The 144,179-nt window shown below is 38.6% G+C and overlaps 2 protein-coding genes across 4 annotated transcripts in view; one reads left to right on the forward strand and one right to left on the reverse strand.

The window, feature by feature from the left end:
* Positions 1 to 3,294, reverse strand: part of SLC33A1 (solute carrier family 33 member 1) — a 24,460-nt gene extending 21,166 nt beyond the window's left edge. For 2 of the 3 annotated variants that reach the window (XM_036851064.1, XM_036851063.1), the window contains exon 1: positions 2,024 to 3,285. In XM_036851064.1, the coding sequence (XP_036706959.1) occupies positions 2,024 to 2,795 (772 nt within the window). In that variant the 5' untranslated portion in view covers positions 2,796 to 3,285. Of the gene's footprint in view, positions 1 to 2,023 lie in introns of all 3 variants that reach the window. The other variant, XM_036851065.1, reaches the window with a different exon arrangement.
* Positions 3,295 to 21,969: 18,675 nt separating this feature from the next.
* On the forward strand, positions 21,970 to 112,201 carry GMPS (guanine monophosphate synthase). The gene is made up of 16 exons (XM_036851007.1): positions 21,970 to 22,311; positions 57,195 to 57,376; positions 60,612 to 60,726; positions 67,466 to 67,563; positions 70,259 to 70,362; positions 81,743 to 81,936; positions 82,327 to 82,492; positions 96,500 to 96,651; positions 97,751 to 97,924; positions 99,316 to 99,421; positions 100,799 to 100,914; positions 103,314 to 103,439; positions 106,610 to 106,725; positions 109,802 to 109,932; positions 110,848 to 111,020; positions 112,079 to 112,201. Exons 1-16 carry the CDS (start codon positions 22,285 to 22,287, stop codon positions 112,178 to 112,180), a joined length of 2,082 nt encoding a protein of 693 aa, XP_036706902.1. The 5' UTR covers positions 21,970 to 22,284; the 3' UTR covers positions 112,181 to 112,201.
* The last annotated feature ends 31,978 nt before the right edge of the window (positions 112,202 to 144,179 follow it).

Raw genomic sequence — 144,179 nt, forward strand, 5'->3', positions numbered from 1 at the left:
TAAAAATCCAGTGCCACAATTTTGATCTTCCCATAGGGGAACAGTTAATGGCATTCTCTGGAATATTTTATTAATCACTCTTATCACACTTACGAGAAAGCTCTAATTTACTTAGTAAGTTAGTTTCCATAGTCTCTTCAATCTTGATTTCTTTACTGAGACTTCCCCATGTTAAGTAACACATCACCCTATTAGCCCTTTTTGGTGATATGAACAGTCCCGGTAAAAAAGGAAAAGCAAGACACATAAAAAAGCAACGATGCATTCATTAAGTATTTGTAAGCAGAGAATTATCCATATAGCAGGAGTGGGACCCCAGAACACTCAGAGACAAATCTGTTTAGGTGCAAAGCAGTATCTCTCAACCATTTTTGGCCGTAAACCAACTGAGGAAAAGTATAACTATTATTTCATCAGTAGTAGTGGCTCACTAGCAGTTTGAGGAGGTAGAAAGGGGGTCACTTATAGGGTGTAGGGGTGTGGAGGGGGTGTATATGATTTCAGTAATACAGTTGGGAATCCCTTCCTCCCTTCCCTGAATATTATGATATAGCCCTTAAACGTCCCTCACCACACACCTTGCCCTGACATTTACCCTATTGGGAACCCCCTAGTGCTAGGAAGATGAGAGAAAGTTTAGCTGTTTAAACTTCAAGAGACAGTCACCTAAATTGATCACTACCAGAATGAAGAATTCTACTATATTCCCAGTGTTGGTCATTCCTGATATTGGTAATTTTACTGTTTCTCAGTTGTTAGGAAAGTTAAAAAACAAAACAAAACAAAACAAAAACCCTCAAAACCTTACGGGGCCTTCCGTTGTGCTCATGCAGAAAGAGGGGGAAATCTGTATAATTTACACCCTATTTCCTACGGGATAAACTTTAAACTCTTACAGCAACTAAGGAATTTGGTCGGGCTTCCCTGGTGGCGCAGTGGTTGAGAATCTGCCTACCAATGCAGGGCATACGGGTTCGACCCCTGATCTGGGAAGATCCCACATGCCGCGGAGTAACTGGGCCCGTGAGCCACAGCTACTGAGCCTGCGCATCTGGAGCCTGTGCTCCACAACAAGAGAGGCCGCGACAGTGAGAGGCCCGCGCACCGCGATGAAGAGTGGCCCCCACTTGCCGCAGCTAGAGAAAGCCCTCGCACAGAAACGAAGACCCAACACAGCCATAAATAAATAAATAAAAATTAAAAAAAAAAAAAAGAATTTGGTCAACAACCTTTAATTTGGTCACAACCTTTCTTTCAGCACCATTTTCCAAAATCAGGCCCCACAATGACTGCTTCAGGCACTTTGAACATTGTATGTACTGTCTTGTATCTTCCTGTACTTTGCTGCTTCAGTGCATTTTCACCTGGTGTTTTGTGCATTCTGGAACTCTACTTACCCACTTCATGAAATCTTGTAATTCAACAACAGCAAATGCCAAGCTTGACTCTCACAAGTTGTTCTTGTGGGCGGGAATTGGCTTTAATCATATGAGGCCCTTTGAACCATGTCACTTAGCCTGCTCATTAATGTTTGAATGAATTAACCCTGTTCCATTCACCAGAAGGCTAGATGAGGGCTCTTGGTATAAGGGTAGGGGTAGAAATGGACCAGGAAACATGGAGCTAGAAATCTCAGTCTAACAAAAAATGAAAGGAAAATTCTGAAATAAGGCTGGGCTCATGTCTTCACACTAGCCAGTCTTCTAAAAAATGTGCATCTGAGTATTATTAGGCAAGTACCAAGGTACCCCTAGACTCAGAGTTTTGTTTGCTATGACACAACAATGTTTACTGGATGGGTTGCCTTTCCCTGCTCACTTCAGAATACTGATCAGTTATGATTGCTCTAATGTAATCATTCTGGCTGAAGCTCATTTTAGTAGAACAGAAAACTTACCTCGGATTATCTCCCATAAAATGATTTCCAGTACATTAAATAATGGTTCCTTCTAACACTACACACAGTCGAAAGGATTCATAAACGTACAATAAACCTAACAGCATAATAAATTAAATACACTACCTGAAAGAGTAACGATTCCCCTGGGTTGAGGTTGAAACCGCAAGTATTTGTTACAAAAGTCGGCAGATTCAAGGGCCAAAAACAAAACATTGCCCAAAAAGTAACCGGCTGTTTGGCCCACTGAATTGCAAGTAGAAGCGTAACCCACGTTTTCCCGGGATAACATAGTTAACGCCCAACCATCCACAGCGATGTCCTGAGTAGCTGCCAGGAATTCAAACAAAAAGAATGTCACTGTGAGAGCAACCACATCGGGGGTTCTGCCATCTGTATTTCCGAGCAAATGGTCCACTTGAGTAGAGAGATATATCATGAAGAGTCCCAGTATATACTGTGTAGGGACAAGCCAAGATTTGCGACGACCGAAGTTCCTAAAGTAAACCGCATCAACCAAAGGGGCCCAGAGCAATTTGAGACTGAAGGGCCAAAAGACAAAACTGAAGAAAGCTTGATCTGTATAGCTAACATTTTTGCTCTGTAAAATGAGTGGGATGCTTCCCGCCAGGCCCAGTGGAATGCCCTGAAGCACGTAAAGAAAGAGCAACAGCAAAATGCTGCTTAATTCCGCCCGGCAGCTCCGTGGGGGTTTTGAGAAGTCACTAGCGCCGATATCCCGCAGAAGAGCTTCTTTGTCCCCTTCCCCGCCAACCAAGTCCGGATAATTATCCCAGGCGCCCGGCGGCAGAGGACCGCTCTTCATATCTAGAGAGTGGTTAAAAGTCCCTGGCCGTCGTTGCCGACTGCTGTCCTTGTGGGAGATGGTGGGTGACATATCAGAGACGATGCAGAGCCCCGTCTGTAGGAGGCCAGGGCTTAGCGTCTTGGATCCGTCTAGTCCCAGGTCCAAGGCTGTCGCTCTGGACCAGGGTCTCGATGGCTCAGGGACACGGCACGGGTTGATAAGGGCACTTCTTACAGTGGCCCGGAGTGCTGAAGGCGGGAGCCAGTCGCCCGCCGGGAGGCCCTGGCGATGCCCAGGTAGATGCCCCTTGGAGCGGCGTCAAGGAGCCTGAAGGAGCCCCCCGGGCAGCCGCGCCGGGGTCTGGGCTGGAGGAGGGGGCCGTGGTGCTGCGATGGAAACGGGCCCCTAGCTGCGGCGAGACCAAACAGCCAGTCCGCCGACCCACCGCCTGTTCTACCCGCCACCAGTGCGGCAGCCGGTACTTTCTCCACGGGACTCCAGAGATACCAGATAACTTCCTGTCTCGCGCTTCAGGAAGTGGTCCTAGTCTCAAATGAGTCCTCAGCCCGCCTCCAGAGCAAGCCAATCTGGAAACGCTCTCCTGGCCAAGTTCGGAAACAACGCTCGGTAGGAACCCGCAGCCCCAGCGGCTGGGACCTCATGGGAGGATTAATGCGGCCGCACCGTGCGGCCGGGGCGGGGCGTTGCGCGAGCTCCGGCTCTGTGAGCACATGCAGCGGCCTGGAAAGCGTGGGGTTCCGTCATTGGGCCCCTGCGGCCACGTGATGGCGGATTCCGCTAGGTCGGCCCCCACCGCCGAAGGTTAATACGGTTAATACGCCGAAGGTAATACCTTACAAGCCCGGGCGACGCTGTGAGGGCTCGTCACTAGGCTTGGGTGGGTAATACCCAAGCTCCAGGCTGGGAATTTTGTGATGCTCCTGCTTTCGTGGGCCGGGCAGAAAGAGAGGAAGGGGATTGAAGTTTACGGAATTCCCTAATCAGCCGGCAGGGGCGCTTTGTGCCCCCAAAAGGGTAAAAAAGGCCTGGCTAAAAGGTGAAGCGCGTCCCTTACAGTGCCTTCTTATTCATGGAATGAATGAAACTGCTTAAGAAGCGCTAGGTGTCTTTGTAGTCCGTTTTTCCAAAGTGGTGAAAGAAGTGTAGGGGAACTGGTGTCTGCGTAACAAACTAGTTACATTGGGTAGATTGGAATAAGACTCGTTACATCCCTCTATTTTTGAGCTATTGTTAAAGGTCTTGTAAGGGCCAAATATTAAAATTGTGTTTCATGTTAACAGGTGTGAGTTATTGAAATGACCCTGCAGAGAACTTAACCTTGAGTAACCAGTATCGTAATTTGTAATGTATAGAAAATACGTTACCTATACAAGTTACATATATACATATATCTGTATATATGTTGCTTTCCATTGGGTAATTAAATACTAAAAACAAAAACTTAAAACCTATAATTAAAGTTAGGGCGTTCCCTGGCGGTCCAGTGGTTAGGGTAGGGCCCTTTCACTGCGGTGGCCCAGGTTCAACCCCTGGTTGGAGAGCTAAGATCCCGGAAGACGCGCAGTGTGGCCAAACCACCCCCCCCAAAACAAAAAACTGTAATTAAAGTTAAACCTCACACCATTTAAAAGGTAAAACATGTTATAGCTGGCCTCTTACAAATATAAGTGCAAATGTTGAAATAACTGTTCATCTCAAAATTATTCGGAAAAAAAGATTAGCTTCCTGAAGATGGACATTAAAATTTGAATACAATATTGTATCTTGATCAATAACTCCAGAACTTGAATAGAGAGTTCTTGTATTTTATACGTGAAAGTGCCATCAAGCCTCACATTCAGTCATGAATTACCCATACTGGTTAAGGATACCACCTACATTGTTAGTTCAATGAGAAAGAAAGAAAAAGAAGTAGGAAGGGAAAGCAAGATCATTTTAGGCTTCTATTTTCTTGAACTCCCATAGCCAATTAATTGGTCACCTGTCAAACTTCTTGAAATATATCCTCATGCCCCATTTTATGAAGAGTTTCCTGGCTATTCCTAATCTCTAGAAAATGTGGTTATTCTGAACTGTTATCACTTTGCTTTAAAGCTTGCATTTATAATTTTTTTCCTGACTTCTTTCTCTAAACTCATTTATGTCAGGGCCTATGTTGTCTTCATGTTTGATTTTATAGTGGCCAATACAGTGCTGACACATGGTAGGTATCCAGTAAATATTTGTCAAGTGAATTGTGTCATAAGGTATCAGAGGCTGAATTAATAATATGGCCTTTTCAGAAATTGGCAGTATGACCAGGGATAAATTTCTTCATGTTTATTTTCAGTTTCCACATCTATCAATTGGGAATGTGCTGTATTATTTATCTTCAGCAAAGAGATGTTGAATGATTAACAAAGTCATTTAAAACAAAAATGAAGTGCTGGAGAAATGATAATGAATTAGATTATGGAACTTGGAAAAAAAATTTGAGTACAGAAAGTTACACACTTATTAAATGTAACCTAGAGCTTACACAGGAAACCAAACTATACAAATAGCACATTTCTGAAAACTAACATTATGCAATGTTTCAGGAAAGTTTTTGCAGGGATGGTAGTTCTTAAGTTTCATTTGTGGGCATCAAAGGTGTATTCACTTGCTGAGAAATTTTTTAAATACATATTCATAGTAAGTGACAAGTAAATACTTGCTGAATGATGAATTATGTAATAGAAAGTTTAATACTAAGCTATGTAAATATGTAAGTGAAAATTATTTGTATTTCAAGACTAATTTTATAGCATATTACAAATTCCCATTCATATTGTCAGCATCCATTTAGATTTAAATATTGCAAAATAGCCTTTTGTGTGTGTGTGCTTTTTTATCTTGCCTGTAAGATCTTGGTATAGTCATGAGTAAATTCTATTCAATTTTTATATGGTTAGAGAATTTCTTCAATTATTTTTTAAGATAGGATGTATAGGTAAATTGAATCTTTGCTTGTTCAAAAATTGTAGTTGTTGACTTCCAACTTCTATTACTGATAAGAAAGAAATATTCATCTTATTTTGTTTCTTTTGTAAATAGCTTGTTCTTTCTGTCTGATGCTTTAAGATTTTTTTCTTAATTTCTAGATGTGCCTTTTAAAAAATAAATATTAATCCTTCCTGGTTATATTCATTATCTATTGCTGAGTAACATATTACTTCAAAGCTTAGCACTTTAAAAGAGCAAACATTTTATCACAGTTGTTGGTTAGAATTCAGAAATGGCTTAGCTGAGTGGTTCTGCCTTGGTATCTCTCATGAGGTTGCAGTGAGATATCAGCTGGGGCTTCAGTCATCTGAACGCTTGACTGGGGCTGGAGAATCCACTTCCAAGATGGCACACTCACATGGCTGTTGGAAGGAGGCCTCAGTTCCTTGCCATGTGAGTCTCCCTGTAGAGCTGATTAGTTTTCCAACATGGCAGTTGGCTTCCTCCAGAGCAGGTGATCTAAGAGAAAGAGCAAGGAAGAAGTTACAGTGCTTTTATGACACAGTCTCAAAAGTCACATACTGTCACTTTATTTATTTATTTTTTTAAAATCTCCACCATATTCCTTTCATCAGAAGCAAGTCACTAAGTCCAGCCTACACTCAAGGGAAGGAGAATAAAGCTCCACCTCTTGAAGGGAGGAGTATCAAAGGATTTGTAAACATAGTTTAATACTATCACACTGGGTATCAGTGAATCATTTCAATCTGAAGATAAAAATCTTTTTCCAGTTCAGCAAAGTTTTCTTCTATTATTAAAAAAAGAATTACATGTAATAATTTACTTGTAGATTTTTAAGGGTTTTTAAAATTGAGACATTTTCAGGAAGGAAAGGTGCAATTTTGGCTTAACTCAGATGTAGGTGCCAATGGAAGGACTTTGCTATATTATAAATCATTTGAATTACAATCTGCTATTGTATTTGTCATCTAACCCCTAAATCCATAGGTTACTATTAGAGTTAATACTAACTATAGTTATAAATATGGTTATATATCAATTTATAACTATAGTTATATTATTATTGTTAATATTACTAACCCCAACACACCTACTCTGTATCTCTGATACTGATATTACTACTGTTACTGATGTTTCCTAGAGCCTCAAAGAAACTCCAGGGATGTCAAGGATAAAAAAAAAAACCATAGGGGCTTCCCTGGTGGCGCAGTGGTTGAGAATCCACCTGCCAATGCAGGGGACACGGGTTCGAGCCCTGGTCTGGGAAGATCCCACATGCCGCGGAGCAACTGCGCCCGTGAGCCACAGCTACTGGGCCTGTGCGTCTGGAGCCTGTGCTCCGCAACAAGAGAGGACTCGATAGTGAGAGGCCCGCGCACCGCGATGAAGAGTGGCCCCCATTTGCCACAACTAGAGAAAGCCCACGCACAGAAACGAAGACCCAACACAGCCAAAAATAAATAAATAAATAAATAATTTTTTAAAAAAATTACAAAAAAAACCCATAGACTACTGAAATATGCTATAGTCCAATTATTTTCTTAGATATTCAGATGCTATAACAAAATATATTGAAGTCCACCAGACCAAATAAATTTATATAGTAATTGGTACTTGTGGATTACGATAAATAAAAAAATTGTATCTCCTTAGTGTAAACCCTCAGGACTATTCTTGTGTATTCAGATGGTCTTCATGTACTTACTCTATCAACTGTGACCTGTAGTTTGGACAGGTAATCTTGCATTTCCAATTATTCAAAACAAACCTCTTAGTAACTTATTATTTTTTAAAGCTCAGTTAACTTATCAGGAGGAGTCCAGGACATAGGTGTCTACACTGACTAGAAGTTTCTAATCTAAAACAAGTGATCATATTGACCATGATACCAAAAACACCCCAAAAAACAAGAAATTCAACAACTAATATAACTGTGATGTCTAAAATCATCCAAAATAATACAATTGCCCTTGACTATTTTCAGGCCAGCCAAGAGAGCCATACAATAGCTAGTATATCTTGTACCCATCAAAAAAAAAAAAAAAAAAAGATGAAATGATTAGTCATTTTTTTAAAAGGCTGCTTGGTTAACTAAGGTTGATCAAACTGATCCTTGATATTTTAGTCTCCTGATTAGGTACAGGCTACCTAAAAAATTAAATACAAAATAGTTTCCAAACGTCTCATGATATTTATAATTGTCCTCATTATGCCATTCTCCACAATCTGCCAGAGGTTTAAGTGTTACTACATGGCTATCCAGAGCTGACATTCAACTAATAATGCTGCGTCAAAACCAGCCAAATCCCTCTTGGTCAATTCCTCTCATTTAAGAGCAGAATTTTGACCAAAAGCACTCTGAGGGTGAGGGATAGTCAAGAAATTCTGATGTAGGATATGGTGCAATCTTGGTGTAATTAAGGTGTAGGTAGCAATGTAATACAATGCCAGATATTACCCATAGTAAGCCAGCTGGTCATATATAATGTATACTCCACATTGAGTATCTAAACTCCTGAGGTTTTTTTTTGGTTTTTTTTGTTTTCAGCATATTAGGGGATATTATTTATTTATTTATTTATTTATTTTGGCTGTGTGGGGTCTTCGTTTCTGTGCGAGGGCTTTCTCTAGTTGCGGCGAGCGGGGGCCACTCTTCATCGCGGTGCGCAGGCCTCTCACTATCGCGGCCTCTCTTGTTGCGGAGCACAGGCTCCAGACGCGCAGGCTCAGTAGTTGTGGCTCACGGGCCTAGTTGCTCCGTGGCATGTGGGATCTTCCCAGACCAGGGCCCGAACCCGCGTCCCCTGCATTGGCAGGCAGATTCTCAACCACTGCGCCACCAGGCAAGCCCTCCTGAGGTTTTTTAGAGGATCCAACCCTAACCCTAAAAATATATTATCTTCCCTGAACTTGATAGGGCAGTTTTAAAAACATAGCTTCCAAATTCTTTACCATTTCTCCCTTTGAGAGGTAGAGTCTATGTCTCTTTCCTTGAATCTAGGCTCTGTGACCAATAGAATACAGCTTAGGTGATGCTGGAATAATTTCCAGGCTCAAGTCTTAAGAAACTGGTAGTTTTCACGTCCTGTCTCTTGAGATAATCACTCTTAGAACTGAGTTCCACGCGCTAAGGGAAGGGCCACCTGGAAGGGAACAAAGGCCCGTGGCTCTCAGCGGGAGCTGAACTCCCATTCAACAGCACCAACTTACCAGCCCAGTATGTGAGCTATCTTGCAAGTGAATCTTCCAGCCCCAAGTTGAGCTGCCCTTGCTGACATCATGTGGAGCAGAGGCAAGCCACGCCCAAATTGCTGTTTCCTCCTTGGAAGGCCTTGTGGTAGTCTTCCTGCGGGACAGACTGAGACACTCCTCTACAAATCTGGAAGCACTCCCCCACCAGGCTGTGTACCTCAGCAAATGGGGAACAACTGTCACTACCACTATGAGCATAAGACTGCTACAGCATGGAACTTTCAGCCAGTACTGTCAAGAGCAGCTGCTCTTTTTGCATACTCAGTGCCCCTTACTCACTTCTGTTAACACCATTCTCCCTTTTCTTTGGGAAACTGGTCTTCCTTGATTGGTGTGTTCTGGTAGAGCTAGTGAAACTGCCAAACACAAAACCCTCCGGGTGGTAGCCATGATCCTTATTTGTCTTCAGTTGCCCCACCCCCATCCTCCATTGCCTACACCTGAATGACCTTAAGAGTGAACACAGTGTCCACACTGGGCCTATCAGAGTCCATTGTATGGATTTGCTAAAATTTACCAACCAGGCTCATACTTATGATACTGATGACCATTTAGGTTCTTTCTGATTTGATGGTTGGTTTTCCCAATACTCTCCCAAATACATACATAAAATATAAAATTTATATCAATATTATAAATGTGTATAAAAATAAAACACATATATATTTTAGAAGTGAAACTTCTGGGTCGAAATATATATTTAAAATGTAATATATTCCCAAATAGTCCTCCAAAAAGCTTTGTACTAATGTATACTGTTTAGCTGTGATTAATTGGATTTGCTTGCCCCTCATCTACCCTTCGTATTTCAAACTTGTCAGTCTACACCAATATGAAAGCACAAAAATGTGATGTTATTTTAATTGTAATCTATTAATGATAAAAGCATATGTGCATGTTTATGATATCAATTTTTTTTAATTTTATTTCTTCTTTCCTGTGACTTGAGGCTGAAGCTCTCAAAAACAAGATATGAATTACACCAAAAAAAGTTACTTATAACATATTATTATATTATTGTTGTTCACTATTGCCAACAAAAAAAATGTCACTCACCATCTGGTTCTACAAGAATGAAGTCACTAGCCACTGTAGTCACTGACCTTTAACACACACCCTGAAAGGAGTTCAGGGTGGAGATCAGAAATGAGGCACCCTATGCTCTGGGAAAACTGGCAGAACAGGCCTTCTCATAGTGAAATATTTTCAGGAGAAAATTTTATGAACCAAATTTCTTGCATCTTCTCTTACCTAGAAAAGCACTAAAATCATTAACGGAGACATCTGCTCCCCGTGACTAGCAGCAATCTTCTACTGAGATGTGTGCTTGATTGCATATACCTCTTTGCCAAAATCACACATATACTGACCTCCCCACCTTACCTCTTCTGAGCGCTTCCTCAGAACTCTCTGAAGGGCTGTCTCCCGGGCTATAGTCTATAGTCTTCAGTAACTCCCCAAACATAACTGAACTCAGAGTTCTCACATTGTGCTTTTTTTTTTCCTTTCAGTTGACACCATCAATCCATTTTTGTTCCTTTGCTGGTATCCTGTTTTTCCATCTGGAAGCTTGTGGAGTTTTCTTTTTTTTTTTCAGAGTTCAGAATTTTCACCAGAATGTGTGAAGGTATGTGCATGTATGTTTTTCTGTTAATCTTATTCAACATTTATTAGGTTTTTTTGAACAAAGTTCCAAATCTTTCATGAATTAAGGGAAATTTTCTTTTATAACATATTTGATTTTTCCTTTTTTTCTTTCCTTTTCATTAACTCCTCCTGGAAATCCTAGTAAACTTTTAGTTTGTTTACTGGACTTATCTCTTTAGTCTTCTCTTACAACTTTCCCTTTTCTTTTTTGCTTTATGTTATTATAAACTTCCAAAGTAGGTCTATCCAAAACAAATTGGAATTGTATAGTTAAAATTTGTGCATTTTGCCAGGGGTTAGGGAGAGGGAGGAATGAATAAGGGGAGCACAGATAATGTTTAGCTAAGTGAAAATACTCTGTATGACACCGTAGTGATAGTTATATGTCATTATGTATTTGTCCAAACCCACAGAATGTATGACACCAATGTAAACTATGAACTTTGGGTGATAATGATGTGTCAGTATAAGTTCATCAGCTATCACAAATGTACCACTCTGTGATGTTGATGATGGGGGAGGCTGTGCGTGTGTGGGGACAAGGGGCATATGGGAAATCTCTGTACGTTCTGCTCAATTTTGCTGAGATAAAATAAGCCTATTTTTTAAAAAACCTGTGCATTTCAAAATAATGTAAATTTATCTCATTAGAAAAATGACTGTAAAAAACCATTTGCATGAGGGTTGGAAGTGATGAAGGTTTGATGAATTAAGAATGGCAGATTATCAATAACTATTGACATTTGGTGATATTGGAGTTCATTATACCATTCTGTTTATTTCATACATGTTCAAAATTCTATGTAATGAAAAGTAAGAAGAAAAACAAAACAAACAAAAAAAAAGTTGGTTAACAGCCTTAGTAGTTCTGTTATTTGGTCTGTTTCAGAAAACAAAAACAAAAGCAGAGAGAGAGAGAGAGAGAATTTAACTGGAAGGATATTGATGGCTTCCTAGAATCAGTGGAAGGCTGGGAGACCTAGCTTAGCAAAAACACAGAAACCAATGCAGCTTAAGGCTTGACAGCAGGAGTTATAGCTATGGATTTATAGGAAAATTTTGGAAAAAACTGCTCCAGGCCTGTGATCTCTGAGCTTCCAGCGTTTCCTGGGCTCTATTATAAAAATTAATACCACCATCTAGTGGCCTCTTCCTAAACCTGTGTGTAGTTGCAGATTTCTTGACTGGTTTTCCAGTTCACGATCATTCATATGCTAGTGGACTGGAATCTTCTATATATTCTTCAGAATTTTTTAATTGCTTTTTTTCGGGGGGGTAAGGGGGATCAGGTTTACTGAGGTATAATTTACGTACAGTAAAACTTTAGTGTACAGTTCTATGAGTTTGGACAAATATAAACCATTTTCACAAATAGTTGTGTAACCACCACCACAATCAAGATATGGAATAGTTTCATCACTCCAAAAAATTCTCCTGTGCTCATTTGAAGCCAGCCTCTCCAGCCAGCCCACAGCCCATGGAAACCCCTGATACGTTTTTTCTCCCTATAGTTTTGTCTTTTCCAAAATGTCAAATAAATGGAATCGTACAATATGTAGCCTTTGAGTCTGGCTTCCTTCAGTCCACATAATGCATTGGGATTCATCCATGTTGCCACCTGTATTGATAGTTCCTCCCTGAGTACCCCCCTACCCCCCATTTTTTTGGCTGAGTAGCCTTTCATTGTACGGATGTACCAACGTGTGTTTATCCATTCACCAGTTCAAGAACATTTGGACTATTTTCAGTTTTTGGAGATTATGAATAAAGTCACTATAAACACTTGCATATAGGTTTTTGTGTAAATAAAAGTTTCATTTCTCTTGGGCGCTTACCTAGGATAGGATTGCTGAGTTGTATGGTATGTGTATATTTAACTTTATAAGAAACTGCCAAAGTATTTTCTAAAGTAGTTGTGCCATTTTGCACTCCTGCCAGAAACATTTTTCTCTGCTTATGACCTTCTACCTGTTTTTCCAATATTGCCATATTTTACTTAAAATTTTTTTCTTCTCTCATTTTATGGGATTTCAGAAGGCTGGGAAAATGATGCCAAAATATTTAAAATAGCATATCATGTTTATTAACTATTTGTACTGCCTAATTTGTGAATTTTGTCTCTACCTTTCTCAATTGGGGTCTTGGTAATTTTTGTTTTTATTTATTATAATGTGCTACATATACTTTAGAGATTAACATACCTGTTCTTCTGCTGTTAAAATTTCCCTATCTCTTGTCATGTTCCAATGTACATGGTTTTAAAAATTAGGACAGAGTATATAATGCTTTACTAAATCATTGGGTACCCACAATGTGCTAGGCAGTGGAATATATTCTGAAAATAACTAACATTTTGTACAGTGTTTTATCATTTACAGAGTGCTTTCATATATATTATCTAATGCTATATAAGAAAATTAAAAGAGAAGAAACACAATTGAAACAGGAGGGAAGGGGGCAGGGTACAACATTTAAAAGAATGACATAGCCATTGAGGATACAACATAAATTGATTAGAACCAACTAGGTCGAAGATGGCAGAAGATTCGCCTTCCAGTGGACCTTGAGCCTCATTATATGCTCACTGTAATACATTAGCATATGCTAAATGACACACCCACCAGTGCCATGACAGTTCTGAGGCTGACCATAAAAGGCTAAAAAGCAGGCGGTGGCCCAAATCCAGGGCCTCTACTCCAAAATAGTTGTAATAATCCTGCCACTCATTAGCCTATGAAATTACCCAGCCCATAAAAACTAACCACCCCATATTTCGGGGCCTCTCGCCTTCTGAGATGGCTCACACTCTGTCTCTGGAGTGTTTTTCTTCCAGGGCCACTCTTGCCTTTTGAGATGAGAGCATTCTGTCTATGGAATGTATATCTCTCTAAATAAATCCCTTCTTACTCATTACTTTGTCTCTCGTCGAATTCCTTCTGTGCTGAGACATATAGAACCTGAGCTTCATTAAGTCCTGAGAGACCAGGTGTGCAATCTCAATTAAAAGACAGTGGGTTCAAGTCCCAGTCTGGGTTTTGGCTAGGTTCGAGTCCCGTTTGAGTTGTACGATTTCACAATCACCCACAACCAAACATTCTTTTCATGTATATATTGTGGACAATTAAAGGGCACAGAGAAATGTCAAAATGAACAATAGAAGGACAGTCAAAAGATGTGTTGAATTGGCTAAGGAATGAAGAAAGTTGGAGAATGAGGTAACAAATGTGTGAGTGGGAGGCTGGCAAGTGGAGAAAGGAAGGCCATTCAAAGATGTTGGGTAAACATTCCCTTGGGTATCTTTACAATATACTTTCACATTTTTAAATAGTCTTTTGAAATGCTGCTTACCTATCTTTTCCAACAAGTTGTTCCCAGAGAAGGAATTTTACTTTGGGCAACTAACACCGCCACTAGGGGAAGAAATCTTAGGTAAAATGGGAGTAGGTTTGAAAAGGCAGACTTTGTGAAGTTTCTCCTTTCAGGAAACGCATCTACTCTTGTAACAGTCCCTAAGTAAATTTGGGCCACGCCGCTTTTTTTTAGCCTCAGATTTGTGGTGTCTTGGTTGAACTGAGGCTCTGAATGTAGAGCTTATTACCAGGAAGATGCAGAAGTTTAAAGACATCAAGCTATTGGTTACAAATTGAGCCCAAAATATATGCAAAACTGAGTCCCCTTAAAACTGAGCTCCCCTGCCAAATTTATGATTAACCTCTGTACCCAAAACTTGATTCCCTTTCTTGTCCCACTCCTGTCCCCCTCAGGATTGAGACGTATCAAAGAAAAGGGGGGACTGAAACTGAGCAGGACCATGGAGGGCCCTCGCAAGTACGAAGGCCCCTCCTGTCCCCAGTTCTTTTTTGTTGAAAAAAAGAAAAAGGCTTTGGCCTCCTAGGCCTTCCCTGAGTTCCAAAGAGCAGACTCAAGCAGTTATTAATTAAGGAAGTGAAGGAAACAAAGGAAAAGCAGTTAAGAAACAATAGTTTAGTGATAAAACAGAGTCCCAGTTCCTTCTCAAGGGCTATACATAACAATCTGACACATATTTTGAGTTGTTCTGCAGGAACTAAGACCCCCACCCAGGTGAAGGATGGTGGTTACCTTCTGAGCACAAGCACTAGGCCCCAGACTGGTTGGAACCAGAAGGTTGGTGACTGAGATTCCTGAAACACCACCCTGTTACCTCACCACCAACCAATCAGAGGAAAGGCAGGTACCCTGCAGTCCTCATCCCAAATATTGCCTTTAATAACCCTTCCCTGAAAGCCATAGGGAAGTTCAGGGTTTTTGAGCGTGAGTTGCCCGTTTTCCTCACATGGCACCTGCAATAAACACTGTACTTTCCTTCACCACAACCTGGTGTCAGTAAATTGCCCTTACTGTGCGGCAGGTGATTGGACCCAAGTGCAGTTCAGTAACATATGTACTTGTATAAGTATTATGATTCCTATTGCCAGAATACTAAATTCATGGACATTATGTAAAAAGTGATTTTGACATATGAAAAGAGCTTAAAGTCCTCAATTTAAAAATTCCATGTAGGGACTTCCCTGGTTGTCCCAGTGGGTAGGACTCTGTGCTCCCAATGCAGGGGGTCCAGATTCAATCCCTGGTCAGGGAACTAGATCCCGCATGCATGCCACAACTAAGGAGTCCACACACCGCAACTAAGAAGTCTGCATGCTGCAACAAAGATCCTGTGTGCTGCAACTAAGACCCAGCGCAGCCAAAATAAATAAATAAATATTTAAAAATTCCATGTAAAGTGTTATCATTACTTATACAAGAACAGAAAGCATACTACATTTCAAAACCTGAAGAGCTTCATTTTCTTCACCCTCACTGTGAGCTATTTTATGAGTTACCATGTTTTATTCTTATATTTTCAGTTTTCAATATATGAACATGCCAATAGCAGCATTATTCACAATAGCCAAGATGTGGAAGCAACTCAAATGCCCATAGACAGTTAAATGGATAAACATATGTATATATATTTCATATAAAATAGAAATTTATTCAGTCTTAAAAAGGAAGGGAATCATTTCACATGCTACAACCTGGTTGAAACTTGAGGACATTATGCTAAGTGAAATAAACCAGTCACAAAAAGACAAATACTGTATGATTTGAGGTATTTAAGGTAGTCACATTCATAGAAACAAAATGGAATGGTGGTTATCAGAGGCTGAGAGGAGGAGGAAATGGGATGTGTTTTTTGCAAAATGAAGAACTTATGGAGGTTTGTTGCACAGCAATGTGAATATACTTAGCACTATTGAACTGTACACTTAAAAATGGTTAAGATGGTAAATTTTATGTTGTGTATTTTTTTTACCACAATTAAATATATAAACACCCAGTGAATTTGTGCCATGAATTTTGTTAAGGATAACCAATTCAAAAAAATTCATCAAAAGCATGGCACTGCAAACAGATGAAAGAAACAGTGGTAACAGGGCCATTACTCTGCTTTAAAATGTGCCCAGTAATACGTGTGGCTTTAAAGATTGGCAATGTATATTTTGAATATTTAATAAACAATAAAAGGCTAGAGCCAGTTGGCCTGGTTTGAATCTCAGTTCTGTGGTTTACTGTCTATATAACCTTAAGTTAGTCTCTCTCTCTGTCTTCTCAATCATAAAAGGACAATGAGAAGATAATAATAGTACCCATCTCATAGGGCTGTTATGAGGATTAAATGAGTTGACATATGTAAAGAATTTACAATAGTGCCTTGGCCTATAAAGTGCTATGTAAGATTTACTACTTACTACTTACTACTACTACTACTACTACTACTACTACTACTACTACTACTACTACTACTGTTAAGGGTTTTCTTCATCACCAGTTTTAGGAACTTGTCAAAGGCAAGACACCAAAAGTTGCATTCTTCCTTTTCGTAGAGATGATGAAGGGACAGGATTTGGCTGAATCAGTTCTCACCAGGAGGATGTCAGTTTGGCTCTAAGAGAAGGTGACCAAAATTTGAGAGAACAGTTGAGACAGAGGGCATAGCAGAGGTAATCAATAAAAATATAATTATGATAATAACATTCAATGATCTGCTTTAATAAAATGTGACATTCAAAAATATGATTGTATCATATATGGGTGGTTATTCATTACACAATCATCTGTTGCTTTATGAAAGGATTAATCATAAGATTTTTAAACAACAAGCTTCTATGGTGTGTCTTATTATTTTTATTTATTATTTCAAACTTACAGCAAAGTTGCAGTAAAGAGCTCCCATAAACCCTTCTCTTAGAGCATTCAAGGTTTGCCAACTGACCCAATAATACCCTTTAGAGCAAAAGTTTCAATCTAGGTGCATGTATTTCTCTCAGCTTCAATCTAGAACAGTTCCATATACTGACCTTCATTTTTTTAAGATTACTGTAGCTGATTGTATTTTCCAAGCATTGCACCACATTTGCAGTTCCACATGCTCTTCCAGAACCCTCTCCTTGAATCTGGACAGGCCTTGTGACTTATTCCATGAATAGAATGCAGAGAAGTAAACGGTGACTTCAAGTCTAGATAGAAAAGGCCACACAGCTTCTACCTGGTTCTCACTAGTTCTTTCTCTGTCTTGCTCTTGTGTGTGTCTCTCTCTCACACACTCACACTCCCTGGGAGTCCTGAGCTGACCCATAGGAAATCCAGTTACTGTGAAGCTGTGGTAATGGAGAGACCACATAGAGACAGAGATGCCAGATGGGCTGCAGCTGTTCCAGCTCTCAGTTGTTTGAGTCTCCCTGTTTAGGTGTTAGAGATGTGAGTGGGAAAGCCTTCACATGATTCTAGCTCCCAGCCTTTGAGCCACTCTAGCTGAGGTCTAGTGGAGCTGTGCTCTGGACTGTATTAGCTGACACATTAGGGCAAAGAAGAGCTGCTCCTGCTGAACCTGTCCAAATTGTAGTAAAATGAATAACGTTGTTTTAAACCACTAGATTTAAGGGTGTGTGTTGCAAAGCAAGAGATAACTGGAAAAATTACAGACCTGTTTTTTTTTTAAATGTGCCTCCATTTGGGTTTGCCTGATGTTTACTCACCCTTAGGTTATACATTTTAGGCAAGCACTACTGAAGTAATACTATGGTTGCCTCATTGCATTCATCAGGTGACACATGTTGTTGATTTTTTCCTAACTTCGACCACTTGAGTAATGAGGTATCCTCAAGTTTTTCCACTGTAAAGTTACTATTTTCCTTGTATAATTATTATTTTGTAGGGAGATACTTTGAGACAATGTAAATAAAACCTGTTCTTGATCCTACTTTCATCCACGAATTTTACCATCCATTGATGGTTTTTGTCTGAATTTATTATTTGTGTGATGGTTGCCAAATGATGACTTTCCTTTTTTTAAAATGAATTCTTATTTTATATTGGGGTATAGTTGATTTACAATGTTGTGTTAGTTTCAGGTGTACAGCAAAGTGATTCAGTTGTACATATACATATATCCATTCTTTCTCAGATTCTTTTCCCATATAGGTTATTATAGAATGTTGAGTAGAGTTACCTGTGCTACAGTAGGTCCTTGTTGATTATCTATTTTACATAGTGTGTACAAATGATGATTTTCTAACTCAATTATTCCTTTGAACTTTATTAGTTGACACTCTATTATACGGAACGGTTTTCTCTCCATTTAATCATTTATTTATATCATCAGAGACTGATGGATTCCTAATTTAATCAGAGCGTACAATCTGTTTACCATTGCTATTTTGATATATTGTTCCAGATTTGGCCAGTAAAATCTTTTCAAAGTGACTCTGTGTCCCTCTGAAATGTGCCCATCATTCTCTGAGAACTTCCTAACTTCCTGGCGCAAAAAGATGTTCCTGGTCACCTTGTCCCTGCCTCAGTCCTGAGATCAGCCATTTCTCCAAGAAGTCCTGGTTCTTCTTGCTGGAGACCGGTATTTAGAAACCAGTATCTGGGTGCTAGGTTTGCTTGTGGCTCCTGGATGTTACTGTTTCCAGGGCTTTTCTGTGGACAGAGACAAGTGAACAGGTAAACACTGTAGAGAGTGATGAGTAATGATGAAGGGGAAAGGATTATGGGGGCACAAAAGAGGAAGAGACATCTAACCCAAGACTTCGGGGTTGTGGGGAGGGGAACAGAAATATTCTAGACAAAAGACATTTCTGTGCAAAAGGCCCAAGTCAAGAGAGATCATGTCATATTTAAGGAATGAAAGAAGTTTAATATGGCTAGAGAGTAGAGTGAGGAGGGCAGTGGTAATAGCAGGCTACAAGGTATTCGGGCTGGTCAAATTTCCAAGTACCAAGTAAGCAATGTTAGAAGTTTTGGAGTTTATCCTGAGAGCAATGGGGACCCATTAAGAAGATTCTGGGCAAAGGATGTATGATCAAATTTAGAACAGTTGTCTTCAAGGTTGTTTTTGTTTTCTAACTCATATACCATCCTAAAAGGATTTTGAAAAACTATGTACTTCCTTCCACATTTTAAGTTAACATCTAATGTTCTTCATAAGTTTAAAAGTTAATTTTTTTGTTAATGGCAGATTTAAAATATTAAACATTTGAAAGATGAAATAAGATGACCATGGATTATACCTGAAATAAATATTTTATGATATGATACTCATCAAATCTGAAAAGTCAAGTAAATTTTCTCTCTGTGGATTTTCTGAAATGTTTCTTTTAAAATGTATTGGTCCCAGAAACCACACAATTACATTTATAAGAATCAGCATCACTATTCTATGTTGCCTAAGTTGTTTTGAATTCAGGGCAATCTTCACCCTTAACCTTAATAATCATATAAAAATATGATAGGACAGGTAACAGAAGGAAGACCTTACAGGTTTAAGATGCCTCAACTAATCATTAAAATACTTCCACTTCTGCCAGAATGGAGTAACGAACTGGATGCACCCTCCTGGAAACAACAATAACAGAAAACTCGGACAAAATATATGCAACAATGGTTGCAAGATACTGGATATCAAGCAACAAAGGACAGATCCCTGAGAGATGGGAAGCAAAAAAGATGAGCCCTTCAACTGCCTCAGCTTACTGCCTTGAGAATCTCCAGATTAAAGAACTAAACTTAACCATATCAATAATCACATTAAATGTAAATGGTATAAACACTCCAATTAAAGCAAGACGTAATTATGTGCTGTCTACAAGAAACACTTTAAACATAAAGACACAAACAGGATAAAGGGTTGCAAAAGATATATCACGCCAAGAACCAGTCAAGAAAGCAGGCATGCTATTTTGGACACAGTAGATGTCAGAGTGAAGAATATTACTGGGGATCTAAAAAATATCATTTCATAACTATAAAGGGATCAATAATGATTCTAAACATTTATGATCCTAAAAACAGAGCTTCAAAATACACAAAGCAAAAACTGATAGAACTATAAGGAGAAACTGATAAAATCACAATTACCGTTGGAAATTTTAGTGCCCCTCTTTCAATAATTGATATATAAAATGAACAGGAAATTAACAAGAATAGTCTTGAACAACGTTTTGTTTCGGACTTGAGTTTGGGACCCACTATGACATTTAACATCTAACTGGGGATGTACACAGTAATAGGGACCTGGAGCTCAGAAGAGAGAGCTGTCATCACATACAGCCTATTAAGGTGTTTTTAAGCAAGTCTATATTTTTAAATAAGTGCCCCAGGGAAACACAGGTGAAGAATAAGATGAGAAAAGGGCTAGGAATGGAAATACTGAAGAAAACCAATACTTAAGTTTCCTCCTATAGGAAAGATATACAAAGAGGGACAAGAAAAGGTGATGGAGAACAATCATGGAGGTAAAAAGATACCTCTATGGTGCCCTATAAGGACATCCAGTTTCAAGAAGGAGGAAGGGGTGAATAGAGTCAAAAGCTGCAGAAGACTTAAGCTATAAGGATTCCGGTACATGCTGACATTCTTAGCCATCAACACAAGTGACCACTAGAATATATTTAAATTAGACATTATCTAATACAGATGGGGTTTAGCCAATCCTTAATGCCGTCACATCACATGCCATTCCATTCCAGGTGGATGTTAATGCAATTCTCCTATTGGTTACCACACTATTCTCTGGATTGTTCACTCAGACCTATCAAGAGAACACAATCTCCATGGCTTTAGAAAGTTCAAGTATCCATTTTTCACTTCGAAAAAAGGTAAGTAAAATACTTTCCTTGAGTGTGAGGTCCAGGAGGGCCTTGGGCCTTTTGATCCTGTAAATATTTTACTAACAAACTGTCTATCCCTTCCCAGGTCAGGTACCCCTTACCTCCTGTATAGGGAGGCAAAAGCACATAATCTCACTGGGCCTCAAATTTCTTATAAGTAAAAGTGGATAAGAACATCAATCTTACTGCACTACTTCCACGGGATTATTTAGAATAAAATGAGTTTTTGGAAGTCAGGGCAGTCTCACTCTAGCTCCTTAATACCTGGACTAGAGCTTGACACACAGCATGAGCTCAGCAAATATTGGCTGTATTATAATATTAACTGAATATCTGTTAAAAGGCTTTGTAAACGGAAAGCCGCCCCAAGTGTTACTATTTATTCCCCAACCCTGATTTAGACCCACAGGTGACCAAATTCAAGGTACTGTAATACTTGCATTGACGGGTACCAGTGAGTAGCTGGAGAGACTACAGTTCCTCCCTTTCCCACAAACAATCCAAATAAAAATATTGCTGTGCAAACAGAGCTCTACTCCGCCGGTCCAGTTTCCCACCAGGTTGCCGCTCCCAAACCCCTTCCTTTGGGAAATTCTGCACCCGCTGTAGAACTTTTGAGGGACCTAAGTGATCAAATGTCACTTTTAAGTCCACGTTGAAGTCACCACGAAACTCTTCAAAGCAGCCTTGGCCTTCCCCCTGACCCGCAACCTGGGATGAGGCCGCACCACCGGGTAAGTGTTCCCCAGTGACCCAGCTCTCTGCAGGCCTCCTCTTCAGTGCCACCAGCCTCTCGCATCAAAGGCTGCGGGCCGGCGGGCCAAACAGTAAGCGCACTGCGGCTTGGGTTTTTCTCCGAGGCCAGCTTTAGCGGCGGGGGTGGGGCAGGACGCCACCGGCCTTCCTCTCAGCGCCTGCTGCCGGGTACGGGGGCGGGACCGGGGCAGCTAAGCTGGGCGCCGCGGGCTCCTCCTCCAAAGGGCGGGCCAGACAGGGGCGGGGGCGCGGCCAGGTGCCGCAGGCCCCTCCTCTTGTGGGTGGGCAGGCCCGAGACCCGCGGGTTTCTACTCCCGGGGGCGGGCCTGGGCGGCCCGGACGGATCCGGAGGCGGGGCCGGACGCCGAAGTCCCCGCCTCCAGAGGCGGGCTTATTGGGCTGCAGCGGCGGCGGCAGCTGCGGGTGTCCGCTGCTCGGCAGCCTAGCCACAAGGGCTCTGGCTCCTCCCAGTGGCCGGCCAGTGCGGAAGCAGGAGGCGGGGGCAGCGTGCGCGCTGCTGGTCTGCTCTCCCGCGGCGCTGGGGCCCGCGCTCCGCGGCTGCTGCTCCACTCGGCGCTTCGCAGGCGGTCAGCTCCTCTCCGCGCCTCCCGCCCGCTCCTCGACCAGGCCTCCTCCTCAGCCCCGGCCCGTGGCGTCGACCCCCACCGGCCCTCTCCCGCCCCGTCTCATCTCTGGCCGCCGCCGCCGCCGCCCCAGCCCCGATGGCTCTGTGCAACGGAGACTCCAAGGTCAGTCTCTGGCGTGGGGGGTCCCTGGCTCACCGCTTCCGGACGGTGGCAAGGCTCCGGGGCCGGGGAGCCACCGCGCGGGGCCCTTCCCCGCCTCCTTCCCCCAGCCCGCCAGCGGAGCCCTGCGGCCCTGGCAGCGGCGCGTCGGAGAGCCCCCAGTCGGGGCCTGTGGCATGTTTTCTCCTCGGGAGCGGCAGGTGCTTTGTTAATTTTTGTCTGCGTGTCGGGGTTCCTGCGCCCGCCGAGCTCCTGGCGTCGGGGAGGGCGTCAGCTTCCCGTGGTCGCGCCGCTGGCCCCAGCCTCCCCCGCGTCGCTGTGGGGCTCAGAGCCCGCGGAGCGCGGTCGGAGGGTGGGGGTAGGGAGGCGAGCGGGCGTCTGTGTGTGTGTGTGTGTGTGTGTGTGAGTGAGTGTCTGTCTGTCTGTGAGGGGGGCTTCCTCAGCCCTCACCCAGCCCCTTCGGGAGTCGGGCAGCCTTTTGTGGAGCTCCCGGGGCCCGCCGAAGGCAGAGCGGGGTCGGGGCCTCGCGTGCGGCGTTGGAGCTGGGCGGGCCTCCCGTCTTCCCGCCACCCCGTTTCCCGCCTGCCCTCGGTGGGGCTCGCCGGGTTCCCCCACGTCGGCCTTGGGGTCCGCGGCGGCGAGGCCGGCTCTGGATGAGGCCGCGTGACCGCGCGCCCTCCCCCCTCAGCCCCCGTCAGCGCCCTCCCGGGGTCGGGGCCGGTGGCCGGAGGGTCTCTCACTCCGTTCCCCTCCCCCCATCCTTCTCCGAGGGAAGGAGCGTGTGTCCAGCCCCGCCCCCATCCCGCTCACTCCTTATTTTTCAAGTTGGTTTGCGATGGGACCCGCTCCCGGTTTTGCGAGCGCCTTCCGGGACGCAGGCCGGCGCCACCGCGCCCGGGAACTGGGGGGGTCGCGAGTCCCGGGTGCGGGAGAAGTTAACTCAATGTGCCGAGTGGAGGGAGTAGTTTGGGCCGCCTCTGCGTTTCTCGTCACCTCCGACTCACTTCTTCAGACCCTCTTCTTTCGTGTCGCTTCTGAATTGAGCACCTTCGCTTTCACTTCTGTGTTAAAATTGTCGTTGGCCTGGAGTTCTTTCAGACCCGCACAATCAGTGTTGTCAGCGGGAACCCGCGCGGTTTTGAATTGCGATTTAAGCGAAATTTACCTCCCACACGCTGTTTAGGGCCTGGCTATAAGAAATTACTTCATTACGTTTCATTCAGGATGTGTGGAACTTTAAACATCAGGTGGGAATTGGTGTTCTAAGTCAGGTAGAATCGTCTTTTCGGCAGTATTCTCTTATAAAGGTGGTGCCTAGTCACATCTTAGTGGGTCCTCTCCATGAATAATTGCTTACTCTCTAGTAAACATTCAAAGAAATATTTGTTGCACAAATGAGTAAAGGTTAAGGTAGCTGACAAACTCCTTTAAACCGAGGAAAACTAGTGCTCAGACTAGTTGGAGCTCTTTCTCAAGATTGTAAACGTGAATGAAGACACGCTAACCTTTAGTTTTTGACCTCAGAAGCTTATGTAAACCTCAACATAACAGCTCTTTCCTGTACACTCGTTAACTTACAAAGCATTTTTATTCTCCCTTTAATTTTGAGCCGTAAAATCATTGAAAAGATTCATCTTTGTGCTGGTAGAGGAAATGACTGTGTTATTAGGAGGATTCAAACCTAATTTACAGACTTTGAAAAATATGTGCTGATTTGAAAACAGTATTTACGCAAAATTGAGTGACAGCAAGAAGTTAAAAGATTCAGTTTCCAAGTTACCTGACTCCAGTGTACAGAACATACAACATACAGTATTTTTCCTAGCTGGTATGTTTTTTTTTTTGTTCAACTTGAATTTTAAAGAGAATCTTATCAGTTTGATATATTTGAGACCCAGGTGAATTGCTGGTTACCTTATTTTTATTTCAAGGTTCTTTATGTTTTGTAGCATAAGCAAGCATGTGTCTTTTTTTCTTTCTTTCTTTTTTTTTTTTTTTTTTTGGCTGTGCTGCTTGGCTGCTTGTGGGATCTTACTTCCCAGACTAGGGATCCAACCTGGGCCCAAGCAGTGAAAGCGCCGGGTCCTAACCACCGGACTGCCAGGGAATTCCCTTTTTTTTTTTTTTACTTTACTAACAATTAAATGTAAAACAAATTGAAAGCATTTTCAAGAGGAGCAATCCAAGAAAATAACATTTCATCACATCTATGATTATTTCATGTACTCCTAAGGAGGGGAAAAAAACCCCTATAAGTAAGCCATGATATGTAAAAACTTTCTGATGATGTGATCAATGATATGTCATTGATCATAAGAAACATTTAAAGTAAAGAGATGTTTAAATATGGGGGGATTTGCAGAGTAAAGTAAGTGAAATATGATATTCTGAGAGGTCCACCCAGAAATCTAAGTAGGCACCTATTTTCCATAGCTTACCACTGAAACCACCTTTCCCTCTGGTGTGAAATACAGGTACTGGACCCAAGCTTCCGTTGTATATCTATTGTGCTTCTGACAGTTGTGTGTAAATCTTAGTTGATAAAGTGGGGAAAGAGCTCATTTTGATTCCTATTCTGGTACATCTCAGTATTTTTCGGGGTTTTCGAAAAAGACATTTCTGCATGATAGAAATTAGGGAGAGACCTACCTAAATTCTGTAAAAGGATTTGGGCTGTTTTCATTAGTTTTACCCACAGAGTATCATTTTAGAGCTGGAAAGGACCTGTATGAGTTCTCGCTTCCTAAGCTGAAAAAACATAGCTGGCTTTTCTTTTTCTTCAGGGCTACTTTGGTTAACCATCCAAGGCAGAGATTATTCTTTTCCTTAAAGAGCTGATATAATGTTATTTAGTTAAGATCTTATCTCATATAAACAAGAGCATAGGCAGTCAGCTTTTCTTTAAAAAGTTTTTACAACCATTCAGTGTTTTATATGAATATATGTATGTAGCAAACATTAGACATAGTAACTTTTTTCAGTTTTATTAAGGCAAGACTATGAGAGTAAAGTTCTTTGGACTACTTGTCAAGTTTCCCACTTTTGGTCCCATCTAAGCCTTAGACTTTTTTTTTTTTTTTTTTAAACATCTTTATTGGAGTATAATTGCTTTACAGTGGTGTGTTAGTTTCTGCTTTATAACAAAGTGAATCAGCTATACATATACATATATCCCCATATCTCCTCCCTCTTGTGTCTCCCTCCCACCCTCCCTATCCCACCCCTCTAGGTGGTCACAAAGCACCGAGCGGATCTCCCTGTGCTATGCAGCTGCTTCCCACTAGCTATCTATTTTACATTTGGTAGTGTATATATGTCCATGCCACTCTCTCACTTCGCCCCAGCTTACCCTTCCCCCGCCCTGTGTCCTCAAGTCCATTCTCTACATCTGCATCTTTATTCCTGTCCTGCCCCTAGGTTCTTCAGAACCTTTTTTTTTTAGATGCCATATATATGTGTTAGCGTACAGTATTTATTTTTCTCTTTCTGACTGACTTCACTCTGTATGACAGTCTCTAGGACCATCCACCTCGCTACAAATAATAATTCAATATTGTTTCTTTTTATGGCTGAGTAATATTCCATTGTATATATGTGCCACATCTTCTTTATCCATTCATCTGTTGATGGACACTTAGCTTGCTTCCATGTCCTGGCAATTGTAAATAGTGCTGCAATGAACATTGTGGTACATGACTCTTTTTGAATTCTGGTTTTCTCAGGGTATATGCCCAGTAGTGGGATTGCTGGGTCATATGGTAGTTCTATTTTTAGTTTTTTTAAGGAACCTCCATACTGTTCTCCATAGTGGCTGTATCAATTTACATTCCCACCAACAGGGCAAGAGGGTTCCCTTTTCTCCACACCCTCTCCAGCATTTATTGTTTGTAGATTTTTTGATGATGGCCATTCTGACTGGTGTGAGGTGATACCTCATTGTAGTTTTGATTTGCATTTCTCTAATCATTAGTGATGTTGAGCATCCTTCCATGTGTTTGTTGGCAATCTTCTTTGGAGAAACGTCTATTTAGGTCTTCTGCCTAGTTTTGGATTGGGTTGTTTGTTTTTTTGATATTGAGCTTGCATGAGCTGCTCGTAAATTTTGGAGATGAATCCTTTGTCAGTTGCTTCATTTACAAATATTTTCTCCCATTCTGAGGGCTGTCTTTTCATCTTGTTTATGGTTTCCTTTCCTGTGCAGAAGCTTTTAAGTTTCATTAGATCCCATTTGTTTATTTTTGTTTTTATTTCCATTTCTCTAGGAGGTGGGTCAAAAAGGATCTTGCTGTGATTTATGTCATAGAGTGTTCTGCCTATGTTTTCCTCTGAGAGATTTATAGTGTCTGGCCTTACATTTAGGTTTTTAATCCATTTTGAGTTTATTTTTGTGTATGGTGTTAGGGAGTGTTCTAATTTCATTCTTTAACATGTAGCTGTCCAGTTTTCCCAGCACCACTATTGAAGAGGCTGTCTGTTCTCCATTGTATATTGTTGCCTCCTTTATCAAAAATAAGGTGACGATATGTGCATGGGTTTATCTCTGGGCTTTCTATCCTGTTCCATTGATCTGTATTTCTGTTTTTGTGCCAGTACCATGCTGTGTTGATTACTGTAGCTTTGTAGTATAGTCTGAAGTCCCAGAGCCTGATTCCTACAGCTCCGTTTTTCTTTCTCAAGATTGCTTTGGCTATTCGGGGTCTTTTGTGTTTCCATACAAATTGTGAAATTTTTTGCTCTAGTTCTGGGGAAAATGCCAGTGCTAGTTTGATAGGGATTGCATTGAATTTGTAGATTGCTTTGGGTAGTATAGTCATTTTCACAATGTTGATTCTTCCAGTCCAAGGACATGGTATATCTCTCCATCTGTCGGTATCATCTTTAATTTCTTTCATCAGTGTCTTATAGTTTTTTGCATACAGGTGTTTTGTCTCCTTAGGTAGGTTTAGTCCTAGGTATTTTATTCTTTTTGTTGCAGTGGTAAATGGGAGTGTTTCCTTAATTTCTCTTTCAGATTTTTCATCATTAATGTATAGGAATGCAAGAGATTTCTGTACATTAATTTGTATCCTGCTAGTTACCAAATTCATTGATTAGCTCTAGTAGTTTTCTGGTAGCATCTTTAGGATTCTCTCTGTATATTATCATGTCATCTGCAAACAGTGACAGCTTTACTTCTTCTTCTCCGATTTGGATTCCTTTTATTTCTTTTTCTTCTCTGAATGCTATGGCTAAAACTTCCAAAACTATGTTGATAATAGTGGTGAGAGTGGACAACCTTGTCTTCTTCCTGATCTTAGAGGAAATGGTTTCAGTTTTTCACCATCGAGAATGATGTTGGCTCTGGGTTTGTCATATATGGCCTTTATTATGTTGAGGTACGTTCTCTCTGTGCCTACTTTCTGGAGGGTTTTTATCATAAATGGGTGTTGAATTTTGTCAGAAGCTTTTTCTGCATCTATTGAGATGATCATATGGTTTTTATTCTTCAATTTGTTAACATGGTTTATCACATTGATTGATTTGCGTATATTGAAGAATCCTTGCATTCCTGGGATAAACCTCACTTCATCATGGTGTATGATCCCTTTAATGTGCTGTTGGGTTCTATTTGCTAGTATTTTGTTGAGTATTTTTGCATCTATGTTCATCAGTGATATCGGCCTGTAGTTTTTTTTCTTTGTGACATCTTTGTCTGGTTTTGGTATCAGGTTGATGGTGGCCTCGTAGAATGAGTTTGGGAGTGTTCGTTCCTCTGCTGTGTTTTGGAGGAGTTTGAGAAGGATAGGTGTCAGCTCTTCTCTAAATGTTTGATAGAATTCACCTGCGAAGCCATCTGGTCCTGGGCTTTGGTTTGTTGGAAGATTTTTAATCACAGTCTCAATTTCAGTGCTTGTGATGGGTCTGTTTATATTTTCCTTTTCTTCCTGGTTCAGTCTCGGAAGGTTGTGCTTTTCTAAGAATTTGTCCATTTCTTCCAGGTTGTCCATTTTATTGGCATATAGTTGCTTGTAGTAATCTTTAATGATCATTTGTATTTCTGCAGTGTCAGTTGTTACTTCTCCTTTTTCATTTCTAATTCTATTGATTTGAGTCTTCTCCCTTTTTTTCTTGATGAGTCTGGCTAGAGGTTTATCAATTTTGTTTATTTTCTCAAAGAACCAGCTTTTAGTTTTATTGATCTTTGCTATCGTTTCCTTCAATTCTTTTTCATTTATTTCTGGTCTGATCTTTATGATTTCTTTCCTTCTGCTAACTTTGGGGTTTTTTGGTTCTTCTTTCTCTAATTTCTTTAGGTGTAAGGTTAGGTTCTTTATTTGAGATGTTTCTTGTTTCTTGTTGTAGGATTGTATTGCTCTAAACTTCCCTCTTAGAACTGCTTTTGCTGCATCCCATAGGTTTTGGGTCATTGTGTTTTCATTGTCATTTGTTTCTAGGTATTTTTTGCTTTCCTCTTTGATTTCTTCAGTGATCTCTTGGTTATTAAGTAGTGTATTGTTTAGTCTCCATGTGTTTGTATTTTTTATAGATTTCTTCCTGTAATTGATATCTAGTCTTACAGCATTGTGGTTGGAAAAGATACTTGATACGATTTCAGTTTTCTTAAACTTACCAAGGCTTGATTTGTGACCCAAGATATGATCTATCCTGGAGAATGTGCCGTGTGCACTTGAGAAGAAAGTGTAATCTGCTGTTTTTGGATGGAATATCCTATAAATATCAATTAAATCTATCTGGTCTGTTGTGTCATTTAAAGCTTATGTTTCCTTATTAGTTTTCTGTCTGGAGCACCTGTCCATTGGTGTAAGTGAGGTGTTTAAGTCTCCCACTATGATTGTGTTACTGTCGATTTCCTCTTTTATAGCTGTCAGCAGTTGCCTTATGTATTGAGATGCTCCTATGTTGGGTGCATATATATTTATAATTGTTACATCTTCTTCTTGGATTGATCCCTTGATCATTATGTAGTGTCCTTCCTTGTCTCTTGCAACATTCTTTATTTTAATGTCTATTTTATCTGATATGAGTATTGCTACTCCAGCTTTCTTTTGATTTCCATTTGCATGGAATATCTTTTTCCATCCCCTCACTTTCAGTCTGTATGTGTCCCTAGGTCTGAAGTGGGTCTCTTGTAGGCAGTATATATACGGGTCTTGTTTTTGTATCCATTCAACCAGTCTGTGTCTTTTGGTGGGAGCATTTAATCCTTTCACATTTAAGCTAATTATCGATATGCATATTCCTATTACCATTTTCTTAATTGTTTTGGGTTTGTTATTAGGTCATTTCCTTCTCTTGTGTTTCCTGCCTAGAGAAGTTCCTTTAGCATTTGTTGTAAAGCTGGTTTGGTGGTGCTGAATTCTCTTAGCGTTTGCTTGTCTGTAAAGGTTTTAATTTCTCCATCAAATATGAATGAGATCCCTGCTGGGAAATCTTGGTTGTAAGTTTTTCTCTTTCATCACTTTAAATATGTCCTGCCACTCCCTTCTGGCTTGCCGAGTTTCTGCTGAAAGATCAGCTTTTAATCTTATGGGGATTCCCTTGTATGTTATTTGTTGTTTTTCCCTTGCTGCTTTTAATATTTTTTATTTGTATTTAATTTTTGATAGTTTGATTAATATGTGTCTTGGCGTGTTTCTCCTTGGATATATCCTGTATGGGACTCTGCTCTTCCTGGATTTGGGTGGCTGTTTCCTTTCCCATGTTAGGGAAGTTTTCAACTATAATCTCTTCAAATATTTTCTCAGTCCCTTTCTTTTTCTCTTCTCCTCTGGGACCCCTATAATTCGAATGTTGGTGCATTTAATGTTGTCCCAGAAGTCTCTAAGACTGTCCTCAATTCTTTTCACTCTTTTTTATTTTGCTCTGCAGTAGTTATTTCTACTATTTTATCTTTCTATCTATCTCAATAGATAAAATGGATAAGGTCACTTAACCATTCTTGTGCCTCAGTTATTCTGCTATTGATTCTTTCTAGAGAATTTTTAATTTCATATTGTGTTTTTCATCGTTTGTTTGCTCTTTAGATCTTCTAGGTCCTTGTTAAACGTTTCTTGTATCTTTTCCAATCTCTTTCCAAGATTTTGCATCATCTTTACTATCATTACCCTGAATTCTTTTTCAGGTAGACTGCCTATTTCCTCTTCATTTGTTTGGTCTTGTGGGTTTTTACCTTGCTGTTTCATCTGATGTGTGTTTCTCTGTCTTCTCATTTTGCTTAATTTACTATGTTTGGGGTCTGCTTTTCACAGGCTGCAGGTTCGTAGTTCCCGTTGTTTTTGTTGTCTGCCACCAGTGGCTCAGGTTGGTTCAGTGGGTTGTGTAGGCTTCCTGTGGAGGGGACTAGCGCCTGTGTTCTGGTGGATGAGGCTGGATCTCGTCTTTCTGGTGGGCAGGACTGTGTCCATTGGTGTGTTTTGGGGTGTCTGTGACCTTATGATTTTAGGCAGCCTCTCTGCTAATGGGTGGGGTTGTGTTCCTGTCTTGCTAGTTGTTTGGCATAGGGTGTCCAGCACTGTAGCTTGCTGGTTGTTGAGTGGAGGTGGGTCTTAGCGTTGAGACGGAGATCTCTGGGAGAGCTTTCGCTGTTTGATATTACGTGGAGCCGGGAGGTCTCTGGTGCACCAGTGTCCTGAACTCGGCTCTCCCACCTCAGAGGCACAGGCCTGACACCCGGCCGGAGCACCACTACCCTTTTGGGACGTCTGAGGTCTTCTGCCAGCGTTCAGTAGGTGTTCTGTAGGAGTCGTTCCACATGTAAATGTATTTCTGATGTATCTGTGGGGAGGAAGGTGATCTCCATGTCTTACTCCTCTTCCATCTTGAAGGTCTCTTCCTAAACCTTAGACTCTTTTGGAGTAGATGTAGGACCTGCCCCACCACCTTCACTGAGATGTTGACTAGGGTATATCATACTTGGATTAAAGGTTTTTTATTGTAAATACTTGTTGATTGCATGTGATATAGAATCTTTAATGACATCTAATGTTGAAAATTTAAATTTGCCATTTTCAAATTTAAGTTTTGAACTGAATGAAAAGATGACCTGAGATTTTTATTTGGGGTGCATTGAGAATGGAAAAACTATCCTTCTATGATAACCCTATAGTACATTTTTTTCAAAGGTCAAAGTTGGATATTTTTTTTCCCTCCAGATTTTGTCCTATCTGTTAAGGAAGAGCTGTTACAGACAAAAGGAATGGTTTTTATTGTTCTCTGTTCTTAGACTTGAAAGGTTTTGAGATTCCTCCAGGAACCTCAGATCACCTTGGGCCAACTTGTCTCTTAAGGAAAATAATTGTCTTTTAAGAATTAAAAATATACATAGTTTTGTCCTATACTCATTCAAATGTGTTTGATACTTTTTAAGGCTATTTAATAGTATATTTTAAAGGATGCCGTTTGAAGTAATGAATGATTATTTGCTATCCAAAACCATGGAGTTTTTCTTTGTTAAGGTACTTAAACTGTTTTCATGCCTCCTTCTAACCTAAACTCTGTTTAGATGCTCAAAGTCAATGAAGTCCTCAGGGTTAATATGTGATTCTGAAGCACTTTATGATTCTGAAGCACTTTATGAATCAACGAAGAAATAATAGAATCTTTGTGTCACATATATAGTTCTAGGTTGTGTAGAATGTTCTTCCCATGTAGAATTGGTGGGTTTTTTTGTATTTGTTTAAGAATCACAGCAGTTCAAAAATAGCTTTACTATAGTAGTAGTGTGATATTAGTTAGTTTTCTGGTTGGCTGACCCTTGCCATCCCTTCGGGTTCATGGTTTTGAGGACCCAGGAGATGCTTTATGTAGTTATGTCTGTAAATTCACTCATGTAGTCCACTACAACTTGATAGGGAATAAGGTCTTTGTTTATTGTAGTGTGACCATATACTCTTTGTGTAAACTGGGGCACTTGTGCATAAAAGGAGATGCTAAAAATAATTTAAATTTATAATAATTGCTGTGAAATGTTACCAAATAAAATAAATATTTGCTGTATCGTGTAAATCCAATTAAATAAACAGCAAAACTACTGTAGCATTAAGTGCAGATTACTCTCTCTGTACATTATGCACAGGAATACACAGAGTCTCTTTCCTACATGTATTTCATGAACACCTTACATATCCCACTGACCCAGCTGATGGAGGCCTGGAGGTTATGCGCATTTTGCAAGCTGAAGAATGGCTGTGGCACAACTAGCATGTACACCAAGTGGCTGGCCGGGACAGCAGCTTCAAACACTCTGCTATCAGCACCCACAACTGGATAGAGTTAGTGTCCAAGTGTACTTCTTTGATCAGGAAAGGGTCAGGAAAGAGAGAGATGGGTTCTCAGTGGTTGGCTTTTAGATTGAACCAGAAGTTGAAGTGAGAACTCTGTTAACTGCACCTGCACTCCACAGAGTACTAGGCAAAGCCATGGTAGAAGGTGGAAGTATAAAGTGGAAATATAGCAAACCCATACTATCTTACTTTAATGCAGTTATTCATAATAATATTTAAAAAATGAAAAACATGAGACAGTTGTTAAGTTGGGTGGGATGTGGGAATAACAGCTGTAAATTAGTACAGTCCTGGGCAAACTGGGCCATATGGTCACTCCAGTTACAGAGTACATATCATCCTGAATTTGGATCTTGATTTCTCTAGTGACATGTATTTAAAATTTGGCTGAAATTCAAGCCTAATGTGTATACATTAAAATAGTTTTTTTCTGAATTAGTAACTATTCTGGGAGTTATTCTAAACTTCTTAAAAATTGAGTGTCAGGACTTCCCTGGTGGCGCAGTGGTTAAGAATCTGCCTGCCAATGTAGGGGACATGGGTTCGATCCCTGGTCTGGGAAGATCCCACATGTCGTGGAGCGGCTAAGCCCATGCACCACAACTACTGAGTCTGCGCTCTAGAGCCCGTGAGCCACAACTACTGAAGCCCGTGCACCCTGGAGCCTGCACTGCAACTACTGAGCCCACCTGCCACAACTATTGAAACCTGCTAACTTTAGGGCCCGCATGCCGCAACTACTGAGCCCGCATGCTTCAACTACTGAAGCCTGCGTGCCTAGAGCCCGTGCTCCGCAGCAACAGAAGCCACCACAATGAGAAGCATGCGCACCCCAACGAAGAGTAGCCCTCGCTTGCTGCAACTAGAGAAAACCCGCACGCAACAACGAAGACCCAACATGGCCAAAAAAAAAAAAAAAAAAAATTCAGTGTCAAATTACTTGCTTTCTAAAACTTGAGAACCAGCAATGTTGAAACTGACCAAAAGGTAAAATAATCTGCTCTAGTCTGCCATAACATTTGCAGAGGATGTTTCCCAAACATTTAAAACTGCCTGGACATGTAAAATTCCCTATTTGTTGTGTTTGTCAACAGGAGAACAGAACCCTTTTTATTCTCAAAACTCAACGGAGGTTTACGTAAAATTAAGTCACCCTCACCTTGTTTATAATTTGGAGAACTAATTCTTATCCTCTGAGTTTTCGTTGTGAATGTAAATCAGGGACTCCAGAATTCTAAAATCTGCTTTGGACAACTTTTGGGTGAACAATCCCTAATTAATTTGGGAGATTCTTGATGCATAAAAATGGTTGTGGATAGATCATTGTTTTGGTATATTATTGGTAATAGTGAAACTTTTTTATGCTGTGATTTTTCCTGCTTTTAACATTTCATGAAAAATTTCAGACAAGCAAGTTAAAAGAAATTTTAGTCAACATTTGTGTCCACCACCTAGATTCTACCATACTTTTCTCAAAAAAATTTATTTTTGTAAAAGCTTAATTCAGATATAATTCAAATACCATAAAATTCTGCCCCCCCCCATTTAAAGGGCACAATTCAGTAGTTATTAGTATATTCACAGATTTGTGCAGCCATCACCACAGTCGATTTTTAAACATTCTCATTACCCCCAGAAGAAATCCGGTACCCTTTAGCAGTCAGTCCTCATTCCCCCCACCCCCCGCCTCTCCCTCCCAACCTTAGGCAACTACTAATCTATTTTCTATAGATTTGCCTACTTTGGACATTTTATATGACTAGAATCTTACAATATGTGGTCTCTTGTGACTGGCTTCTTTTACTTAACATAATGATTTCAAAGTTCATACATCTGGTAGTATGTATAGGTACTTTATTCCTTTTTATTAGCAAATAGTATTCCATTGTATGGATATAGCACCTTTTATTTATCTATTCATCAGTGGATGGGCATTGGGTTGTTTACATTGTTTGGCTATTATGGATAATGCTGCTATGAATATTCCTGCATAGGTTTTTATATAGAAATAACTTTTCATTTCTCATGGGTATATACCTAGAAGGGGAATTGCTGGGTCATGTAGTAATTTTATGTTTAACCTTTCGGTGAACTGTCAGACTGTTTTCCAAAGCGGCTGCAGTATTTGTTTTCCAAAGTGGCTGCAGTATTTTACATTTCTGACAGCAGTATATGAGGTTCCAATTTCTCCACATCCTTGTTAACACATGTCTTTTTGATTATAGCCATCATAGTGAGTATGAAGTGGTATTTCATTGTGGTTTTGATTTGCATTTCCCTACTGAAGGATGATCATGAGCATCTTTTTGTGTGCTTATTGACCATGTATATTTTATTGGAAGAAATGTCTGTTCAGATCTTTTGCCCATTTTGAAGATGGGTTATTTGTCTTTTTATTGAGTTGTAAGAATTCTTTATTTTAGTGACAGGTCTCATCAGAAATATGATTTGCAGATATTTTCTGCCATTTTGTATGTTGTTTTTCACTTTCTTAATGATGTCTTCTGCCAAATAAAAGCTTTTTAAAAAAAATTTTTTTTAAATAGGCCTAGTTAATTTTGTTTATTTACTTATTTTATTTTATTTTTGGCTGCGTCAGGTCTTAAGTTATGGCATGCGGGCTTCTCTCTAGTTGTGGCGTGCGGGCTCAGTAGTTGTGGTGCATGGGCTTAGTTGCCCTGTGACATGTGGAATCTTAGTTCCCTGACCAGGGATCGAACAGGCGTCCCCTGCATTGGAAGGCGGATTCTTAACCACTGGACCACCAGGGAAGTCCCATAAAATCTTTTAGTTTTCATGAAGTGCTACTTATTTTTTAAAATTTTGTCACTGTGCTTTTGTTGTCATATCTAAGAAACATTCTTAATTCAAGATCCTGAAGAGTTTGTGCAATTGCCTATGCTTTTTAAAAGTTTTATAACTTTAATTTTTATATTTAGGTCTTTGATCTATTTTAGCTAATTTCTGTATATGCTATAAGGCAAGGTACCAACTTCATTTTTTAAATTTTTGGCTATCCACTTGTTGCAGTACTGTTTTTTGAAAAAACTATTATTTTACTTTTGAATGACCTTGGCACCCTCCTCAGAAATCAGTTGACCGTTTATTATTGGACTCTCAGTTCTGTCCCATTATCTGTATGTCTGTCCTTTTGCCAATATCACATTGTCTTCAATTTGTAGCTTTGAAATTGGGACATGTGTGAGTCTGCCAGCTTTGTTCTTCTTTTCTAAGCTTGTTTTGGCTATTCTGGGTCCCTTGACTTTCTATATGAATTTTAGGATAATCTTATCAATTTCTGCAAAGGATTTTGATAGAGATCACGTTGAATCTGTGGATCAGTACGGGGATTAGTACTATCTTAACAGTATTAAGTTTTCTGACGCATATGTGGGATGTTTTCCCACTTATGTCTAAATCTTTCAGTAGTGTTACATAGCTTTTTAAGTATAGGTTTTGTACTTCTTTAGTTAAATTGTTTTATTCTTTTTGATGATATTGTAAATGGAATTTTATCTTAATTACATATTTGGATTGTTTATTACAAGTGTATACAGTTGATTTTTGTGTATTTATTTTGTATCCTACTACCTTACCAAGCTTATTTATTCTAATAGTATATTAGTGGAACTCTCAGGATTTTCTTTATATAAGATCATGTCATCTGCAAATAGAGATAGTTTTACTTTTCCTTTCCACTCTAGATACTTTTTTCATTTTCTTGCTTAATTGCCCTGCCTAATACCTCATACTTTTGCATAGAAGTGGTGAGGGCAGAAATCTTTGTTCCTGATCTTAGTTGGGGGGAAAGCATTTTGTCTTTATCCATTAAGTGTAAAGTTAGCTGTGGGTTTTTCATATATGCTCTTTATCAGATTGAGGGCATTTCCTTCTGTTCTTTGTTTGTTGATTGTCTTTATTATGTTAAGATGTTGGATTTTTGACAAATGCTTTTTCTGCATATATTCTGATCATCATATGGTTTTTGTTCTTTATTGTGTGGATACGTTAGATTAATTGATTTTGAGATATTAAACCAAACTTGCATTCCTGGGATAAATCTCACTTGGCCATGGTGTATAATCCTTTTTTGTAAGTTGCTGGATTTGGTTTGTTAATTTTGTTGATTTTTACACCTACATTCGTAAGAGATAATGGCTTGAGGACTTCCCTGGTGGTCCAGTGGTAAAGAATCTGCCTTCCAATGCAGGAGACACGGGTTCGATCCCTAGTCATGGAACTAAGATCCCACATGCTGCAGGGCAAATAAGCCTGTGCGCCGCAGCTACTGAGCTCGTGTGCCACAACTAGAGAAGAGAAGACCTGCACGCCCCAACTAGAGAGAAGCCTGTGCGCCGCCACGAAAGATCCTGCGTGCCACAACTAAGACCCGATGCAGCCAAAATATAGAAAGAAAGAGATAATGGCTTGGAGTTTTCTTGTGATGTCTTTGGTTTTGGTGTCTGGACAGTACTCTGGCCTCATAGAATGAGTTGGGATACCATTCACTTTTTTTTTTTTTTTTTTTTTTTTGGCTGTGCCCAGCAGCACGTGAGATCTTAGTTCCCTGACCAGGGATTGAACCCATGACCCCTACAGTGGTAGCAGGGAGTCTTAACCACTGGACCACCAGGGAATTCCCTACCATTTACTTTTTACTAAACTTGCTTTGTGTGATCAGTTTCTGGACTGAGACCCTAGTTTACATTTTAGTGGATCATTTTCATATTAATGCATTACTGTATTGAACTGTGAGATACGTTCCTCCCAAGTCCAGCATCTGATTGGGCAAAATAAGGCACAAGACTTAGAGCATCACACTGAAGAAGATAGCTCTTTTAGAGGTAATTGGTATACTTTGAGTGGATGTAGCTTGAGTTAGACTAAAAATTTTTAGGGATAAAAGTATAAACTTTTAATGGATGATTAATCCATCCACATAAGTGGATTTAACTTGATAGGTTTTTGGTTTTGAAACAGGAGTGTCTCTTAGGTTTGAGTGACTGTTGGCCTTGTTATTGACACCATGGCAGAGCTTGACCATCCAGTGCCCCTGAAGGCTGAGGGTAACAGTTGCTTATTGTAGCATTGTCTTTCAGTTTGTGGAGAGAAATGGTAGTTTGAAAAAGGTCACAAATAGGTGATTTATTTTGCTTGTTTTTGTAGAGGTAAAATGTACATGTAGTGAAGTGCACAGATCTTTAAGTGTACAATTTGAGTTTTGACAAATATATATCCCCACATAACCCCTACCCCAATCAAGATACAGAACATTTCCATCCCTCCCAAAGTTCCCTCATGCCCCTTGGAAGTCAGTTCCTCCAGTTCCTCCACTCCTTCAGCAGCAGCCACTGTTCTGATTTCTGTATCTATACATTAGTCTTGTTTCTTTTTGAATTTTATATCAGTGGAATCATACAATGATTCTGGCTTCTTTTACTCAATATAACGTTTTTGAGATTTATCAATGTTGTGTGTATCAGTAGTTTGTTCATTTTTATTATTATGTAGTATTCCACAGTATGGATATACCAGAATTTGTTTATCCATTCACATATTGATGGCCATTTGGATTGTTTCCAGTTTTTGTGGACTTGGGTGTTCATTTCTCTTGTATAAACACCTAGGACTGAAATTGCTGGAACAGAAGATAGCCCCTGATAGGTTTTGGTATTCCCCACTTCCTACAGCTTGGAATATTTAGGCTGTAATAATAGGTACTTGATGCCTGGAAGAGATAAATCTTGATATAGTAAAACAAACTTTTAAAAAGTTGCATTATAATATTTTATCCTTAAGGATATTTTTAAAGTATCTTGCTCAGCTGTATTTTAATCAAAATAATATGTGGTTTGTGGACAAACAGGCTACTTTTAGACAGGTTTATAAAAACCAGTAGAAATGAATGACTATTTGGTAGTAGCAATTTGAATTTTAAATTAAAAAATAATTTGACAATAAAGTTGATAAAAAATAAATAGAATTTGAAGCATTCTGGATTTAACAAGTTTGAATGTTTTAAAAATGCAACCTTGGATTTGGTGTAGTATTTTCATAGAAAAGCTATTTTCAGGTACTAGATAAGAAAATTTCTATTGGTTTGTCTGTGAGGCATATTATCCTGTCTAGTCTGGTACCTCTTGAGTTCACCAGCCCTAGCTCTCCAGAGGTTATTTAATAGTGCCTCTAAGTGGTTTCTCTTCCCTGATGTCTTTCCTTCATTAGTTACCCCCTTTAAAAAAAAGAGGTAAGTATGCAGTTATATTTTAATCTCTAAAGCCAAAGGTTCAGTATAATGTATATTTTGAAGTCAAGGTCGTAGAGAACTAAACGTAAGGGTAGCCATTTTGTACAATTTCCCCTACATTCTTATATATTTCTGCTATTTATGGCCAGGGAAAGCAGAATCATAATTTGTTATTGATTCATAACCTGCCGTGGATGCTTTGGTGTTAGATGGTTTTTTAAAAATTTCACTTTAGGTAGTATTAGAAACATTTTCAGAAAGACAAGTGATGCTTACTTCTTGCTTAGGAGTTTGTGGGTGAGCTCGGCTGAGCTTCACTACTCTCATCCTTTGCTTGGATCAGTAAGTAGGCTCTTGGTATTTTCATGATGATGGCAGAAGCACAGGAGACAAGGAACATTAAAATGGCTTAAGGCTTGGCACACTATCACTTCTGCCCTCATTACATTGGCAAAAGCACGTCTCGTGGTTGAGCTCAGTGTCAAGAGTGATATATTCTGCCTATAATAGGACAAACTGCAAAGTGACATGACAAAAGGCATGGATATAGGGAATAGTGAAGAATTAGGGCCAATGTAGTCTGTTACATATGGAAAATTTAAAAACATGCACAAGTAGAGCAAAGAGTATAATGTCTCTGTCACTCACCTCAGCAGTTATAAACATGTGGTCAGTTTTCCTTCACATACGTTTACTTAGTGCCTCATAGTAAGAATTACATATGTCTGTAAATCGTATCAGTGTTTTCTTAGGTCAGTCTCCCAAGGCAATAGAAATAAAAACAAAAGTAAACTAATGGGACCTAGTCAAACTTACAAGCTTTTGCACAGTTAAGGAAACCATACACAAAACGAAAAGACAACCTACAGGATGGGAGAAAATATTTGCAAATGATGCAACTGACAAGGGCTTAATTTCCAAAATATACAAACAACTCACACAACTCAACAACAACAAAAGACAACCCAATCGAAAAATGGGCAGAAGACCTAAATAGACATTTCTCCAAAGAAGAAAGACAGATAGCCAACAGGCACATGAAAAGATGCTTAACATTGCTAATTATTAGAGAAATGCAAATCAAAACTATAGTTAGGTACCACCTCACACCAGTCAGAATGGGCATCATTAAAAAGTTTACAAATAACAAATGCTGGAGAGGGTGTGGAGAAATGGGAACCCTCCTGCACTGTTGGTGGGAATGTAAGTTGGTGCAGCTACTATGGAGGTTCATCATAAAACTAAAATAGAATTACCATGTGATCCAGCAATCCCACTCCTGGGCATATATCCAGACAAAACTCTAATTCGAAAAGATACATGTACCCCTATGTTCATAACAGCACTATTTACAGTAACCAAGACATGGAAGCACCCTAAATGTCCATCAACAGATGAATAGATAAAGAAGATGTGGTATATATACACAATGGAATATTACTTAACCATAAAAAAGAGCAAAATAATGCCATTTGCAGCAACGTGGATGCAACTAGAGATTGTCATACTAAGTGAAGTAAGTCAGAAAGAGAAAGACAAATACCACCTGAATAACAATTTATATGTGGAATCTAAAATATGGACACCAAAGAACCTATCTACGAAAAGAAAGAAACAGACTCACAGACCATAGAGAACGGACTTGTGGTTGCCAAGGGAGAAGGGGGTTGAGGGAGGGATGACGTGGGAGGTTGGGGTTAGCAGATGTAAGCTCTTACATGTAGAATGGATAAACCAACAAGGTCCTACTGTATTAGCACAGGGAACTATATTCAATATCCTATGATAACCATAATGGAAAAGAATAGATAAAAAAGAATGTATATATATGTATCACTGAATCATTTTGCTGTACAGCAGAAATTAAACAACATTGTAAAATCAACTATACTTCAGTTACAAAAAAAGAGTTACATATGTCTTGTCTCTATTTTCGTAGGTAAGATTGATCGGTTGATTCAGGGTGTTGCCATCTGATTCATCGTTATCAAATTTCTCATCAGTCTTTAACCTAATGATTTTAATAGCCAAACACCTAGTTCAGTGCTTCTCACAGATCTGCAATAAAGATCCAGTTTTTAAAAAAATTTCCAATCCTACCGTGGACTGCTATTTTTACAAAATACAATAAACTTTAGACAAAAGAAATTTAAAACTCTAAGACATAGAAAGTAAAAGCCCCAAATTTTTATTATAGATCCAAGGAATAAAATTACTGTCAACTGTTATATAAGTTTTTGAATGCTTATATAAAATTTATGTACCTTTTGTATTATGAACTGGCAACAGTTTGCATACCAGCACTGATCCTTTTGTGGGCTACAGTACCTTAATACATTATTTTATGAGAGATTGCAAAATGGTGATATTCTAATTCTGTTCTTTCTGGAACTGTTTATAAAGAACTTTCTTTCATTTACTGTGTGGTTACTTGTGGCAGAGTTGATACTAGAAAGGCAGAATGCATGCTTGATTCCTTCCCTAACTTTCACCAATTTTGTGCATAATTTTTTCAAGTTCTGTTAACTCATTATTTTCAACAAAGTGTAGTTCAGGCACATGTTACAGTAGAAAGGGCAAGATGTAGAAAGGAGTTTGGGTTTATGAAGTATAATAGTTGTATCTTGAAAAATGGACCATGTGCTAAATACCTGTGAAATGGTGACATTCTACGCTTAAACTTTAAAATTTTTCTTAGGAAAAAATGTATAGATCTAAGTTAAAATTACTTCTTAAAAGTATTTTAGGAGAAGTAATTAAAGGCAAAATTGAGTCTGTTCACAAACTCAGTATATTTAGGAAGAGAAAGCCCTTTGATTATCTTTCATCTCTGCATGAAAAGTGTCATCTGAGGTTATCTTTAGTATACTGATAGTATGGGGAGATGAACTGAAGAGAGGCTGTTTAGGTATGTAAATCTATAATATTCTTTCTATTTGTTTGTCTCTTTGCAAAGAACCTTTGGTTCTTGTTCATGTGAACAGGCAACACACACTTGAATCACCATCCAAAGAAGTATTTTTTGTTAAAGTAGTAGATCTCAGTCACAATTGGAATGCAGTCAGTCAGGAAAACTAAAGGTCAATATAAAGAAAAAATCTGTGAGTGTAACTAAACAGATAAGAGTGAACATGGTTCAAAACTTTTCCTTCTAATATTTTAATGGTATGACAACAGTTGTTACTGAATGTTGTTTCTGTGTGTGTGTGTGTGTGTGTGTGTACATTGCCAACTTTTAGAAGTAGGATGATTTGGGCTAATTAATAGTGGGTTAGATATATCTAGAGATAACCTTGTTCCTCTGTTGGCTAATGCTCATCATCAAATGGGAAAAGTAGCTATAATAAAACTTTGAAGGATTGAAAAATCATAAGGTAAAGGATAGTGTACTTTAATTTTAGCCAGCAGTGCCAAGTTTTCTTAATTATTTAATTTAAAACTGGCTACATAAATATAGTTTGTCAGCCAAATAACATTGCCATAACTTTCTGGAAAGACTCTTTTAGGGTCATTGAAGTCCAAGGGGAAAATATATAATTGATTTCAAAAGGTTTAAAACTTGGAATTAGAAATTGTGACACTGGAATACATTTTTTATTTCCCCTGAAGTTGGAAAATAAAGGTAATAAACATTTGTGTGTTTATTTTCTTACCCAGTGATCATATGTATCAATTAAACCCATTAGAACTGTATTTAGCATTAGAACTATATTTAATTTACCTGAGAAGTTGAAATTCCTCAACCATTTCCACGGTTTTAGAGTTTGTGTACATGGGGTCTGGCTGTCTTTAAGTGGGGTGCTAGTAGGTAGTACTGAATCCAAGCTAAACCGCTTTTTAATTCATTGATTTTAGATAGTACATTCAGACTGTTCTTATGGCTCAGCAAGTGCCCACTTGAAACTTGAAAGGAACTGTTGGCACCCTTATACTATAGGGGAGAGAAGATTTGGAATGACTTGAAGAATCAAGAGACATATTTGTTTATTCAAAAGAGATGAAGTTGTAATCAGAACTACACAAATTGGTTAGTACAGTAAAGGAAGAAAAAGTAATTAAATTAGAAGCAATATGGAATTCATAGTAGCATGATCCCACATAACATGTAGAAACGAAGCAGGAACATTGAATAACTACTAGCTTGAAATCTCATTAGGGAAAAGTGTTTCCTCAACATATGAACTCATTAACAAACCAGGAGCAGTAAAAGGCTAAGGCAGTGCTCTATGTCACTAGGGACTTGTATTTCCCAAACCTGTTGAACACTGAAAACTTAAAAAAATAGTAATTTATTGAAGATATTTACTGAAGAGGTCTATAGGTTGCATACTTAGATTAAACAACATAGAGAAAAATGAATGCAGACGAATTGAGTGATCAGAATTTTTGCTTATAATGCTTAGTATCTACAAATGTGTTGAAATTATAAGACAAATGGAACAAAACTTAGTGATCATAATTTAGGCAACATGAAATAGTCGATGATAAGTAAGCGCTGCTTAACCAGATGTATGACATCATTTCCTAAAGGCATTTTATACATTTATTATGTAAAATGAACAACTGTATGTCACCTGTATTCAATAATTGCACCTAGAATTTTTTATATATATTTCAGAGACTTAGACTTTTTTAGAAGACTTACGTACTACTTAGGTATAGATAAAACATGTCTATATATCTATTTATATGAAATAAATTAGTTTTAGTATTTCTAAACTTTCTTCATGTTTAGCCTAACTCTTCTGAATTATTTTTTGACTTGAGTTGTCCAGGTCCTGTTTTTCCACATATCTCTTATTCCATCAAGAATTTTGATGATTCATTTTTCCTTGTGAGTACTCAGTTACTTCTGGGATTTTCTTCCAGGCCACTGAAAACTCATTCTGGAATTTTTGACGCTAGCACTTCTTTGTTCTTACCAGAAGATGTCAGTGGAAGTTTTTTTTTTTAAATAAATTTACTTATTTATTTCTGGGTGTGTTGGGTCTTCGTTTCTGTGCGAGGGCTTTCTCCAGTTGTGGAGAGCGGGGGCCACTCTTCATCACGGTGTGCGGGCTTCTTCACTGTCGCTGCCTCTCTCTGTTGCGGAGCACAGGCTCCAGACGCGCAGGCTCAGTAGTTGTGGCTCACGGGCCTAGTTGCTCTGCGGTATGTGGGATCTTCCCAGACCAGGGCTCGAGGGGACCCCGGGTCCCCTGCATTGGCAGGCAGATTCTCAACCACTAGCGCCACCAGGAAGCCCAGTGGAAGTTTTTTCAGGTAATAACCAGAACTCAGTCAGTCCTTCTTCAAATGGTTTTTATTTTTATTTTTTTAAATAAATTTATTTATTTATTTTGGCTGCGTTGGGTCTTCGTTGCTGCACGCGGGGCTTTCTCTAGTTGCAGTGAGTGGGGGCTACTCTTCGTTGCGGTGTGCGAGCTTCTCACTTCCGGTGGCTTCTCGTTGTGGAGCACCTAGCCCGCCTAGGTGCACGGGCTTCAGTAGTTGCAGCACACAGGCTCAGTAGTTGTGGCTCAAGGGCTTAGTTGTTCCACGGCATGTGGGATCTTCCTGGACCAGGGATCGAACCTGTGTCCCCTGCATTGGCAGGTGGATTCCTAACCACTGCGCCACCAGGGAAGCCCGGTGTTTAAATGTTTTGCTGACTGAAGTGTTAAGGGGTTGCACTTGTCCAGGCATACCACTAGGAATAAGGAGCCACTACACTTTCCAGGGATCTTACTCATTCTTACTGTTCACAGAATGCATAGAGAAATGGCGTACTTGGTGAGTTACATAAAGCTCCAGCATGTCTATTCTAGATGACTTTCAGCCATGCTCACCTGTATTTCTTTCCCTGAACTCTTGGGGCATCTTTCTGCTCTAAGGGAGATTTCCTGAGAGATTCCGGGAATCACTTTCCCTTAAAGGATTTTATGTCAAATTGTACATAACTATGACCATGGCAATGACAGCTTTGTCATTGGGCTAATGGAAAATTTAAGATATAGCATGATTTCAGAGATGTTTTATTTCTTTCAGTTGACATGTTTGAGATTGATTCAGAGAGGACAGCATACTACTCTGTGGGACTGTGGAGAGTTTAAAAGAGCAGTTTAGGCTGAAGAGTAGGCCAAGGCCTCATAGGACTTGGAAAGTATTTTGGACTTTATTGAACTTTATTCTAAGGGAAAGTCACTATAGGGTTTTAAGCAGGGGGAGGACTTGAATCAGATTTTTTTTTTCTTTCAAGCACACAGTCATGTTAACCAAGTAATCAAAGTCAGTATCACCAATAGTGGAACAAAGTGACATTGTGTCCTTGCCATTGTATGAGATCAGGAGAAGGCAGTGTAAAATCATCACTAATGTAAAGTTGTTGCCAAAAAAAAATGTTTATCTAGAGTCTAATCATGAGACAGGAAACCCATCCTGGTGGTGGGTCATTCTACAAAAAGCTACTCTGAACTTTTAAAAATGTCAGTGTCATGAAAGACCATAAAAATGTGAAGAGGTGAATAGTTCTAGATTAATGTGTGTGCAAAATGTGTGTGGTCTTTGATAGCGTTCTGAAATTAAAGGAAAAAAAAGCCATAAAGGTATTTGTGACATTTGGGAAAATTTGTTTGTAGATACTATCAGTGTTAAATTTCTTGGGTGTGAAAATGGTATTGTAGTTATGCAGGGGAATGTTCCAGTTTGTAGGAGGTCCATGATGAAAAGATTTTTGGGGAGTGAAAAATCTACAATTTACTTTCCAGTTGTTCAGGGGAAAAAGTATATATATATAGGTAGAAATAAACCCAATGTGGCAAAGTGTTACTAATTGTTAAATTTAGTTGGAAGATGCTGTTCATTGTACCATACTTTCAACTTTTTGTAGGTTCAAAATTTTTCAAAATAAAAGGAGGATATAACAAGCATATGGTAAGGTCAAGAGCTATAGTCTCTTTGTTTTAATCCTTTAGTTGTAGGCTCAAACTTCGTTCAGCATTGTATGTGAGGTGATGGGCTCTTATGAAAAACCTTTGGTGAGGTTGATTCATCTAAAGTACCTAAGATGTTGGATAATTTTGTGAAGAAACTGTACTGTTTTTTTAGTTATAGGTGTGGTGAGATTAGATAGATAAACGTGGTCAAACTTCCAGTAGCCTTTTGATAATGAAAGGATTATTCTGAGTAGTTGAGAATCTCAGATCACCAAAATGGGTGTGGGTGGGTATTTTTAAAATCTTTCTTAACCCTAAAACTTTTAATTTTATTTCAACAATTGAAGGCTCCTAATTTGAAAGGGCTTTTAAAGGCAACTACCTGAATAAGTTTAGTATTGATGAAATTCAATTTAAAAAATCATTTATATAGTATAATAGTTCTTTTCTTAGAGACGTCAACAGAACATTATTTCACTCATGTAAGGAAACTTTTTAAAGTAATAAAGCTTACCCCTTTTAAGTACCAAAATATTAAAAAGTAAAATAACTTTGAAGGTAGTCTTCCAGAAATATAATGCATATTTACCCACTTTTCTTCTGCAGTGCTAATTATTTTGGGGTTTGAAAAGACTTACATTTCAGTTCTATCCCCAGGCAACTGACATTTTCTTCATCTGTAAAACAAATACATTATGAATAAGAAAATATGTAAGACACCTGAAATAATAGGTACAGACTCTAGTTCCCTTCTTTTGCTTTATTTAAAAAATCTTTATCGTAAAATAAGACACATGTAAAGAAAACTACACGCAACAAATGTGTAGTTGAGTGAGTTATAAGTTTTTTTTTTTTTAATTTATTTATTTAATTTATTTATTTTTGGCTGTGTTGGATCTTCGTTTCTGTGCAAGGGCTTTCTCCAGTTGTGGCAAGCGGGGGCCACTCTTCATCGCGGTGCACGGGCCTCTCACCGTCGCAGCCTCTCTTGTTGCCGAGCACAGGCTCCAGACGCGCAGGCTCAGTAGTTGTGGCTCACGGGCCCAGTCGCTCGGCGGCATGTGGGATCCTCCCAGACCAGGGCTCAAACCCGTGACCCCTGCATTGGCAGGCAGATTCTCAACCACTGCGCCACCAGGGAAGCCCGAGTTATAAGTTTTTATCCAATATATTCAAAGGTTTTTTTTCTTTAAAGCCAAATAATATTGTTGAGAGTATGTCTTGGGATTGGTCGTTCTGGATTTATAGTCTAATTTTGATTCATATTCTTTCATGCCTTGCATAATTTTAATACCTTTTAGCTTATTTTAGAAATAGCACATTCAGTTTTCATCTGTGTTTGAGTTTGTCTTTCTGTTTTTGCTCTCTTTAGAGATATTATCTATTCCTTATGTTCCTTTTTCACTTTTAGTAACTTTGTATGGAATTTAACTCTATGCTTACTGATTTCTCTTCCATGCAAACTTAATTTCTTGCATTTTACTTTTTTTTAATTTTATTTTATATTGGAGTATAGTTGATTAACAGTGTTCTGTTAGTATCAGGTGTATTCTTGCTTTTTTTTTTTTCTCTTGCTGCCCACATGGATCTTAGTTTTGGGACCAGGGATGGAACCCGTGCCCCTGCAGTGGAAGCGTGGAGGTCCTAACCATTGGACCACCAGGAAATTCCTAGTATTTCTTGCATTTTTAGAATACCTTCTAAATTTTCAGATACTTTCTACAAATTGATAGAGCTCCCTCTTCTGTTAAAATCATGGCAGTTTGTTTTCTGAGCATTCCTGGCACTGATTCCTCCCCACACTTCAGTCTGGCCCTTCTGTTTTCCTTATCTTTTTTTTTTTAATTTTTGAAATTTATTTTATTTATTTTTTTATACAGCAGGTTCTTATTAGTCATCCATTTTATCCACATCAGTGTACACATGTCAATCCCAATCGCCCAATTCATCACACCACCACCCCAACCCCCCCATGGCTTTCCCCCCTTGGTGTCCATACATTTGTTCTCTACATCTGTGTCTCAATTTCTGCCCTGCAAACTGGTTCATCTGTACCATTTTTCTAGGTTCCACATATATGCGTTAATATACGATGTTTTTTTCTTTGTGACTTACTTCACTCTGTATGACAGTCTCTAGATCCATCCACGTCTCAACAAATGACCCAGTTTCATTCCTTTTAATGTCTGAGTAATATTCCATTGTATATATGTACCACATCTCCTTTATCCATTCGTCTGTCGATAGGCATTTAGGTTGCTTCCATGACCTGGCTATTGTAAATAGTGCTGCAATGAACATTGGAGTGCATGTGTCTTTTTGAATTATGGTTTTCTCTGGGTATATGCCCAGTAGTGGGATTGCTGGATCATATGGTAATTCTATTTTTAGTTGCATTGAATCTGTAGATTGCTTTGGGTAGTATAGTCATTTTCACAATATTGATTCTTCCAATCCAAGAGCATGGTATATCTCTCCATCTGTTGATATCATCTTTAATTTCTTTCATCAGTTTCTTATAGTTTTCTGCATACAGATCTTTTGTTCTCCCTAGGTAGGTTTATTCCTAGGTATTTTATTATTTTTGTTGCAGTGGTAAATGGGAGTATTTCCTTAATTTCTCTTTCAGATTTTTCATCTTTAGTGTATAGAAATGCAAGAGATTTCTGTGCATTAATTTTGTATCCTGCAACTTTACCAAATTCATTGATTAGCTCTAGTCGTTTTTCTGGTGACATCTTTAGGATTCTCTATGTACAGTATCATGTCATCTGCAAACAGTGACAGTTTTACTTCTTCTTTTCCAATTTGTATTCCTTTTATTTCTTTTTCTTCTCTGATTGCCAAGGCTAGGACTTCCAAAACTATGTTGAATAATAATAGCGGTGAGATTGGACATCCGTATCTTGTTCCTGATCTTAGAGGAAATGCTTTCAGTTTTTCACCATTGAGAATGATGTTTGCTGTGGGTTTGTCGTATATGGCCTTTATTATGTTGAGGTAGGTTCCCTCTATGCCCTCTTTCTGGAGAGTTTTTATCATAAATGGGTGTTGAATTTTGTCAGAAGCTTTTTCTGCATCTATTGAGATGATCACATGGTTTTTATTCTTCAGTTCGTTAATATGGTATATCACATTGATTGTTTTGCGTATATTGAAGAATCCTTGCATCCCTGGGATAAATCCCACTTGATCATGGTGTATGATCCTTTTGATGTGTTGTTGGATTCTGTCTGCTAGGATTTTCTTGAGGATTTTTGCATGTATATTCATCAGTGATATTGGTCTGTAATTTTCCTTTTTTCTAGTATCTTTGTCTCATTTTGCTATCAGGGTGGTGGTGGCCTCATAGAATGAGTTTGGGAGTGTTCCTTCCTCCACAGTTTTTTGGAAGAGTTTGAGAAGGATGGGTGTTAGCTCTTCTCTAAATGTTTGATAGAATTCACCTGTGAAGCCATCTGGTCCTGGACTTTTGTTTGTTGGAAGATTTTTAATCACAGTTTCAATTTCATTACTTGTGATTGGTCTGTTCATATTTTCTATTTCTTCCTGGTTCAGTCTTGGAAGGTTATACCTTTCTAAGAATTTGTTCATTTCTTCCAGGTTGTCCATTTTATTGGCATAGAGTTGCTTGTAGTAGTCTCTTAGGATGCTTTGTATTTCTGTGGTGTCTGTTGTAGCTTCTCCTTTTTCATTTCTGATTTTATTGATTTGAGTCCTCTCTCTCTTTTTCTTGATGAGTCTGGCTAATGGTTTATCAATTTTGTTTATCTTCTCAAAGAACCAGCTTTTAGTTTTATTGATCTTTGCTATTGTTTTCTTTGTTTCTATTTCATTTATTTCTGCTCTGATCTTTATGATTTCTTTCCTTCTGCTAACTTTGGGTTTTGTTTGCTCTTCTTTCTCTAATTCCTTTAGGTGTAAGGTTAGATTGTTTATTTGAGATTTTTCTTGTTTCCTGAGATAGGATTGTATTGCTATAAACTTCCCTCTTAGAACTGCTTTCGCTGCATCCCATAGGTTTTGGATTGTTGTGTTTTTGTTGGCATTTGTCTCTAGGTATTTTTTGATTTCCTCTTTGATTTCTTCAGTGATCTCTTGGTTATTTGGTAAAGTAGTGTTTAGCCTCCATGTGTTTGTGTTTTTTATGTTTTTTCCCCTGTGATTCATTTCTAATCTCATAGCGTTGTGGTCAGAAAAGATGCTTGATATGATTTCAATTTTCTTAAATTTACTGAGGCTTGATTTGTGACCCAAAATGTGATCTATCCTGGAGAATGTTCCGTGCGCACTTGAGAAGAAAGTGTAATCTGCTGTTTTTGGATGGAATGTCTTATAAATATCAATTAAATCTATCTGGTTTATTGTGTCATTTAAAGCTTGTGTTTCCTTATTAATTTTCTGTGTTGGATGATCTGTCCATTGGTGTAAGTGAGGTGTTAAAGTGCCCCACTATTATTGTGTTACTGTTGATTTCCTCTTTAACAGCTGTTAGCAGTTGCCTTATGTATTGAGGTCCTCCTATGTTGGGTGCATATATATTTATAATTGTTATATCTTCTTCTTGGATTGATCCCTTGATCATTATGTAGTGTCATTCCTTGTCTCTTGTAGCATTCTTTATTTTAAAGTCTATTTTATCTGATAGGAATATTGCTACTCCAGCTTTCTTTTGATTTCCTTTTGCATGGAATATCTTTTTCCATCCCCTCACCTTCAGTCTGTATGTGTCCCTAGGTCTGAAGTGGGTCTCTTGTAGACAGCATATATATGGGTTTTGGGTTTTTTTGTGCCCATTTGCTGCTGTAATTGATGGTTATCAACTTTTTTTTTTTAAATGTTAAGATGTTGTGATCATTATTTATTTACTTATTTATTTTAATGATGATGAAAGCTTGATGGTATTCACATTGCTTAATTTGTGTCATGCTTTATTTATTTATTTATTTATTTATGGCTGCGTTGGGTCTTCGTTTCTGTGCGAGGGCTTTCTCTAGTTGCGGCAAGCGGGGGCCACTCTTCATCACGGTGTGCGGGCCTCTCACTATCGCGGCCTCTCTTGCTGCGGAGCACAGGCTCCAGACACGCAGGCTCAGTAATTGTGGCTCACAGGCCCAGCCGCTCCACGGCATGTGGGGTCTTCCCGGACCAGGGCTCGAACCCGTGTCCCCTGCACTGGCAGGCAGACTCAACCACTGCACCACCAGGGAAGCCTGGGGTCTTGTTTTTGTATCCATTCAGCAAGCCTGTGTCTTTTGGTTGGAGCATTTAATCCATTCACGTTTAAGGTAATTATCGATATGTATGTTCCTATGACCATTTTCTTAATTGTTTTGGGTTTGTTTTTGTAGGTCCTTTTCTTCTCTTGTGTTTCCCACTTAGAGAAGTTCCTTTAGCATTTGTTGTAGAGCTGGTTTGGTGGTGCTGAATTCTCTTAGCTTTTGCTTGTCTGTAAAGCTTTTGATTTCTCCATCGAATCTGAATGAGATCCCTGCCGGGTAGAGTAATTTTGGTTGTAGGTTCTTCCCTTTCATCACTTTAAGTATATCATGCCACTCCCTTCTGGCTTGTAGAGTTTCTGCTGAGAAATCAGCTGTTAACCTTATGGGAGTTCCCTTGTATGTTATTTGTCGTTTTTCCTTTGCTGATTTCAATAATTTTTCTTTGTCTTTAATTTTTGCCACTTTGATTACTATGTGTCTCGGCATGTTTCTCCTTGGGTTTATTCTGTATGGGACTCTCTGCGCTTCCTGGACTTGGGTGGCTATTTCCTTTCCCTTGTTAGGGAAGTTTTCGACTATAATCCCTTCAAATGTTTTCTCGGGTCCTTTCTCTCTCTCTTCTCCTTCTGGGACCCCTATAATGCGAATGTTGTTGCATTTAATGTTGTCCCAGAGGTCTCTTAGGCTGTCTTCATTTCTTTTCATTCTTTTTTCTTTATTCTGTTCTGCAGCAGTGAATTCCACCATTCTGTCTTCCAGGCCACTTATCCGTTCTTCTGCCTCAGTTATTCTATTGATTCCTTCTAGTGTAGTTTTCATTTCACTTATTGTATTGTTCTTTTCTGTTTGTTTGTTCTTTAATTCTTCTACGTCTTTGTTAAACATTTTTTGCATCTTCTCGATCTTTGCCTCCATTCATTTTCCGAGGTCCTGGATCATCTTCACTATCATTATTCTGAATTCTTTTTCTGGAAGGTTGCCTATCTCCACTTCATTTAGTTGTTTTTCTGGGGTTTTATCTTGTTCCTTCATCTGGTACATAGCTCTCTGCCTTTTCATCTTGTCTATCTTTTTGTGAATATGGTTTTTGTTCCACAGGCTGCAGGATTGTCATTTTTCTTGGTTCTGCTGTCTGCCCTCTGGTGGATGAGGCTATATAAGAGGCTTTTGAGATGGGAGGGACTGGTGGTGCGTAGAGCTGAGGTTTGCTCTGGTGGGCAGAGCTCAGTAAAACTTTAATCCGTTTGACTGCTGATGGGTAGGGCTGGGTTCCCTCCCTGTTGGTTGTTTGGCCTGAGGCAACCCAACACTGGAGCCTACCTGGGCTCTTTGGTGGGGCTAATGGCAGACTCTGGGAGGTCTCATGCCAAGGAGTACTTTCCAGAACTTCTGCTGCCAGTGTCCTTGTCCCCATGGTGAGCCACAGCCACTCCCCGCCTCTGCAGGAGACCCTCCAACACTAGAAGGTAGGTCTGGTTCAGTCTCCCCTGGGGTCACTGCTCCTTCCCCTGGGTCCCAATCCACACACTACTTTGTGTGTGCCCTCCAAGAGTGGAGTCTCTGTTTCCCCAGTCCTGTCAAAGTCCTGCAGTCAAATCCCACTAGCCTTCAAAGTCTGATTCTCTAGGAATTCCTCCTCCCATTGCCAGACCCCCCAGGTTGGGAAGACTGACGTGGGGCTCAGAACCATCACTCCAGTGGGTGGACTTCTGTGCTGTAAGTGTTCTGCAGTCTGTGAGTCACCCACGCAGCAGTTATGGGATCTGATTTTGCTGTGATTGCGCCCCTCCTACTGTCTCATTGTGGCTTCTCCTTTGTCTTTGGATGTGGGTTGTCTTTTTTGGTGAGTTCCAGTGTCTTCCTGTCGATGATTGTCCAGCAGCTAGTTGTGATTCTGGTGTTCTCACAAGAGGGAGTGAGAGCACGTCCTTCTACTCCGCCATCTTGGTTCAGGCTTATCCTATTAATTTTGATTCTGATCACAGCAGTTGCTCCTTATTGTGAGCCCTGACCCAGAAGGGAGTCCTGGCCTGTCAGTTTCAAAGGTTCAGGGGAATTAAACCCATTCCACCCTTTAGGCTTTACCTTAGGTTCTCTTGCTGCCTCTTCTCCACTGGAGTGGCCACACCTCCTCCCAATGCAGCTGCTGTTTTTCAATTGGCCCCTGTGCCTTTTAGCTACCCCCTGTTGGCCATTGTGGAATTCTCCGGTTTTCTTTAATGAGTCCTGGTTGCTTCCGACACAGATGCTGTAACACCAGGGATTGTGGCTCTGGTAGTTCATTCCCACCAGCTTGTATTTTGGGTTTCTTGGAGGAATAACTTGTCATTTAGTTATATGATATATGTCTTGGGTTCTGGTTTTGCTATCCAGTGGTCAGTGATATGAGGAGATTCAGGAAGATGCAAAAATGATGCCATTTCCATCTTTATAGAATCTGCAAGATTCTTTTGCCTTATTCTTAAATAGGGTGCTGAATATGGTTTAGTTTTTACTTAACATTCTTGCTATCATAAAAGATATGAACATTACTTACTTTATTATGATGACTTCAGATCACCTGAGAGGGGTAGCCTTCGTCTTTAGTTTTAAATCAATTTTATAAATAGATACAGTAGGTTTTTCTGTCTTGTGATGTTGAATTTCATTTGTCTCGACTACTGATGTGACTAATGAGCTATTTTTCTCTTTAAGGTGCTCTTTCTAATCCCTTGAAGGTTTGGAAGCCTAATGATCAAACTTTATAACTCTGTGTGAAGTAAGAGTAAATAGATTCAAGGTTTTCAGGGAAAGAAACTTTTACTTTTATTACTGGTGACCTTTTTGCTTTTCCCTGAGTTGTTGAAGCTTTTTGCTTGATAGTCAAGTTGATAGCTGAGGTAGAAAGAAGTGAGGCAAGGATTCAGTGTTTCCTCAGTGATCTCTGATGTCATTCGATTGAACAGTTTTAAAACATGCTAAAAAAACAGTATAAAATTTTCTTTTAAAACTAATTCATTTAAGAAAAAAATGGTTGGGCTTCCGTGGTGGCGCAGTGGTTGGGGGTCTGCCTGCCAATGCAGGGGACGCGGGTTCGGGCCCTGTCTGGGAGGATCCCACATGCCACGGAGCAACTGGGCCCGTGAGCCACAATTACTGAGCCTGCACGTCTGGAGCCTGTGCTCCGCAACAAGAGAGGCCGCGATAGTGAGAGGCCCGCGCACCACGATGAAGAGTGGCCCCCGCTTGCCGCAACTAGAGAAAGCCCTCGCACAGAAACGAAGACCCAACAAAGCCATACATACATACATACATAAGAAGAATGTAAGCAGATAAGAATAGCATTAAAAAAATAAAAAAATAAAGAAAGAAAAAATGGTTGATTTAAGGAAATAGACAGTCGTCACTGTGTGATAGTAAAATGATCGTAAAAATGGACTTGCAAGCTGAAACCATGCAAAGCAATCATATAATCAGTAGGAAAATTATGATGGTTTTGTGACGTTTTAAAAATTTTTGTTGAAATATTAATTCTTACTGTTAATTTTAAAGAATAGGGAAGTAGTGAAACTACTATTTAGTATAACTTAAAACTTTAGAAACATTGAGAATTGTGTTTTATTTCTTTTTAAACTACTCTTTATAAGTTTTTTACACAGTACTTCCCTTCACATCTTTTCTGTGCTCTGATGGCTTTCAACATTTTATCCTTTGCACTTTGAATATCATGAAATATCTCCAAGAGTTTCTTTAATTTGAAGTATTTTCTCAGAGTGACTTCCTCTGGGACATTGTTATCTGTTTTATCACAACCACTCATTGATGTTGGTAAGTTGCCTTCACTAAGTTCCTCTGACTGCACATCTAGAGGGGCTTATACTGCAGCAGTGTCAGCCTTGCCACGGCCAGCTGTTTCTTCTATAATTCTATTTACATTGGATTCGAAATTCACTTCTAGCATATCACTTTTAATTTCTTTGCTGCATTTTCATCTTTGTTGATTATCCATATGTGTAAAATGGCATGTGGATTTATCATTGGCCAACAAGAAGGCAGCACAATTGCACTCTCGGCTGTTCGTTGTTGCAGTGACTAATCACCAGTAGACTTTTAGAGAAGGGACATGATTGGCTACTGATTATGATGTTCATCTTATTTATGTGATGATTTGTGGACTGAGGAGCAAAGTTTGTACTTTATGTAATTATTATATGTTAATGTATGTTAAATGAAATTGGAGCCATGATATTGGGGACTGTTTGTAGTTAACTAAACCCTGGTATAAAGCATGGCATGAAATTCTTGCGTATCAGAATCATGCAAAATGAGAACTCTGCCTGTAATATGAGAAAACAGGTTGTACTTGGATTTGGTGAAAATTGTGAAGGTGATAATGGACCTAAATCTGAGACATTTACACGATAACATAGTGGTCTTTAAAAAGTATTTTATTCTTTACAAAAAATAAATTAAAAAATTTTTAGGTAAATTCCTAAAAGGGAAATGTGTGTGTATATACGTATACTAAGACTAAGGGTAAAGGTGTGAAAGGAGAAAGTTTTAGCATTTCTTGCATTAATATATTCTATAAACTTCTGTTTTCTGTGATCTGATTATTCTACATTGCTTGATATTCTTATGATTAAAACCTTCATTTTGTGATCTGAGGAATTCCTTCTGGCCTATGGTTGGGTTCCTCTCACATATCCTCCTCTGTAGATGCTTATGATTGTTGCTTTTTTCATTACTGCAGTGAAGAAGTGTTAGTGGTGTTGTGAAGCCTGCATTTGTTTTTATTTATTTTTTTAAAAAATATTTATGTATTTATTTATTTGGCTACGCCGGGTTTTAGTTGTGGCACGTGGGATTTTTGTTGTGGTGTGAGGAATCTTTAGTTGCAGCCTGCGGGATCTTTTGGTTGTGGCATGCAGGCTCTTAGTTGTGGCAGGCAGTATCTAGTTCCCTGACCAGGGGTGGAACCTGGGCCCCCTGCATTGGGAGCGTGGAGTCTTAACCTCTGGACCACCAGGGAAGTCACAGTCTGCATGTATTTATTCACTTAAATGGAGAGGGAAGAGGGATGAAAGTGTTACACAGATGCCTAAGGGGCTGGCTTAAGTTTTTTTTTAGTGTGCAAATTTTACAACTGGAGGGGGAAAAACTACAAAAATATATCTATTGTAAACATTTGAACATACTGAAGAGCATAAAGAAAAATTTTAAATCACCTACTATAGTTCCATTAGTACTCAGATACTGCCTCTGTTAATATTTTGGTGTATATCTGTCTATACATTCTTTTTCATACATGTACATACACTTGCACTTTTACACAAAATGTTTTAAAATGGGATCATATTGTATATGCTTCCTCCAAGTGGATTTACAGGGTACATACACATTTTAAAGCTTTTCCTTATGTAAAATATACAAAAACAGAATTGAGACTAAAGTGAACACAATATATGTATCACCCAGCTTCAGCGGTTTCAGTACCTATAGTCAATCTTGTTTCATCCATACCCACCTACCCTTGCATTATTTTGAAGTCAGTTCCAGGTAAATATTTTAGCACACTCCAGATAAATATTTCAGCACATATGGTTAAAATTTTATGTTTTGCCAAATTGCTCTCCAGAAAAGTGTTTTCAATGTAGACTTGTCAGAGATAAGATTAAAAAACATTTTAAAACTTTTAGTGTTATGAGTCAGATACATATATATTTTTTCCTCAGGTAATACAAAAAATCCTAATAAAGTGAATTTGGGTATGCTTATATACTCTGGCAGGAAACTTTCAGTTCCTCATCAGTATGTGCCTCATAGGAATGCTGTGACAATTAGATAGGGTGATCATATAATTTATTGCCCAAACTGGGATGCTTTTGAGATTCAAAGGAGGCACTATTAATAATAATGCCAGTATAACAGGCATGGCATAAACCAGTACTGTATTTTGGCACAGCTGGACTGTATGCTTACCCTAGTATTGGATAATGTGCATAAGATGCATTAAACATAAAGTGACTATATCATGTAGTCAGTAGATGGTAACTTTTATTTATGCCTGTGTATGGATATCTATAAAAATCTTTTCTTAAAGAAAAGAAGTGTTTTGAATTGGCAACTCAAAATCCTAAGTTAACAGTTTCTGTGTGTTTTTGGAGCTGACAGTGACCACAGTTTTTAAAAGTAGCTCTAATTTTCATAATTAAGAAGACATTTGTGTTAATATTTGCAGCTGGAGAATGCCGGAGGAGACGTTAAGGATGGCCACCACCACTATGAAGGAGCTGTTGTCATTCTGGATGCGGGTGCTCAGTATGGGAAAGTCATAGACCGGAGAGTGAGGGAACTGTTTGTGCAGTCTGAAATCTTCCCCTTGGAAACACCAGCATTTGCCATAAAAGAGCAAGGATTCCGGTAGACTTTTAACTTACGTTTTTCTGAGGAGGCTGGGCTTAGATTGTAGGATATTTTATTATTAATTTGTTTGGGCACTGAATTACTTAATGAAATTAAGACATGGAATGGCTTTACAAGAAATTTCCCATGGCTCTGGGAATTAAAAGGAATTTAAATTAAAGGAAAAGATTACATTAATTTTATTTGCATAGTTTTAAGAATTTATCATTTGAACATCTTATGTTTCATAGGATTTCTGGATCAGACTTAGATTTGGCTATTATGGTCATTCATTCATTCATTCATCCCAGAGCATTTGATCAAAGGAATATATATGTATAATGGCTAGAATACCTAAATTAGAGAGTTCTGTGTACAGTGAGTCTCTTTTGCTTCCTATTCCACGAAACTAGTTTCTAAATTATGAAGACTTCTAATTTAAGGGCTAATTCCATAGTTTGTACTCTTAAAACTAGTCAAAATGACATTCAACTTGTAACTTCTTCCTTTAACAACTATTTCTGGTTAATGCTGTGTCTTTTCTCTTGGAATTAATGTTTGTTTTTTTATTGAGTGTTATTCAGAAGCAAGCAACTACAGTTTATATCCTTAATTAGCTCTTAAGCCTTAATGCTGTATTTCTTCCAAAATATAATGTGTTTAATTTTTCTTAAAAACATAGTGTTTTTCCATTAGACAAATGGTTAACTTTTAAAAACTTCACAGATGAGTATACATTATCCTTTGTTTCTTGTTTTTGAGATAGAGTGAATTGCAAATCAGAAAAGGCAGGTTTACATTTAACTCTGTTCTAGTTTTAGGATGTAGATTAAAAACAGGTATCTCTTTTAAACTGTAGAATTTTGGAGTAAGAAGTTTATCTAATTCAACTGTCTTGATTTGCCAGTGAGAACCAGTTTTAAGGGAATCAAAAACTGCAAGAAATCTCAATGGCTCTCTTGTCAGATCCAAGTTCCATCATTCTCCCAACCCAAAACAAACACAGAAGTCCCCAGCAAACTAATTGACCACATGTTTTGGAATAGGGTAACCAATATTGGCAATAGAAGTCTGATTGTTTTTCTTGTCACCTGATTACCTGATCATCAACAGTTTCTAGGTCCTGCTTATGCCTATAGCTTCTTTTCTCTGTAGAAGAATAGGAACTATAGCACTGTGGCTTCCATTACTATAATCCTTTCTGCTGAGATAGTTATTTGACCACCCTTTTTCTAGAATAAATTTTAGGTTTATGACTTGAGAGACATCTTAACCTACCTGTTTTTAGAAACTTGATTTGCTTGATACATAAAATTGGTATCTGGAATGCCTTAGGACTTCGTGGGCCTTGTAATTGCAAGTTGTTTCAAAATAATAGCAGGGTAGAAATAGAAAACTCAGAATGAGTGATTAGCTCTTCTCAAGACTTACTGAGATAAGAATTTTCATAATTGGCTTAAGTGCAGCTTGAGTTTTATCCTTGACTAAGTCCATTGCCTTTTCTTTTTAATAGTATTAAGAATCTTTATAGCCTTGAGTTGTTTAGCAGATTAATGAGGGATGCTGGGCAGTTGCATGGTGGTTGTCCTTTATAAAACTAAATACAAACTAAATACTGAAATTCTAGAGATTTTGATTATTAAGTATGTTTTAGAGAGTTTTAGCTTCTGCATTTTTAAGAGGCTAGGTTACATATCTACCCTTAGGGCTAGTCCCATTCCCCTTTAAAATTGTTATCTTAAAGATGTCACGTTTATCATCTGAGTAGATTATCTTCAGTCTGTTTTGCAAGAGATAAGCTGACAGACATAATATATACCAAAATTCATGTTACCAATACAAGGTTTTAAGAGTAGGGCTTTTGTGCTCACTTAAATTATTGTTATATATTTAAAAAAAATACATTAGCTTGTTGAGTAATTTTTATGAATTTGACTTATATTATTTTTCTGGATGTATTATAAGTCTAGCATTTTAGTTTATATGTTTTTACATGGCAGGCAGCCACTAATTATAAGGTGAATTGTAATCCAATTTTGTTTGTAAGTAGATTTTGGTTATATCTTGGAATGCATTTTCCTTTAGAAATATAGATAAATTAGGATTCCTGCAAACTCAAACTTAAAATGAGTTTGAGGATACCTTAAATTGATTAAAGGGCATAAGTATGCCTGTATTGTGTAAACTGGAGAGCATGAGTAGTCTGAAGGTGCAAGTCTCTCTGTGATTCCAGTTATTTGTGGCTACGTAAGGGTGAAAGTCCAATATTAGCAGATTTTTTCCCTTGTTTTTCCTAAAGACAATCTAGAAATCTGAATTTTTATGTAAAAATCATAACATTAAAGTGTTCTAAAAGTTTTTGATTGAATGCTGAGGACCAAAGTTAGCTGTATTAGAGGCCAGGTGAGGAATATAGGCCTCAATTTTCAGCTTTCTTTATATGAATAGTTCTATTCCCAAGTTAACCGATGGAATGCTCTATAAATTGTAATGCAGTTAAGTGATAATACTGACCACGGTTCTGAGAGCAGGGCATGTGAGGCAAGTCGTGTTAGCTCTTATTCCTAGGTCTCAGGTAAAATTGTTGGGACTATTGGACAGGTTTTAAACAGGCAAAGTTAGGTAATTCTTCACATTTTATGCCATCCTTTATTATAGAGTATTTTGCCCTGCGTAATCCAGGGCCTTCATAATACCTTCACTTGTCCTACTGTGACCTGCTTCACTCCTGACCTCTCAGGAGACCTGTATTTTCACCATCTCACTTTAGAATTCTCATTTACTTCCTCCATTGATGAGGAAACAAAACAAATACAGGCTAACCTTCATAGATTGAAACATTGGTTTTATATATTTGGAAGTTTGTACTTATTAACAAGTGTTTGTTGAATTGATAAACTTCCATGTATTGCAATAAAGTAGAGTAAAAATAAGTAAGCTGTGTAGAGGACTTCCCTGGTGGTCCAGTGGTTAAGACTCTGCGCTTCCACTGCAGGAGGCACGTGTTCAATCCCTGGTCCGGGAACGAAGATCCCGCATGCTGTGGCCAAAAAAAAAAAAAAAAAAATTAAGCTGTGTAAGAGGCTGTTAATAGGCTGATGGAATCTGGATCTGCTATAGCATACTGAAAACATAACAAAACCTCTGAATCTGTATCGAGTCTCCCTCAGTGGTACAAGCAAGAGAGGGCATAGACCTTGTATAAAAATTAGCAGTTAGAGATTCTTCATTACTCTCTTCCTTAAATCCACAGTGCTATTATCATCTCTGGAGGACCTAATTCCGTGTATGCAGAAGACGCTCCCTGGTTTGATCCAGCAATATTCACTATTGGCAAACCTGTTCTTGGAATTTGCTATGGCATGCAGGTATATACATCTATGAATTTGCCTTAAGAGTTAATTTATTCTGCTTGTGACTCCTACTGTATTAGTATTTTCTATCTTTAGAGTAAGTAGGATATTTAGTTATATGAGATAATTTGTTCATATTACAACTGTTTATGAGTTGCTACACTAGTATGGCAGAACTGACTTCCGTGGGGATTTTCAGAAAAGGAACTATATTACTGCTTACAACAAAACACTGTCCATTAAAAAAAAAAAAACTTAGACATTTAAATACACATAAAAGTTGCAGAAGTAGTTCACAGAGCTCCTGTATACTTTTACTCAGTTCCCCAATTATGACATTTTAAACCATTTTGAGAGTAATTTGCAAACAAGGTGTTCTGTTACTTGTTGTATCCTCAGTACTAGAATTCTGTCCTACATAACCAGAGTACAGTTATCAAAATCAGGAAGTTAACATTGACTCAATGTTAGCATCTGATCCACAGACTCCATTCACATTTCACTGTTGGTCTCGTTAATGTCTCTTATAATTCATGAATCCAGTCTAGGACCATGTGTTGTATTAGGTTGTCATGTCGCTTTACATTACTTTAGTTTGGAATCATTTCTCAATCTTTCCTTCTCTTTCATGGCCTTGGCAATTAAGAAAAAAGTACATTCCAGTTACCTTGTAGAGTAGTCCTCAATCTTGGTTTGTTTGATGTTTACTCATTGTTAGATTCAGGTTATGTATTTTTGGCAGGAATACCACAGAAGTAATGCTGTGCTCTTCTCAGAGCATCTCATTAGGAGGCACATGATGTCAATTAATATCATGATAAGTGATGTTCATTTTGATTATTTTGTTAAGATGGTGTCTGCCAGGTGTCTTCACTGTAATATTAATTAAATATATGTAGGGGAGCGGCCAAGATGGTGGAATAGGAAAACCCTGAGTTCACCTCCTCTCATGGGCACACCAAAATTACGACTATTTACAGAGCAACTATTGATGAGAATCTAGCAGAAGAGGTCTTCTACAGCTAAAGATATAAAGAAGGAACCACAGTGAGATGGGTAGGAGGGTCAGAGTTACAGTCAAAACACAGCCCTGCACGGGTGACCCACAAATGGGAGAATAATTACAATTGCAGAGGTTTCCCCCAAAGTCAAAGCCCCATATTGGGCTCGCCAGCCCAGGGGTCCTGCACCAGGAAAATGAACCCCCAGAACATTTGGCTTTGAAGGCCAGTGGGGCTTACTTTTGGGAGAGACAGAGGGTTGTGGGAAATACAGATTCCACTCTTAAAGGGCACACGCAAAATCTCACACGCTCCAAGACTCAGGGCAGAAGCAGTAATTTAAAAGAAGCCTGGGTCAGACCCACCTGCTGATCTTGGAGAGTCTCCTGGAGAGGCAGGAGGCAATTGGAGCTCACCCTGGGGACATAGACACTGGAGGCAGCTATTTTTGGGAGCTTATTCTACCATGAGGACACCAGTGTTGGTGCCATTTTGGGATCCTCCTCATTTCAGTAGTGAGCAGAACAGTGAATTGTCTTTTTTTAAACAACCTGGTTGAAACTTGTGTATTGATATGAATAATGCACAAAGGGAAGCTATTCAAAAGTTAGAAAGTGAACAGACCAATATATTTTCTAATAGCTGTCTCTGGAGCTTTCAGTAAAGGAAGGAAACATAAATCAATGTTCACATAAGAATGTGAATATTTTTATTATTCCTACTCTTGATACAAGGGCAGACTATTAGAAATCACTGGTCTGCAAAACAGCTTTACCAGATTTTGCTTCTTGTTAATTGATTGTTATGGTTTTCCACTGATTTAGAGGAAATGCTGACTATAAATATATAAAATACAAAATCTGTAATAATGGATATTTTCTTATCTAGGCAACAAGAATTTTATAGTAAAAGGTTCTTTTTCCCCTGTAATATGCTCCGAAAAGTCAACTGGTGATTATAAATTTGACTTGGATAATAGCTTATTTTTAGATTTTCCCACCTAGTATTCTAATATGTTTTCTCATAAGAGCCTGTTTCCTGATCAGATTTAACATTGGAAATTGGCTGACTTTTTTTTTAAATATGTCTTTGCCCCATGATGTAATGTATTTACATAATTTATTGATCTTCCTTGCCTGAGTAGTCAATATTAATCATAAAGCACAACTAATAATTACAATTTTAAAAGAAGAAATTTTTGGCCATACCACACAGCATGTAGGATCTTAGTTCCCCGACCAGGGATCGAACCTGCCCCCCTTGCGTTGGAAGTGTAGAGTCTTAACCACTGGACAGCCAGGGAAGTCCAGCACAACCTGTAATTAAATGGTTTTTAGTGTATTGAGAGGCATTATAACATTTTGTAAGGAAGAGTCTCACAAGATATTTTTTTGGCACCCACTTAGAGTGAAATAGGTCTGGAAAATGCTCCCTTAATTTAAATGATAGCAGCTGACTGTTTCTCCATTATGTCAGTACCCCCTTATAATTGTAAGACCACATTTTTCTGTCATTCAGTAGGGGTCTATGGTAGCCAGAGCCCGGCCTGCTTATGTTAAATGCATAAAAAATTTTGCCTTTGTCATCTGTACTTTCATAGTAGTATAAGGGAATAGGCTGATCTTGGTCCTTTGGGCAGAAATTGTCTTTATATAAAATATTGATAAATAAATAAATAATACCATGTAGCTAATATGCTGTTTGTAAAGGACTACCACTTCTTAGTGACTCTTTGTTGAGTAATTTTAGCACCAAAGGTCTCACTCTGGTATATACCTTTGCCCCCTCCATGGCATCCTGAAATTTTAGTTATTTCAATGTCTTCTGTACCATCTTTTGCCGTTAACTCTTGTCAAGAGTCTTTCTGATTGCTTCCTGGTAGTTCTTTGCTTTGGAAGAAAAAAGTCTGTCCTGCTCCTTGCTCCCATTACCTCTATTACCGTTTATGCCCCACTCAGCATAAGAAATAGAACATTAGTAGAACTTTTAAAACTCTTTATGCTTTTTTCCATTCTACATTCTTCTGTCTTCCTGCAAGCCGTAACACTTTCCTGAAATGTTATTCATTCCCTTTCTTTTCTTTGTAGCTTTATACATATTGTATTTCTAAATAATATTTTACTTAGTTTTGCCTGTTGACCTTAGTATAAGTGAAATCATACTTCGTGTATTTTCATTTTTGGTTTTGAGATTAATTAATTTTATTTTCACTACTGAGTTTTTTTTTTTTAATTAATTAATTAATTAATTTATGGCTGTGTTGGGTCTTCGTTTCTGTGCTAGGACTTTCTGTAGTTGCAGCAAGTGGGGGCCACTCTTCATCACGGTGCGGGGGCCTCTCACTATCGCGGCCTCTCTTGTTGCGGAGCACAGGCTCCAGATGTGCAGGCTCAGCAATTGTGGCTCACAGGCCCAGTTGCTCCACGGCATGTGAGATCTTCCCAGACCAGGGCTCGAACCCGTGTCCCCTGCATTGGCAGGCAGGTTCTCAACCACTGCGCCACCAGGGAAGCCCTTCACTACTGAGTTTATTGTTTGAATGTAGCACAAATTAATTATACATTCCACTGTTAGTATCGCTGGTCTTTTCCCAGGTTTTTGCTATTACAGATACTGCCATGAATATTTTTGGACTCTTCATCTGGTATTGTACATACACAGACTTTTCTCTAGGCTAATCATTAATTGAAATGCCGAGTCTCAGCTTCACTAGGAAATGATATTTGCCCCCAAAGTACATTCCCAGAGCAGTATATAAGTATATAAAAATTCCTTCTGCTCTATATCCCTGCCAGGTCTTGAAAAGGTTAGCTTTTTTTTTTTTTTTTCCCTGAATTTGCCTAGCTGAAGAGGTGTTAAATGACATCATGTTGTAGTCTTTTTTTTAAGCTTTTTTTTTTTTTTTTAATTATTTATTTATTTTTGGCTGTGTTGGGTCTTCGTTTCTGTGCGAGGGCTTTCTCCAGTTGCGGCAAGCGGGGGCCACTCTTCATCGCAGTGCGTGGGCCTCTCACTATCACGGCCTCTCTTGTTGCGGAGCACAAGCTCCAGACGCGCAGGCTCAGTAGTTGTGGCTCACGGGCCCAGTTGCTCCGCGGCATGTGGGATCTTCCCAGACCAGGGCTCGAACCCGCGTCCCCTGCATTGGCAGGCAGACTCTCAACCACTGCGCCACCAGGGAAGCCCTCATGTTGTAGTCTTAATGGTCATTTTCCTTATTTTGAGATTCATGTGTTTATTTGCCATTAGTCATTAGTGTCTGCTTTGCTGTAAAAGCTTATTTGTGATTTTTGCACATTTTTCTGTTGAATTTTTTAGATTGTTTTTATATATGCTGGATACTAAACTTCTGCTAATCATATATATTGCATATACTTTCTAGATTGTGACTTCTCTCTTCACTATAATTTCATTTTTTTTTAAAGAAACATCTTTATTACAAGCATTTGGCTTCTTTATACACTCCCACAGGTTTTGTCAAATTGTTTTTATTGGTGGAATTTCCTTCCATTTCCCCCTCCCAAATCTAAGATTTATTTTAAAACCTTGGCATATAAGACAGATAAGAGGGAAGCTGACCCAATTAGAGTGGTAGACCTAGTAGACTTACAGGGGTTTTTTTTGAGGCATTAAGGACCTCGAGGTTATCAGGAATCCATACTGAAAACCATTTCCTTAAGTCAAAATAGAATATTAAAACAAAATTTTAACAAAGTAAAGTGTTTTACTCTACATAAAGTTATTCCCTCCTCCCACACACACACTTAGCTGGTCTTTCAACTCCTTGTATTTTCACCCTTAAGTAGCGTACATAGTCAGGAACCAAGAATAAGCATGAAAGCCTTCTGAACAGATGAGATAGCTTTAAATTTTACTTCAAGCCTTTGGCTTTGTAAAAGCCTTTAATTTAGACTTTGTGGACTTTTAAATTGTGTAGAGTTCCAACAGCTTTGGTTATCTTGATCATTCAGCTGTCTTCTAATTAAGAACTGCAAATTAGAGGAGGCAGAGGTGCACAGGGTTCATTGAGTGGTGTAGAGGGAAACATTCATTTTTCATTCAGCAAATTTGAATGACTGCTCTGGGCCACATACTTTGTTAGGCCCCTGGGACTGTGAAGAGACCTGAAGAGAATGACAGGGAAGATGAGAGGTGAAATTAGATGGGGGCAATGTATTGAAAAGTCTGTGTTCCATATAAGGGACTTGGACTTTATCCTGTAGACAAGGGGCCAGCAAACTACAGCCTGCTGCCAAAGCTGGCCCACTGCCTGTTTTTGTATGACCTGCAAGCTAAGAATGGTTTTTATGATTTTAAAATGGTTTTTATGGTTGGAGTTGAAAACAATTAAAAAAAAAATTACATTTTGTGACATGTGAAAATTAAGTGAAATTCAAATTTCAGTGCTCATAAATAAAGTTTATTGGAACACCGCCACATCCAGTCCTGTACGTATTGTCTGTGGATGCTTTTGTGTTAACGACGACAAGAGTTGAACAGTTGCTCCAGAGACAGTAGGGCCTACAAAGGCTAAATAAAATACTTACTCTTTGGCCCTTTACAGGAAAAATTTACCAACCCAGATGTAGATGATAGAGAGCCATTAAGAATTTAATAATGGACTAACACAATCATATTTATATTTTAGTAGCTGACATTCGTAGATCTCTGGAATATAGGCTGGAAGATAGGCAAGACTGGAGGCAAGGGGACTGATTAGACTGCAGCAGTGTTTCCTAAACTGTGTTGGTTAAGGTGCTGCAGAAAGTGTTTTACTTACGAGTCTTTAGTTTGGGAAATACTGGGTTAAACAAGGGTTAGCAGGGTTTTTTTTAATTGCTGGACTTAACCCAAACCTTTATTGCAGGAAGGTTAATTGTGAATGTCTGAGAGGAGAATGTAGGGGGCAGCATTTGCTGATGGTTTTGAAGAATATGCCATTGTGCATCACAAGAATGAACATTTATTTAGCCCTCTGCCTGCTTTTCTGTTGGGGGCTGGGTCAACCTGCATCACATATTGTTGTGGCAGATATCTTATGACACCTGTTGTGGAACAGACATACCAAGATGGGTTGTAATGATTTTATCGATGCAGATTTAATGTTCCTAAAAATCTTGTGTGTATCTGTTTGGTGTTGGGGGTGTTTGGACATATGTAAGTGATAAATAAGAAGATTGACACAAGAAGGGTCAGAATGTAGAGACCACTTAAAATAAAAGTCTGTAGGTGTATGGGATTTGAACAAATAAATTTAATTGAAAGACCAGATTTTATTGCTTATCCCATCTCCACAGCACAGCCTTCTACAGACTTTTAGACTATTCCTTTGGGGCCAAAGATTAAACAGTTTGGAGGAATTTATATCTGCCTGGTTTTAATACCAACTAGGTACTTTCTAAGCTCAAAGTGCCTTTTAAAATTCTTTAAAATTAAATAGATGTAAGTGTTAAAGAAATCCCTATTTTTAACAGATGAATTAAAGTACACTAAATGGAAAATTTGCCAGTGTTTAGGAATTTGACCTGAGGTTAATATTTATTAATCTAGTTTTGTTTTATAACTATGCCTTTTAAGAACTTTATTATTATATATAATAACACCAAGTTATCTACAGTTATCAGACTTCCTTTATTTTTTGGGCACAAACATAACAGCTATCCTAAAAATAAGAAACATAAATTATTAATGTAAGAAATTGAGTAATTTTCTTTTGACTTATATTAACATCAATTTATTTTCTCTTTGAACAGATGATGAATAAGGTATTTGGAGGTACTGTGCACAAAAAAAGTGTTAGAGAAGATGGAGTCTTCAGTATTAGTGTGGATAACACATGCTCGTTATTCAGGTATTAAAGATATTTTTAGATCAATAAGAATGTTAGTAGATCAACTAACTTACAGCTGGGTATGTTATTCTTCAAAATTGGAGATTCTGTAATTCTTAGACAAAATTAAGGCCACAGTAGTGGCCAAAGGTGTTAATTGTCATATTTGTCTTCCAATTGAGTGTCAAGACAGCAGCAGATCGCAGTGATGCTAATTAGGGATAAGAAAAGCACTTAATGACATAATTTAAAAGCACCTGTGCAGTCTTGAACCCCTCTTTGGGACAGCATATTGTGATGCCAACATTTGTAGTTTTCCCTTTTCACTCTTTTAGTAGAGTGTGATTCTAAACATTAGTATGACAGATGTGGCAAATGGATAACGTCTTAAACTGTCCTGCATTTGTATACTACCTCTTCCTCTACCATGTTCTTGCTCTGGGTACTTAGCAAGCTACCCATTGCTGGACTCATTACTAAATATGTGTTTTATTTCCCTCTTCCTCACTTTCTCTACTGTATCTGAGCATAACTATACTTGGTGTACTGTCTTTAATACAGTGAATGTATTAATTGATTTTATTGCTAGGTGATAATAGATTAGGTACAGTAGCTCTAATGTGTTTGAAGATAGGTGAATGAGCTGTTCATTGGCTTTCTAGAATCATTTATCTTCTGCCTTACTAAAAAAAATAGCTGAGTTTTCATTTAGCTTTCCGAAAGACCAGAATACTTAAGTTTTAGTCACTAGCTTTCTTTTTTGGGGTTTTCCCATGTTTTGGATATAGCCCATTTAGGTGGACTATTGATAGAGTTACTCACTTACTTTTTTTTGAACTAAATTTCATTTTTATTTAAAAATCACATTTCTCCCTAACTGCATTCAATCTGACTGGCTGATGTCAATTAATGTGCACATGTTATTTTTATTATCATTTCTTATAACTGTGCTAATTATTTTTATAGATTTGTTTTGTTTATTAACATATTCTTACAGCCTCCATTGAGTTGTGCCTAAATTAATTCTTAATGAATAGTGTTCTCCAAATTGGACAGATCAGAAATTTTAAAATTCAAGTTAAGAACTTTTATCTGAAATGGAGATTTCCCAGTTTTTATACAGAACTGGCTGTGGCTGGCTTTCCTTTAATACTAGAAAGAACAAAAATAAGTATATCTGTATCCAAAGATTCTTGTTTTCAAAGGAATATTAATAAAAAAAGCCGGAGTTGCTCAAAATAATTTTATAAACTGAAGCTGCTCACTGCCAAAATACATTTTTGAAATCCAGTGCCTGTTCTACTTCATAATGGAGAGGTGTTGCTTACATTGATCTGTATCTCAAGTGACTACTCTTGAGAACTACTTCAGGAATCTTGCTGGTAGAAGGTGATACTACAGGAAGCTTTAAATGTAAAGATCTGGTTAACCTTTAAAGTTTTTCTGTCTTTATAGTTCTAAAATCCTGGTACTCAGTTACAGCCTACACTAATCCTAAGTAATAGTGATGACAATAATAACAACTGCAAAACATCCTTTTGCTTTTAAAGTACTTTATCTTCTTGCTTTATTTAAAATTTTTTATTTCTTAATATTATTTAATACCAAGTCCTTGTTCAGATTTTTTCATAATGTAAAAAATATCTTTTTATGGTTGATTTGTTTGCATCAGGGTCCAAAGAAAGTCCACACAATTGCATTTGATAAATGTTACTTACATCTGTTTTAATCCATGCCATTAATTGCTTCTGTCCTTAAGATAAATTCCAATAGAGATATAATTTTGAAATTATTATCTTATAGCCTCTTGAAATTGTGTGTGTGTGCTGGGGTGGGGCGTTATATTACCAACTTTATTTATTTATTTTTTACTCACAGACTTAGAGAACGAACTTACAGTTACGGGGTGGGGGGGGGATGGGCTGGGGGTGGGGAGAGTCAGGGAGTGTGGGACTGACATGTACACGCTGCTGTATTTAAAATGGATAACCAACAAGGACCTACTGCATAGCACAGGGAACTCTGCTCAATATTATATAACAACCTAATTGGGAAAAGAATTTGAAAAAGAATAGGTACGTGTATATGTATAACTGAATCACTTTGTTGTACACCTGAAACTAACTCAACATTGTTAATCAACTATACTCCAACATAAAATAAAAAGTTTAAAAAAATAACAACTTTATGTATTGTTTCAGTTTTCAATTTTTATGGATTGTCTTTTTTTTTTGAAATTTATTATTGTTATTTGCTTTATAATGGACAGAATAAGTTTAAATTCTAGCAGTGTTGCACTGTTACATACTTTCTCTCTTTTCTTGATTTACACACAGAAGAAGCTAGTATTTCTAAAGCAAAAAACTACCAATTATAAGATGAATAAGTTCTAGGAATCTTATGTACAGCATGATGACTATAGTTAACAACACCGTATTGTATATTTGAAAGTCGCTGAGAGAGTGGATTTTAAATACTGTCACCACACACAAAAAATGGTAACTGTGTGAGGTGGTGGATATGTTAACTAACTTTTACTATAGTAATCATTTCACAATATATATGTATATGAAATCATCACATTGTACACCTTAAACTTATATAATGTTATATATGTTATTATATCTCAATAAAGCTAGAAAAAAATAAAGAAAAAGAATCCATTAATCATGTCTAATAATTAAGCTATTTGTCTATTGTTTTATTTTTTTATTAGGGGCCTTCAGAAGGAAGAAATTGTTTTGCTTACCCATGGAGATAGTGTAGACAAAGTAGCCGATGTATTCAAGGTTGTGGCACGTTCTGGGAATATTGTGGCAGGTAAAAATTCTAAAACTTGCAGATTTCATTGTAAAAAATTTATCTGAGAAGCCTATAAGCATATGTTTCTGTATGAGGTACTGTTTTTGATGTTTCTTATTTTTTTAAAGATATTGTAAATGTCGTAGGGTCAACCATTAATTTATGAAGGGTATTTAATAGTAGAAGGATTATCTAGAAGTCACTTACTAGTTTGCTCTGAAATACTTTAAAAAATATTTATTCTAATATGTTTTCCAGACATAAAATACAGCTATTACAACTCAGGAAAAATCTGAGAACTATTTACCTCTCCAGCATGCTGTATTCATAATTGTCTTTTTTTTATGCTTTTCTTAGGTATATATAGGCATGTATCTTGGATGCTATAAAACACCAGACTAAGCATTCAGGGCATTTCTCTGAACCAGGGTTGGCAGACTATTACCTGTGGGTCAAATCCAGCCTGTAGCCTGTTTTTGTATGTTTAGGAACTAAGAATGATTTTTACATTATTAAAGGGTTATAGTAAACAACAGGGACTATATGTATGTGTCCCACCAAGCTTAAAGTTTATACTATCTAACCCTTTGTAGGAAGTTTGCCAGCGCATGCTCTAAACCATTTTTTGTTCTCTGTTTTTTTTGAGGAAGAGGAGTTAATTTTCTGGCAGTTTGTGATTTTTTTTTTTTTTTACTTGCTTACTTGAATAATTGTAATGTAAATAATCACTGGTAATCCTGGATATCTGCAAAAGAAAAAAGTGGGGTTATCAATAAAGTTCTTGTTTGATATGCTACACCTAAAAAGTTGAAAAAAAATTTGTAATGGATAAATTGAATTGAGTATTCTACCTGCAGTTACTTAACAGATTAATGTATTAGCATAGGAATTATCAGGAATGGTTTTTATATTGACAGGTTTTTATTTAGTATACGAGATCAATAGTGGTAGATGAGCTTATGTATTTTAATTCATTCAACAAATATCTGAGTACCCACATGTGCCAGGCACAGTTCTAGGTGCCAGTGAACAAAATGGACAAAACCTCTGTTTAATGTTATAGTTGGTGAGGGCAGAGATGGGGGAGGTGTGGGACAGACAGAACACAGATAAATACAAAATAAGTCGGGTGTTGGACCCGTTTAAATGCACTGAAAAAATAAATAGAAGAGAAGAGTGTTGTGGAATGTGTGGTTAGGACTGTTACTGTTTTAGATGGGGTATTCAGAGATGGAGATGGTGTTCCTATTAGATGATATTAGACATGGAGAAAGTAAGTGCTGACCCTTTTGGGTATTTGGGGAAAGAGTAAATAGGAGTACAGAGTTCCTGGGATGGGACCTTGTTTAAGGAACAGCAAGGAAGCCACATGGTTACAGCAGAGTAAGCATGGAGTGTGTGGTAGAAGATGAGGTCAGAGAGGTTGTTGGGAACCAGAACACCAGGACCTTTGAGGCCATTGTGAAAATGTTGGCTTTACTCATAGTGAGGTGGAGTTTTGAACAAAGGAGAGAGAGACACAATCTGATGTCAGGATTACCCTGGCTACAGTGAGGAGAAAAGAGACCATTAAATGTAGAAGCAGAGACCAGCTAGAAATCTATGGTAGTAATCAGGAAAGGAGACTGCGTAAGGAACCGGGTGGTAGAGGTAGAAGTGCTTAGGAGTGATTGGGTTCTCATATAGATCTTATACATATTTTGTTAGATTTATACCAAAGTATTTCATTTGGGGGGGCGTGCTAATGTTAATTGTATTTTTAATTTAAATTCCACTTGTTCATTGCTGGTATATGGGAAAGCAATGAACTCTTGTGTGTTAACCTTGTATCTAGCAACTTTGTTGTAATCATTTATTAGTTCTATTTCCTTTTCTTGTCCTATGGCATTAGCTAGGACTTTTATTATGATGTTGAAAAGCAATGGTGAGAGGGAACATCCTTACTTTGTTCCTGATCTTAGTGGGAAAGTTTTGAGTTTCTCATGGTTAGGTATGATGTTAGCTGTAGGCTGTAGAAGATAGTCTTTATCAAATTGATGTCCCCCTCTATTTCTAGTCTCCTGAGAGTTTTAATCATGAATGGGTGTTTGGATCTATTTCATGTGCTTTTTCTGCATCTATTGATATGATCATATAATTTTTCTTCTTTAGCCTATTGATGTGATGGATTACAGTAATTGGCTCTATTTCTGACAGAAGGATGTTGAAGTATCTTAACTGCAGTAGTTGATTCATGTATTTCTCCCTATAATTATATCAGTTTTTGCCTCATCTATTTTGATGCTTTCCTGTTAGGTGCACACGCATTAAGGATATTATGTCTTCTTTAGGAATGAACCCCTTTATCATTATATATATGCCCCTCTTTATCCCTGATAACTTTTCTTGGCTGAAGTCTTCTCTGTTTGACATTAATGTATTTACCCATGCTATCTTATAATTAGTGTTATCATGATATATCATTCTCTATCCATTTACTTTTGATCTGTCTTTATATTTAAAGTGGATTTCTTGTAGACAACATATATAGTTAGGTTTTCTTCTTGATCCACTATGACAACCTCTGTCTTTTAATTGATGCATTTAGACTACTGGAGTTTAAAGTGATTATTGATAGTGTTGGATTAATATCTACTATATCTGTTACTGTTTTCTATTTGTTGTCCTTGTTCTTTGCTAGTATTTTTGTCTTCTATTCTTTTTCTCCCTTTTGTGATTTTAATTGAGCATTTTATGTGATCCCATTTTCTCTTTTCTGCATATCAGTTCTATTTCTTTTTTCACTTTTTTTAGAAAAAGTTGCCCTAGATTTTACAATATACATTTACAACTAACCCAAATTCTCTTTGAAATAACACTGTACCACTTCACAAGTAGTGTACCTTATAATAACAAAATAAACCTAATTCTTTTCTCTCATCCCTTGTACATTGCTGTCAATTCATTTCACTTAACAAGTAAGCATGAATAAGCATATCTATCTATAAGCATACATAATTGTATCACTGTTGCTATTATTCTGAATAAAGTTATCTATTAGATCAATTAGGAAGAAGAAAGTTTTAATTTTACCTTTATTTATTCCTTCTCTGATGCTCTTTTTTATGTAGATCCAAGTTTCTGATCTTTATCATTTTCCTTCTCTCTAAAGAACTTTTTTTTTTGAATTTTTGAATTTTATTTTATTTATCTTTTTTATACAGCAGGTTCTTATTAGTTATATATTTTATACATATTAGTGTATACATGTCAATCCCAATCTCCCTATTCATCTCCTCCCCACCACCACTTCCCCCCCGTGGTGTCAATACGTTGGTTCTCTACATCTGTGCCTCTATTGCTGCCCTGCAAACCGATTCCTCTGTACCATTTTTCTAGGTTCCACATATATGCATTATTATACGATACTTGTTTTTCTCTTTCTGACTTACTTCACTCTGTATGACAGTCTCTACATCCATCTACATCTCTACAAATGACCCAATTTCGTTCCTTATTATGGCTGAGTAATATTCCATTGTATATATGTACCACATCTTCTTTATCCATTTGTCTGTCGATAGGTATTTAGGTTGCTTCCATGACCTGGCTATTGTAAATAGTGCTACAGTGAACACTGAGGTGCATGTGTCTTTCTGAATTACGGTTTTCTCTGGGTATGTGGCCAGTAGTGGGATGGCTGGGTCATACGGTAGTTCTATTTTTAGTTTTTTAAGGAACCTCCATACTGTTCTCCGTAGTGGCTATATCAGTTTACATTCCCACCAACAGTGCAAGAGGGATCCCTTTTCTCCACACCCTCTCCAGCATTTGTTGGTACATTTTCTGATGATGCCCATTCTAACTGGTGTGAGGTGATACCTCATTGTAGTTTTGATTTGCATTTCTCTAATAATTAGTGGTGTTGAGCAGCTTTTCATGAGCCTCTTGGCCATCTGTATGTCTTCTTTGGAGAAATGTCTGTTTAGGTCTTCTGCCCATTTTTTGATTGGGTTGTTTGTTTTTTTTACTGTTGAGCTGCATGAGCTGTTTATATATTTTGGAGATTAATCCTTTATCCATTGATTCGTTTGCAAATATTTTCTCCCATTCTGAAGATTGCCTTTTTGTCTTGTTTATAGTTTCCTTTGTTGTGCAAAAGCTTTTAAGTTTCATTAGGTCCCATTTGTTTATTTTTGTTTTTATTTCCATTACTCTAGGAGGTGGGTCAAAAAAGAGGTTGCTGTGATTTATGTCAAAAAGTGTTCTTCTTATGTTTTCCTCTAAGAGTTTTATAGTGTCTGGCCTTACATTTAGGCCTCTAATCCATTTTGAGTTTATTTTTGTGTATGGAGTTATGGAGTGTTCTAATTTCATTCTTTTACATGTAGCTGTCCTGTTTTCCCAGCACCACTTATTGAAGAGGCTGTCTTTTCTCCACTGTATATTCTTGCCTCCTTTGTCAAAGATAAGGTGACCATATATGCGTGGGTTTATCTCTGGGTTTTCTATCCTGTTCCATTGATCTTTATTTCTGTTTTTGTGCCAGTACCATATTGTCTTGATTACTGTAACTTTGTAGTATAGTCTGAAGTCAGGGAGTCTGATTCCTCCAGCTCTGTTTTTTTCCCGCAAGACTGCTTTGGCTATTCGGGGTCTTTTGTGTCTCCGAATTTTAAGTTTTTTTTGTTCTAGTTCTGTAAAAAAATGCCACTGGTAATTTGATAGGGATTGCATTGAACCTATAGATTGCCTTGGGTAGTACAGTCCTTTTCACAATATTGATTTTTCCAATCCAAGAACATGGTATATCTCTGCATCTGTTTGTGTCATCTTTGATTTCTTTCATCAGTGTCTTATAGTTTTCAGAGTACAGGTCTTTTAACTCCTTAGGCAGGTTTATTCCTAGATATTTTATTCTATTTGTTGCAGTGGTGAATGGGATTGTTTCCTTAATTTCTCTTTCTGATCTTTTGTTGTTAGTTTATAGGAATGCAAGAAATTTCTGTGCATTAATTTTGCATCCTGCAACTGTACCAGTTTCATTCATTAGCTCTAGTAGTTATCTGCTGGCATCTTTAGGATTCTCTATGTATAGTATGTCATCTGCAAACAGTGACAGTTTTACTTCTTCTTTTCCAATTTGTATTCCTTTTATTTCTTTTTCTTCTCTGATTGCCGTGGCTAGGACTTCCAAAACTGTGTTGAATAATAGTGGCGAGAGTGGATATCCTTGTCTCGTTCCTGATCTTAGAGGAAATGCTTTCAGTTTTTCACCATTGAGAATGATGTTTGCTGTGGGTTTGTCATATATGACTTTTATTATGTTCAGGTAGGTTCCCTCTATGCCTACTTTCTGGAGAGTTTTTATTGTAAATAGGTGTTGAATTTTGTCAAAAGCTTTTTCTGCGTCTATTGAAATGATCATATGGTTTTTATTCTTCAATTTGTTAATATGGTGTATCACATTGATTGATTTGCATATATATTTTTTTTTTAATTTTTATTTATTTATTTATTTATGGCTGTGTTGGGTCTTCGTTTCTGTGCGAGGGCTTTCTCTAGTTGCGGCAAGTGGGGGCCACTCTTCATCGCGGTGCGCGGGCCTCTCACTATCGCGGCCTCTCTTGTTGCGGAGCACAGGCTCCAGACGCGCAGGCTCAGTAATTGTGGCTCACGGGCCTAGTCGCTCTGCGGCATGTGGGATCTTCCCAGACCAGGGCTCGAACCCGTGTGCCCTGCATTGGCAGGCAGATTCTCAACCACTGCGCCACCAGGGAAGCCCGATTTGCGTATATTGAAGAATCCTTGCATCCCTGGGATAAATCCCACTTGATCACGGTGTATGATCCTTTTAATGTGTTGCTGGATTCTGTTTGCTAGTATTTTGTTGAGGATTTTTGCATGTATATTCATCAGTGATATTGGTCTGTAATTTTCTTTTTTGCTAGTATCTTTGTCTGATTTTGGTATCAGGGTGATGGTGGCCTCATAGAATGAGTTTGGGAGTTTTCCTTCCTCTGCAATTTTTTGGAAGAGTTTGAGAAGGATGGGTGTTAGCTCTTCTCTAAATGTTTGATAGGGTTCACCTGTGAAGCCATCTGGTCCTGGACTTTTCTTTGCTGGAAGATGTTTAATCACAGTTTCAATTTCATTACTTGTGATTGGTCTGTTCATATTTTCTGTTTCTTCCTGGTTCAGTCTTGGAAGGTTATATCTTTCTAAGAATTTGTTCATTTCTTCCAGGTTGTCCATTTTATTGGCATGGAATTGCTTGTAGTAGTCTCTTAGGATGCTTTGTATTTCTGCGTTGTCTGTTGTAACTTCTCCTTTTTCATTTCTAATTTTATTGATTTGAGTCCTCTCCCTGTTGATGAGTCTGGCCAGTGGTTTATCAATTTTGTTTATCTTCTTAAAGAACCAGCTTTTAGTTTTATTGATCTTGCTATTGTTTTCTGTTTCTATTTCATTTATTTCTGCTCTGATCTTTATGATTTCTTTCCTTTTACTAACTTTGGATTTTGTTTGTTCTTCTTTCTCTAGTTCCTTTAGGTGTAAGGTTAGATTGTTTATTTGAGATTTTTCTTGTTTCTTGAGGTAGGTATGTATTGCTATAAATTTCCCTCTTAGCACTGCTTTTGCTGCATCCCATAGGTTTTGGATCATCGTGTTTTCGTTGTCACTTGTCTCTAGGTATTTTTTGATTTCCTCTTTGATTTCTTAAGTGATCTCTTGGTTATTTAGTAACTTATTGTTTAGCCTCCATGTGTTTGTGTTTTTTATGGTTTTTTTTCCCTGTAATTCATTTCTACTCTCATAGCTTTGTGGTCGGAAAAGATGTTGATATGAGTTCAGTTTTCTTAAATTTACTGAGGCTTGATTTGTGACCCAAGATGTGATCTATCCTGGAGAATGTTCCGTGTGCAAATGAGAAGAAAGTGTAATCTGCTGTTTTTGGATGGAATGTCCTATAAATATCAATTAACTCTATCTCGTCTATTGTGTAATTTAAAGCTTGTGTTTCCTTATTAATTTTCTGACTGGATGATATGTCCATTGGTGTAAGTAAGGTGTTAAAGTCCCCCACTATTATCGTGTTACTGTTGATTTCTTCTTTTATAGCTGTTAGCTGTTACCTTACGTATTGGGGTGCGCCTATGTTGGGTGCATATATATTTATAATTGTTATATTTTCTTCTTGGATTGATCCCCCCTTGATCATCCTTCCTTGTCTCTTGTAACATTCTTTATTTTAAAGTCTATTTTATCTGTTATGAGTATAGCTACTCCAGCTTTCTTTTGATTTCCATTTGCATGGAATATCTTTTTCCATCCCCTCTCTTTCAGTCTGTTTGTGTCTGTAGGTCTGATGTGAGTCTCTTGTAGACAGTATATATATGGGTCTTGCTCTTGTATCCATTCATTGAGCCTGTGTCTTTTGGTTGGAGCATTTAATCCATTCACATTTAAGGTAATTATCGATATGTATGTTCCTATTAACATTTTCTTAATTGTTTTGGGTTTGTTTTTGTAGGTCCTTTTCTTCTCTTATGTTTCCCACTTAGAGAAGTTCCTTTAGCATTTGTTGTAGAGCTGGTTTGGTGGTGCTGAATTCTCTTAGCTTTTGCTTGTCTGTAAAGCTTTTGATTTCTCTGTCAAATCTGAATGAGATCCTTGCTGGCTAGAGTAATCTTGGTTGTAGGTTCTTCCCTTTCATCACTTTAAGTATATCATGCCACTCCCTTCTGGCTTGTAGAGTTTCTGCTGAGAAATCAGCTGTTAACCTTATGGGAGTTCCCTTGTATGTTCTTTGTCGTTTTTCCCTTGTTGCTTTCAATAATTTTTCCTTGTCTTTAATTTTTGTCAAATTGAGTATGTGTCTAGGCGTGTTTCTCCTTGGGTTTATCCTGCCTGGGACTCTCTGCTCTTCCTGGATTTGGATGGCTATATCCTTTCCCATGTTAGGGAAGCTTTCAACTATAATCACTTCAAATATTTTCTCGGGTCCTTTCTGTCTTTGTTCTCCTTCTGGGACCCCTGTAATGCGAATGTTGTTGTGTTTAATGTTGTCCCAGAGGTCTCTTAGGCTGTCTTCATTTCCTTTCATTCTTTTTTTTTTATTCTGTTCTGCGGCAGTCAATTTCACCATTCTCTCTTCCAGGTCACTTATCTGTTCTTCGACCTCTGTTATTCTGCTGTTGTTTCCTTCTAGTGTATTTTTCATTTCCGTTGTTGTATTCTTCATCTCTCTTTCTTTGTTCTTTTATTCTTCTAGGTGTTTGTTCTTTAATTCTTCTAGGTCTTTGTTATACATTTCTTGCATCTTCTCGATCTTTGCCTCCATTCTTTTTCCGAGGTCCTGGATCATCTTCACTATCATTATTCTGAATTCTTTTTTTGGAAGGTTGCCTGTCTGCATTTAGTTGTTTTTCTGGGGTTTTATGTTGTTCCTTCATCTGGTACAAAGTCCTCTGCCTTTTCATCTTGTCTGTCTTTCTGTGAATGTGGTTTTCCTTCCAGAGGCTGCAGAATTGTAGTTCTTCTTGCTTCTGCTGTCTGCCCTCTGGTGGATGAGGCTATCTAAGTGTCTTGTGCAAGCTTCCTGATGGGACAGACTGGTGTTGGGTAGAGCTCTGTGTTGCTCTGGCTGGCAGAGCTCAGTAAAACTTTAATCTTGTCTGTTGATGAGTGGGTCTGGGTTCCCTCCTGTTGGTTTTTTGGCCTGAGGTACACAGCACTGGAGCCCACCCAGCTCTTTGGTGGGGCTAATGGCAGACTCTGGGAGGGCTCAAGCCAAGGAGTACTTCCCAGAACTTCTGTTGTCAGTGTCCTTGTCCCTATGGTGAGACACAGCCACCCCCCACCTCTGCAGGAGACCCTCTAACACTAGTAGGTAGGTCTGGTTCAGTCTCCTATGGGTCACTCCTCCTTCCCCGGGTCCCGACACACACACTACTTAGTGTGTGCCCTACAAGAGTGGAGTCTCTTGTTTCCCCCAGTCCTGTCGAAGTCCTGCAGTCAAATCACGCTAGCCTTCAAAGTCTGATTCTCTAGGAATTCCTCCTCCTGTTGCCGGACCCCCAGGTTGGGAAGCCTGACGTGTGGCTCAGTACCTTCACTCCAGTGGGTGGACTTCTGTGGTATAATTGTTCTCCAGTTTGTGAGTCACCCACCCTGCAGTTATGGGATTTGCTTTTATTGTGATTACGCCCCTCCTACCGTCTCATTGTGGCTTCTCCTTTGTCTTTGGTTGTGGGGTATCTTTTTTGATGAGTTCCAGTGTCTTCCTGTCAATTACTGTTCAGCAGTTAGTTGTGATTCCAGTGCTCTTGCAAGAGGGAGTCAGTGCACGTCCTTCTACTCCGCCATCTTGAACCAATCTTCCTAAAGAACTTCTTTTAATATTTCTTGCAAGGTAGTCTCCTGGCAACAAACGGCCTCAATTTTTGTTAGTTTGAGAAAGTTTTCTATTTTTCCTGCATTTTTGAAGTGTAATTTCTCAGGGCACAGAATTTTAGGTTGGTGGGTTTTTTTCTCCCAACTGTTTTTAAAATTTAACTTTTCCAGCTTTATTGAGGTATAATTGACAAAATTGTAAAATGTTTAAAGGGTACAATGTGATGATTTGATATACATTGTGAAAGGATTTTTCCCCACTAAGTTAATTAACCCATCCATCACCTCACATACAGTTGATCCTTGAAAAACACGGTTTTGAACTGTGTGGGTCAACTTATACGTGGATTTTTTTCGCTAAATGTGTCCTTCAGTATTATGTGATCTGTGGTTGGTTGAAACTGTGGATGTGGAATTGCAGATCCAGAGGGCTGACTGTAAAGTTATATGCAGATTTTTGACTGCACAAAGTGTAGGTAACCCTAAGCCTTGCATTGTTCAAGGGTCAACTGTAATTACTTTTTTTTGGTGAGAACATTTAATTCCTACTCTCTTAACACTGTATTGGATCACTGAAATTTGCTATCAGCTATAGTCACCATATTATACATTAGATCCTCAGACCTTATTCATCTTAAACCCAAGAATTTGTACCCTTTAACCAACCTCTCCCTATTCCCCTCATACCCCAGTTCCTAGGTCACCACTTTTCTACTTTGCCACTTTTGATAGAGATTGAATTCAGTCTGTAGATTACTTTGGTGAGAATTGACATTTTAGTAGTAGTAATTCTTCTAATCCATGAACATGGAATATCTTTTTATTTTTTCCTTCCTCAGTTTCTTTCATCAAAGTCTTACAATGTTCAGTGTACAGATCTTTCACCTTTTTGGTTAAATTTATTCCTAAGTGTTTTATTCTTTTTGATTTTGTTGATGGCAATGTTTTCTTAATTTCTGCTGCTGATAGTTTGTTGTTGGTACACACACAATTGATTTCTGTAGGTTGATTTTCTTTTCTGCAAGCTTGCTGAAATAATTTATTAGTTCTAACAACATTTTGGTAGAATCTGTAGGGCTTCCTAGAGACAGTGTTGTGGCATCTGCAAATAGAGACAGTTTTACTTTTTCGTTTTCAATATGGATGATTTTATTTCTTTTTTCTGGCCTGACTGGTCTGGCTAGGACGTCCAATACTTTGTTGAATTCTTGTTTTATTCCTGATCTTAGAAGAAAAGCTTTTCACCACTGAGTATGTTAATTGTGGACTTGTATATGGCCTTTATTATGTTGAGGTACGTTCCTTCTCTACCCAGTTTGTTGAGAGTTTTTATCATGTATGATGTTGATTTTTATCTATTGCTTTTTCTGTATCTATTGAGATGACCATATTTTTATCTTTCATTTTGTCAGTGTGATATATCACACTGATTGTCAGATGTTGAAACCCTGGAATAATATCTCAGAGCCATAGATAACGGGGAAGTACATGTCTATGTAAAACATCTAACCTAACATCTGCTGCTTTATAGATGATAAAGTGTCAGAAACACATTAATCAAGTCAATGAAGTTATATTTGGTTAATAGTACCCAAGAAAGAAACACTTAGAATATTCTGATAGGTTTAATGTATGAGGATATTCTAATATAGAAAATTGGTACCTGCACATTGCATGTGAAGGCATATGGGACCGAGATCTAAAATCGAGTTATCACTGCATTAAATAGACAAGACAATTGCAGTGACCTAGGTAGAGAAGTGAGGGTGCAGTGAATTATCTCTGTAGGACTTATTTCAAGGTCATGTAGTTCATTAATTGCTGTATAAGGAAAGACCTTTATAAAGCTGCACCATGGCAATGTAGTTTTTATTTGTATTTTTTTTCCGCATAGCTAAAAATCCACTAATTTGTATCAGTTTCCACATTTGTGGAGGAAGAAGTTGTGAGGAATTACTGTGGGTTCTGGTTGAGTCTTTTCAATAGGAAAAATTTTCAATTTATCATTATTTTCTCTATAAAGGTATAGCAAATGAATCTAAAAAATTATATGGAGTCCAGTTCCACCCTGAAGTTGGCCTTACAGAAAATGGGAAAGTAATACTGAAAAATTTCCTCTTCGACATAGCTGGGTGCAGTGGGACCTTCACTGTGCAGAACAGAGAACTTGAGTGCATTCGAGAGATCAAAGAGAGAGTCGGCACATCAAAAGTTTTGGTAAGCAATTTACATCTGAAAGTCTATAAATTTATGTCAGTGATATTAGAATTCAGAGTTGGCTTACTCAGCGTAGCCCTTAAATTTTGACTGGGTGATCATGTGCTTTTGAGTTGCACTGTTTCAGAGTGCTCTTTCAGTTACCATACATACCTTTCGTACAGACAGTGGTTGTTTTTGTTTTGTTTTTTTGGCTGTGCTGCACAGCTTGTGGGATTTTAGTTCCCCGACCAGGGATTGAACCTGGGTCCTTGGCAGTGAGCATGGAGTCCTTACCACTGGACCGCAGGGAATTCCCCAAACAGTGTTTTTAGGTAGTAATTTAAGCTGATAACTTTTATCTTCTTTTTCCTTATTCTACTCAGTTTGACTTTTCATTTCACCCTGTAGGTTTTGCTCAGTGGTGGAGTAGACTCAACAGTTTGTACAGCTTTGTTGAATCGTGCTTTGAACCAAGAGCAAGTCATTGCTGTGCACATTGATAATGGCTTTATGAGAAAACGAGAAAGTCAGTCTGTTGAAGAGGCCCTCAAAAAGCTTGGAATTCAAGTCAAAGGTATTGAACTCCAGAAAAGTTAATTTACTTGTCAGAACTCTTGTTTAATCAAATCTAGCGTATGATTAAGTGAGCACATTGCCTTAACCAAGTACAGTTTTCCCACTAAGCTGATGGTTGAAAATGTTTTTTGTTTTTACCTTGTAATTACTTTTGGTTCAAGAGGGGTCACAGTATAAATTTGGAAACTTGATTACTCCTAATGTTATATATACATCAGTAAGTTACCATTTTCCTGCTACTATTCTGTTCTTTTTGTTCATCTTCTTAGGCCTTAACTGCTTTTACGTTTGTGGATATCTTTTATACTTTAAAAAAACAAGATGTAAGCAATAGCTATAGTGAAATTAAGTCAGTAGTTTAATGATATAAACTACATATTATTGATTTAATTGGAATTGATGCCAAAAGGTTGAGTATAAAATGAAGAGTTGTAGTTAAACATGAAGTAAAGATGAGTCTATTTCTTTCTCCTTTGGAAACGTCACTAAAATAACAGTACAGTCATAAAACATGTATAATGCCAGAAAGATGAGGAATAGGGAGGAGGTAATAGCAGTCTGATGGTTTCAACAAAATGTTGGAATGTGAAAAGCAGATGGATTATGCAGATTTTGTCTGTTAAGCTAATGAAGCTTAAATTTCAGGACTGCTCACTAGCCAAGCCTTTTCCAAAATCTGGGGAAGGACCCTAGTAGTGTCTTCTCATAGTTACAATTTTTATGCAATTTGCAAGTAAGATATTTTAATAATTTGCAGTTAAGTTAGATTACTTTTTCTTTCCACTCTAACTTGCTCTCTTTTGGGTGGTTTTGTAGTGGCTGCAGGCATTTTGGGATTGCTCTAAGAAAACATTGAGTTGGGGATACATTTAGTCCGGCTTTGGTGCTATATTTGTGATTTGCAGTGTTTCTGTGTATAGTTGATAGTTTATGATAGCCGTGCTAGTATTAACTTGTGATTTAAAAAATGCCTGATTTGTTATTCTTTTTCTTGAAGGGGGCATCCAAATTGTTTAAGTTTCAGCCCCACAGAAATCTGCATCTGTCCTTGTTAACTGACATAGTAGAATAGAGGACTCCAAAACCTTGGGGTGTGGGGTGAGGGAAGGAAGCCAACAAAACAGAAGACTTATGTGTAGGCTCAGGAGTTGGAAACATTGGCTCCCCTATGGGGCCTGGTTCACTGGGTTAGCCTAAAATGGATTGGTTAAAAATCTGAGAAGCAGATCCTTTTTCCTTAAAACAGGAACACACTGCTGCTATCCCCCCTCATCAGAAGACTGTGGATTTATTCTCTAGAGACTCTAGGCTAAACAAGAGAGATTTTGGTCTTGGGCATATCAATACCAGGCATAGCTGAGGGTGGAAGTAAGACTAAGTAAAAATCTTATGTACTGAATTGTATCTCCCTCCCCCTTGCCACTTCCTCTATTCAAACTATCACAATGCTGATAAGCAGGAAATCGGAGGTGTCTTCTCTGGGTAATTGACCAGCTTAAGAGAAAGACCTACAAATTGACTGATGTCCTCCAGTGAAGTAGCCAGGTGCCTTGGCATCTTATAGTGAAGCCCACCAATTGTTCAGCCTTACTACCAAATAAAGATCCTAGTTTTTTTAATTCTTTGCTCTTTAAAAGGACAGCCAGGGGTGACGTTTGAGTGGGAGGCGGGGCCTAGGCTCAGGACACATGCAGCCAGAAAAGACCTTCGGGGCAGGGCCTAGGCAGGGCGATATTTAAGAATGGGGCGGGGCCTCTGCTTAGGACCTCTGCGGAAGGGGAGAGGCAGCACGGCCAAAGGGGGGCCTCTGGAGTGTGGGGTTTGGAGAGACAGCAGAAGGTAGAAGAACTACAATCCTGCAGCCTGTTGAACAAAAACCACCTTCACAGAAAGACAGACAAAATGAAAAGGTAGAGAATTATGTACCAGATGAAGGAACAAGATAAAACCCCAGAAAAACAATTAAATGAAGTGAAGATAGGGAACCTTCCAAAAAAAGAATTCAGAATAACGATAGTGAAGATGATCCAGGACCTCGGAAAAAGAATGGAGGCAAAGGTCGAGAAGATCCAAGAAATGTTTAACTAAGACCTAGAAGAATTAAAAAACAAACACCTAGAAGAATTGAAGAACGAACAGATAAACAGTACAATAACTGAAATGAAAAATACACTAGAAGGAAACAATAGCAGAATAACTGAGTCTGAAGAACAGATAAGTGACCTGGAAGACAGAATGGTGGAATTCACTGCCATGGAACCGAATAAAGAAAAAAGAATGGAAAGAAATGAAGACAGCCTAAGAGACATCTGGGACAACATTAAATGCACCAACATTCACATTATAGGGGTCCCAGAAGGAGAACAGAGAGATAAAGGACCCGAGAAAATATTTGAAGAGATTATAATCAAAAATTTCCCTAACATGGGATAGGAAAATGCCACCCAAGTCCAGGAAGCGCAGAGAGTCCCAGGAAGGATAAACCCAAGGAGAAACACGCCGAGACACATAGTAAGCAAATTGACAAAAATTAAAGACAAAGAAATATTATTAAAAGCAACAAGGGAAAAATGACAAAGAACAAGGGAACTCCCATAAGGTTAGCAGCTGATTTCTCAGCAGAAACTCTACAAGCCAGAAGGGAGTGGCAGGATATATTTAAAGTGATGAAAGGGAAGAACCTACAACCAAGATTACTCTAGCCAGCAAGGATCTCATTCAGATTTGACAGAGAAATCAAAAGCTTTACAGACAAGCAAAAGCTAAGAGAATTCAGCACCGGTAAACCAGCTGTACAACAAATGCTAAAGGAACTTCTCTAAGTGGGAAACATAAGAGAAGAAAAGGACCTACAAAAACAAACCCAAAACAATTAAGAAAATGTTAATAGGAACATACATATCGATAACTACCTTAAATGTGAATGGACTAAATGCTCCAACCAAAAGACACAGGCTCGCTGAATGGATACAAAAGCAAGACCCATATATATGCTGTCTACAAGAGACCCACTTCAGACCTACGGACACAAACAGATTGAAAGTGAGGGGATGGAAAAAGATACTCCATGTAAATGGAAACCAAAGGAAAGCTGGATAGCAATACTCATATCAGATAAAATAGACTGTAAAGTAAAGAATGTTACAAGAGACAAGGAAGTTCACTATATAATGATCAAGGGATCAATCCAAGAGGATATAACAATTATAAATATATATTCACCCAGCACAGGAGCACCTCAATACATAAGGCAAATGCTAACAGCTGTAAAAGAGGAAATCGACAGTAACACAATAAGAGTGGGGGACTTTAACACCTCACTTACACCAATGGACAGATCATCCAGACAGAAAGTTAATAAGGAAACACAAGCTTTAAACGAGTTAAGTGATATTTATAGGACATTCCATCCAAAAACAGCAGATTACACTTTCTTCTCAAGTGCACACAGAACATTCTCCAGGTTAGATCACATCTTGGGTCACAAATCAAGTCTCAGTAAATTTAAGAAAATAGAAATCATATCAAGCATCTTTTCCGACCACAGTGCTATGAGATTAGAAGTCAATTACAGGGAAAAAAATGTTAAAAAACACAAACACATGGAGGCTAAACAATAAGTTACTAAATAACCAAGACATCACTGAAGAAATCAAAGAGGAAATCAGAAAATACCTAGAGACAAATATCAACAAAAACACAACAATCCAAAACCTATGGGATGCAGCGAAAGCAGTTCTAAGAGGGAAGTTTATAGCAATACAATCCTATCTCAGGAAACAAGAAAAATCTCAAATAAACAATCTAACCTTACACCTAAAGGAACTAGAGAAAGAAGAACAAACAAAACCCAGTTAGTAGAAGGAAAGAAATCATTTTCAGATCAGAAATAAATGAAATAAAAAAGGGGGAATGCTAGCAAAGATCAATAAAACTAAAAGCTGGTTCTTTGAGAAGATAAACAAAATTGATCAACCTTTAGCCAGACTCATCAAGAAAAAGAGGGAGAGGACTCAAATCAATAAAATTAGCAATGAAAAAGGTAATGTTACAACAGACACTGCAGAAATACAAAGCATCCTAGGACACTGCTACAAGCAACTCTGTGCCAATAAAATGGACAACCTGGAAGAAATGGACAACTTCTTAGAAAGGTATAACCTTCCAAGACTGAACCAGGAAGAAATAGAAAATATGAACAATCCAATCACAAGTAATGAAATTGAAACTGTGATTAAAAATCTTCCTGCAAAGAAAAGTCCAGGACCAGATGGCTTCACAGGTGAATTCTCTCAAGCATTTAGAGAAGAGCTAACACCCATCCTTCTCAGACTCTTCCAAAAAACTTGAGAGGAAGGAACACTCCCGAAATCATTCTACGTGGCCTCCATCACCAGATACCAAAACCAGACAAACATACTACAAAAAAAGAAAATTACAGACCAGTATCACTGATGAATATACATGCCGAAATCCTCAACAAAATACTAGCAAACAGACTCTGACGACGCATTAAAAGGATCATAAACCATGATGAAGTGGGATTTATCCCAGCATTGCAAGGATTCTTCAATATACACAAATCAATAAATGTGATACACTATGGTAACAAATTGAAGAATAAAAACCATATGATCATCTCAATAGATGCAGAAAAAGCTTTTGACAAAATTCAACAGCATTTTTGCTAAAAATAAAAATTGTCCAGAAAGTGGGCATAGAGGGAACCTATCTGAACATAATAAAGGCCATATACGACAAACCCACAGCAAACATCATTCTCAATGGTGAAAAAATGAAAGCATTTTCTCTAAGATCAGGAACAAGGCAAGGATGTCCACTCTCGCCGCTATTATTCAACATAGTTTTGGAAGTCCTAGCCATGGCAATCAGAGAAAAAAAATAAAAAGATACAAACTGGAAAAGAAGAAGTAAAACTGTCACTGCAGATGACATGATACTTATACATAGAAAATCCTAAAGATGCCACCAGAAGACTACCAGAGCAAATCAATGAATTTGGTAAAGTTGCAGGATACAAAACTAATGTACCAAAACCTCTTGCATTCCTGTACACGAAGAACAAAAGATTAGAAAGAGAAATTAAGGAAAGAATTCCATTCACTATTACAACAAATAGAATAAAATACCTAGGAATAAACCTACCTAAGGAGTTGAAAGACCTGTACTCAGGCGGCTAAGAGCGCGGACCCCAGAGACGGGCATGAGACGCTAAGGCTGCTGCTGCCGCCACCAAGAAGCCTGTGTGCGAGCACAGGTCACTGTCCACACCGTCCCTCCCGGGAGCCTGTGCAGCCCGCCACTGCCAGGGTCCCATGATCCAGGGACAACTTCCCTGGGAGAACACACGGCATGCCTCAGGCTGGTGCAACGTCCCCGTGGCCTCTGACGCCACAGGCTCACCCCGCATTCCGTACTCCTCCCTCTCCCTGGCCTGAGTGAGCCAGAGCCCCCGAATCAGCTGCTCCTTTAACCCCGTCCTGTCTGAGTGAAGAACAGATGCCCTCAGGTGACCTACATGCAGAGGCGGGTCCAAATCCAAAGCTGAACCCCAGGAGCTGTGCAAACAAAGAAGAGAAAGGGAAATTTCTCCCAACAGCCTCAGGAGCAGTGGATTAAATCTCCACAATCAACTTGATGTACCCTGCATCTGTGGAATACCTGAATAGACAAGGAATCATCCCAAATTGAGGAGGTGGACTTTGGGAGCAATGATATATATATATTTTTTTCCCTTTTTCTCTTTTTGTGAGTGTGTATGTGTATGGTTCTGTGTGTGATTTTGTCTGTATAGCTTTGCTTTTACCATTTGTCCTAGGCTTGTGTCTGCCCTTTTTTTTTTTTAATTACTTAAAAATTTTTTTTTAATAATTATTTTTTATTTTAATAACTTTATTTATTTTATTTTACTTTATTTTATTTTAGTTTATCTTCTTCTTTCTTTCTTTTCTCCCTTTTTTTCTGAGCCTTGTGGATGACAGGCTCTTGGTGCTCCAGCTAGGCGTCAGGACTGTGCCACTGAGGTGGGAGAGCCAAGTTCAGGACACTGGTCCACAAGAGACCTCCCAGCTCCACGTAATATTAAATGGCAAAAATCTCCCAGAGATCTCCATCTCAACGCCAAGACCCAGCTCCACTCAATGACCAGCAAGCCACAGTGCTGGACACCCTATGCCAAACAACTAGTAAGACAGAAACACAACCCCATCCATTAGCAGAGAGGCTGCCTAAAATCATATTAAGGCCACAGACACCCCAAAACACACCACCAGATGTGGACCTGCCCACCAGAAAGACAACATCCATCCTCATCCACCAGAACACAGACACTAGTCTCCTCCACCAGGAAGCCTACACAACCCACTGAACCAATCTTAGCCACTGGGGACAGACACCAAAAACAACGGGAAGTACGAACTTGCAGCCTGCGAAAAGGAGACTCCAAACACAGTAAGTTAAGCAAGATGAGAAGACAGAGAAACACACAGCAGATGAAGGAGCAGGGCAAAAACCAACCAGACCTAACAAATGAAGAGCAAATATACAGTCTACCTGAAAAATTCAGAATAGTGATAGTAAAGATGATCAAAAATCTTGGAAATAGAATGGAGAAAATACAAGAAACGTTTAACAAGGACCTAGAAGAACTAAAGAGCAAACAAACAGTGATGAACAACACAAAAAATGAAATTTAAAATTCTCTAGAAGGGATGAATAGCAGAATAACTGAGGCAGAAGAACGGATAAGTGATCTAGAAGATAAAATAGTGGAAATAACTGCTACAGAGCAGAATAAAGAAAAAAGAATGAAAAGAATTGAGGACAGTCAGAGAACTCTGGGACAACATTAAACACACCAACATTCGAATTCTAGGGGTCCCAGAAGAAGAAGAGAAAAAGAAACAGACTGAGAAAATATTTGAAGAGATTATAGTTGAAAAGTTCCCTAATATGGGAAAGGAAATAGTTAATCAAGTCCAGGAAGCACAGAGAGTCCCATACAGGATAAATCCAAGGAGAAACACACCAAGGCACATATTAATCCTACTATCAAAAATTAAATACAAATAAAAAATATTAAAAGCAGCAAGGGAAAAACAACAAATAACACACCAGTGAATCCCCATAAGGTTAACAGCTGATCTTTCAGCAGAAACTCTGCAAGCCAGAAGGGAGTGGCAGGACATATTTAAAGTGATGAAAGAGAAAAACCTACAACCAAGATTTCCCAGCAGGGATCTCATTCATATTTGACGGAGAAATTAAAACCTTTACAGACAAGCAAACGCTAAGAGAATTCAGCACCACCAAACCAGCTTTACAACAAATGCTAAAGGAACTTCTCTAGGCAGGAAACACAAGAGAAAGAAAAGACCTACAATAACAAACCCAAAACAATTAAGAAAATGGTCATAGGAACATACATATCGATAATTACCTAAAATGTAAATGGATTAAATGCTCCCACCAAAAGACATAGAGTGGCTGAATGTATACAAAAACAAGACCCGTATATATTCTGTCTACAAGAGACCCACTTCAGAACTACGGACACATACAGACTGAAAGTGAGGGGATGGAAAAAGATATTCCATGCAAATGGCTATCAAAAGAAAGCTGGAGTAACAATTCTCATATCAGACGAAATAGACTTTTAAAAAAAACTATTACAAGAGACAAAGAAAGACACTACATAATGATCAAGGGATCAATCCAAGAAGAAGATATAACAATTGTAAATATTTATGCACCCAACATAGGAGTACCTCAATACAAATGGCAAATGCTAACAGCCGTAAAAGAGGAAATTGACAGTAACACAATCATAGTAGGGGATTTTAACACCCCACTTTCACCAATGGACAGATCAACCAAAATGAAAATAAATAAGGAACCACAAGCTTTAAATGATACATTAAACAAGATGGACTTAATTGATATTTATAGGACATTCCATCCAAAAACAACAGAATACACATTCTTCTCAAGTTCTCATGAAACATTCTCCAGGATAGATCATATCTTGGGTCACAAGTCAATCCTTGGTAAATTTAAGAAAATTGAAATCGTATCAAGTATCTTTTCCGACCACAATGCTATGAGACTAGATATTAATTACAGGAAAAAATCTGTAAAAAATACAAACACATGGAGGCTAAACAATACACTACTTAATAACCAAGAGATCACTGAAGAAATCAAAGAGGAAAGCAAAAATTGCCTAGAAACAAATGACAAAACACGACGACACAAAACCTATGGGATGCAGCAAAAGCAGTTCTAAGAGGGAAGTTTATAGCAATACATTCCTACCTTAAGAAACAAGAAACATCTCAAATAAACAACCTAACTTTACACCTAAAGCAATTAGAGAAAGAACAAAAGAACCCCAAAGGTAGCAGAAGAAAAGAAATCATAAAGATTAGATCAGAAATACATGAAAAAGAAATGAAGGAAACGATAGCAAAGATCAGTAAAACTAAAAGCTGGTTCTTTGAGAAGATAAACAAAATTGATAAACCATTAGCCAGACTCATCAAGAAAAAAAGAGACAAGATTCAAATCAATAGAATTAGAAATCAAAAAGGAGAAGTAACAACTGACACTGCAGAAATACAAAGGATCATGGGAGAGTGTTACAAGCAACTATATGCCAATAAATTGGACAACCTGGAAGAAATGGACCAATTCTTAGAAAGATACAAGCTTCCAAGACTGAACCAGGAAGAAATAGAAAATATGAACAGACCAATCACAAGCACTGAAATTGAAACTGTGATTAAAAATCTTCCAACAAACATTAAGTCCAGGACCACATGGATTCACAGGTGAATTCTATTCAAACATTTAGAGACGAGCTAACACCTATACTTTTCAAACTCTTTTCAAAAATATAGCAGAGTGAGGAACACTCCCAAACTCATTCTACAAGGCCACCATCACCCTGATACCAAAACCAGACAAAGATGTCACAAAGAAAGAAAACTACAGGCCAATATCACTGCTGAACATAGATGCAAAAATCCTCAACAAAATACTAGGAAACAGCATCCAACAGCACATTAAAAGGATCATACACCATGATCAAGTGGGGTTTATCCCAGGAATTCAAGGAATCTTCAAAATACGCAAATCAATCAATGTGATACACTGTATTAACAAATTGAAGGAGAAAAACCATATGATCATCTCAATAGATGCAGACAAAACTTTTGACAAAATTCAACACCCATTTATGATAAAAACCCTCCACAAAGTAGGCATAGAGGAAACTTACCTCAACGTAATAAAGGCCATATATGACAAACACACAGCCAACATCGTCCTCAATGGTGAAAAACTGAAACCATTTCCAGTAAGATCAGGAACAAGACAAGGTTGCCCACTCTCACTACTGTTATTATTCAACATAGTTTTGGAAGTTTCAGCCACAGCAATTAGAGAAGAAAAAGAAATAAAAGGAATCCAAATCAGAAAAGAAGAAGTAAAGATGTCACTGTTTGCAGATGACATGATACTATACATAGAGAATCCTGAAGATGCTACCAGAAAACTACTAGAACTAATCAATGAATTTGGTAAAGTAGCAGGGTACAAAATTAATGCCCAGAAATCTCTTGCATTCCTATACACTAATGATGAAAAATCTGAAAGAAAAATTAAGGAAGCACTCCCATTTACCATTGCAACAAAAAGAATAAAATATCTAGGAATAAACCTACCTAAGTAGACTAAAGCCCTGTATGCAGAAAAGTGTAAGACACTGATGGAAGAAATTAAAGATGATACAAACAGATTGAGAGATATACCATGTTCTTGGATTGGAAGAATCAACATTGTGAAGATGACTCTACTACCCAAAGCAATCTACAGATTCAATGCAATCCCTATCAAACTACCAATGGCATTTTTCACAGAACTAGAACAAAAAATTTCACAATATGAATGGAAACACAAAAGACCCCGAATAGCCAAAGCAATCTTCAGCAAGAAAAATGGAGCTGGAGGAATTAGGCTCCCTGATTTCAGAGTCTACTACAAAGCTATAGTAATCCATACAGTATGGTACTGGCACAAAAACAGAAATATAGATAAATGGAACAGGATAGAAAGCCCAGAGATAAACCCATGCACATATGGTCACCTTATGTTTGATAAAGGAGGCAAGCATATATGGTGGAGAAAAGACAGCCTCTTCAATAAGTGGTGCTGGGAAAACTGGACAGCTACATGTAAAAGAATGAAATTAGAACACTCCCTAACACCATACACAAAAATAAACTCAAAATGGATTAAAGACGTAAATGTAAGGCCAGACACTATCAAACTCTTAGAGGAAAACATAGGTAGAACACTCTGTGACATAAATCACAGCAAGATCCTTTTTGACCCACCTCCTAGAGAAATGGAAATAAGAACACAAATAAACAAATGGGACCTAATGAAACTTAAAAGCTTTAGCACAGCAAAGGAAACCATAAACAAGACCAAAAGACAACCCTCAGAATGGGGGAAAATATTTGCAAATGAAGCAACTGACAAAGGATTAATCTCCAAAATTTACAAGCAGCTCATGCAGCTCAATATCAAAAAAGCAAACAACCCAATCCAAAACCAGGCAGAAGCCCTAAATAGACATGTCTCCAAAGAAGATATACAGATTGCCAACAGACACATGAAAGAATGCTCAACACCATTAATCATTAGAGAAATGCAAATCAGAACTACAACGAGATATCATCTCACACCAGTCAGAATGGCCATCATCAAAAAATCTACAAACAATAAATGCTGGAGAGGGTGTGGAGAAAAGGGAACCCTCTTGCCCTGTTGGTGGGAATGTAAATTTATACAGCCACTATGGAGAACAGTATGGACGTTCCTTTCAAAACTAAAAATAGAACTACCATACGACCCAGCAATCCCTCTACTGGGCATATACCCTGAGAAAACTATAATTCAAAGAGTCATGTATCAAAATGTTCATTGCAGCTCTATTTACAATAGCCAGGACATGGAAGCAACCTACGTGTCCATCAAGAGATGAATGGATAAAGAAAATGTAGCATATATATACAGTGGAATATTACTCAGCCATAAAAAGAAATGAAATTGATTTATTTGTAGTGAGGTGGATGGACCTAGAGTCTGTCATACAGAGTGAAGTAAGTCAGAAAGAGAAAGGCAAATACTGTATGCTAACACATATATATGGCATCTAAAAAAAAATAAAGAGGTCATGAAGAACCTAGGGGCATGTCAGGAATAAAGACACAGACCTACTAGAGAATGGACATGAGGGTACGGGGAAGGGGAAGGTTAAGCTCTGACAAAGTGAGAGGGTGGCATGGGCATATATACACTACCAAACATTAAATAGATAGGTAGTGGGAAGCAGCCGCATAGCACAGGGAGATCACCTCCGTGCTTTGTGACCACCTAGAGGGGTGGGTTAGGGAAGGTGGGAGGGAGGGAGACTCAGGAGGGAAGAGATATGGGGACATATGTATATGTATAACTGATTCACTTTGTTATAAAGCAGAAAGTAACACACCATGTAAAGCAATTATACTCCAATAAAGATTTTTTTTTAAAAAAAGTGAATTAGAAAAAAAAAAAGACCTGTACTCAGAAAGTTATAAGACACTGATGAAAGAAATCAAAGATGATATAAACCGATGGAGAGATATACCATGTTGTTGGATTGGAAGAATAAATATTGTGAAAATGACTATACTCCCTAAAGCAGTCTACAGATTCAGTGCAATCCCTATCAGATTACTAGTGGCATTTTTTACAGAACTAGAACAAAAAAATCTTAAAATCTGTATCTCTGTATGGAGATACAAAAGACCCCGAATAGCCAAAGCAATCTTGTGGGGAAAAAACGGAGCTGGAGGAATCAGACTCCCTGACTTCAGAGTATATTGCAAAGCTACAGTCATCAAAACAGTATGGTACTGGCATTAAAAACAGAAATACAGATCAATGGAACAGGATAGAAAGCCCAGAGATAAACCCACGCACCGATGGTCAACTGATCTATTAGAAAGGATCAAGGATATACAATGGAGAAAAGACAGTTTGTTCAATAAATGATGATGGGAAAACTGGAAAGCTACATGTAAAAGAATGAAATTAGAACACTCCCTAACGCCATACACAAAAATAAACTCAAAGTAGATTAAAGACCTAAATGTAAGACCAGACTGTAAAACTCTTAGAGAAAAACATAGGAAGAACACTCTTCGACATAAATCACAGCAACATCTTTTTTGACCCACCTCCTAGAGTAATGGAAATGAAAACAAAAATAAACAAATGGGACCTAATGAAACTTCAAAGCTTTTGCACAGCAAAGGAAACTATAAAGAAGGCAAAAAGACGAAAAGACAACCTTCAGAATGGGAGAAAATATTTGCAAACGAATCAACGGACAAAGGATTAATCTCCAAAATATATAAACAGCTCATGCAGCTCAACATTAAAAAAACAACCCAATCAAAAAATGGGCAGAAGACCTAAATAGACATTCTCCAAAGAAGACATACTGGTGGCCAAGAGGCACATGAAAAGCTGCTTAACATCACTAATTATTAGAGAAATGCAAATCAAAACTACAATGAGGTATCACCTCACACCAGTTAGAATGGGCGGCATCATCAGAAAATCTACAAACAAATGCTGGAGAGGGTGTGGAGAAAAGGGAATCTTCTTGCACTGTTCATGGGAATGTAAATTGATACGGCCACTATGGAGAACAGTATGGAGGCTCCTTAAAATACTAAAAATAGCATTACCATATGATCCAGCAATCCCACTACTGGGCATATACCCAGAGAAAACCATAATTCAAAAAGACACATGCACCCCAATGTTCGTTGCAGCACTATTTATAATACCCAGGTCATGGAAGCAACCTAAATGCCCATTAGCAGACGAATGGATAAAGAAGATTTGGTACATATATACAGTGGAATATTACCCAGCCATAAAATGGAACAAAATTGGGTCATTTGTAGAGACGTTGATGGACCTAGAGACTTTCATACAGAGTGAAGTAAGTCAGAAAGGAAAAAGAAATATTGTATATTAACTCATGTATGTGGAGTCTAGAAAAATGGTGCAGGTGAACTGGTTTGCAAGGCAGAAATGGAGACACAGATGTACAGAACAAACGTATGGACACCAAGGAGGGAACATGGGGGTGGTGGGGGGGGTGGGATGAATTGGGAGGTTGGGATTGACCTATGTACACCAATATGTATAAAATAGGTAACTGATAAGAATCTGCTGTATAAAAAATAAACTAAACTAAAATTCAAAAAAAAATAAAGAGACAACCAAGGATCGCTAAATATATGTTTATAGACCTCGGTTTTTCAAGAGACTGGTCAGTGTGCACTTCTGAGGACTTTGATCCCCGTGTATGTACCACTGCTTTGATTCCCTTGGGGTTATGCTTCTTGTTGGGGTTTTTGCTTGTTGCTGTGGTGAAGCACTGAATAAGAGGGAAAGCAATTAGCATAATTTGTGATATTATGGCCCTAGATAATTAATATTTATTTATTTATTTGGTTGCACCAGGTCTTAGTTGTAGCAGGCGGGCTCCTTAGTTGCGGCTCGCTGGCTCCTTAGTTGTGTCATGCGAACTCTTAGTTGTGGCATGCATGTGGGATCTAGTTCCCTGACCAGGGATAAAACCCAGGCCCCCTGCATTGGGAGCATGGTGTCTTAATCACTGTACCACCAGGGAAGTCCTCGGCCCTAGAATTAATGCCACAGGATTCTCAATGGAACAAGATTCAGTGAGTGCCTGTGTATGGACTCTGTCAGTCATAGTTTACTGGTAGTTCTGGAATATGTAGGCAAATTAAGGGGGGATCAGAGGATCCATCTAGGTTTTCTTTTTGTAGTTTGACCTATCATTTATGATTTTCAAAAATCATGTTAGTTTAAAACATGCTTCTTTCCTCTTACCCAGTGATAAATGCTGCTCATTCTTTCTACAATGGAACAACAACTCTACCAATATCAGATGAAGACAGAACTCCACGAAAGAGAATTAGCAAAACCTTAAATATGACTACGAGTCCCGAGGAGAAAAGAAAAATCATTGGGGATACTTTTGTTAAGGTACCTTTTTAATATCCTCAATGTGTACTATTTTCAATGTGAGTTTTAGTATTTTTTTTCCTTATCATTATACCAAATAACCAAATTTTGTGACTAATTTTGATTCTTTTGTTGGCTAAGAGTTTTATCATATATTGCTATTATACTGACTTAGTAGAAACTGTTTTATGTTTTTAAAAAACATATGTACTTATGTTTTCAGTTTGTTGTTTTCATTGTGTAAGAATAGATATTTTCAGTTGATATTAGATTTTAGTTCTTTGGGTATTTCAGTGGCTAGATTTTTTTAAGCTTTTGATGGGAATGTTTGTATACCTTTTTGAATCACATTAAGCATGTGTTTTGAGGGTTTTTTTGACTTTTTAAAAATTTTATTAATGTATAGTTGGTTGACATTGACAATGTGTTTTTTTAAAATTTTTATTGCTAATATTTTGTCTCTTTTTTTTTTACAACTTTATTGGAGTATAATTGCTTTACAATGTTGTGTTAGTTTCTGCTGTATAACAATGTGAATCATCTATATGTATACATATGTTCCCCATACCCCCTCCCTCTTAAAGTCTCCTTCCCACCCTCCCTATCCCACCCCTCTAGGTGGTCACAAAACACCGAGCTGATCTCCCTGTGCTATGTGGCTGCTTCCCACTAGCTATCTATTTTACATTTGGTAGTGTATATATGTCCATGTCACTCTCTCACTTCATCCCAGCTTCCCCTCCCCGCTCCCATCCCATCCTCAAGTCCATTCTCTACATGTGTGTCTTTATTCCTGTCCTGCCACTAGGTTCCATCAGAATCATTTTTTTTTTAGATTCCATATATATGTGTTAGCATACAGTATTTGTTTTTCTCTTTCTGACTTACTTCACTGTGTATGACAGACTCTAGGTCCATCCACCTCACTGCAAATAACTCAATTTCGTTTCTTTTTATAAGCATGTGTTCTTAAAGGAGTTTATTTTGGAGGATAGTAGATTTCATCTCCTGGTCAGTATTGCAAAAGGACTCTTAAGAAATTTAGCTGAAAGTATAAAATTTTGCTGTCTTTTAGAAGAATTCATCTCTTAGAAGGCTGTTTTACTCCTGTTGCTTATAGATTGCCAATGAAGTAATTGGAGAAATGAACCTGAAACCAGAGGAGGTTTTCCTTGCCCAAGGTACTTTACGGCCTGATCTAATTGAAAGTGCATCCCTTGTTGCAAGTGGCAAAGCTGAACTCATCAAAACCCATCATAACGACACAGAGCTTATCAGAAAGTTGAGAGAGGAGGTAAAAGCTTATGAGAACTTTCGCATAAAACCTCCCTCCCTTAACCATTTTTAAGTGTACAGTTCAGTAGTGTTAAGTATATTTGTATTGTTGTGAAACAGATCTCTGTAACTTTTTCATTTTTCAAAACTGAAACTCTATACCTGTTGAGCAACAGCTACCCTTTTCTCCCTCTCCCTAACCCCTGGTAACCTACCATTCTAATTTCTGTTTCAATGAATTTGACTACTTTAAATACCTCATAAGTGAAATCATAACAGCATTTGTTTTTTTGTGACTGGCTTATTTCACTTAGTGTAAGTCCTCAAGTTTCATCCATATTGTAGCATGTGATAGGATTTCCTTTTTAAGCTGAATAGTATTCTGTTGTATGTGTGTGTGTGTGTATATATATATATATATATATATATATATATATATAGTTAATTTATTTATCCACCGATGGACATTTGGATTGCTTCCACTTTCTTGTCGTGAATTGTGCTGCTATGAACATGGGTTTACAGATACCTCTTGGAGCCCCTGCTTTCAATTCTTTTGGATATGTACCAGGAAGTGGGATTTCTGAATCTTATGGTAGTTTTATTTTTAATTTTTTGAGGGACTTCCTTAATGTTTCCTTAGCAGTTATACTATATTACAGTCCCACCAACAGTGCACAGAGCTTCCAATTTCTCCATACCTTGCCGAACACTTGTTCTTTTCTGGGTTTTTTTTTTTTTTTTTTTTAAATTAGCCATCCTAATGAGTGTGAATTACCTGTACTTTTTTATTATTTTAGGCATCCTAGTGGGTGAGAAGTGGTAGGTATCTCATTGTGGTTCTGATTTGCATTTCCCTAATAGCTAACAATGTCAATCATCTTTTATGAGCTTATTGGCTACTTATATGTCGCCTTTGGAGAAATATCTATTCGGATCTTTTGCCCATTTTTAACTTGGCTTATTTATCTTTTTATTATTGAATTGTATGTGTTCTTTATATAGTCTTGTTACAGCCCTTTATTAGATATATGATTTGCCTTCTGTAGGTTGTCTTTTCACTTTTTTGATGGTATCATTTGGAGAGTTTTAATTGTTAAACACTAGTATATTTTCTGATTTCCTTGTATTACAGTGAGAACTAGATCAGAGATAGGTGGGTAGGTACATTCTGATTTATTTCTATTTAAGAGGTTTACGTTTAAAATGTGTTTCAAAGAGAAATATGAAGATCACTAAAATATCTAATTCCTTATAAGCACATAGGAAGAAATACTTCAAAAGATGAAGTTTTAAAAAATGATTTTTAAAGGTAAAAGACAACAGGAAAAGCCAATAATTTGTTACTCTTTGCTTTCCATGTCATTTTGGTTACTAATCTGTATTAATAGGCCTTTTTCTTCCCTGTAGGGAAAAGTCATAGAACCTTTGAAAGATTTTCATAAAGATGAAGTAAGAATCTTAGGCAGAGAACTTGGACTTCCAGAAGAGTTAGTTTCCAGGCATCCATTCCCAGGTAAAAGAATAGAATTCTGTTTTATTTGTTACTGTGCCTTCATGTTGAACAAAAATCAATTCAGACAGCTTTTGAAGTAATTTATCATCTTAGGGAATATGTAACTTTAAAGAAAGGAAAGGATGCATAGGGAATAAATATTCTTTTTAGTGCCTACTGTATATATTTCATTTTATTAAATACTCATTTTTTATTGTATATATATTTAAATATTACATTATCCTTGTGTAAATAGATTGTCATGTAATGTTACCATCGGATGAGAAAGCCAAGAGATATTTTAATAACATTGCCACACAATTCTTAGTGTTAGAACTTGGGTTTTTATGTTCTTTCTACTATATCATGATGTATTCCACAGGGTTAAAACTCGGTTCTCTGAAATCCTTATCCCCTGACTTGTCTGAATGGTTGAACCATTTCTTTGCACAGTGCTGTATGTATTTAATTCATGACCAAATGAAAATATTCAGTTTTTAAATAGTCATTTGCTGTCATAAAATAAAATTAATTAGAGGTGGTATTTGTTAAAGTTAGGACTGTGAGTCTTAACATGTTTTTGTTATGAGTTCTTGAGCTTGGCAAATCTTATACCTCAGTTTCTAGGTCTCTACAATAGTCATTGGGTGATGAGTTGAGGGAATGGTCTAATTAAACGAAAAAGCATAGTAATAGTTAACATTTCTGAGTACTAGTATGAGCTAGGCATTATGCTAAATACAGTATTTTACACATGATGTCTTATTTAATCCTCACAATAGAAAGTATTATGATCCTGTTGTCCAGCTGAGAGAATTTTGGGACAGAGGCTAGTTTGCCAGAAGTTATGCAGGTTGGGTTTGGAACCAGGATTCTAGCCCCAATAAGCTCTCCTCAGAGTTTGTTACTCTTAACTACCCTATTGCCTCCATAAACAGTGTTGCAAAGGTATAGCCCATATGGAGATGAGCACTTGTTTATATTACTAACTTCAACTATAGTAATTTAAGACGTTCAGTCCTAACGTGTGTTGGCAAAGGATTGTGTATGAAAGTAATTTTAGATAGATTGGCATGTATATTGTGAATTTAAAATATTTATTGGAGAATTTTGAGATTCTTAATACAGGGACTATTAAAATAAGAGGTGGATATCATTGATGTGAACAGAACTGAAGAATTCTAAAAATGATGAGTTGGATGGGAAACTAATAGCTGCATTTCATATTAAACACTTTAAAAAACCTAAAGTTTATATGTCAATTATATTTCAATAAAACTGGTTAAAAAAACAATGGCAGGGGTGTTTTATATTTTGGGAATAGTGACCTTTTTTTATTTGAAATTTTATATTAAACATAACATTTATATTAAATACCAGTGTTACTCTTCTCTTTAGGTCCAGGCCTGGCAATCAGAGTAATATGTGCTGAGGAACCTTATATCTGTAAGGATTTTCCTGAAACCAACAATATTTTGAAAATAGTAGCTGATTTTTCTGCAAGCGTTAAAAAGGTAATAATTTGTGTTGAATTTGTTTATTATAGGAGCTTTAAACAGACACAGCTAATTGGTGCAAGGAATTGAATGGATTCTTGCTGTACTCCAGTAATTACAATAAAATTGATTAGGGTTTCATTATTTGAAAATTCAGGGTAATTTAACCTTTGGAAATGACTATGAAGAAAGTATTCTACAGACACTCTTAAATGCAGACTTCTTTTTTCAGCCATTCCATATATTTTAACAGATTGGATACTTTGAATCCCTGAAAGTACTAGATACAAAGTATTTTAAAATACCCTTTCACATTTATTGCAAGAAGGCAAGGGAGATCATTTTAGTTCCAAATTGAGGATGATGGAAAAGTCTCCAGTTCTTCTGTATATTTGGTGCCTAAATTTATAATCTTTGTTAAAGTGGGCTTTGGTTGGTAGTGCTTCCAGGTGTCAGACAAGAAGCAATATAAATTCTCTTTGGAGTCTCTTCAACCAGGCCTCAAAGAATTCCCATAAATAGAGTTTCAACAAATATGAGCTTATAATAAAAAACTATAAAATAGATATAAAAGTAAGGCACCATGAATGAGAGCTACTGGAAACAACTAGTAGAAGACCCTCAAGCACTTCAGATACTGGAATTAGCATATAGGCAACATTTAAAAGTACCGAGAATTAAAAGACACAATTGTTAATAAGAATAAGGTATATAAGATACTATAAAAAGTGACTGGGGAGCTTTGAAAAAAATTAAGTTCTAGAAATGAAAATAACTAAAAAAGAGCTAAAGAGAGAATTAGTGAAGATCGATGTTAAATTGTCCAGAAATTGGAACAAAGCATCAAAGACAAAATATGGTTCGAAGAGGTTAATGTAGAATGAGAATGTCAACTTTAATGTATATCCAGAAGGAGATAATAGACAAAAGTATTGAAATTTCTCCACACTGGTGAAAGACACCATGCTTCAGATTCAGGAAGCATAAAACATCCCAATCAGGATAAAGGAGAAGAATTTGACACCTAATAGGCATAACTATGGAAACTACAGACTGCCAAAGACAAAGTGGCTGCAAAGAAAAGATTGATTGCTGCGTAAAGGAAAGGCTATTCCTGGAAGCAGTAGTAAAAGCAGGAAGAATTCAAAGTACCAAGAGAAAATAATTGTGAACAATAGTGAACAGATAAACTGTCTCAAAGAACTAGGGCAAAATAAAGACATTTTCACATAAACAGAATTTACTACCAACAGTCTGTTACTTAAGGAACTGTAAAGGCAGTGGTTCTCAACCCTGGCTGTGTATTAGATTCAACAGGGGGAGCTTTTGAACTATTCTATGCTTGGGCCCCTTCTCCCTAGAATTTATTGAATTGATGTGGGATGGGACCTGAGCATACTAAGAAATTTGAGTGTATAGCTAAGGTTGAGAACCACTGTTTTAAAGAAATGACTTGAGGAGAAGCAAAAGGATACCAGTTGAAAGGTCTGAGATACAGGGACTGGTAAGCAAATAAAATGGTTAATGGATAAAATTAAACAGACATGGACTATATAAACTGATCTAAATTTTGGTGTTTATTTTAAAAAAATAGTATAACATTATATAGCTAAGATAGCATATAAGCCACACAGGGATCAATTGGAGTTAAAGCATTCAAAGATCTTTGTATTTTTTGCCAGATGGGCAGAGATGATTCTCTTTTGTTAAATATCCCCACTTAACGGGAAATGATAAAGAATAAAAATAGAGGGTTTAACTTCACAACTAGTTAAGGGGAAATAAATGAGCTGGGAGAAATCATCAGTTCAGAGGAATATAAAAAAGGAGAAAGAAATATAAAAAGTGGGGCAAATAGAAACTACTGAATTAAATGGTAGGATGGAATTCAACCATATTATTAACCCACAATTAAAAGGATTAACATCTTTACTTAGGACATAATTGTCAAACTAGATTGAGGAATAAAATCTAACTATAGTCTGTTTACCTAGAGATAGGAAGAGGGAAGGTAAAAGAACAGAAAAACATATACCAGGCAAATAAACCAAAAAAAAGGAAGTAGGTGGAGATATATTAATTTCAGACAAAGTTGACTTTATGGCAAAAAGTTTCCTTAGAGATAAGGAGAAGGTTCGACTCACATGAGGTGTCCCTTGCTGTTGACAGAGGATTAAAGCCTCCATGTATGTAAATCTAATCTGTGTTTCTTGTCCTGATATTTAACTTTTCATAGCCCTGGCCCTCAGAAATGAAATTCTGACACACTGCATAGCCCACACAAGTCAGAGAGAAATACCAAATAGAATCTATTGCTATAAACCAGAAAGTGTAGATACATAAGATAGTAATATGTACCAAAAGAGTGAATACTGTATTTCTTGAAACCCTGAGAAGTGTGTCTCTGATTTTCCTAGCCACATACACTATTACAGAGAGTCAAAGCCTGCACAACAGAAGAGGATCAGGAGAAGCTGATGCAAATTACAAGTCTGCATTCACTGAATGCCTTTCTGCTACCAATTAAAACTGTGGGTGTGCAGGTGAGTTGTGTGACTTCATTGACCTTTGACATAACTTTCTGCTGCTCTTTTTGCTAATATTGAAATAGGAATGTCTTGAGAAAATGAAATATGAAAGTATATACACCAAGTTTAAAAATGTAAAAAGGCAATATTTTATAGAATGTTTATGAAGTGAATAAGGTAATAGGAACTAAATATTCAGGCTGAGATTTTGTAGATTTGAAACACCTGTCATCTGTAACGAAAGTAAAAAAAATTCAAAGAATGATTTGCTATAGGATTGGCTTGCTTGCTTCTGCCTTGAAGAACAGGTACTGAGAGGTCATGTCCTCATTTATCCTTCTTGATATGAAATATTCTGTGGCTTTAGAAGTCTCTAACTGCAAGAAGGCCCCCAGATGTACATGTTACACCATTTAGGCATTGTTCTCGGCTTGTGTATTCCTTAAACCAGTGTCCTCTGCCTCTTCAACATGTCCCGTCTCTCCCTCTCTCTCTCTTAGCTGTGATAATGTACAACTAACATTTTCAGTACGTTCTGTCTTTCCAATTGTAAAAGCATGTGACTGTAATATAGTTCTCATTTTTGAAATGCTATTCATAAATAGATTATATTAAGTTCTTTATTTATATGATCATCAGGTGAGTTTCTGGGGGAAAAAAGCTTGGGAATCTAGGGAAGAGGAAGGTTTCTTTTCCGTGATTTAGAATTTGAAGTTAAATGAAAACTAGAAAAGGTGTCAATAATTCAACTCAAAATGGTGCGAGTGCCAGTTAAGTGGGTTAATGTGTTTATATAACGTTCTCTTATAGTAGAATTATGCGTGGGAAGAAATTAAATACGTTTTAGAGATTGTTCATCTAAAACTTAATATATACTCTTTTCCATAAATATGTGAATTTGAGCCATCCTTTTAAATTCCTCTTTCTTCTGAATTCATGTAGCTCTGTTTGTAAATAAGACAATAAAAATTCATCGTTAACTTTAAAATTAAACTAAAATATTTTAGTTCATGGAAATGATAGGGCTAGCTATTTCCCCTCTTCTCCCTCTTTTTAAAGGCCCTATGTGAAAGCTACTTATGTTTTTAAATCATGTTGAAATAACCACTCCTGGAATTGTAGAAATAATTTTCTTTCAATGGTGTATGGATTATCTCATTTATCATATACAGATTCATTTTGAAACTCATCATATGATATTTCAGGCAGCTATTACCCTACTATGTAAAAATAGAAGAGCAGACAAGTGGTTTGTTTTTGTTTTTTTTTTTCCAGTCCTAAGTAGATCTATTATAGAAAACTTCCAGCTCTGTATGCTAACTCCCGCTAGGCAGGGAGATGAACTAGTTCCCCATTCCCCTTTTTTGATAAGTTCATAGATAATGCTATGGATAAATAAATAAATATAATTTGTTGGATGAGTGATTTCTTTTTTAAAAAATATGATTAACATATATATACACTACTATATATGAAATAGGTAAACAACTGTATAATACAGGGAACTATAACCTGTAATGGAAAAGAATCTGAAAAAGAGTATATATATGTATGTATGTATAACTGAATCACTTTGCTGTACACTTGAAACTAACACAACATTGTAATAACTACACTTCAATTAAAAAAAAATGAAGCTTATTCAGGCTCCACTATTTTTCCCATCAAAATAGAAGTTTCTTTTGTTGTTGGTTATCTAACTTTATCTAGTCTCTTAGGCCTTTGAAGCTGAGACTCTTAGAAGTCCAGATAAAAATCATAATTCATGGTTAGTATAGCAATGAAGTTTATTTTCTAAATACCAAAATAAACTGCATTTGTAAAAAAAAAAAAAAAATGCAGAGTACATTTTAAAAGTAATTCTCCCATTTCTGCTCTCCAGTTAAATGTTCCTTCCAGAACCATTTAGAAAGAAAATGAAAGGAAATTATTGACACATTGTTCATCACCTTTTTCTTTTAACTGAACATCATGAACTTCTTTTCATGCCATTGCAAGTAGATTCTTATTCTTAACTGCTGCCTTATATTCCATGTATGATTATACCATAATTTATTTAATCATTCCCCTACCAATGGATATTTAAACCACTTTCACTTTGTCACTATTATAGGCATTTCAACAAGTAATATCTTATTTTTTCAAGCAGTTATTTATGTATTTCAGTAATATTTCCTGGATTAAAGAGCATGTACATTTTAAACTTTGATAGATGCTATTATATTAGCATTCAAATAGTCTGAATTCTTAAGTTTACTGTGTATTAGGTAGTTATCGAATGAATCTTACTTTTAAGTTGCTTTTCAGTTTAATTTTTTTTTTTAAGCCAATTACTTGGATTAAACAGGACAGAGGAAAAGGAAATCAATATTATCAATTTTATTCACTTATTTTAAAATTAACTTTCTTATTTTAAAGGAATAAATTATTTTTATATCTGACTTGAGAATCCTTTATCCATCTAAAGGATTTGGCAGATCTTGTCTGCCAAATTAAGTGTGCTGGCTATCTGTAGTTAGGCAGGTATGAATGAAATCCCAGTGAATCTCTGGTGTATGTTGAATAAATTATTGAAATTACCATGACACTTCTTTTTAATGTCTGAGCTGATTTAGGTAGAATTTAACAGGGGATGTTAGGGACTTCCCTGGTGGTCCAGTGGTAAGGAGTCCGCCTTCCAGTGTAGGGGACACGGGTTCGATCCCTGGTCAGGGAACTAAGATCCCACATGATGCGGGGCAACTAAGCCCACACTGCTGAGCTTGTGCGCCTCAACTAGAGAGCCTGCGTGCCACAAACTACAGAGCCCACGCGCTCTGGAACCCGTACACCACAGCTACACAGCTCACGGGCCCTGGAACCTGCGTGCCACAACTAGAGAAGACAAAACCCGCACACCACAATGAAGAGCCCACGCGCCGCAGTGAAAGATCCTGCATGCCCCAACTAAGACCCGACGTAGCCAAAAATAATAAATAAATAAATAATACAAAAAAATGTTAAATAGGGGATTTTAATTTAGGATTTGTTTATATCATTAGCAAACTATCCATATATACTTATAGTCAAGCATATTTTTTTTTAAAAATTGCTATTAATGGTGTCATCATGCATGAAATATTTTCCAGTCCATCTTTTGAATTCTGTAAAATCATTAAAATTATCAATTGTATTTTTATTTTCAGGGTGACTGTCGTTCTTATAGTTATGTGTGTGGAATCTCCAGTAAGGATGAGCCTGACTGGGAATCTCTTATTTTCCTGGCTAGACTTATACCTCGCATGTGTCACAACATTAACAGGTGTGTTCTGCAGGTGGTGGAGGGGTGAGATGTAATGGAAGGATGTGTTTTTTTTAAGGTCTTCCCATGTTGAAAGACCAATGGCTCAAGTGTAGATACAGGTATGTGCTTAGGTCATAGTCCAGCAGATATTTAATAATACCTTGTACTTTGTTCCTTCATCACAGTGCAATCATCTGCTTATTAAAAAATTTTTTGCTTGAGAAATAGGAAGATTTTTAATTGTAGTATGAAACACTAAAGACAGCTTTAAAAACATGTCTTCCCAATTAGCAATTTACACTACTTGTTTTATGATTAGATGTTTTATTACAGAAGGATTGAAAAAATTGTACAGGTTATAGAATTATCGTTAGGGACTTAGTCAATTTAATAATAATTCCAGAGTAAATCAAAAGAAAGAGACATATGCCAGATATCATCAAAGTAACAGCGTTAAATGTATAAAAAAATTTGAATTTAGTTTTTCAGATCCAGTTTTCCTTTAATTTACACATTAATTTCTTATGTCGGATATATCAATAACTGCTTTATTGATATAATCTTTGTGTAATACTGAGCATTGTCTGTTATAAGTTCAAAAGTCTTACTCATTTAGTACCAGATTGCTAATTAAATGTTCTTATTTTACAGTGTTTCACTCTTTTCTATTTTCTTCGTGGGTTTTAGGCAGTTAACAAGCAAAAAGAATTTCTTGAGATTGTTTACTCAAATTAGCTACAGAAATTATAAACCTACTTGTTGGTGTTTACTTAGCAGGGTATGTATATTTCTATACTGGTGTGGCTAGTATTTGTAGGCTGGTATGGCCTTCAAGACAAGAAGTCAAAGGGAAATCACATTTTTACTGATGGAAACATGTCCTTTAAAAGGCTTGCATAGATGAACTGAAGGCCCCCAAATACAGAAGCACCTTTAACACACTGAAAGGATGAATTATTAATAAATAATGGTAAATTTGTAATTGCCTATTTTGAATGGAGATAATTGTCTTGGTTAAAATAATGGTTCATAATTCATCTTCTGAAACATGCTAATACCTAAATAAACTTCATAGGTCATACAGAAAATTCCCTTTCACTAAGTTTGGCTCCACGGCTTTTACTATATAATTAATATGTTTTTCATTTCACAACATTCTTGTCTCATCTGTCTCTCTGTCCTTTTCTTTTGCCAAAGAGCACTCACCCTTGTTTAAACTTTATCTCAGTCCTTTTATAGTCTGGTTTCTCTGCCTGTCTTTTCTTTTTTCCCCATTTGTCTCTCCCTCCATTCTTAACCCTTCCTCCCTCCCCAAAAAAGGAAAAAAAAAAAAGTCTAACAACCAATAAACAAAAAACTAGATTTTAAAATATGAACCTAGCAAGCCCTTAAAGAGTGTTAGTGAATTTTTGATTTCTTTGCCAGGGTCTTTTTTTGGGAATTGGAATTTAAATAAAAAAAAAAAAACTTTCCATTTTTACCAGTCTTTCCCCCCTCATTGCACGATGGAATCTTTATATAGAGAGGGACGGTTCCAGTTTTACTGGAAGGCTGCCTATCCCTGTACATTCTATGATCACTCTTGTTTGAACGAAATAAGAGAAAAAAGAGCAAGTTCATGGCATTCTCTTACATAGTTGCTTTTTTCCTCTAAGGATTGTTTATGAGCTCTAGGAACTATTTTATTTAGAAGAAGTGTGGCTTACTTTCTATGCACGGAACAAAACCCTTCTTGTGACAGTATGTTTGGCAGGAGGCAATGAAGTATTTGGTGGTAGTGGTGGTTTTGATCTGATGCTTTTTTCTTCCATATGTTTTATTTTAAGTACCTATTAAGAAAGAAAAAGCATTATTAAACTTCACCATGGTAGTTGCAGGGGAGATTTATTTTCTCTGCTAAAGACAGATAGGGCTTAGGAAAAGGGACAGTTGCCTGCTGGCTGGAGTTGGATTGGAAAGAGCCAGGTGGCACTCATCTCTACCCCTTCTCTCTTGTTTTCTGGGTGAAGGTTGTAGAATAGATTCCCCAAACCAGTGGCAAGATTCCCCTTGAATTGTTGTAATTATTTGATCCTAATTTCCTCAAGCTACCTTCCAAATCCTACTTTTATTAACATCTGCAGCATATCTTCATAAGTTTCAAACAGACATTTACTTGAAGCAGTAGTAAGTCATTCCTTTTCAACCAAGTCTTAACTTTGGTGATATTCTTAACCTTTCTTTGGGATCAGTGTTTTCCAAAATTAAAAAAAAAAAAAAAAAAAAAGGTTGAGTTGGCAGTCAAATAAGTTTGGGAAATTCACTGTAGTCTCATCTTGGAAGTTTCCAGCACATATTAGCATATTATAGTTTCTGAAGTTTTGTTATAAAACCTATTTATTTAATTTAGTGTTTCCCCAGGAATTTCCTAGGGCTACCATAACAAATTTCCACAAACTGGAAGGCTTAAAACAACAGAAATCTATTATCTCACAGTTCTGGAGGCTATTGAAGGCTATAAGTCTGAAATCAAGGGTGGTGTCAGCAGGGCCATGGCTCTCTCAGAAGGCTCTGAGGGGAGAATCCTTCCTCGCCTCTTCGTAGTTTCTGTTGTTTGCTGGCAATCGTTGGCGTGTGGCAGTATAACTCCAATCTTTTCTCCATCTTTACATGACTGTCTTTTCTCCGTGTGTCTGTGTTTCCAGATTTCCTTTTTCTTAGAAGAACACCCAGCAATCATTGGATTAATCCCCCCAAACACCATTATGACCTTTTTTCGATTACATTTACAAGGACCCTATTTTCACCCACAGATTCCAGATGGACATGAAGTTTTGGGGATACACTTCAATCCAGTACATTAAATGGAAAGAGGATTGTGATAATCACTTAACATCTTCGCACATTCTGAGATACTAGTATTCCAGAAAATATACTTTGAGGAAGGTTCATAGAATAGAGACCCTTCTATAATCTTATATCCTATCCTACCCGTTTGGGGATTTGAAGTGGGTAAGAGAGGGGCCTAAGAACAAATGGAAAGAATGTTATTTTATGTGCTTTGCTTCTCTTACTAAAACGTATTTTCTCTATAATTTTCACTACCCCCTTCTAGAGTTGTCTATATATTTGGCCCACCAGTTAAAGAACCTCCTACAGATGTTACTCCCACTTTCTTGACAACAGGGGTGCTCAGTACTTTACGCCAAGCTGATTTTGAGGCCCATAACATTCTCAGGGAGTCTGGTAAGCTGCCCATTTTGTTCATCACTGAATGCTCTAACTAGATTTTGGAAGCATGGCATTATTATTTCTAGTAGGAGGACTCAGCTTTTAGTTTTATTATTTAATTCTTTGGGTAGTTCTATGACATTGCCTTATCTGTATAAAATTTATTCACCTTTGTGGTCATTTGCGGACATGTACAAAGTGGCAAAAAATTTGAGTTGCTCAGCTCATATGTTCCCAGCTGAGGTTGAACAAGGCAATCCTCTGCCGTCTTGTTTCAGCTCTTTCTATAAACAAGTGTCCTTTTTGTGGTCTATTTAATGACATATTTTTTGCATTTTCGTGCTTTCTGTTGGTGATTTCACTGTTTAAAATAGTGCTGAGGTGCTGTGTAGGTTCCTAAGCACAGGAAGGCTGTGATGTACCTTACTGAGAGAATAGGTTTGTTAGATAAGATTCATTCAGGCATGAGTTATAGTGCCATTGGCTGTGAGCTCAACGTTAATGAACCTACAATAAATATTGCATAAGGTGTCTTTAAACAGAAACACACATAAGCAAGGATATGTATTAATCAGTTGATGAAAGTGGTCAGGAACCTAACTCTGTATTTCCCCTAGGGTTAGTGGTTCAGTATTTTCTTATTCAGTGTCTGCAGTATAGAAGATAACTACTATGAATAATGAATTGACTTTATATGTATATCACATCACTATAACATATCACTGCAGTCATCAAATTCTGTAATTTGTATTTGTGGTTATGTTTACTTACAGTGCTATGAGAGTAGCTAAAAACAGTACATGATGACAGTCCTAAGAAGTGGTGTGTGTATGTGTGCGATTTTAGATCTGTCTGGGGGGATTTAATTGAGCAGAGAGTGCTTTTCTATGGTGTGGTGATTGGTTCTACATGTTAACTTCCTTTCTTTAGGGTATGCTGGGAAAATCAGCCAGATGCCGGTGATTCTGACACCTTTACATTTTGATCGGGACCCACTTCAGAAGCAGCCTTCATGCCAGAGATCCGTGGTTATTCGAACCTTTATTACTAGTGATTTCATGACTGGTATACCTGCAACCCCTGGCAATGAGATCCCTGTAGAGGTAATTTATACTTTTTTTCCTAATGTACATTTTTAATACCTTATACATTTTATAACAGTGGTGAATGGAATAGGCTATGGCAATGTTGGTATTTCTGAGGTTGGTTTTCTGTTCATAAAATAGGCTCTCATTTTTTTAATCTCCACGTTAATTGGTTGTTTAATACACTATAGTAGAAAAAGGCCTTAAGTTTATTAAACTCCAGATGTCTGATTACTATGTGGAGAATCACCAACTCTGATCTATCATTTTATCTAATCTTGCCAACCTCTACTTTGTAAATAGTATCCTCCAAGTAGAGAAGAAAACACTAAGAGTGAAGAAGAGTTTATTAGACATAAGGGCGAGATTTGATGGCATTATGGCCAGGCACCCATGAATTTCTTATTGCTCTGTCTATTACCAATTGCAGTTTTGATCACCATCTTCCTTTCTTATTATCCCTCCACTAGAGTGTTCCAGAGGAGCTATTTGCATAATAGCAAATGAAAGTCAAAGTGAGACTTTATTAGTTGGACCACTGTTCCGGGACTCTAATACAGGGCTCTGATTATATATAGCTAGATAGCTGGGTTGCGGAATGTGGCTTAGAGTCTGTTTTCCCTTAGGCTCACATTTGCCAAGTCTCTGGCCAGTCAAGTGACAAGGCCTTCCTCGTCTATACATGTAGCAGTGATTATTATTACCTTGCATTATGTGCCACCTTGGTGGGCTCGACGTTGTAAGCCACAGATAATTTGTGAAGCATTGGCATAAACCCGTAAAATCAGATACTTGGATGCCACAGCAATGTCAAATTGCTATAAATGCTTCTAAACACTTGTTATGGACCAGTAGCAAACATGACTTGCAGACTGCACTTTGAGTAGTACTGAATTTGTCACTTAAATCTATAGAGGGTCACTACATAAAGTAATCATAAATATATCCCATATACATAGAGGACAATAGTAAAAATAGATTGTGTTTTAATTTCGAATTACAAATGCAGGACTTCTAAGTCTGTTAGACACACAGTGGACCCTGGCTCTTTATTTATAATCTTTGTTTTATAACAGGTGGTGTTAAAGATGGTCACTGAGATTAAGAAGATTCCTGGTATTTCTCGAATTATGTATGACTTAACATCAAAGCCCCCAGGAACTACTGAGTGGGAGTAATAAACTTCTTGTTCTACTAAAGTTCCGTGTGCAGATTAAATTGATTAGAAACCATTCCCAGTATTGACATGCAGTACTGTCAAAAGAGTTACTGGAGCAACTACATCACATCTGAGTTCTCTGCAGCAAAAATCTACGGCTTAAGAGCTGAGTTGGGGATAACTAAAGGGGACTGAAGAGTTTGTATGGGTATAATCAAAGCACCATTTCCTACACTCAGACAGACTGACACTGCTTTTGCCTTTACCTCTGCCTCACTTGTTCTTTATGTATAAACTCACTGTTGCTATTGATGTCTCTGTCATCGAAGATGTATGGGAGTGGGTGAGTTTGGGGGCTGGTAATGGACTTCTGTCCCCTTGCCAGTTTCTAAGAGATGTTAGAAACACCATTATTTACCAGCGTGACTTAGTATGTATTCCTTATGGAGAATCTGCGTTTCCCGTAAAGTAACCTTATTCCTCCAAAGGTTCCGGGAAGGGGTCAACATATCAGATAAAGGTTTAGGTGGGCTATTCCATCCACTTTTGCAGGACACTGGGGCCATAAAATGGTAAGCTACCTTAAGATGGAAAAGCACCAGGAATTTGTTCAAGTACTTTGAATTTTATGTCATCACAGCCGTGGGAGGAAGGAACTATGAGTAGTCTCATAGTAGTCTCTTTAAAATGTTTTCAAATCATGCTCCATGTTGCATACTGTCAACCTGTTCATTGGTAAGGAGCTTTATCCTCCCAGCCTTATATTGCCGCTCCCATAGCCTTGTAGAGGAAGTTTCTGTTCTCTCCCCAGAAGAGACTGTCTTTGGTCTAGCATAGATAAAGTTCAAGCATTTTAATCTTGTTTGGTCAGAGGAGCAGCTCTGAGATCACAGAAACCATCGTGCATGCCCACAGCTTACAAATGCATGCCTGCAGTAATCTAGTAAAGAGTTGTAAAATGAACTCTTAGATGTAATCTATAGATACATTTTTTTATGCACTGCTCAGAAGATTGTGACCAGTCTTGGCTCGTGCGAAGTATTGCCAAACTTTGTACTCCTTTCTACCAGCTGTAAGAGAAGATTTAAGAACTGGTGTAGGACTCTTTGCCATTGCTACCAGTTTCTAAGAGATGCTTTTATAACATTCATAAAAATAGACAGTACTAGGTTTGAATTCTGCAGCCGTTTCTCTCTCAGTATTTTAGCTGATATTACTCTTTAAAAATGTTACCATGTTTTTCTCATACCAGTTCCATCTCAGGTTGCTGCCTCTTACCTAATCTTCAAGATCTTTTTCTTTTTTTTTTTAATTTTTTTTTTTTAATTTTTATTTATTTATGGCTCTGCTGGGTCCTCGCTTCCGTGCGAGGGCCCTCCCCAGCCGCGGCAAGCGGGGGCCACTCCTCACCACGGTGCGCGGGCCTCTCACCATCACGGTCTCTCCTCCTGCGGAGCACAGGCTCCAGACGCGCAGGCCCAGCAACTGTGGCCCACGGGCCCAGCCGCTCCGCGGCACACGGGATCCTCCCAGACCAGGGCTCGAACCCACATCCCCCGCACTGGCAGGCAGACTCCCAACCACTGCGCCACCAGGGAAGCCCCTCTTCAAGATCTTTTGTATTAATCAGGTATACAATTTTGTTTGGGATTCAGTGTTAGGTAAATAATAAAATTACGCATGGCAGAAGTCTTCCTTTCATTCTGTTTGGCACAGGGTATAAGAAAACTGGGTTGCTGAACCAGCAAGGGAAGAGCTTCTGACTGCTGTAACAGGTATCTGTATCTGAGAGACAGGAGTAGTTGATTTCTACAAAACTTGAAGGGTTCATTCTCTGTCCTAATGATGAGGAACTCACAATGGCTCTTTGCAAAGAGGGTATATTAGCGGTCTGGCCTTGACAGATTTGGAGGCATGTTATTTTAGAGCTGGAATAGACAACCTAAAAAAGGCTTATAAACATTTGTGTTTAGTGAAAAGAATTCCTCTTCTAGTAAAAGTATCTTATGATTTTGTATTCAAGCAAATAATAGGAATCTAGGAAGACTTTTTTCCTAAAGTATGTTCTGTGGAACACTATTGCACAGAGATAAAGGGTTAGGTGATCATACAGGTTTGGAAAGTGCTGCTCAGTTGTCCTTCCGTCTTGGAGATTTATGGTATACGTTATCTTCAAAGCTCTGAGAAATTTTGAAGTTAGAAACAATTGTTTTTTAACTTAATGTTTTCCCGATATTTGTTCACTAAACCCCTTTTGTATAATCCTTCTTAAAACTGTAAAAATGGTTTCTCCAAAACACTTCTCAACATGATATAGTAAAAAAAAATCTAGAATTCAGAGATTTCTTAATATCTAGTACCCTCTCTTCCTTTGCAAAGCACTTTTTGCTTTGTGCCATGTAGTATTACTCTATACCTTCACAGTATTTCATCTGAGGATCTGAGAAAAGTTAAGATTGCAGTTCCATTTTACAGTTAAGGAAACAAGCTCAGCTTAGTAATGGCTACCTAAAGAGTTTCAGAATTAAATGTAGGGTTTCCCAGTTATTCTTTTTTTAAGTGAATTTTGGCACCTAAAATTATATAAACTTACTGGATGGTTATTTTTAACCAAGGCTTAGAACAGTGGCTCCCTGTCTAATAACATTCATCATTGGTTATCCTTGACAGCTTGTGACTGCTTTCCCAACACTCACCACTTACCTGGGAATATATTCTATCTAATAAATGTATTTTGTTTCTTTGTACTTATAGAAGGAGGAAGGCAGGGTAGTGAAAGCATCATTTATTCTTAAGATTGGTGGGCACGAAAGAAACTTGAGAACCAAATAACCTTGCCCCACCTTTGTGGCCCCATCTATGATCATCAGCTCTGTTAGAAGTAGCAACCTGGCATAATTGCTGAGAGTAGGTCTTTAGATGTATCTGGGAGATAGGGTTACCCAAGTGTCCCATCTTTTGCCACTCCTTTATCCTAAGATAGGTGCATGCATGTAGCCAAACAAGCATCATAAAAGTTTGTTTCCTTGCTATGTTTGGGCTTATCCCGATAGCCCATTTTATTGAGTAACTTGAATCAAACCTCTAGAGCAGGTGTCCTCAATCCCTGGGCCGTGGACCGCTACCAGTCTGTGGCCTGTTAGGAACTGGGCCGCACAGCAGGAGGTGAGCGGCGGGCAAGCGAGCAAAGCTTCATCTCCCACTCCCCATCGCTCCCCATCGCTCGCATTACCGGCTGAACCCTCCCTACCCCGTCCGCGGAAAAATTGTCTTCCACGAAACTGGTCCCTTGTGCCAAAAAGGTTGGGGACCGCTGCTCTTGAGAATGAGGACATTCAGAGTAGGTAGGTAGGGCCATTCATCTTTAGTGCTTTGTCTTGCCATTAAACAGCTGTGTGAACTTGGTCAAATCATTTCTGTGTTTTTTTAACATGTAAGATGAGGCAGTTGAATTATATTTACATCAAATCCAGCTCTAAATTCTTATTTTATAAATAACAAGAAAAAACATAGCAGGAGATAGAATGGAGAAATGGGATAGTTTTAAGTGCTTTTAACATCAGATATGACCTGGTCAAAAGTAAACACTAAAATATTGTAAAATCAGATATTAATTACCATTTTTTGAACCTGAGGCATAGATCAAGGTTTGACCACTTGAGAATCTTTCTTCTTTTGTGACCGTGACACTTGGAAGATACTCATCAACAACATGTTCCTAGTGGCAATCTCTTTATGTGTTTTTGGAAAAGTTAACAAGAGTATGCTTTGGCTTTGAGAACAATGAAAAGTCTCCCATACTCACTTATATATAGCTAATTGTTGGCAAAGCTAGGATCCAGGTTTTCTGCTCTCTACATTGAAGAGGTAATGCTCCAAGGCCCTTCAAGGCAAGGCCTAACAGGAAGTTCTCAGTGTGTAATTGACCATCAGGGATAAGTGTATTTCCAAGGTGTTAGTCATCTTCTTACAATTAAGTATTAGTTTCTGGAAATAGTACTGTCTCTCAGAAATCTTCTGAAACTCTCATGCCCAATGTTATATCTCTGTTTCTTCCTACCTTTCCAAACAGCTCCCTTTCCTACTCCTAACACCCTCCTCCTCTCTCCCCCTCTCCTGAATTCTCATTGGAATGTGGTGAGAACACACCTTAGCTATTACCTCAGTAGATGCTTCTTTCATTAGCCCCCAATTAGAATTTTTTTGGAGTGTTCGTAGTATTATTTATTTATTTATTTATTTTTGTTTTTTACCTTTACTCATTCTTTTTTTTTTTAATTTTTATTGGGGTATAGTTGATTTACCATGTTGTGTTAGTTTCAGGTGTACAGCAAAATGAATTTGTTATATATCCGCTCTTTTTTAGATTCTATTCCCACATAGGCCATTACAGAGTATTGAGTAGAGTTCCCTGTGCTATGCAATAGGTCCTTATTAGTTATCTATTTTATATATGGTAGTGTGTATGTGTCAGTCCCAATCTTCCAATTTACCCCTCCCCCTCCCCCTCCCCCTCCCTTTACCCCCGGTAACCATAAGTTTAATTTCTACATCTGTAACTCTATTTCTGTTTTGTAAATAAGTTCATTTGTAGCCTTTTATTAGATTCCACATACAAGCAATATCATATGGTATTTGTCTTGCTCTGTCTGACTTACTTCACTCAGTATGACAATCTCTAGGTCCATCCATGTTGCTGCAAATGGCATTATTTCATTCTTTTTTATGGCTAATATTTCCATTGTATATATGTACCACATCTTCTTTATCCATTTCTCTGTTGATGGACATTTAGGTTGCTTCTATGTTTTGGCTATTGTAAATAGTGCTGCAGTGAACATTGGGGTGTATGTATCTCTGAATTATGGTTTTCTCCGGATAGATGCCCAGGAGCAGGATTGCTGGATCATATGGTAGCTCTGTTTTTAGTTTTTTAAGGAACCTCCATACTGTTCTCCATAGTGGCTGTACCAGTTTACATTCCCACCAACAGTATGAAAATAAAAACAAAAATAAACAAATGGGATCTAATTAAACTTAAAAGCTTTTGCACAGCAAAGGAAACCATAAACAAAACAAAAAGACAAACCTCAGAATAGGAGAAAATATTTGCAAATGAAGCAAGTGACAAGGGATTAATCTCCAAAATATACAAACAGCTCATGCAGCTCAATATCAAAAAAACAACCCAATCAAAAAATGGACAGAAAATCTACATAGACATTTCTCCAAAGAAGACATAGAGATGGTTAAAAAGCAAATGAAAAGATGCTCAGCATCACTAATTATTAGAGAAATGCAAATCAAAACTACAATGAGGTATCACCTCACACTGGTCAGAATGGCCATCATCAAAAAATCTACAAACAATAAATGCTCTAGAGGGTGTGGAGAAAAGGGAACCCTCTTGCACTGTTGGTGGGAATGTAAACTGGTACACCCAATTAGAGTTTAATAGGGAACTGAATACAAGTTGGATGTCTCCACCCTTGGAAAGTACCCCTTTGTCATTACTGAGGTAGTTTAGCCACACAGGTAATGTAGGAAACCATGGAATCTTTTTCATCAATGTAGGGCCTGACAACAATAATGGTGGCATCCTTGGCTTTTATATTTCCAAACATTTCACTTAATGACAAAAGATTTGAAATCCCCCAAAGATTGCCAAAATGCCAGCACCCACCCTAGTCATATGTTGAAGATGCCCAGGTATACCACCCAAATCTAACCTTTTTCAGTGGTTCTCAACCCTGGATGCCTGCTGTTACTACTTGAGAAGTTAACTCTGTTATAACACCCAGACCCCACAATCAGTTAAATTAGAATCTTGGTGAGGCCCAAGCATTGACAGTTTAAAATCTCCCAGCTGGAATAAGTTGTTATTGAGGGACATACCTGGCCTTTCTAATTATAGCTTAAAATCTTTGTCAAACCTATAGGTGAGAAGAAAAGGCCCTAGGTACTGTCTTGGTGAAGATCCGTATAACTAAAGTAGTTCAAAGCTAGGGACCGGACTCTGGAACTGATTCTACCTATACAGGTTATCCCCACTATCCAAAAGTAGAGCTTTCCTATGAAACCTTTTAGGCAAAATGTCGTAAAGCAAAGAAGCAATCACCTTAGGACACACATCTGGCTAATGATGTACGAAATAAATCCAGATAAAGCACAGATGCTCAAGAGTTCAAAGCCATGGCAGCCAAATGCTGAGTGTAGTTCGAAGGGAAGGAGCTTGGGACCGCCACTCTTGCTGCTTGAGGTGTGCGCTGCCTCTGTATCAGCTCACTGCAGAACAAACACTGAATGCTATTTTCACTTTTCATCCTTCTTCCTAGAAGCAAAAATCCTTTTCCAACTTCTTTCGGTTTGTGAAAACAGGAACTACTGTCGGTCTTTTGCAAAAGTGTAGTGGTGTAAAGTGAACTTTCAAAAAGCAAGGAATACCTGTACTGTCTTGTAGATCAGACACTCCACGGGCCCGTTTGGTAATATTCAGGGTAGCTGACATAGATGTTACCCCCTTTGAGGTCTGTGCAGCAACTACACAGGCTTCTCTCTTTCAACCTCTTTTTTCCTACTCCTTTTGCTTTTTGTCAAAGAGGAGAAATCCACCCCTATGCTTCAGCCAAGTCTCCAAATTGGACTTTAGCCAGGTTATGAAACTGAGACTGAGCTATTACTCAGAAAGCCTTCTGGAGCCATGTCATTTCAATATAATTCTCTACAAAGCTAGAAATTACCTACCTGTAACCTCAGTTTCCTGAATGAAATCTTTGGAGCAGTTCCGTCTTAATTTACCCATTTAGGGTCTTTGTTCACTGCTGAATCCTGTGGCATCCCTTGACCTTGTTAATGACCCCTGAATTAGCAAAATCAGGAGACTTTGGTGGGGAGTTTGGCTATTTCTTGCGTATACTAAGTTCAGTAGCTCCAAAATCCTCTGAGTGTTCCAGGAAGCCTGAACCTTGACTGATCCAAGTAGAGTATATGCGTTTGGAGAATACAGATGTTTAAGGTAAGTAATTTTCTGTTTTTGAATCTACTACGACCATTGTTACAACCTTATGATATTAAATGACGTGAATGTAACCTTTCGAAGAGATTTTTTTATAAAGAAATATTTTGTTAACCGGAGTACCTAGTGTAGTTGTAAAATCACTATGTAATTGTTCATGGTATACTGAAATGTCTATTGTGTGTTGTGGTAATAAAGTTGGCATAAAATAGCTTTGCTAAATTAATGTGAAATTATTTTAATGCTTTTCTGTCTTCAGTATACTTCATAAAGGAGGAAATGATGACTTTCATATTTGTCATTAAGCTTCAGTGTTCATGAGAAGAAGAAGCAGGAGAAAAGAGGACAGACGCCATCAGGATATGGGAAATAGGAAATGGCGTATGCTGTCAGAGGTCTCTGGACGATAAAGTTAATCTGTTTCTCTTAGTTATATAGGAGGGTGTTAGTGTTTTACCTACAGTGTTAACAGTGGACACAGTGGGCATAAAATATTGGGTATCTTTTTATTTAAATGATTAGCTAAAGGTGTTTGTGTTCCCAAAATTAAAGTCATGTATGTACACATACATACTTATTTGATTTCTTACATACTCATTTATATGTGATCAAAACTGTTCTCAATTTCTTAAAACATAAATTGCCTTTATTAATTTAATACAGAAGTCAGATTCATTTCATTGTTTGGAACTATGTTATCAGAGTTGATCAAACCCATCAAAGTAAATGTTTGTATCAGTGAGTTACCAATATGAAGGTTAGAGGAAATGACCATGTTCAGAAACTGAATTCAGTAATTACTTTCAGGTGGCTACATTGCTCTGGTAGCTGGATCCTTTCAGATCAGTGACCTAGTCTGGCCTTCTGCTATCTAGGAAGACTGTATTTGGTTCATCTGTATTTTGTAAAGTTTCTACTGTTTTAACATGGCTCAAAACAAAAATATTACTGAGTTTTTATCTTGCACTCTCACAGATCTGTCATTTTACCTTTCTACTTTTATCAAAAGCTATATTTTACACCACAGCTAAGATTTTTCTTGGAGTGTCAGTGAGTTATTTGAATGAGTTATATACATTAGATACTAGGAAAAGCAGCCACGAATCCCACTTAAACCTCACTATTATCCAGATACTGTGTTGAATTCTAATGAAATAAATTTTTTTTATATTTCAGGATGCTGTTTCGTATGCAACTGTATATTACTGTTCTTTTAGACAATATGTAACCTGCCAACACATACACTTTTTTAAAAAAATTAACACCATAGAGAAAACTATATTTTAAATTCCCACATTAAATAGTGGAGAACATGAGCGCCTTTTGTCAAGATGCCTCTTTACCTAATTGCATTAGGACATTGATACTTGCTCTAAATAAGAAAAAAAGTTTCAGGGGACTAAATTTTAGTATTTAGCGAAGTGCAAGAAAATTCGTTGGAAAGCAACTACTATTGCAGTGTGAGTGGTGAGGATGTAATGAATTGAACTCTTATTTATAGTCCCTATTTTGTGGAGTGCCTGAATGAACAGTTTGAGAACCATGTAGTCTCAGTATTTTCATTTCTTTTTCTTCTCAGTTTAGTTGTCTTAACTTTGAAGGGTATGTCTAAAATACACTTGTGTCCTTAATATTGAAAGAGTTGTCTTTCTTGGTTTTGACATTTAAGAATTGGAATATTTTGCAAAAGTATAGATATTTAAAAATCTTAAGTACATCTTCCTAGGAGTGTAGAAACATATGCCATATATTATATAAAGTATATGTGTATAGAATGTGCCTAGATCCAAGTTTGATATACACTTTCATTCACTTTGGAGCTTGTTTTGTCAGGTACCTGTTGTTACTACAGAGGCTTAAAACTATCCTATGCTTTTTAGACCTATATGTAGTAGTGAATATTTTAATTTACTAGATTTAGACTATGCTAAATGTGCTATCTACACATTTGTTACTACTATCTAATTTCTCTTTGTAAAACAAGGGAGAACAGTCACATACCACACACACACTTTAAAAAAATCTTTGTTAAGTAGACAGTGATGGCATGGCCATTTCTTGAATGTGTTTTGAGAGTTTAGAGATGTCGCTCTGTCTGGCAGAGGGAATCAGCACAGCTCACATTAGTTTGGGAATAAATTGAACTTCAGCTTACGAAGGGAGCATAGCTGTCTTGTGTATAGTTTCACCACTGTGTGATTTCTTTACCCTAAGTCTCAGAAGAGAACCATTGTAGAAAATAAAAAGCTTCTCTCTGAGACACGGGAATAGAATCTATCACGAAATCTTAAGAGTATTAGTGACATCAAGTAAGGTTCCTATTAAACTGGTAAGTGTAAGTTTGGGAATGTATTTTAGAAATAATATTTGTTCCTAATTCTGCTGATTCAACATTAGCCTGAAATCCAATAAACTTGATTCATTTCTGACTCTGACTCCATGTAGCTATGTTACCTTGGGCCAGACACCAATCTCCTGGGCAACAGTTAACTCAAATGTAATTTAAGAATAGTATTGCCTGTGTGGGTCAAGTATGAAAAATGAATATGTATGAAAATATTATCTGTAAAATGCTAGTGTAAGCATAACCTGGTACTTAAAACAGATGGCAGTGCACATAAAACACATGATGTGGATTAATAATTTCCTTGTGCTCAGTTAGCTGGGACAATTCAGATAAATTTACACTATGCCAGATCTCCAGATTTTGAGCTAATTCCTTTTAGCTGTACAAGGACTATGTATTCGTTTTTATGAAATTTATACCATGTGATAATAACCCTGACCAAGAGAACAGATCTCACTGACTTCTGTCTTTTAATTTCCAACCTTGCACTTGAGAAGTACAAAAATTGTATGTCTACTTTCCTTTCTCTTCTGATTCTAGTGGTTTGTGCAATAATGAAACATTTGTCCTCTGTCTTTTGGTTGGGGAAAGAAATGTGGGACAATAACAGATGTGATAAATCAGCATGTGAGTAATTGCAGAATAAAATATTCAGGCAATAATTTCCATGAAAAGTTGAGAGGTGAGGGAGAACACCTCAAGCTCATGTGATGTTCAGATGCTTTATGTCACCCTTTGGATTGGAGCTGAGTCCTCGAAGTAGTCCACGGAGAGGTGGAAATTATGGACTATTCCTGGTGGGTGGAGGCCAGAAGGAGCCAGAAGTGAGTAAACTTTGACCAGCCTGAGTTGTTTGGGAGGATAAAACTGGAGAGTTAGTGCAAAATTGTGGAGGGCTGTGATTCAGCCAAGGGTTTGAATTGTGCCCTGTTGGGAGTGTGTACTGGCTAAGTCAAAAGGACTGGAAAAGCTGGTAGCCCACCTCCTCTGTAAGAAAGTGGCATCAACCCTTTTCCCTTGCTGTGAATAAAGTCTGTGATAAGCTGTGGTCAGGCTAGTCCGTCACGAATAGTTTCTCCATTCTACTTAATGTGGTTCGAGTGACATGCTATATGTTTGAGAAAAGTGTTTAGTCTAGCTTCTAAGGCCCTCCACAGCCTAACTCTTGCCTACCCGTCAGGCTTAAACTTGCCTTCTGCAGCCAGGTGGACCCACTTGTGGGTCCTTGTGGGTCCTGTTTTAGACATGCCCTTGGTGTTTCACTTCTCCCCTTTGCCCCTACTGCTCCATCTGTTGGAGTGCCAGCCCCAGGGCCCTTAATGTCTGCAAACATTTAGTCACAACTTTCAATAGAAGGTCTCCTCTATGAAAACTTCATACCTTTTCCAAGCTCCCACTGCCTGTTGAGGAATTCCATGACTATTTGTTTATATTTTATTTCTTATTTCTCTTTTACTTGTTTGTATTCATTTTCTTCAGCCAGACTGTAAACTTTTGAAGGCAAGGTCAACAATTATCTTTGAACTCTCAGAGCCTGGGTCATAAAATGTAAAATTGGAATGCTTTTTAGAAACCTGCAAGGAGAGGACAAAGCTTTTTTCAAAGGAATAAATGTCTAATAGTAGAATTCCAAATAACAGACACCTAGGTGAAAAAGCTAAGCTCAGTCAGATAACCTAGCCTGCACCCTTGCTTCCACACTGATATCACCAAATAGGAAACCACTTATATTTTTAGTTATCTGTAGCTTCAGCCTTTTGTGTTACAGCCCTAAGTACAGTGCTGTGTTTTTTAAAAAATTACTATTTTTTTAACTCTAGGCAGACAGTCTGTTTTTTTGCAAATTCTGTTTGAATTATAAATTAAAATATGAATGCTTGGAGAATAGCATTCAGTTATTGGGGATTTGTTCAATAAGATTGGGTGGTTGGGGGCTTCCCAGTGTGGGAAGCAATAAACCACAGAATTCAAAGAAGTGGAATGGTGGTCCTGACTTAAGGTGGTCTGAACAATTTCCGCGGTGCTTATAGTTAGGCCAGTTGGCAGTTCAGGTTTCCTTTAGAAACTGTTCTTTAGTTCTGCTCTGGACATCTTGTAAGTACTCTTTTTCACAAGATTAAAGCAGAGTTTTGGAAAAGGTTAGGCAATTAATCCTGAGTGAGTGTTTCAATGTTGTTTTTCAGCTTTTGTTGCAGAAGGGAGACACTATTTATTACTCACAAAAGTAAAGAATAATGGTATTTATCTTATGAGGTTTTTTTTTTATTAATTAATTTTTGGCTGCTTTGGGTCTTTGTTGCTGCGCGCAGGCTTTCTCTAGTTGTGGCGAGCAGGGGCTACTTTTTGTTGCGGTGCGTGGGCTTCTCATTGCGGTGGCTTCTCTTGTTGCGGAGCACGGGCTCTAGGCACGCGGGCTCAGTAGTTGTGGCTCATGGGCTCTAGAGCGCAGGCTCAGTAGTTGTGGCGCATGGGCTTAGTTGCTCCCCCGCATGTGGGATCTTCCCGGACCAGGGCTTGAACCCGTGTCCCCTGCATTGGCAGGTGGATTCTTAACCACTGCGCATGAGGTTTATTTTTGAGTACCAATATGCTGCTGAGTGGCCTGACAAATGTGAGGCAGCCATAGGCTGTTTTATATTGTGGCTTAATGGTAGAAGAGCAAGGGAGATTTATTATCTATTGTAATAATTAAACATTTTGCATTTATTCAGTAAGGGGAAAGTGTATGTAACTTGACATTTATTATCCTCCAAGAAGCAAACATGCATTCATTCATGGCAGTAACTACTGGCTGAGCACTTGTTCTGTGCCTGCCTGGCACTGTGCTAGACTCCAGAGAACGAGGCTCCAAGCCTGGAGGAGATCGTTTTATGGCTGATTCCTCTGGCTCCTTCACCCTACCCAACCCTCCACACGTATATCCACTTTGTTTTCAGATGACCTCGCCTCCCTCCAGGATGTCTCGTCAGTCTGCTCCTTTCCATTCCCAGCTTCAACCATAGTCCAGGCCCTTGGTTGTCTCTGATCTGTTTCATTGCAGTAGCAACCTAGGGGTTTTCTCTGCCCCTGGTTTCTTCCCTATCCAAGCTAGTATGTCTGTTTCAAAACACAGATCATGGGCTCATAAGATGTTCTGGTCACCCTATTCATCTGCTCAAAACACAGCAATAACTGTGTCTATGGAATAATGCCCAGACTGCTTTACCTGGCACGTAATTATTTTTCCATCTTCATCTTCTAAGACTGTCCTCCAGCCATTGGCTCTCCTCAAACTTTGGGCATCTTTCTGCCCCTGTTGTGTGTCCAGGCTGTGCTCTGCCTAGGCTGGTGTGATATGAAGCCAGCTTGTGCTTTAAGGCCCAGCCCAAGTCACCTCTCCTAGAAGCTTCCCTCAGTTCCTTTAGGTCAGAGCATTTGCTCTCTCCTCTACAGTTTTATAGCATATTATGTGCATCTGTCTTACGGCTTTTATTCCATTCTGCTTTGCTTTGCAGTTGTTGGCTTGCCTATTTCCCATACACAGTTGTCAACTTTGTGAGGGCAGAGAATGGGTCTTGCCTTTTGTGTCCCATCAACACCTGTAACCGTGTTTGGTCTGTAGCGGGTGCTCAGCAAATGTTTGATTGATGTTACGTTCTGTGTTTTGTGTGTGTTTGTAATCGCTTGCCTTTTGGCCAGCAAACTATCTTAGTTTTCATAAATTACCAGCATCGATGCTTAAAAGGGAAGCAACTCTCATCACCCAGACTTAACAGGGATTGGGTAATGAAGGTCAGAGGTGGTTTGTGCGTGACAGGCAGGTCAGCAGAGTAGAAGTAACATGGGATAGGGAGTCCTTGAGGTTGTTTCTCCAGCTTCACTGGTTATATCAGCTGTGTAATCTTGGACAAGTTACTTAATCTTTCTGAACTTTTTCCCTCACTTGTAATCAGTTGCAGATATTACCTACTTACTAGGATTGTCGTAAGGACTAAATAAGATTAGATGTAGCACCTAGTGCAATGCTGGCACATAACAGTTTTCCAGCAAATGGTAGCGATATGCGCACCTTGCCTGCTCTGCCCACAGCCTCTGCTGCTTTCGTGGACTGGTTCTGTTCTGTATGACCCTTCACACCCTAACTACCCTAACTACAACTGACAGAAACAGACAAAGGCAGTCTGTTCATAGACTGGCCAGTGACCTGAGATGTGGCCTGACATGAAGGCCTTCTCTCGGTTAGAGGTTATTATTATTTCCTGCCTTGGGAATTTAAACTAGGGGATTCTGAAAGACTGAGTTACTAGGGATGTGGGAACTTAAGATAAATTAGAGTTGGATCCTGAGAGACTGTGTTGGCCCTGTGCAAGGTGAGGTTATAAGTAAGCAGGGGATGGTGGTTAAGTAAGAACAGAAGAGATGTCCAGAAAGGAGCCAGGGATATTGGGGGGGCGGGGGAGTGGGCTGAGAGTGGAGAGGGAGAGAAGGAGGGAGAGTGAGAGAGTGAGCAGACTCTAGGGCTGTAACAGTCCAGCTAGTTAGGCGCGTTCGTGCAGAGCTGATGCCTCGTGTGCGTCTCTAGACAGAGAGTTACTGAAGAATTGTCTGCAATATGATCTCTGGGTCCTTTTAGCATTGGAGAGTCATGACAGGAGCAGTCTTTGTTTCCCTGGAAGGCTCAAATGTGGTCACTTGGGGCACCAAGGTATAGGGTGCTGGGCTGGTAGATCCCAGTCATGACTCATATGATGGATAGGAGCTTGGCATTAAGACCCAAAAGAACCAAACCAAAGAGCAGAGTTGGGGGTGGGAGTCCACAGAGTATGCAGTTTACAGCTGAGATTAAATGATCAAAATGATGCCGCAACTGTTGAAAATTTCAGTAACAAAGGGAAAAAACCCTTAGTTCATTTTGGCAGTTTAGGCAATGAAACTGGGCTAATAAAATCCACGCATCCTTGTCTAATAGTTCAGAAATAATGTTAAGGTTTACCTAAGAGTCCTCTTTGCATAACAACGTTTAAGCACTCCCCAAATCTCCAGCTCCCCCTCTCCTTCCTCCCACACCCAGATTGAGGCACAGAGCTCTTTACCAGCTTAGTTTCTGATTCAGCGTCAAAAAGAGTTCCTATTTTAATTGGTTTCTTTTCCTTCTCATCCTTTAGCACCAGAAGTCAGCCTGTCTCAATTTAAAACACTTTTGCAACCAGATGTCTGAAAAAAAAAAAAAAAAAAAAGATGTGAAGTCAGTTTTTCTTTGTTTGAAACAATTGGATCATTTTAGCACTCTGCTTACAGCCTTTTGCCTTCTAGGAAAAACAAAAATAAGGTGTATAAATAGGTGGGTGCAGGCTGTTGAAGCTCATATAGTGTGGCTTGGTCCAATTATAATTTGTTTAAAAAGCTTTTTGATACCTACCTATCCATCCCTCAGTTATGTGAGCCTAATTATTTATGCCCTCTGTTCCCTGTCTTCTTACTGCCTGACTTTAGCTATAGAACTGCTTGTTATATCATCTTGGTCATTGGGAAGGAAAGAAGAGGGAACGGCATAGAAACACTAATTAATTTTATTTCTTGATAACTTCAGCCTATAAAGAAGTTTAGTGGGGTGGGAAATACTGTTAGCCTCAAGGCTATTCGAGGCTTATCTCTAGTTCATTCAGATTTCTAGAAGATGAGAATTGGTAAGGATCTGGGAAAAGAGTTGTATTTTATCCCAAAGGGCAACTAAAGCTCCAGTGATGGGAAGATTGCACAGCTGGTTAAAAGTGGAGCTATGTAGAGGATTCCAGCCTGGGGGGCATGTCTCTCTACATCAGACTCTCGGCCCTGTAGAGCTTCATAGGAAGAGACCCCCCCCCCCATCTCCCACCAGCCACAACCCCACTTGAGAGCAAATGTCTCTTCCCATCGGTCTGGTCTATGTCTTGGGTCACTGATGTATCATTTGGGGCCTCCTGTCAAGTTTAGTTTAAAACTAAGAAGCCTGGGACTTTCCTGGTGGCGCAGTGGCTAAGAATCTACCTGCCAACGCAGGGCACATAGGTTCGAGCCCTGGTCGGGGAAGATCCCACATGCTGCGGAGCAACTAAGCCTGTGCGCCACAGCTACTGAGCCTGTGCTCTAGAGCCCGTGAGCCACAACTACTGAGCCCGTGTGCTGCAACTACAGAAGCCCATGCGCCTAGAGCCCGTGCTCCGCAACAAGAGAAGCCACCGCAATGAGAAGCCCACATACTGCAACGAAGAGTAGCCCCTGCTCGCTGCAACTAGAGAAGGCCCGTGTGCAGCAATGAAGACCCAACGCAGCCAAAAGTTAATTAATTAATTTTTTTTAGAAAAGAGAGAAACCCATCCTGCTTCCTTCTTGGAAGCAAGACCAGAGTCCTTTTAGCAGAGAGAGAACCACCACCTGCAAGATCTTTTCCTCTTTCAAGCTAATTTGTATCAGATCATAGAGACTGATTTTTCAATCCTTAGTGGTCTTTCTGGAAAGCAGAATTTAACTTTTTTTAAAAAATATTTATTTATTTTATTTTTGGCTGCGTCAGGTCTCAGTTGCGGCACGCAGGATCTTCGTTGGGATCTTTGTTGCAGCATATGAATCCTCTGCGGCGTGCAGGCTCCTCTCTAGTTGTGGTGCGTGGGCTCTCTAGTTGTGGCCCGCATGCTCAGTAGTTGTGGCACGTGGGATCTTAGTTCCCCGACCAGGGATCGAACCCACGTCCCCTGCAATGGAAGGCGGATTCTTAACCATTGGACTACAAGGGAAGTCCCTAACTTTTTAAGCGTTTGAAAAAAGGATGTTTAATGTCTTCAAAAGCTAATTTATTTAATAATTTAACCAACATCTGAATGCCCACTCCATGCTTGAATCATCTCATGACACTTAGAAGAGAATCATGATATGGTTTTCAGATACTTTGCTTCTGCTTTATATTTTAATCTATCTTGAGACAGAGCTAAGGAAGTGTTGTTTCTTTTTTGAAACTCATATGGCTTTTTTCATGAGGACTCCTGGAATGGCAGTGGTAGACCTGGATGAGACAGACAATCTTCCAACATGAGGGCTGGGGTGAGGACACCTAACATGGTTTAGGCCTGTCCCCAATCCCCACATGTCCATGAATCCCAACCTCAGTATGGGGAGACGATCTCAGACTGAAGCAGCACCGAAGCAGGAACCAAGGCTCAGCTTCCGTAAGTAGGGCTACAAGAGAGGCAGGGCTTTCGGTGGTTAAAAATACTGACTGTGGAGTCAGGCTTGAGTGCATTTCTATGTACTACATGGATCACAGCTAAGGAACTAACATTGGTGCATTACTATTAATTAAACATGTTTTATTCATACTTCACTAGTTTATCCCTAATGCCCTTTTTCTGTTCTAGGATCCTATCTAGAATACTACCTTATAGTTAGTTGTTATGTCTCTTCAGCCTCTTGTCTGTAAACAGACTTTGTTTTTGATTACCCTGATGGTTCTGAGGTTTACTGGTCAGGTATTTTGTTGAGTGTGCCTCAGTTTGTTTTTTCTTTGTAATAATGGCTTTATTGTGATGGAAGTCATATACCATAAAATCCACCCATTTAAAGTGTACAATTCAGTGGTTTTAAGTATATTTACAAAGCCGTGCAACCATTTCCACAGTCAGTTTTAGAACATTTTCATTACTTCAGAAAGACACTCCATACCTAATAGCAGTCATTCCCAGTTCTCCCTCCCTCACCCCAACACCCCTGCCCTAGGCAAACACTAATCTACTTTCTGTCTCTATGGATTTGCCTCTTCTGGACATTTCATATAAATGGAATCATACAATAAGTAGCCTTCTATGGCTGACTTCTTTGACTCAGCGTAATGTTTTCAAGATTCATCAATGTTGTAGCTTGTATCAGTCCTTCATTCATTTTTATGGCTGAATTTTTTTTTTAAATTTTATTATTTTTGGCTGCGTTGGGTCTTTGTTGCTGTGTGTGTAGCTTTCTCTAGTTGCAGTGAGCGGGGGCTACTCTTCGTTGCGGTGCACAGGCTTCTCATTGCAGTGGCTTCTCTTGTTGCGGAGCACGGGCTCTAGGTGCGCAGGCTTCAGTAATTGTGGCACGTGGGCTCAGTAGTTGTGGCTCGCAGGCTCTAGAGCGCAGGCTCAGTAGTTGTGGCGCACGGGCTTAGTTGCTCCACGGCATGTGGGATCTTCCCGGACCAGGGATTGAACCCATGTCCCCTGCATTGGCAGGCGGATTCTTAACCACTGCGCCACCAAGGAAGTCCCAGTATTTCCTTAATTTGGATTTTTCTGATGTTTTTCTTCTAAGAATGGAGTTATGTTTTTTTCTAAGGAAGATCACATAGATGAAGTGCCCTCATGACATCATATCAAGGAGTACATGCTGTCTGTATGACTTATCACTGGTGATATTAATCTTGATCACCTGGCCAAGGTAGTGTTTGCCAGGTATCTCCTCTGTAACGTTGCTTTTCCCCTCCTTTCTGTACCCTACTCTTAGCTAGCAACTGGGGTGGTGGGTCGGGAGTGGAAGGTGGGAATATTTACATAAATTAACTGGAGTTCTGTGTAGGAGATTTGGTTCTTTTCTCCCATTCAGTTATTTATATTAATATATTAGCTTTATACTTTAGATATTTCATGGATTTTTTTTTAATTAATTAATTAATTTATTTATTTATTTTTGGCTGTGTTGGGTCTTCGTTTCTGTGCGAGGGCTTTGTCCAGTTGCGGCAAGCGGGGGCCACTCTTCATCGCGGTGCGCGGGCCTCTCACTATTGCGGCCTCTCTTGTTGCGGAGCACAGGCTCCAGACGCGCAGGCTCAGTAGCTGTGGCTCACGGGCCCAGCTGCTCTGCGGCATGTGGGATCTTCCCAGACCAGGGCTCGAACCCGTGTCCCCTGCATTGGCAGGCAGACTCTCAACCACTGCACCACCAGGGAAGCCCAGATGTTTGTTTTATACTTTGGGCCCATGTCATTTATTTTGTTACTCAAAGTGTTCTAGTTTTAGCCGTTGGGAGATCTTTTAGGTTGGCTCCTGTGTTGTGTCTCTTTGACATCCCCCCACCCCCCGTGCCGCCTTTTTGTTAAAGCCTTTTTTTCCTGTCACTGTAAGATGTTTCTGGCTCATCTTGTGTATTCCCTGCCCCAGCTCTAGAATCAGCAGGTTCTCCAAGGATTCTGATTTCTTTTATTGGATAAGGGTATTGAGTATTAGAAGCCAAGATCTGGGTGCTGGATGTGCTTTTTGCTACCGAGGTGTGTTTCACTGTTTCTAGGTTCTCTTACTGGACAAAGCTAGGAAATCTATGTATGTATATTAGCCCATGCATATACACGTATCTATAATTATTTTGGTGTCTGTACCTAACACTAAACATGATTTTGAAGTAAGATCACTTTTAAAGAATTACACTGTGAGACAGACAGAAAGGGTTAGTGTTTAAATACTGTGGCTTCTTTGTGCAGGGGAGAACCATTTGTTCCATAAGTAGAAACAGTGCCAAAAAATCCTCTACCTGACACGATAACCCATCTGCATCTAACCACAAATGCATCCTCACCCTCCCCATCAGAAGACAATTCCCATCATGCTGTGGGGCTGCTCTTCTCAGGGTTTCTGGTTCGTGTCCACTCTCTTCTAGGTGCAAGTCCTCAGGGTCTGGTAACCTGAGGACTTTAGCATATTGGTTAAATGAATTAAAGCACATTCATGTGATCATTAAAATTGATATTACAGAAAATCATCATAAGAAAGTAGTTTTTGTATGTAAAACATTATGAACTAAATGAACCCATTACTGCAAGAATATGCATATGAAAAAATTGTAAGGATATTCACTAAAATGTTATTGCTGTGTTAACTCAGGATAGTGAGATTAGAGGGGATTCTAAAATTTCCCCTCTTTTTGTTTGAATTTTCTAAATTACCCACAATTAAACGCATGCTTTCACAGTAAGAAAAAAATTCTCACGAAACAAAAGTAGATACTCCTCTGAGAAGAAGGCCTAACCGTACTTTAATTAGACCATAATTTTAGGTGGAGGAACCATAACCATTAGCTGAAGAAACCAGGAATAGGACTTTTACATGAAATTAATGGATTAAAAGAGCTTTTTAAGAGCCTGGGGGAATATGGGAAAGGACAAGTCTTGATAAAAGTAAATTTTTTGACACTTGGCAGGGGAGCATGAGTTCCCTGAAAGCCCAAGAAAAAGTGAAAAAACAAACAAAAAAGCAGTTGCCTAACAGAAAACCTCCAGCCTTATGTTTTGGCCTGATGCCCTTGTTGGAAATTTTGAAATTAAGTGTGTCTAGGGAACCTGGGCACCTTGTAAGGAATGAGCTCCATGTTATTTAATGTGTTTAAATGTAAATCCATAGTTAGAAGCCACACAACTAGGGGCCTAGATTAGAGAGGGGACTCCACTCAGGCCCTTCCATTGAAGGTAAATAGTGGCTCTTGAAAGGTGCACATGTGAGAAATGAGTGTGTGTGTGTGTGTGTGTGTCAGGGTGGGAGCTTATACGTAATGACATTCTTTGACATGCATTGCTTTATTTTTGGTTATTTTGAATTTTAATATTGAATCACTGTCACTAATTAACTGTGGTTAATTGTTGCCCTAACCAGGAAAGTTTATTTAGAAAAACACAAACTGGTTTACAGTTGGTCCAAATCAGCCTAAGCCTGGACAAACTCCTTTTCTATTCCAAATATCAAATCTTGTCAGATAAGAGTTAAAGGAAAGGGAAGAAGCTTTCATAATTACTCAAAATTATTTAAAAATTCCTTAGTTTCTTTTTCATTTAGGTTTTGTATTGTCATGAGATATTTAGATCAAGATTTAAATGAATATTTAAAAATATTTTTCTATATCATCAATTGCAACTGAGCACTCATTAAGAACAAGTGCTAAAAACCTTGCAGATGAGTAAAAAGGGTATTGAGTAGAACTTTTAGGTCACATCTCACCTCTATCATTCTTTGCAGTAAATTGGGAGAATTAATGAACCAGTAGTGAAGGAAAGCAGAAATTGAACAAATTGTAAAGGAGATGAAACACAGCATTGGATATATGGCCTCGGACAAGTTACTCAGCCTCATATAACTTCATGACAATTCTACGAAGTAGGTATTGTTATTATTATCCCTAGTTTACAGACAAGGAATAGGCAGAGTACAAAGCCCTTAGATCAGAGCCTGGGCTATATAAAGTTCTATATTAGAGTTGATTAAATAAATAACATTAAAACGGGGACTGAAAGACCATATTGTGTCTGTGACCTTGTCTGTTTTTGAATCTTTCAGCCTCTGAGGAATCAAAGTTGATTAATTCAAGTTATTTTCCAGACTAATAATTAAATTCAGATCCTCAGTTGCTTCTGGATCACTCAATATTGTGCATTCTTGGTAAATACAATCTTAATTCCAAGTTTGGTGACTAGGCCTGCAGGAGAGGAGAGGAGAAACTATCCCTCATCTGATCTCTACCTTAGTTTAATATGAGCTGGCCCAGGTATGTAGACAAAAAAGTGCTTTCTAAAGTATTTTGTAACAATGTCCTAGAATTCAGGGGATTGCAGGACAAGGGTGGTATTCTGTGAAATTCAACTTCTGATTCTTAAGATCTGTAAAGCCATTTTCTCTAGTCTACAGAGCTATATTTTTTAATTGAAAATCCAGAAAATGGAGGATCTGAGGAAAGTTTCTGCTTCTATATTTTAGGTAAGACTTCTTAAGCTTGGCAGATTTATCCATATTTTTGGACTTTAAAAAGCTGAGAAGCTTTGTTTTAGAAAATGTGTGGACCAAGTGTATTATTAATACCAGGCCCACTGAGCTTCAGAAAGGGCAAAGATTTCATCTGTCTCTTCCTTTCTCCCTCACTACTCTTCCCTTTTTTCCCCTTACTGGACTGTTCTTCCCTATGCATACTAGAGAAATGATGTCTATTTTTTAAATTACTTATATATATTTAATGCAAAGTATGTTTCTTGGTCTTAATTCTATTGCAGCACTTCACAATTCTCTTTATAAAGGAAAACTATTAAGTTGGCTTTAATTATACATTCACCTTGAGTTCATGTAATGATTCATGACACACAGAGTTTTGACTTATATAAGGATTATCATGGTAGAAATGTATTTAATAATATAAGATAGGGAAAAACTCCTTGTCCATCCAGAGAACAGTAAAACAAAATAGGGTTCATGCCTAATCTAGTATTCATGTAGCTGCTAAAAAGAATAAAAAGCTCTATGTGCTGATATGAAAAACTCATATATAGCTTAATCATACTTATATTTGAAAAAATGTAATTCTATAAATGCATGAAAAAGAACTATGAACTGTCTAGTTAGTTGCCTTTGGGATAGGTCAGTGGAGGGGGGAAATTGGGACTTCAACATTTTACTCTATTCTGTATGCTAGAACCTTTCAAGAGAATAAATTAATGTATTATTTCCATTTCTGTATTACAATTTCTTCAAGTCCACACTAGGGATACAATGTTCCTTATCATTTGTGTACGTGGATAGAATATTGCAAAACTCTGAAGAGAAGTTTTTCTTCCTCTTGAAATCCTGTTTCCTATTCCTCCTTCTGAGCAGTGATCTGGTACATATGCCACTCTTCTCCAGTGGCCAGTAGCTTCTGAAAGAACCTCCCTGTGATGTTAATACTTCAAGTTTATTGCTCCATTTGCTCCCATTAAAATTTATATATACCCATCTCTTTCTCCTGGAGCTTTCCTCCTTATTACATGAAAATGGGAAGCCAGTACCAACAAAAGCTACCTCAAAAGCCTTTTGGAAGCAGAGAACCAATCAATAAGTTGGTAATGCTAAAGCTATAACTTTTATCAGTCTATTTAAAAATTCCATGTAGCACAAATGTCTGCTCTAGGTTGCTCCAGATTGGGGTTTGGCAATACTCTAGTTGGCCCAGTCCAAACCCTCAACTCAAGTGTGTATATGGCATTTTCTTTGCCCCTACACCTTGCAGTGTTGAGTGATTCTCTTGAACCTTGTCTATGTCTAAAGGCATTTGGACAGCAGCAATTTTTCAATACCACTAATTTTCTCCTAGTATGCATTTTTTTTCTTCTCTCCCTGTATCTACATTTCTTTCTTTCTTATTCTCAATGTCAACTTCAACTATATGTTTGAAGCTCTTCTTCCTGTGTGTCCTACTCTATTATCTTAAAACATTTTTTTTTTAACTATAAGAGACTGCCTCATTTGACCACCCGCAGGAGCAGGGCTCACTGCCCCAATAGATTTGAGAAACTAGTTCTTTTCCACCTTTGTCCTTTTGAATCCAACTTAGCCATCTAGTTTTAACCTAATTCAATTTCTCTCTAAGCTCTTGTACAATCACCTTAAAATTCTTCCAATTACCACCAACAAAGGAACTAACATTTTGGGGAGCCCAGATCCTCACCTAGTGTGGGCACTTACTAGCTGGTCCCTATGTATAAATGGCCATCCAAGTTTTGCCCTACTACTTGACTCTAATGTCTTTAGTTGCCCTAAAGCTCTTGCAATTACCATCAAAAAAGGAACTACCATTTTCTAGTACTCTGCTCCTCATTCAATATGAACACAATCATAATTGTCCCTATGAATAAAAATGGGCTAAGTTTTGTCTTACCAAATATTTCACTATAGGCTCCTCTGTAGTCACTGTCAAGCACTTCCAATTACCATCAACAAAGGAGCTAACATTTTCCAGCACCAGTTCCTCACCAACGTGACCACTACGTGGCTTGTCCCTATTAACTAAGGTTGGTCACCCAAGTTTTGTCCTATCACAGTTTCACTCCACCTCCCTCTGTAGTCTATCTTACATTCCTGCAATTAGCATTAGCAGGAGAGCCAACATTTTGTAGGGTCCAGTCCTCACTGATGTGGGCCCCACCTGGTTCTCTAGATTCAAGCATACTCTTATAAAGAGGCAACTCCAGGAGCCAATTCTTTGCCCAGTTAAGATGCTAGTTCTCTACATGAAGAAGACTCCCTATCCAACAACAACAGCCTCCGTCCTTATATCCCTACCCATTCCATGCTCAGAAACCAATGCACTAGTGTTAGCACTTGTCAGTCCAGTGCTCCCAGATCTACCTAGGATTCCAAACTTCTGGACATCCTCCCAATAGCTGCAGAAGTGATACTCAAGGGGTAAAACTAGGACCCTTGTGATATATCCATTGTCTGGTAGTTTCTCCCTTTCCTTGCACCCTCTTATCTCATTGCTTTCTGACACCCTTATCTCTTTCCCTCCCTTTGTCTATGTGGGTTTAGAAGTGACATCAGAGAATTTCTCCCATTAGAGTGAAGCAAATGCCGCTCTCAACAAAACACAACAGGCAATTCCTTTGTTTTGATCCCAGCCTTAGAAAGAAGCGGCTAGCTCTCCAAAAGTTAGTCTTGGATCACTTCATGCTTCAACTGTTTCTTATGGTTTTAATGTCCATGTGCCTTTTTCCATTCCCTCTTCCCCCTCTACCTTTACCTTCTCCTTATCATGAGCAAAGAAAAAACAGACATTCCATCTCCCCTCCCGACCTAGCCCGCTACCACTGAATCTGCAATTATCCTATGGCCCTTCCATTCCACAAAGCTCCCTCAGACACTTGAGAGGCTCTGCCTTCTTAAGGAGAAACCTTAAGATTCTGGAGCATCAATCTGTGCCCTGTCCCAAGGCTGGCAATACTTTCCCTCCTAGGAGAGAGGAGCTCCTTCACCAGACCACGTGCAGTTACTTTTCTTTATGTCTCAATGATCAGCTCAGCCCTCCGAAATTTTCTTCCCTGCATGGAGAAGTGGCACCCAGAAATCTCAGATGTCCAAGGTAAACATCTTTTACAAAAGCCAGAGCTAAAGCTGCCAGTTAAGGAACTGACCGTTACCTACATATACACCTAGTTTACGAAGTGAAGTTAGAATATTTTGCAGTGAATTAAATATTTTCCATGAATCTCCTTCCTCCTGAAACAGGCTTTATTGCACTCTGAGGATCTGGGTCAGCCACGCTGCCTCTAGTTCCCACTGCCTTTATCAGCCCAAACCCCGTAATGTTTCTTAGTTGGCTCTGCTGCCTTCCTCCTCCCCACCATTATCTGTTGATTAAAAAGAAATCAATAATCTCTACGCCTTTGTTTTCCCAATGGGAAATGTGACTAGGAAGTTCAGCGATCAAGAGCTGCTCTGCTTCAGTCCCAAAGCTGGTAGTGTGCCTCTTGTCCATGATTCCCTAGCTTCTGAGCAGTCTAAGAGCCGTCTGTCAGGGGCTCCAAGACTTCCTGGCAGGGTTTCCCTGGCTTCCAGGCGGGGGTTCTAAGACTTCTGTCAGAGTTCCCAAGGATTTCAGCAGGTGGTGCTGGGGAGCAACAGCTCATTCATCAGCAAAGCTTTTTTGGTGCTGCCCTCAGTAGCTGCTTTCCTCAGCCAGTTTCGTTCATTCAGCAATCATTTAAGGGGACTCTACTAAGCACAGTTGTGGAAGGTGATTATGAGACATGGTATCAGCCCCCAAACACCTCATTGTCCCTTGTAGGAGGACTTTCTCCTCTAGAAGTTGGTTTCTAAAACAGGTCTGTCTTCCATTTCCAGGGTGCATCGTTTCTCTGCCTACTGGCTTCCAGTAGACCCGACAACTCTGTATTCCACTTCTACCTTCACATGGCCGGGGCAACTCCTAATGAGTTCCCTAGCAGTGGACCTAGTCCAAGCTCCTCCACGGAGTGTATCCAGCCTCTTCTGGATTGGTGTTAAGGAGCAATCATCTTTTAAATTTACCTTTAAGCTTTCCTTTTGCTGTTCTCTGAGCCAGGAGAAAAGATCCCCAGATTATCCTTGCCTCTAGGGAACCCTCATATCTCCAAAGAGGAGTTCCAGGGTTCATAGGGTAGAGCTCAAGAACACAATTATGGAATCCTGGGATCTCCAAAGAGTGGGCGTTCAGAGATCATTCAGTCATTCAGCAGCTCTGCTTAGCTCCACCCCCTAGACCGACTGATGTACTTTCCACCTCATTTTTTTCATCCGGGGTGTGGAATTCCACTGACAGCCAGACAAAATGAGTGGAAGCACTGAAAGCACATACTTTGTTATTCAAAGCTGTTCTTAATTATGCTGTAAAATTTTGTAATTGGGAAAACAAGGTTCTCATATAGCATTGAATGATAAAAGCAAAATACAAAATTATATTTACCCTGTCCTCATGCCTGGATAAAAATGTGGATGCTTGTAGACCAGATCTGGAAGGGAGTACAAAACTGAACCATGTGGTGTGTTAGGGATGTGGGATCGTAAGTGATTGTATTGTACAAATTTGTTTTCCTTTGTGATTATAATTTTTCGTTAATTTATGCAAAACATATACAATATAATCAGAAAATGAAAATACGTGGGAGAAGGAACTGGAACAGAAGAGAAGGGAAATAAGGAGAGCTGCCGAGTAAGGTCTGGTAACTGCTGCATCTCTACAGACCCAAGAGGCCTGGTAAGTGAGCATGAAGCAGGAGGAGCGCAGGGCCGGCCATCACAAGATAGGGATCTGGGCCCTGCTGCGTGAGAAAGAAAAAAGCAGCCCCTGACAGCCGTGAGCTGGAGCTGGCCTGGCACTCACGGATAGGCTGTGGTGTTCTGTTGAATGTTAACTGTTTCACAAAACCGGTATCTACCAAGGTCATTCTGTGTCTGAGATGGAGGGAGACAAAACCAGACCACTCTGTAATCATGTCTGAGCACAGACAAAAAACAACATGGTGCAAAATGCAAGAATACCTAACATCCTCTCACGTGGCTCACACCAGTGACCGTTGCTAATCTACCAATTACAGCATTCTCCCCACCGTTCCTTCTGCCTGCTAGATACAAATTATCAGGATGTCCCAGTATACAATTGCCCCTGCTACCTGGGAACGCTCAATCCAGAACAAAACCATGCTTATCGAATCTTCCCCCAAACATCTAACCCAAGTCCAAATCATACAATAAGCTCTTCCTAAGAAACTTAACCGAGAGGGCCCACGGCTTTCCGTGCTTGCAGATATTCCATCAAACCTAGCTTTTTTTGGATTATAGATGTGTTCCTGCATTTAACTTCCTCTGGGTTTTGGGGCAAGGAATTCAAACTTACCATAACTTGCTTTTATTTATTCAATGGAGAAGGTAATCTCTGGAAGAAAAAATGAGAAATTGCATGTGAAAGTACATTATAAACTATACAATGTTATATATACCCTTTACTTCCTTTGAAAACATGACATTCTCTCACTTCCATGGCTTTACATATGCTTTTCCCTCTGCCTCAAAAAACCTTCCCCCAGCTGCCGTCAAACTCTTATTCATGGTTTGGCTCCAGGTGCTGAGGATATTGGTGTATTCATTTTCCATTGTTGCTATAACAATTTACTACAAATTTAGTGACTTTAAACAGCATAGATTTTTTTTTTTATAGTTCTGGAGGTCAGAAGCCCAAAATGGGTTTCACTGAGCAAAAATGAAGTTATTGCAGGGCTGTGTTCTTGCTGAGGCCCTGGGGGAGAACCCATTCTCTTGCCTTCTAGAGGCCTGCATTCCTTGGCTTGTAGCCCCTTCCTCTACTTTCTACACCAGCAATAGCCAGTTGAATCTTTCTTACATCACAGGACTCTGACCTCTGCTTCTGTCATTACAACTCCTCTCCGATTCTCCTGCCTCCCTCTTACACTTACAAGGAAATTAGTGATTACAATGGATTACATTAATCCAGAATAATCTCCCCATTGCATGATGTTTAACTTAATCACACGTGCAAAGTCTCTTTTGCCATGTAAGGTAACGTGTTTACAGTGTCCAGGGTTTAGCATGTGCACACTTGCTGGGGGGAGCATTATTCTGCCTACCTTAATCAGCAGTGAAGAAAACAAAGGTCCTACATTTCAGTAGTGAGAGACTGGCAATAAACAAATGAGAAACTTAATAGTGACAGATAGTCTTTCTATGAAGAAAAACAAAGCAGGGCGAGGGGCTAGAAAGTTGCTGAGGGTATGTTCGTTTTGTATAGGGTGGGCAGACAACGCCTGTCTGATTGGGTGATGGGTGAGCCAGGACCTGAGTAAAGTGAGGGCAGGGAGCCACACATATCTTGGGAGGAACGGTTCCAGATGAGGATGGGGAGAGCTCCAGGAGCCAGGTCAGAGAAGTAGCCGAGGCCTGGTTAATGTAGGACCTTGTAGGCCGTGGGCAAGTAAAATGCTCATTCCTGAGTGCTTTCCAGCAAGCTGACTAGAGGTCAGTCTTTCAGGATCAGTTTCCTTGATGCATTCTAATAGCAAAACAAAACCTACCTGAAATCTGTCCCTCTGATTCCTAACCAGACTAAACCCGCAGAAGCAGGGACTGCCGTGTTCACTGTTACATCCCTAAAGAGCAGCATGGTGCCTAGGCACTCAGTAAACGTCCATTATACAATGGGGGGCTACACTGGTTCAGTTTAGGGTAATCAAGCTTGAGGCAGAAGTGGAACTGCTCTGCCCAGGTTTGGATTTGAGATAGGCATGTACCTCCTGGTGTTTGGAGGACCAAGTTTGCTCTGTCTGGGAAGGAGAAGGGCCATTTGAAACGCTGGGTAGGACTGGGAGGTGCTGTGGCCAGAAGCAGTGCCAGGTACCTACCAGTGCCACTGACACCCAGCATGGTGGCACAACAGCGGCAATATTGATTGAGAGAAGCAGCAGGGCGAAGGCTGCAGCTGGGGAAATGGTGCCCGCCTGGCCCTGGGGAGGCCATCCTGTCAGCCAGGTGGCAGAGTTGACAGCCAGAAGCATCATCCCTGACCACTGCTCAGAGTCAGAGATGGTCGCGGTTAGAGAGGGCTGAAGTAAGGAATGGTGAGATTCCCCCATTAGGGAAAGGAAGAGGCTGGGGTGGGATCCAGCATTCAGGCCTAGCAGGGGTCAGCCCAAAGCTGTGGATTTTGTCATCATATTTTAGTTACATCCCAAGACTGCCATTTCTCAGGGTGGTGGTGAGAGAGTCTACTGCGTGAATCAGGCATCAGAACCACTCCGCAGTGGGGTCCTCCCTGTGACAGCTGCAGATTCCTCAGGCATTGCTGCTAGGAGAGGTAGCACCTGACTCCCTGTCTTCATTCATTCACTCACTCCTTGGCTGAACTTACCGGTGTGTCTCAGCTGGCTCTCACCCACTTTATATTCAGTGATATCATGTTGGCAGCTTGAAGCTGGCCATAGTGGGAGTATTTACACCATGGGACTGGGCAAATACTATAAATCAGCCCCCTATCCCCACCCCCAAAAACTGGTTGTTAAACATTTACCAGCTCACCACTGGGGTTAGTAGAGATGTAAGGGTAGTAGAAATGCAATGCAGAATATAGACCCCAGAACCAGGCTGCCTCTGTTTGAATCCTGGTTTCGCTACTGTTAGCTTTGGTATGTCAGGTGAGTTACTTAATCCTTCTGTGCCTCAATTTCTCCATCAGTTTAATAGGGATAGTAATGATATCTGCCTCGGGGGGAGTTTTGATGAGAAAATAAGTTAAGATGTGTAAAGTGTTTGGAACAGGGTGTAGCACGTGAAAAGCATAAATACCGTTTTAGGTACTGTGGGCATTGATCTGCTGCTAATTGTCATGTCATATTTTCACCTTCGAGTGAACACTCAGAATCTCGGCCGCTGGAAGCCTAGTCCCCAGAATAGCTAGAGAGTAAGTGTTCTGCTGGAGTATGTATCTTTCTTCGTCTGGTCCTTCCATGACCTATTTCTCTGCAGAACCCTGAGGACACAGGGCAGTGCATGTCGGGCATTTTCGAGCCCTGTCACTCGTCTGTGCAATCTGTAATTGCCTTGGCACCCTGAGGCAGTGACTTGGCCTTCAGAGCTCTTACAACAGAAAGGGGCAGATAGCTGCCAACGTCCGCATGAACATTCGTCAAACATTTGCTTCCTACTCTCCGTACAACGGGCAAAGGTATACTTAGAGCTAGCTGTTCTTGTAAAAGGAGGGAGTCTAAACTCTGTTTGAAAGGGCAAGTTCAGCGTCCAGATTAGCCTTTATCTAATTGTGGAACCCAATTATTTTATTATTATAAAGTTGCAGGGAGTGAATGATACATAGGAAAAAGCACTGTACTAAAAGTCAAGAGTTTAATACTTAAATCCTGGTTATATCATTTCTAGTTCTTGACTAGAATTTAAATATTTGGTAGTTGAATTAACCCAGATTATCTTAAAGGGCTCTTTCTCCTAGGACATGATTTTAAGAAAATTGTGAAAGTGAATATTCTAGTTTCCTCAACCAGACCTACTCATTTGAATTCAAGGTACAGGGCAATTTATAACAAAAATAAATAGGAAATATTTCTTGTAAGAAAACCTTAGGTGGCAGTCCATTATCTATGCAGCCAGTGAGTTGTGAAGATTTGAAATTATTGTGCAGGGGTAAGGGCTGGCTGGGCCTCTGAGCCTGTAGGGAAAGTACACGCTTGTTGGAAGCATTGGGCTCAATTGTTTTGGGCAAAGCCTTGTGACAGTGGTTAGAAGGTGGTTTGATAAAGGAACTGAGCTGAGACCTTCCTCCCATAAAGAAATTCTGAGAGGAAAGAGAAGTAACAACTTAATCTTTAAATATCTGATTCACCCAGTAAATGGATGCCAATAGGGGGTGAGTTTTTATACAGACATTGATTGTGATCCATGGTGAGGAGCCCTGGGAAGCCTGAAAGAGGAAGTGGGCAGGATTCTGTGTGGTTTTTATTTTCTCTTGTTAATGCAAACTGCTCCCTTCTCAGCTTTTCCTCTTTCACCTTGAAAGTCCCAATCATTGTTTCTGTGTTCCTTCCCCTTTCCCTTCTCTCTCCTCTCTGTCCCTGTCCTCTCTCTGCCTGAAGTGACTCATTTATGTTCATACTGTATAGTCTCTTTGAGTTATTTGGTGACCTGGAGTTAATAAAGGTTGGCCTTTATACAGTTAGCATCTTTATTAGTTTGCTAGGGCTGCAGTAACAAAGTACCATAATTTGAGTGGCTTAAATGACAGCAAGTTATTGTCTCTCAGTTCTGGAGGCTGGAAGTCCAAGATCAAGGTGTTGGTAGGGGGGGTTCCTTCTGAGGACTGTTACAGAGAAGCTGTTTCATGCCTTTTCCCCAGCTTCTGGTGTTATGTTGGCAATCTTTGGCATTCCTTAGCTTGTGGATACATCATCCTGATCTCTGCCTTCATGTTCACATGGCACTCTCCCTGTGTTTGTGTCTGTATCTGTGTCCAGATTTCCTCTTTCTATAAAGATACCAACCATATTGGATTAGGGCTTACCCCTAAAATGACCTCATTTTAATTTGATTGCCTTTGTAAATACCCTCTTTCCAAAATCGGGTCACATTCTGAGAGTTAGGACTTTAACATCTTTGGGGGGGGGGCAGGGGTGAGGTGGACAGAGTTCAACCCATAACAGCATCTAAAGGAACAGCAATCAGGTGTCTAAATGGTTCAGTAAAGTAATTAAATATGTTATTGAGCATTTCCTATGGGCTGGGCACTTTATACATGTTACCTTACTTCTTAAAAGAGTGAGATACGTATTATGTTGATCCCCATTTTACAGATGAAGAAAGCGAGGCTTGGAATAAGTGACCTACCCACAGTCACATGGATAGTACGTAGCAACACCAGGTTTGAAGCTCAGGACTAACTCTAGTGTCTGAATTTGTAACCGCTATGCATTCTACCTCTGGGATAGACCACCTGGCCTAGAATAAAAGATTTTTCTTAGAAAAAGCTCTATGCTCTTTATTTCATTTTTATTAAGTAAAATCTATTCACCTTTTACTCCATTTCTGACAGGAAAATTGAGCCCTATAGGCCAGTTCCCCCTCTTATTGTTTAAGATACTATTCTGTTGAATTTTGGTAATTGCACAGTCATGTGACACCATCACAATCTAGATTAGAATAGATCCTTCACCCTAAGAAGGTTCATCCTGGCCCTTTACAATCGATCCCCGTCCCTGTCCCCCACCCCCAGGACTAGGCATCCATTGATCTGTTCTGTGTCATTATAGTTTTGTATAGGCCCGGTTTTGGTTTATAAGCGCTAAGATCCTAGAAAAACCAAGTCTTCATTATTAACCAAAGAAGGCTGAACAAGGAAAGCAGAGAAGGTCCCTCTCTCCTGCAGTTACAGAGGGAGAGAAATAACTTTTTGTTAAACTTGTTAAAATAGTTTGATTTGTTAAGAGTTAATTTGATAGCATTCACAAGATTATTAGGTTTCCTACTCTGTTATTTTAAAATTCATCTATTTTGCAATTTGAATTGACCCTTGACCCATGTATAATTTTATAACATCATGCATTGGTCATTTGGAGAATATTAGCTTGCTGTTATACAGTTCTGAATGTGGCACGTTGCCATATACAATAAAAAAATCATATTTGTTAATATCACCACTGATCTCATCAGAAAAGCCTTTGAGGGTTGGGAAGCTGTCAAGTTCGTGGTGGCCGTCATAAGTTTCCAAAGATTTTAATGTCATCTTTAAAACTTGAATTTTATTATTAGCAACAAACACTGTAAGGTGTTTTCTTTGAAGTGACAGGCTCGCTTCTTTCATTTTTGAGAAAACGTCTACCAAACCCAAATCTGAATAACCTAG

The sequence above is a fragment of the Balaenoptera musculus genome, chromosome 4, assembly GCF_009873245.2.
Source record: "Balaenoptera musculus isolate JJ_BM4_2016_0621 chromosome 4, mBalMus1.pri.v3, whole genome shotgun sequence".
Taxonomy (NCBI): Eukaryota; Metazoa; Chordata; class Mammalia; order Artiodactyla; family Balaenopteridae; genus Balaenoptera; species Balaenoptera musculus.

What these genes read in the sequence shown, in the direction of transcription:
- GMPS (XM_036851007.1), top strand. Translation starts at nt 22,285, where the DNA reads ATGGCTCTGTGCAACGGAGACTCCAAG. An exon ending in TTGGGGATACTTTTGTTAAG is followed by an intron (nt 96,652 to 97,750) that starts GTACCTTTTTAA and finishes TGTTGCTTATAG; the next exon opens with ATTGCCAATGAAGTAATTGG. An exon ending in TTCCAGGCATCCATTCCCAG is followed by an intron (nt 99,422 to 100,798) that starts GTAAAAGAATAG and finishes TCTTCTCTTTAG; the next exon opens with GTCCAGGCCTGGCAATCAGA.